Below are 144,179 nucleotides of genomic sequence, written 5' to 3'. Positions count from 1 at the left end.
CTCCAAAACCTAAAATAAAATTGTCGGAGGAGAAGCGTAAACTTGCCAATATGCCATTTACCACACGGAGTGGCAAGGAACGGCTGAGGCCCTGGCCTATGTTCATGGCTAGTGGTTCAGCTTCACATGAGGATGGAAGCACTCAGCCTCTCGCTAGAAAACTGAAAAGACTCAAGCTGGCAAAAGCACCGCAAAGAACTGTGCGTTCTTTGAAATCCCAAATCCACAAGGAGAGTCCAATTGTGTCGTTTGCGATGCCTGACCTTCCCAACACTGGACGTGAAGAGCATGCGCCTTCCACTATTTGCATGCCCCCTGCAAGTGCTGGAAGGAGCACCCGCAGTCCAGTTCCTGATAGTCAGATTGAAGATGTCAGTGTTGAAGTACACCAGGATGAGGAGGATATGGGTGTTGCTGGCGCTGGGGAGGAAATTGACCAGGAGGATTCTGATGGTGAGGTGGTTTGTTTAAGTCAGGCACCCGGGGAGACACCTGTTGTCCGTGGGAGGAATATGGCCGTTGACATGCCAGGTGAAAATACCAAAAAAATCAGCTCTTCGGTGTGGAGGTATTTCACCAGAAATGCGGACAACAGGTGTCAAGCCGTGTGTTCCCTTTGTCAAGCTGTAATAAGTAGGGGTAAGGACGTTAACCACCTCGGAACATCCTCCCTTATACGTCACCTGCAGCGCATTCATAATAAGTCAGTGACAAGTTCAAAAACTTTGGGTGACAGCGGAAGCAGTCCACTGACCAGTAAATCCCTTCCTCTTGTAACCAAGCTCACGCAAACCACCCCACCAACTCCCTCAGTGTCAATTTCCTCCTTCCCCAGGAATGCCAATAGTCCTGCAGGCCATGTCACTGGCAAGTCTGACGAGTCCTCTCCTGCCTGTGATTCCTCCGATGCATCCTTGCGTGTAACGCCTACTGCTGCTGGCGCTGCTGTTGTTGCCGCTGGGAGTCGATGGTCATCCCAGAGGGGAAGTCGTAAGCCCACTTGTACTACTTCCAGTAAGCAATTGACTGTTCAACAGTCCTTTGCGAGGAAGATGAAATATCACAGCAGTCATCCTACTGCAAAGCGGATAACTGAGTCCTTGACAACTATGTTGGTGTTAGACGTGCGTCCGGTATCCGCCGTTAGTTCACAGGGAACTAGACAATTTATTGAGGCAGTGTGCCCCCGTTACCAAATACCATCTAGGTTCCACTTCTCTAGGCAGGCGATACCGAGAATGTACACGGACGTCAGAAAAAGACTCACCAGTGTCCTAAAAAATGCAGTTGTACCCAATGTCCACTTAACCACGGACATGTGGACAAGTGGAGCAGGGCAGGGTCAGGACTATATGACTGTGACAGCCCACTGGGTAGATGTATGGACTCCCGCCGCAAGAACAGCAGCGGCGGCACCAGTAGCAGCATCTCGCAAACGCCAACTCTTTCCTAGGCAGGCTACGCTTTGTATCACCGCTTTCCAGAATACGCACACAGCTGAAAACCTCTTACGGCAACTGAGGAAGATCATCGCGGAATGGCTTACCCCAATTGGACTCTCCTGTGGATTTGTGGCATCGGACAACGCCAGCAATATTGTGTGTGCATTAAATATGGGCAAATTCCAGCACGTCCCATGTTTTGCACATACCTTGAATTTGGTGGTGCAGAATTTTTTAAAAAACGACAGGGGCGTGCAAGAGATGCTGTCGGTGGCCAGAAAAATTGCGGGACACTTTCGGCGTACAGGCACCACGTACAGAAGACTGGAGCACCACCAAAAACTACTGAACCTGCCCTGCCATCATCTGAAGCAAGAAGTGGTAACGAGGTGGAATTCAACCCTCTATATGCTTCAGAGGTTGGAGGAGCAGCAAAAGGCCATTCAAGCCTATACAATTGAGCACGATATAGGAGATGGAATGCACCTGTCTCAAGTGCAGTGGAGAATGATTTCAACGTTGTGCAAGGTTCTGATGCCCTTTGAACTTGCCACACGTGAAGTCAGTTCAGACACTGCCAGCCTGAGTCAGGTCATTCCCCTCATCAGGCTTTTGCAGAAGAAGCTGGAGGCATTGAAGAAGGAGCTAACACGGAGCGATTCCGCTAGGCATGTGGGACTTGTGGATGCAGCCCTTAATTCGCTTAACAAGGATTCACGGGTGGTCAATCTGTTGAAATCAGAGCACTACATTTTGGCCACCGTGCTCGATCCTAGATTTAAAGCCTACCTTGGATCTCTCTTTCCGGCAGACACAGGTCTGCTGGGGTTGAAAGACCTGCTGGTGACAAAATTGTCAAGTCAAGCGGAACGCGACCTGTCAACATCTCCTCCTTCACATTCTCCCGCAACTGGGGGTGCGAGGAAAAGGCTCAGAATTCCGAGCCCACCCGCTGGCGGTGATGCAGGGCAGTCTGGAGCGACTGCTGATGCTGACATCTGGTCCGGACTGAAGGACCTGACAACGATTACGGACATGTCGTCTACTGTCACTGCATATGATTCTCTCAACATTGATAGAATGGTGGAGGATTATATGAGTGACCGCATCCAAGTAGGCACGTCACACAGTCCGTACTTATACTGGCAGGAAAAAGAGGCAATTTGGAGGCCCTTGCACAAACTGGCTTTATTCTACCTAAGTTGCCCTCCCACAAGTGTGTACTCCGAAAGAGTGTTTAGTGCCGCCGCTCACCTTGTCAGCAATCGGCGTACGAGGTTACATCCAGAAAATGTGGAGAAGATGATGTTCATTAAAATGAATTATAATCAATTCCTCCGCGGAGACATTGACCAGCAGCAATTGCCTCCACAAAGTACACAGGGAGCTGAGATGGTGGATTCCAGTGGGGACGAATTGATAATCTGTGAGGAGGGGGATGTACACGGTGATATATCGGAGGGTGAAGATGAGGTGGACATCTTGCCTCTGTAGAGCCAGTTTGTGCAAGGAGAGATTAATTGCTTCTTTTTTGGGGGGGGTCCAAACCAACCCGTCATATCAGTCACAGTCGTGTGGCAGACCCTGTCACTGAAATGATGGGTTGGTTAAAGTGTGCATGTCCTGTTTTGTTTATACAACATAAGGGTGGGTGGAAGGGCCCAAGGATAATTCCATCTTGCACCTCTTTTTTCTTTTCTTTTTCTTTGCATCATGTGCTGATTGGGGAGGGTTTTTTGGAAGGGACATCCTGCGTGACACTGCAGTGCCACTCCTAGATGGGCCCGGTGTTTGTGTCGGCCACTAGGGTCGCTTATCTTTCTCACACAGTCAGCTACCTCATTGCGCCTCTTTTTTTCTTTGCGTCATGTGCTGTTTGGGGAGGGTTTTTTGGAAGGGACATCCTGCGTGACACTGCAGTGCCACTCCTAGATGGGCCCGGTGTTTGTGTCGGCCACTAGGGTCGCTTATCTTACTCACACAGCGACCTCTGTGCAAATTTTAGGACTAAAAATAATATTGTGAGGTGTGATGTGTTCAGAATAGGCTGAAAATGAGTGTAAATTATGTTTTTTGAGGTTAATAATACTTTGGGATCAAAATTACCCCCAAATTCTATGATTTAAGCTGTTTTTTAGTGTTTTTTGAAAAAAACACCCGAATCCAAAACACACCCGAATCCGACAAAAAAAATTCGGTGAGGTTTTGCCAAAACGCGGTCGAACCCAAAACACGGCCGCGGAACCGAACCCAAAACCAAAACACAAAACCCGAAAAATTTCAGGCGCTCATCTCTAGTATATAGTCTCCGTTACACATTTTCAAGCTTTTTAAGCAAATTATACGACCAAAAATGCCCAGAAAAACATATACAAAACAATACTAAAAAAATATATACATATGTCTAAGAAATACACATACAAATGAGTACATATGTATACGCAAATGTGTGTGCATACTAGAGATGAGCGCCTGAAATTTTTCGGGTTTTGTGTTTTGGTTTTGGGTTCGGTTCCGCGGCCGTGTTTTGGGTTCGAACGCGTTTTGGCAAAACCTCACCGAATTTTTTTTGTCGGATTCGGGTGTGTTTTGGATTCGGGTGTTTTTTTCAAAAAACACTAAAAAACAGCTTAAATCATAGAATTTGGGGGTCATTTTGATCCCAAAGTATTATTAACCTCAAAAACCATAATTTACACTCATTTTCAGTCTATTCTGAATACCTCACACCTCACAATATTATTTTTAGTCCTAAAATTTGCACCGAGGTCGCTGTGTGAGTAAGATAAGCGACCCTAGTGGCCGACACAAACACCGGGCCCATCTAGGAGTGGCACTGCAGTGTCACGCAGGATGTCCCTTCCAAAAAACCCTCCCCAAACAGCACATGACGCAAAGAAAAAAAGAGGCGCAATGAGGTAGCTGTGTGAGTAAGATTAGCGACCCTAGTGGCCGACACAAACACCGGGCCCATCTAGGAGTGGCACTGCAGTGTCACGCAGGATGGCCCTTCCAAAAAACCCTCCCCAAACAGCACATGACGCAAAGAAAAAAAGAGGCGCAATGAGGTAGCTGTGTGAGTAAGATTAGCGACCCTAGTGGCCGACACAAACACCGGGCCCATCTAGGAGTGGCACTGCAGTGTCACGCAGGATGTCCCTTCCAAAAAACCCTCCCCAAACAGCACATGACGCAAAGAAAAAAAGAGGCGCAATGAGGTAGCTGTGTGAGTAAGATTAGCGACCCTAGTGGCCGACACAAACACCGGGCCCATCTAGGAGTGGCACTGCAGTGTCACGCAGGATGTCCCTTCCAAAAAACCCTCACCAAACAGCACATGACGCAAAGAAAAAAAGAGGCGCAATGAGGTAGCTGACTGTGTGAGTAAGATTAGCGACCCTAGTGGCCGACACAAACACCGGGCCCATCTAGGAGTGGCACTGCAGTGTCACGCAGGATGTCCCTTCCAAAAAACCCTCCCCAATCAGCACATGATGCAAAGAAAAAGAAAAGAAAAAAGAGGTGCAAGATGGAATTGTCCTTGGGCCCTCCCACCCACCCTTATGTTGTATAAACAAAACAGGACATGCACACTTTAACCAACCCATCATTTCAGTGACAGGGTCTGCCACACGACTGTGACTGATATGACGGGTTGGTTTGGACCCCCCCCAAAAAAGAAGCAATTAATCTCTCCTTGCACAAACTGGCTCTACAGAGGCAAGATGTCCACCTCATCTTCACCCTCCGATATATCACCGTGTACATCCCCCTCCTCACAGATTATCAATTCGTCCCCACTGGAATCCACCATCTCAGCTCCCTGTGTACTTTGTGGAGGCAATTGCTGCTGGTCAATGTCTCCGCGGAGGAATTGATTATAATTCATTTTAATGAACATCATCTTCTCCACATTTTCTGGATGTAACCTCGTACGCCGATTGCTGACAAGGTGAGCGGCGGCACTAAACACTCTTTCGGAGTACACACTTGTGGGAGGGCAACTTAGGTAGAATAAAGCCAGTTTGTGCAAGGGCCTCCAAATTGCCTCTTTTTCCTGCCAGTATAAGTACGGACTGTGTGACGTGCCTACTTGGATGCGGTCACTCATATAATCCTCCACCATTCTATCAATGTTGAGAGAATCATATGCAGTGACAGTAGACGACATGTCCGTAATCGTTGTCAGGTCCTTCAGTCCGGACCAGATGTCAGCATCAGCAGTCGCTCCAGACTGCCCTGCATCACCGCCAGCGGGTGGGCTCGGAATTCTGAGCCTTTTCCTCGCACCCCCAGTTGCGGGAGAATGTGAAGGAGGAGATGTTGACAGGTCGCGTTCCGCTTGACTTGACAATTTTGTCACCAGCAGGTCTTTCAACCCCAGCAGACCTGTGTCTGCCGGAAAGAGAGATCCAAGGTAGGCTTTAAATCTAGGATCGAGCACGGTGGCCAAAATGTAGTGCTCTGATTTCAACAGATTGACCACCCGTGAATCCTTGTTAAGCGAATTAAGGGCTGCATCCACAAGTCCCACATGCCTAGCGGAATCGCTCCCTTTTAGCTCCTTCTTCAATGCCTCCAGCTTCTTCTGCAAAAGCCTGATGAGGGGAATGACCTGACTCAGGCTGGCAGTGTCTGAACTGACTTCACGTGTGGCAAGTTCAAAGGGCATCAGAACCTTGCACAACGTTGAAATCATTCTCCACTGCACTTGAGACAGGTGCATTCCACCTACTATATCGTGCTCAATTGTATAGGCTTGAATGGCCTTTTGCTGCTCCTCCAACCTCTGAAGCATATAGAGGGTTGAATTCCACCTCGTTACCACTTCTTGCTTCAGATGATGGCAGGGCAGGTTCAGTAGTTTTTGGTGGTGCTCCAGTCTTCTGTACGTGGTGCCTGTACGCCGAAAGTGTCCCGCAATTTTTCTGGCCACCGACAGCATCTCTTGCACGCCCCTGTCGTTTTTTAAAAAATTCTGCACCACCAAATTCAAGGTATGTGCAAAACATGGGACGTGCTGGAATTTGCCCATATTTAATGCACACACAATATTGCTGGCGTTGTCCGATGCCACAAATCCACAGGAGAGTCCAATTGGGGTAAGCCATTCCGCGATGATCTTCCTCAGTTGCCGTAAGAGGTTTTCAGCTGTGTGCGTATTCTGGAAAGCGGTGATACAAAGCGTAGCCTGCCTAGGAAAGAGTTGGCGTTTGCGAGATGCTGCTACTGGTGCCGCCGCTGCTGTTCTTGCGGCGGGAGTCCATACATCTACCCAGTGGGCTGTCACAGTCATATAGTCCTGACCCTGCCCTGCTCCACTTGTCCACATGTCCGTGGTTAAGTGGACATTGGGTACAACTGCATTTTTTAGGACACTGGTGAGTCTTTTTCTGACGTCCGTGTACATTCTCGGTATCGCCTGCCTAGAGAAGTGGAACCTAGATGGTATTTGGTAACGGGGGCACACTGCCTCAATAAATTGTCTAGTTCCCTGTGAACTAACGGCGGATACCGGACGCACGTCTAACACCAACATAGTTGTCAAGGACTCAGTTATCCGCTTTGCAGTAGGATGACTGCTGTGATATTTCATCTTCCTCGCAAAGGACTGTTGAACAGTCAATTGCTTACTGGAAGTAGTAAAAGTGGGCTTACGACTTCCCCTCTGGGATGACCATCGACTCCCAGCGGCAACAACAGCAGCGCCAGCAGCAGTAGGCGTTACACGCAAGGATGCATCGGAGGAATCCCAGGCAGGAGAGGACTCGTCAGAATTGCCAGTGACATGGCCTGCAGGACTATTGGCATTCCTGGGGAAGGAGGAAATTGACACTGAGGGAGTTGGTGGGGTGGTTTGCGTGAGCTTGGTTACAAGAGGAAGGGATTTACTGGTCAGTGGACTGCTTCCGCTGTCACCCAAAGTTTTTGAACTTGTCACTGACTTATTATGAATGCGCTGCAGGTGACGTATAAGGGAGGATGTTCCGAGGTGGTTAACGTCCTTACCCCTACTTATTACAGCTTGACAAAGGGAACACACGGCTTGACACCTGTTGTCCGCATTTCTGGTGAAATACCTCCACACCGAAGAGCTGATTTTTTTGGTATTTTCACCTGGCATGTCAACGGCCATATTCCTCCCACGGACAACAGGTGTCTCCCCGGGTGCCTGACTTAAACAAACCACCTCACCATCAGAATCCTCCTGGTCAATTTCCTCCCCAGCGCCAGCAACACCCATATCCTCCTCATCCTGGTGTACTTCAACACTGACATCTTCAATCTGACTATCAGGAACTGGACTGCGGGTGCTCCTTCCAGCACTTGCAGGGGGCGTGCAAATGGTGGAAGGCGCATGCTCTTCACGTCCAGTGTTGGGAAGGTCAGGCATCGCAACCGACACAATTGGACTCTCCTTGTGGATTTGGGATTTCGAAGAATGCACAGTTCTTTGCTGTGCTGCTTTTGCCAGCTTGAGTCTTTTCATTTTTCTAGCGAGAGGCTGAGTGCTTCCATCCTCATGTGAAGCTGAACCACTAGCCATGAACATAGGCCAGGGCCTCAGCCGTTCCTTGCCACTCCGTGTGGTAAATGGCATATTGGCAAGTTTACGCTTCTCCTCCGACAATTTTATTTTAGGTTTTGGAGTCCTTTTTTTACTGATATTTGGTGTTTTGGATTTGACATGCTCTGTACTATGACATTGGGCATCGGCCTTGGCAGACGACGTTGCTGGCATTTCATCGTCTCGGCCATGACTAATGGCAGCAGCTTCAGCACGAGGTGGAAGTGGATCTTGATCTTTCCCTAATTTTGGAACCTCAACATTTTTGTTCTCCATATTTTAATAGGCACAACTAAAAGGCACCTCAGGTAAACAATGGAGATGGATGGATTGGATACTAGTATACAATTATGGACGGGCTGCCGAGTGCCGACACAGAGGTAGCCACAGCCGTGAACTACCGCACTGTACTGTGTCTGCTGCTAATATATAGACTGGTTGATAAAGAGATAGTATACTCGTAACTAGTATGTATGTATAAAGAAAGAAAAAAAAACCACGGTTAGGTGGTATATACAATTATGGACGGGCTGCCGAGTGCCGACACAGAGGTAGCCACAGCCGTGAACTACCGCACTGTACTGTGTCTGCTGCTAATATATAGACTGGTTGATAAAGAGATAGTATACTCGTAACTAGTATGTATGTATAAAGAAAGAAAAAAAAAACCACGGTTAGGTGGTATATACAATTATGGACGGGCTGCCGAGTGCCGACACAGAGGTAGCCACAGCAGTGAACTACCGCACTGTACTGTGTCTGCTGCTAATATAGACTGGTTGATAAAGAGATAGTATACTCGTAACTAGTATGTATGTATAAAGAAAGAAAAAAAAACCACGGTTAGGTGGTATATACAATTATGGACGGGCTGCCGAGTGCCGACACAGAGGTAGCCACAGCCGTGAACTACCGCACTGTACTGTGTCTGCTGCTAATATATAGACTGGTTGATAAAGAGATAGTATACTCGTAACTAGTATGTATGTATAAAGAAAGAAAAAAAAACCACGGTTAGGTGGTATATACAATTATGGACGGGCTGCCGAGTGCCGACACAGAGGTAGCCACAGCCGTGAACTACCGCACTGTACTGTGTCTGCTGCTAATATATAGACTGGTTGATAAAGAGATAGTATACTCGTAACTAGTATGTATGTATAAAGAAAGAAAAAAAAACCACGGTTAGGTGGTATATACAATTATGGACGGGCTGCCGAGTGCCGACACAGAGGTAGCCACAGCCGTGAACTACCGCACTGTACTGTGTCTGCTGCTAATATATAGACTGGTTGATAAAGAGATAGTATACTCGTAACTAGTATGTATGTATAAAGAAAGAAAAAAAAACCACGGTTAGGTGGTATATACAATTATGGACGGGCTGCCGAGTGCCGACACAGAGGTAGCCACAGCCGTGAACTACCGCACTGTACTGTGTCTGCTGCTAATATAGACTGGTTGATAAAGAGATAGTATACTCGTAACTAGTATGTATGTATAAAGAAAGAAAAAAAAACCACGGTTAGGTGGTATATACAATTATGGACGGGCTGCCGAGTGCCGACACAGAGGTAGCCACAGCCGTGAACTACCGCACTGTACTGTGTCTGCTGCTAATATATAGACTGGTTGATAAAGAGATAGTATACTCGTAACTAGTATGTATGTATAAAGAAAGAAAAAAAAACCACGGTTAGGTGGTATATACAATTATGGACGGGCTGCCGAGTGCCGACACAGAGGTAGCCACAGCCGTGAACTACCGCACTGTACTGTGTCTGCTGCTAATATATAGACTGGTTGATAAAGAGATAGTATACTCGTAACTAGTATGTATGTATAAAGAAAGAAAAAAAAACCACGGTTAGGTGGTATATACAATTATGGACGGGCTGCCGAGTGCCGACACAGAGGTAGCCACAGCCGTGAACTACCGCACTGTACTGTGTCTGCTGCTAATATATAGACTGGTTGATAAAGAGATAGTATACTCGTAACTAGTATGTATGTATAAAGAAAGAAAAAAAAACCACGGTTAGGTGGTATATACAATTATGGACGGGCTGCCGAGTGCCGACACAGAGGTAGCCACAGCCGTGAACTACCGCACTGTACTGTGTCTGCTGCTAATATATAGACTGGTTGATAAAGAGATAGTATACTCGTAACTAGTATGTATGTATAAAGAAAGAAAAAAAAACCACGGTTAGGTGGTATATACAATTATGGACGGGCTGCCGAGTGCCGACACAGAGGTAGCCACAGCCGTGAACTACCGCACTGTACTGTGTCTGCTGCTAATATAGACTGGTTGATAAAGAGATAGTATACTACTAATATTATATATACTGGTGGTCAGGTCACTGGTCACTAGTCACACTGGCAGTGGCACTCCTGCAGCAAAAGTGTGCACTGTTTAATTTTAATATAATATTATGTACTCCTGGCTCCTGCTATAACCTATAACTGGCACTGCAGTAGTGCTCCCCAGTCTCCCCCACAATTATAAGCTGTGTGAGCTGAGCAGTCAGACAGATATATAATATATATAGATGATGCAGCACACTGGCCTGAGCCTGAGCAGTGCACACAGATATGGTATGTGACTGACTGAGTCACTGTGTGTATCGCTTTTTTCAGGCAGAGAACGGATATATTAAATAAACTGCACTGTGTGTCTGGTGGTCACTCACTATATAATATATTATGTACTCCTGGCTCCTGCTATAACCTATAACTGGCACTGCAGTAGTGCTCCCCAGTCTCCCCCACAATTATAAGCTGTGTGAGCTGAGCAGTCAGACAGATATATATAATATTATATATAGATAATAGATGATGCAGCACACTGGCCTGAGCCTGAGCAGTGCACACAGATATGGTATGTGACTGAGTCACTGTGTGCTGTGTATCGCTTTTTTCAGGCAGAGAACGGATTATAAATAAAACTGGTGGTCACTGGTCACTATCAGCAAAACTCTGCACTGTACTGAGTACTCCTAATGCTCCCCAAAATTAGTAAATCAAGTGTCTCTCTAATCTATTCTAAACGGAGAGGACGCCAGCCACGTCCTCTCCCTATCAATCTCAATGCACGTGTGAAAATGGCGGCGACGCGCGGCTCCTTATATAGAATCCGAGTCTCGCGAGAATCCGACAGCGTCATGATGACGTTCGGGCGCGCTCGGGTTAACCGAGCAAGGCGGGAAGATCCGAGTCGCTCGGACCCGTGAAAAAAAACATGAAGTTCTGGCGGGTTCGGATTCAGAGAAACCGAACCCGCTCATCTCTAGTGCATACACATACATACACACACACGTGCATGCACAACACATACACATACATTGTCCGCCTTTCTAGTACACCAAAACATGTGCATAGAAGACATACTACTTCGTTTAATTATCCAAGAAAGGTGTTCTTTCATAACCTTCATTTAATCCTATAGGTGATAAAGTGTTGAGAGTAAGTATCCAGTAGGTCTCTCTTTTCAACAATTGTCTTCCACGATCACCGCCCCTTTTATTAGCATTTACTAACTCAATCTCTTTTATTTTTAGCCCTATAGGGTTCATATTATGGCATGCTTTAAAATGTCTAGGGACACTACCTGTATTTTTAATGTTTCTCATGTGTTCCAATGCTCTCATTTTCAGGGAACGTTTTGTTTTTCCTATATAACGACGGTTACAGTGACAAATCAACATGTATATAATAAATGTTGTGTTACAATTGATTCAACTCCTAATGACCGGTGGAGTCTCATTTTTCAATTTCTGATTCATAATTTTTGGTCCTCTTTCAATAAAGGGACAAATTTTACAGTTACCACAAGGAAAACAACCATGCAAATCCAAAAACAATCTAGCTGTCGGTTGTTCATGAATTACCTCTAGCTCAGCGGTGGCCAACCTGTGGCTCTTGAGCCGCATGTGGCTCTTTCTTTATTCAAATGTGGCTCCCAACACTCTAAATCATGTGACCACAACAGATACAAAAACCGCTGCACTCCAGCCAGACACGCAGCAGCACTACAGGGACTGAAAACTGAAGGAGCCAGATACTAGAGGTGAGACACCCGCAAGCAAACAGAGAACACATAAGGGACTGCTGCAATGGCATGAGTTGATGGGGGGGGGGGGGGGGGGGGGGGCTGTAGTGACACATGGCAGAGCTGGCTGGAGAGACACAGGAGGGTCCTAGCAGGAATGATGCAGGAGGGTGCTGGAAGTAGTGACACATGGGAGAGCTGGCTGGAGTAACATGGGAGGGTGGTAGCAGGTGTGACACATGGGAGAGCTGGCTGGAGTGACATAGGAGGGTGGTAGCAGGAGTGACACATGGAAGAGCTGGCTGGAGTGACAGGAGGGTGTTGGCAGGAGTGACAGATGGGAGAGCTGGCTGGAGTGACATAGGAGGGTGCTAGCAGGAGTGACACATGGGGTAGCTGAAGTTTATTATGTGAAAGTGGCTTTTTCAATGGATTTGGCTTACATTTTTTTATTTTATGTCCTTCTGGCTTTTTCAATGTATTTTATACCAGGGGTGTGGTCTATCAGGCACAAGGCCACATTTCATTTTTGCATGCGCGCCATCGGCTCGATGTTGGCTCTTTTACGTACCCAACAAGGTTTTTTGGCTCTTTGCCACTGACTGGTTGGCCACCCCTGCTCTAGCTGACTCTTGGACACCATAGTTTTTACAGTTTTAGCTTTTTTATGTACGATTTTTGGGGCAGAGGGTAATGATTCTGTTAACACCAATCAAGTTGAAGAATGTGCCAATTTTGCTTTAAAATTCTGGCTATATCTCTTTCACCGTCATTGTATTGTGTAATAAATAAACAATCTGAATCTACTTTCATTTTGGTATTAATACTCTAATGTGGTTTATCCACCAACAGGTCCTCTCTATTTCTGGCTCTAGCTCTATTTCTCGATGACTCGATAATATGGAACATATACACTCTCTCTCTTAATCTCTTAACGTAAATTTCTGATCCTCAAATGTCTCAATTTCCTCAAATGGTACAATTTCTCAATTTCGTCAAATGGCACAATTTCCACACAGTCTAAGAAATTGCGAAAAAAGAATGTTATCTTTCCAGAGACGGGAATGACAGCTACTATAATCTAAATAGCTGTTACTATCCACGTCTTTGAAATAAGTGTATGTTTGAATTCTGTTCGTAACATCAAAATTCTCTACATCGAATACCAGATCCAAAAACTCAATTTTCCTATGTTCAAATTTAGATGTAAAAGTAAGATTATATGTATTAGAATTAGTGTTTCAACAAACTTATTAAAGCATGACTCATCATTTTTCCACACAATTATAATGTCGTTGATATAGTGTTTAAAGATGACAATATTTTCCACAAATTCACCAACCAGCATGTCGGACTCCCACTCCTCCATATACAGGTTAGCTAAACTGGGTGCACAAATTGTCCCCATCGCGGTCCCCCATATTTGGTTGAACCACCCCCCAAAAAATTCTAAGTAATTATGTTTTAAAACAATACCTAAACAGTCACATATGAAATCAATCCTATCTACATCAAGTTCTGGGTCACGAGATAGGACTGTCCGAATAGTCTCTATCCCTTTGTCTTGGGGTATAGCTGTATAGAATGATTGTACATTGATAGTGCCCCAACTATAGTGGTCAAACCACTGTAACTTAATAAAAAATCCTTAGGGCATGTGTTGAGTCCTTAATATAAGACTTCAACAATGTTACACATTTCTTAATAAACATATCAACATATTCGCACAATCTTGCAGTCTGTGACACAATACCCGCCACTATAGGGTGACCCGGGGGCTGAGTCATCTGACAAAAGGCGGTTAGCTTCATTAATATAAAAATCGCAATCCATTACCATGATACCGCCACCTTTATCGGCGTTCTTAATCACAATATTTTTGTCAGTAGATAACTCTCTTGATGCATCAAACTCTTTTTTTGTCATTTTTTTAAAATTTTTGTTATTCTTTATTTTCAAATTTTCTATATCTTTTTTAACCCATTGAGAGAACATCTCTGTATACGGACCTCTTGACTCAACTGGATAATAAGTTGATTTTAATTTTAACCCTGAGGCTCAATTAATCTTATTATTGTCCCAATTCTTAACGGAAGCATCAGTTTTTAGTAGAAAATTACGCTTAAGAGTTAATTTTCTGACAAACAAATTGAGGTCTATATATAAATCAAATTTACTAATATTTTTTGAAGGTGTTAAAGAAAGCCCTTTTTTAAGAACTTGTGTTTCCATCTGACTTAATACATGTTTGGAAATATTGAAAATCCCACTCTTTCATTAATTAATAGGGGTTTCTCTGTTTTGGTGCCCTTCTTGGAAGCTCTCTTTCCTCTACTTCCCACCTTCTTTTTTTGACTTACAGGGGTTTGTATTATTCCATTGTCTTCCCTGTGGTTCAACTTGAAGCGATCTGGGTCTAAAAAAACATCATCATGTGCGTATATATACATGTATACTTTTGTATGTGTATTTCTTAGACATATGTATATATATATATATATATATGTAGTTGGGGGGAGGGGGTTTAGCGACCAATGGTGTCTAAAAGAATCTCACTTTAGGTGAATAGTTTAAGAATAAAATACAATTTATTAATGTGTAAAATTTAAAATGACAAAAACTTTTTCTAAAAAATGGGATAAAAACTATACATACAGAAATATATAATACCTGTTAAAAATGAATAAATAGTAAAAAGATTCCTTAACTTGGTATGTAGTCACTGCCAGATAGCCCAACGCGTTTCGTCCTTAAGACTTCATCAAGTGAAGTCTTAAGGACGAAACGCGTCGGGCTATCTGGCAGTGACTGGCAGGGATAAAAACTATACATACAGAAATATATAATACCTGTTAAAAATGAATAAATAGTAAAAAGATTCCTTAACTTGGTATGTAGTCACTGCAGATAGCCCAACGCGTTTCGTCCTTAAGACTTCATCAAGTGAAGTCTTAAGGACGAAACGCGTCGGGCTATCTGGCAGTGACTACATACCAAGTTAAGGAATCTTTTTACTATTTATTCATTTTTAACTGGTATTATATATTTCTGTATGTATAGTTTTTATCCCATTTTTTAGAAAAAGTTTTTGTCATTTTAAATTTTACACATTAATAAATTGTATTTTATTCTTAAACTATTCACCTAAAGTGAGATTCTTTTAGACACCATTGGTCGCTAAACCCCCTCCCCCCCAACTACATTGAATTCTCTTATACAGGGAACCGCCATCCCTGTTAGGGGGTAAGCAGACGCCCTTTTAAATTTCTAGGGAGTGTCAGATCAATATTGTTTACATCTATATTCAGGTCTATTTAACGTTGGTGAACACAAGTGGCGCAGTAATTTTTTCTATTTCTAATATATATATATATATTTAGTATTGTTTTGTATATGTTTTTCTGGGCATTTTGGTCATATAAGTTGCTTAAAAAGCTTGAAAATGTGTAACGGAGAGTATATACATTTGTCTGTATTTATATCAAATTTGTTACTGGTTCGAAGAGCTCAATCTGTGTGACCTCTGACCCCTTTTTCATTTTTTAGCATTGTTTTTTAACTATAGTATATTTGTTTCAATGTAAGTCGTATATTGTCTCTGATTGATTGAGATATGCCAAATTTGTAAATGATACTGCTAGCGCCAGAGCTCTGGGCATCCTTTATAAATATTAAATATATGTGCTTAATTAGTCTGTCAATCATGGGCTATGGAGCCTCTCCTTGCTTTCAGTATTGGCTGGCGCCTACTGATAAGGGAAGGTGATGCACGCACTAGGCCATGCCCTCTGACGAAGTCCTCCATGACGAAACGCGTCAGTTCGGGGCTTAGTGATGCTTATGTCTCCTAGACCCAGCTTCCTCCTACCACTACACGGACCAGGCTGGTGATATACCGTTCGGTTGTTTGCTCGGCGGGACCGAGGAACATTCCTAGATTGGCTCCAGTAGTACACTCTGGTACATCACGTGAGTTGCGATCTGTGAAAGGTTGTCAGCGGGACGAGTTTGCCTTGTGGTCTATTTGTTATAAAACCATGTGGTAGCCAGCCCACAGAGCCTTTTATCTTGGATTTGAGTGTTTTTAATAGCTGTTTTGTGGATAAAACTTTTATACACTATGAAGCGCCCCCTTTCCTTTTGTCTTTAACTATATATATATATATATATATATATATATAGATAAATAGATAGATAGATAGATAGATATATGTTACAATATATATATATCTGTAGATATGATTCTATAACCTTGGGAAACAAATGGGACATAGTATTATGATCCATGAGATGAGATGGGACCAGTGACTGAGAGCTGTTCCCAGGAATACAGACTATATGCTCTGCACTAGGACCTGAGAGCATAGGGGAATGAGGGCTGACAGGGAGGTAGGTGGCCTCACCTTGACATGGGCTTTAGGGGAAGGCTCCAGCACCTGCTTCATCTTTAGAAGCCTCAGGTAAAAGCAAACCCAGTGCTTCAGCTGTTACCAGATAGACTACACAATAAAACACACTACACTATAATACACACTACACAACACGCATCCACAGACCATACAACACTCCACTACCCAGCCACCACCTGTGAGGGGATACACCTGACCAGCACAGCCACTATGGTACTTTAAACAGACCTTCAAATCACCTTTACAACCCTCCCTAGCTGAGAATAGCACCCTCACAGCTCCGGGATGCAAGGGATGACACTCTGCCACAGCTTTGTGCATCAGCTCAGGTCTCCCGCTAGTGTAACACCCAAAAATCTGGTGCCGGAACTTAAATTGAGTGTGGGGTGCTAATGAACCAGGTTTGGGTAAAATCAGAGAGGCAGACCTGACTTTACCCCTCAGATACAATGACCACACAGAATGCTAGATCCAACTCCATTTTATTGTTACAAAATTGAACAGTGTAAAGAGTAACAATTGCAAGGATACATGTGAACAAATGTAACAGGTTACAATGATGGATGGAGCGTATTACAGAAATGCAACTCTAGAAAAGTATTAAAACCATTATAGCAGTAATGTTAGGAGGTAATAACATGTGAGCAGGCTGGCTTTGGCTTTAATAACACAGTCACTATACCAGCTGTAGCAGTAGGATATCACACAGGTGAGCTTTGAAGCAGGTAGCAAACAGGTGAATACACAAGCAGGCTGGTCTTGGTTTAATAACACAGTCACTATACCAGCTGTAGCAGTAGGCTATAATGAGGGTGAGCTTTGAAGCAGGTAGCAAACAAGCAAACAGGTGCATAAAAAAGCAAGCTGGTCTTGGCCTAATATCTCAGTCTCTTCCCGAAGTAGCAGTAGGAGTAGCACAGGGAAAGAGAGGGGAGCCTACCCCCTTTTATCTTAACTTGTCCTGCAGGGCACAGCAGGAAGGGAAGCCTATCCCCCTTTAATAACACACTACGTAGGGGCACAGGTAATGAGGGGAGCCTACCTCCTTTAAAACACAGATGGAACCACTGATGAGCCTACCCCCTTTTAAACACTGATGGGGCCACTAAAATGAGGGGAGCCTACCACCTATAACTTTATAAAGCCGGCCACGGCAGAGTTATGCAGTGGAAGAGGAAATGCGGCTGCACCCCATGGGAGATGATTAAGCAAGGCAGAGTTCTGCAGTGAAAGGGCTTAGAGGTGGTCTCACCCTTGTTGCGGCTCTTCTGCCACCTTCGACCAGCTCCTTGGTCTTCGGAGCCACCAGGGATGCAATGCAACCCACCGGGGATGCGCCCTTGCATAGAGGTCCGCGGTCTTGCTATCCCCTTGTCCCAACTGGAAGTGTCTTCCTCTCCACTCCGGTCGAAGTCTTCGGTCCATGCTGCAGGCTCCAGTCCATGCTGTCCTCTGAACTGCCAGCCAGGGGTCCTTGCCGGGGTCTTCTCAGCTGGGGTCATCCTCTGTGATGCCTGTGTGCCCGGTCTCCGCCAGCCGAGCCCCACGACTAGTTGGAGCTGCCCGGGAAGTTCTCCGGGAGACCATCTCTCCGCACGTCTCCTCTCCAGTCAGGATCAGCTCACAGAGTGCTGGGCATGCCACCTCACTGACAATGGGGGCTTGGCTATCGATCGTGGCACGCCCCCTTTTCCATAGGCCACGTCCCCTTTTCAGGCATGCGCGCAGAAGTCCCTCTCCATCTATTTAAAATGTTGGGAGGTGACAATGCTAAATTCCTTTGTCGTATAAACAACCCTTATGAAGCTAAGAACACTGTACGCTGCTTACTTAAGAAATACCGTAATGATACGCTATTTGCGTAACGATCGCTCAGCCGTAGGCGAGACGCTCAAGCGTCACGTTCGCTCACGGCCCAGTGATCACAGGACACGTTATTGGTTATGTCTAGGGGAAAGATTCGCTGTAACGTAGCGTACGCTAGAGACCACGAGGAGGTCACCAGCGATGCAGACGCTCACAACACTATACCTTTATGTTAAACCTTATACCGATGAAATACACTGAATACCTTAATGTGAGTACAGGGTGTAAGTGCAACCTTGTGGAACCTGACTATCTACAAAGCTGCATGAGCGTCACCGACGCTCAAATGAACACTTATCACTATAGGAAATACACAGATACTGGTTTAGGTTTCCAAGGCCTATTAACTGTATTATGTCTAATATACTTGTAAAAGGGGATAACAGTACATATGATACACTACAATATAACAAAGACTTCCTAACCAAACACCTAACTAAGGGATAAACTACAATGCTATCCTGGTTTAACACAATACAATACAATACTATAAAGTTTAGTCTAGGGGAGATATGAGAGAAAAGAGAGAATAGAGAGAGAGAAATAGACACAGAGAGAGAGAGAGAGAGAGATTTGCTCACAGAAAGACAATGATTACGGAGAGAACTTACGCACAAAGGGTATGATCGCCTGCGCCTCGATATCCAGCTCCCGATTATCAGCAGATAACCGTTGATGAGAGAGTGAGAGCTGGATGTGGTCGGTCTGCCTATTTATGCCCCACACACAATGCAATCTCCTAGTCCCTACAATCCTACAGTTTATTGGACACAGGAATTCGGCCCTGTACTGTAACCAAAGGTCATAGGTTGATTCATACAGGTGGGCTGTGCTGATTTCCAACAGCTCAGGTGGGTGGGGAACTGGGTTTCCCGCCGCATACCTGAGTATGTGCAAATCATAGAAATGGACATAAACTTCTTATGTCCATAACTATTCGCACGAGCGATTAATACGCTCCAAACCAACACCGGAATATTGCTAATTAAATACTCTTCCGATGGGTATCAAACACTGCTGTATGACTCCTGTTAGACCCTTCGTGCAATACAAAGAGGGATTCCTCCGCTCAGGGACATTCTATCTAAACCAAACTTACAGAAACTATTGAGGGGAACATGATCTATAAACTACATTAATTGTGAACTTTTGTAACGAATGAGTCGCACGCTACGATCACATAAACTCTACCGTAAATGCGCATACTGCGCGTGCGAGTGCACGCTATTGCGGGTATGCGCTTCCACGGGAGAGCGTACGCATGCGCAGCACGGACCAGTGTGCGGTGCAAATATGGCAGTGTGCACTAAGACATTTTTCTGACTTTGACAGTCCACCCTTTGGCAGTCAATAATAACTGCCACAAAATATTTAAGGAGAAAAATGTAAGTCAGGGGTTAATTGATTTCCATGGTGGGGTAAGGAAGAAGAGAGGAGTAGGTGTGAAAAGGGTATGACCTAGTGAGAGAGTAGGAGCATGTGTGTATGAGTCCATGTTTGGAGGGTCATGTATCATCGTGCCGTACGTGTGGTAAATCAAGCTTCGAGGTATTGCGAAGTATACATTTGAATTCCTTCTTATCCTGTGGTACAGGTCTGTGGATGGGCTGTCAAACTCTACCGAGCTCATTTCGGCTGTGGTTGTAACACAATGGGGATGCACATTTTAGTTGATGATACATGAATTGGGGGGGTATGTGGTTGCTGCTATCTGTGCCTGTATTCCCTATCGACTATGTGTGTTATTACCTGAGGGTTGCAGAGATGAAGATAAAGAACACTTACGAAAAATGCAATGATATTCTATGTCAGGTTAATGTACGTTCGTCGATTGGGGTCTTGATTGGTGTCGGTTGATTGGAGTCTTCTTCTTTGTGCTTTTGCTCATAAATCGTGAGTAAAGCAAACAACGTCCATGGATTTACAAAAAATGTTGGGCTAGCGTGGTTTTAAAGTTCCTAGGGAAACTGGGGTACCCATGGCATTGTCCATCAAAATCTTGTTTATCAGGTCGTCTGCTCTTCTTCTTTCCATCTTTCCGTTGTCGGCCCCTTGGCTCATCAAATCCTTCGTCTACGTGGGTCTTTGTACCTCGGAGGAAAACATAGAAATGGGTGAAAGGCGGACCGTATACTCATTACATCATTACGTCATGGTTTCTAGCATTGGGTCATAAATCAAATCCAGGTTAATTACAGTTTCCTCACTCCTTAAGCTCATCACTTTCGTACTTTGCTTGCACCTCATCAAAGCCTGCCCGCATCTAAATATCAATCCAATAGATATAACGACACCCAAAATACATAGGAGAAACTTTCCAACATCCATTATGACTCCTTGAGCCCAGTCTCCTAAACCGGAGAACCAATTTCGCGGGTTCAACCATGACACCCAACCAGTCAGCTCATTACCTACAGCAGCAAGGGTGAGATTGTGTTTTCGACGAAATTCCCACTTTAATTGCAGAATATCGTCCATCTTTTGGTCTATGACCTCTACCGGATCCTCGGTGCTATTTGTGATATACGTGCAACACTTTATGCCGTACTGTGTTGCCAATGTAACACAATATCCGCCTGTTACTGCTGTAAGATAATTAAGAATCATCCTATGCTGAACTAGTTCTGTTTTGTAAGCTTGAAGTTCTCTTCCAGTGTATCTAAACGTGTCATCATACATTTCAGTGATATTATCTAACAAATTGGCGAGTGCGGAAATGTATCTATAATTCATCACACCTCGAGCGGTGCGAGTGAAATCTAACGCTACCAGAACCTGAATCCCGGTGGATTCATGGATAAGATCAGAGGCCGGATGCTCTAACCTTTCTGACAGTTGTCTTTTAACAAGGTGCTCGTAGTGAGTGTGAGTATAAGGAGTTTGGGCACCACGGTGTATGTCCTTCATTTTGTCATGTGTAACAGTCATTACTTCAGGCAATACTTTTCCAATATAACACAATCCTTCAGAGTTTGGGGCAAGCCACTTGTACGCCTTTCTCCCGCATATGAAATATGCATCATCGGGGAGAACATAAGGGACGGAGAAGGACATGACCATGTTACAAACCTTCCAGGTGAAATCTCCTGACCCTAATTCTTCCATCTGTCTAATGCACGTATCGGTTTGTACGATATGTGCACAGTATCCTGGTGATACCTCTCCAACTTTAGTAATCCTATTTCCTAAGGTATATCGATACCGGAATGATATTCCTCTACTGGCTATGTGGCGTACGAGTTCTGTATCTGTAGGCATTCTATCTGCTCTGTGTGAAAAGGTCATGGTAAGGTTGCTCCATGACACTTCCCAATTTCCCGGTTTTCTGGGATTGGAGATGTTAAAACATATGAGGGACCTATCCACATGGTATTGGTGGAGCTTCAAACTAGGAGGGCTGGAGATGTTAAACCTCCGGTCCACCGGTCTCCCACCACTTAGCTCAAGTACCTCCCCTAACGTTAAAGGAAATGGTACTAGCCCTGATTTGCTGTGACCCTGAGGTACTTGAGAGCATACCCAACAATCTGTTTGGTTTAACACGTTACCCACTAAGGAGTGATAGTCACTCAATGGATGCCGGTCTATATGGATATTAAAACTGGATTGGCATTACTTTGTTACAGAGCCTACAGATACAACTTTCTTTTTGAACTAACATTCCTTCACAGTTGTTTACAAATAACATGGTTGTTAGATCGTGCCCGGTACTCGCCTTTGCTTGGTGATTGGGTTGCTATTGGAAATTTACACCTCCGTCTCAGTCATCAGGACCTTTCTGGATCCTTTCTCGACCTCACTGGTACTCTCACCGAAACAGACTGCTCTGGTCAACATCATGGTTAACGGGAAAATCCATATCACAGTCTCTTGGGGCAAGTCCATCTTACAGGAGGAGAAAAGAAGAAATTTGTAAAGGGGGTATAAGAAAACAGTTTGAGGGGGAGAGAACTTGTTACGATAATAAGTTCTCTCGTCTTGTTGTTCTTCTTGTTCTGCTGTCCTCTCAAAGGTGCTGTCTCTCAGTCTTCCAAACGAACATTCTGGTGATGCAATATTCCTTCCTAACCGGCGATCTTTCTGTAAGGAGAAAAAATCTGGCATTACCATTGGTCCAACTGAGGGATGACATACCATCTTTAAACCATGGAAACATGAGTGGGAAGAGAGAGACAACAAAAAAACAAAAGAGATAGAGAACAATTCATGTGCATATATACATTACATAACTCGACAATAACCACCAATGAGAAAAGAGAAACAAAGCATTTTTAAACATTGTAAGAAAACATTGTTAGCATTAGAAAAACATTGTCAGACTTATTAGGCTGTCGTATCTACGTGTCTAATGGTTTCCTTGAGCAGTCCCTCCCCACCAGCACTTGCATTATTCCACTGTCTGTATCTGGCCAGAATACATTGTGGTGGATAGGTCATGCTGGGGTTTGGTAGACTTCTGCAAGGACCAGGCGAATATGCAATGTTTGAATTCTTACCAATAATCATCAGAGATGGGGATAGAGAGTGAGAAAAGGGAAAAACATTTTTCACAAATACATTTACAACGTTTAACCTGGTCATTCCCGTGTCTTCAGTGAATGACCTCCCACTTCATTAACCGTTACCTCAGGCTTGCCTCCATTCCTAACAATCACCTTTCCTGCCTATGTGATTCTTGATTATAATGGTGTGTGTTGTAATTTTGCTCATTTCTTGGTCTAGGGGGTCTAACTTTATGTGGGCTGTTGCAGTTGTGGGCATAATGCCCTTCTCTCCTACAATGGTAACAAATCCTGGGCTTCCTCCAAGTGTCAGTGAAATGGGGTCTTGGCTGATTTGATGCCTCCTCAAACGCTCGGATGCTCATCATCATCAATCGTTTCCCCTGTGCTTCCCTGGTTCCTTGGTTTTTATGATTATGGTGTTGTCTTTCTCGTGATCTACAATCTCTTGCAATGTGTCCCTTTCTATGACAATGGTAACAGACTACCATATCTGGATTTCTCGCAGGGGTGTGGGGCTTTTGTTGGGGTGGTCTTGTGGTTTGGGCCTGTATTTTTGCTGCCATTAACTTATCTCTTTGTGACTCTCTGTATCTGGTGATATTCTGATCCTGATTGATGACGGCCTCTCTTAGTGCAGTCACCGAGATATCTCTCCAGTTTGGGTTGGTGGTCTGTACCCTTGTTTTTTAATTCATCTTTTAAACCATTCATTAATACCTTAACCGCTATTCTTCTATGTTGTGCATTTGTCTTGATGTCCGTGATCCCAGTGTTTCCAGCCATTATTTGCAGTGCTCGATTGAAATAATTAGAAACATTTTCCCTTTCGTTTTGTCTTATGGAGAAAATTTCATTCCACTTGACAGCAGCTGGGAAATATATTCCTAACTGTCGGTTAATCTGCCTAATACATTCCTGATTGTGTTCCTCCGTACAAGGTACCTCTGTGTTTAATTTACAATCAGCAATGAACTTTTCAGGGTCAACCCTGGAGGGCAAACATGCCCTCAGCACTGTCCGCCACTCTTTGTTGGTGGGTTCTGTGGCGTTTCCTAGTTCTTTTATAAACCTTTGACATTTGGCTAGATTTTTCCTAGGATCAGGAAATTCAGACACAATTGATCTCAATTCGGTCCGGGACAAGAGACAGCGCATTGCACTGTCCTTGACGGGAATGATTCCCTGATCGTCAGTCTTCCCATTGGGGACTGAGATCACCCTGGCCAGATTGAGCTCAGTTCCATCATCTTGTGTTGGCCTTACAATATGGGGTACATCTGTTTGTGCGTGATATGAAACATTGTACGTACCTGTGGACACGACCTCACCTGACCCTCCGTTAGGGGGTTCGATTATTGCCTTTACCCATTTGGTCGTGTCCACCTGGATGGCTTCTGTGATGGTTGTTGGAAGAGGTGCTGACATCGTTCTGGGCTCACTGTCTTGTTTGTATTCCTGAGGGAGGTTTGACATGGGGTGCAACTGGCACAGGTTAATAGTTGTACATTCAACAGTATTACAATAATCATTGTTACATTTATTACACTTATTCTTATAATCTATATTACAGTTGCTAAGAGCGTTTTTATTGTTCCACCCTTGTGCTTTTCTCTCCGCAATCAACTCCTCTCCCGATGCCATGTCTCTCCTCTCAAGATAAGAGTCAGAAAAGTCAATAGACTCTCTTTGTAATTCACTTTCCTGTTGCCATAACTGTAAATATTCATAATGTTTATTTTGTCTCTTCGTTAGTTCAACGAGACTTATCCTCCTCCTTAAATTTTGTAACACCTCTGGACTGAAGCTACCTATTCTTGGGAACTTGTCCCTGTCTTGTACAGTCATTCTCTCCCATTCATCACAAAAAACTTCAGCGTGATTTCCATATTTCTTACACATCACATATCGTGCCGACCCGATGGATCGGTTCTCTGAATCAACCTGAACCTGGGTTGATCGCCCCCTACCTGAACAAATGGCCCCCATAATCTGCAGGCGTTGCTTATTCCTCCTTGAATATCAAGGCTTTCAGCGCACCCTTACAAACAAACCAAGATGTCCTTGGGCAGGCCGGCGGTGGTGGTTTATCAAGTACCCCACTTACTTCTCGCCCACGTTGGCCTATGCCGCAATCACTGTAAACCAGAGCTGTGGTACCCAACCCAGGGCCCCTGTGAACCTTTAGTTTACTGGAACATATGAGGGTTACCCGCAGGACACTTACTCTTTCCAGTAAAGTTGGGGTTGTTAGATAGTTCCTGAGTGACCAGCGAACTTCCCTTCCAAAAATAAAAAATTACACAAATCACGTCAGAATGTACAGATAGCGTTTGTGACCACTTTACTCTAATGGTATTAGGTCAGATTACTAACTACTGCACACAATAACGTGCGGTCCAATCGTTCAGTATACGAGCACTACTTGTCATGTACTGAAAGATCAATGGAATCGATGTTTCCGGCTGCGATTCCTTCAACCAGAGCTTGTATGGCCTATATGGGTTCTGCACCAACACCCCAGGCGTTGTGCCACTGGACTTTTATAGCGGACCTTTTTACCTTATGACCTCCTGGTCTGTTCCTTATGACCTCCTGGTCTGTTACCCTTACCTTATGGTCCGCTATATTCTAATGCTCAAATATTATTTAACCAGAGATGCCTCCCTGGCCACCGTATATGTCACTTACACGTATGTTCCTTAACGAGTACCCGACTTTCCTTTTGGTTCCACCTTAAAGTTATATAAACTTTTGTATACAAAACACACTCACTCAACACATGTACACTTTTGTTTCTATATCTATTTCTGCGCAGAAATTGTCTTCAGGCCAAGAGTGTTACCAATTAGGAGCAGGATCTGTTAAACTAAATTTCAGATTTTCCAAAAATAGATTTGCGTTATTTACCGCTTCGCGTTATCTACCGCTGTGCGTTACTTATCGCTTTTGCGCTAATTATCGCTTTGCGCTAATTATCGCTTTGCGCTAATTCAACTTTTCGTGACTTGAGCTACGTGGGCGTAACCAGACGCTACGTTGCGTAGTGTACGCTGCGTGCGTCTGCCTTTTGGATTGCGTACGCTAGTCTTTGTTAGCGACACGCGTACGCAATGCAAAGGATCCACCGTAACACAATATATTTATTTATCAATGTAGATGATCCCTGATCATCTACCGCAATCCACACTGACTGCCTTGTTTTCCAGACAACCCGTGTGTTGTTCTATACTTTAACTATTACCTCTACTATTAAATAACAGCAAATCTCCTTTTAGCCCTTTCTATCAACTATAAAATTTGGCAAACAGGAATAGTGATATACGAAAAAATGAAATAGAAATGCAGATATATGCGTGCGTACGCAAGACAAAAGAAAAATAAACAGTTTTAAAAGACACAAGCGTTTTGTTCTTACTTCCGGTTACCGGATTCCTTCAGCACTCTTTACCTAAGCGAAGCAGACGCTTATCCCGTCAGCAACTGCGAGACAACCTCCCACCCTTTTGCTGGGGGATAACGTCTGCTGATCTACCTAGTGCAGATGTGAAAAGGACCGGACGAGCCCGCAATTGACAATGCTAAATTCCTTTGTCGTATAAACAACCCTTATGAAGCTAAGAACACTGTACGCTGCTTACTTAAGAAATACCGTAATGATACGCTATTTGCGTAACGATCGCTCAGCCGTAGGCGAGACGCTCAAGCGTCACGTTCGCTCACGGCCCAGTGATCACAGGACACGTTATTGGTTATGTCTAGGGGAAAGATTCGCTGTAACGTAGCGTACGCTAGAGACCACGAGGAGGTCACCAGCGATGCAGACGCTCACAACACTATACCTTTATGTTAAACCTTATACCGATGAAATACACTGAATACCTTAATGTGAGTACAGGGTGTAAGTGCAACCTTGTGGAACCTGACTATCTACAAAGCTGCATGAGCGTCACCGACGCTCAAATGAACACTTATCACTATAGGAAATACACAGATACTGGTTTAGGTTTCCAAGGCCTATTAACTGTATTATGTCTAATATACTTGTAAAAGGGGATAACAGTACATATGATACACTACAATATAACAAAGACTTCCTAACCAAACACCTAACTAAGGGATAAACTACAATGCTATCCTGGTTTAACACAATACAATACAATACTATAAAGTTTAGTCTAGGGGAGATATGAGAGAAAAGAGAGAATAGAGAGAGAGAAATAGACACAGAGAGAGAGAGAGAGAGAGATTTGCTCACAGAAAGACAATGATTACGGAGAGAACTTACGCACAAAGGGTATGATCGCCTGCGCCTCGATATCCAGCTCCCGATTATCAGCAGATAACCGTTGATGAGAGAGTGAGAGCTGGATGTGGTCGGTCTGCCTATTTATGCCCCACACACAATGCAATCTCCTAGTCCCTACAATCCTACAGTTTATTGGACACAGGAATTCGGCCCTGTACTGTAACCAAAGGTCATAGGTTGATTCATACAGGTGGGCTGTGCTGATTTCCAACAGCTCAGGTGGGTGGGGAACTGGGTTTCCCGCCGCATACCTGAGTATGTGCAAATCATAGAAATGGACATAAACTTCTTATGTCCATAACTATTCGCACGAGCGATTAATACGCTCCAAACCAACACCGGAATATTGCTAATTAAATACTCTTCCGATGGGTATCAAACACTGCTGTATGACTCCTGTTAGACCCTTCGTGCAATACAAAGAGGGATTCCTCCGCTCAGGGACATTCTATCTAAACCAAACTTACAGAAACTATTGAGGGGAACATGATCTATAAACTACATTAATTGTGAACTTTTGTAACGAATGAGTCGCACGCTACGATCACATAAACTCTACCGTAAATGCGCATACTGCGCGTGCGAGTGCACGCTATTGCGGGTATGCGCTTCCACGGGAGAGCGTACGCATGCGCAGCACGGACCAGTGTGCGGTGCAAATATGGCAGTGTGCACTAAGACATTTTTCTGACTTTGACAGAGGTATGTTTTAAGTACAGTGTATAACATCCATATGCTACAATCATGGCTGGGGGTGACACCCACTGACTGGTGATGTATAAATATGCTATTATACTCCTTTTTAAATACTACTATATATAGGAGATGCCTGCTACACTCAGTGGGGCACTGATATATAATCAATACAGTCACACTGACCGAGGGGTGAAATATTATGTATTATAAGGTATGGATAACTGCATTATATATCAGTGCCCGCCTCCTCCGCCCTACTGAGTGTAACACATCACCCATCCCTTATTAGCAGGTCCCACATGCCTTATTGTACCCATTATTGGACCCCTCAGTCATACTGTATTGATTATATATCAGTGCGTTTAGTGTGACTCCATTATACCTCCTACTCCACCCTCCTCACTGATTGTAGCAGCCACAATCACTGAGAAGGGTGGGGGTTTGGGGGGCGAGGGCACCGATATATAATCAATACAGTCACTGACTATGGGATATAATAATACTGTTATAAAATCTGGTCAGTGAGTGAGGGGGGATTAGGCGATGGGGATTGCTACAATCAGTAAGCTTGGGTTACTCATATGAAGTGCAGCCAGTGAGTGAGGGTGTAATAATGGGGTATGGCAGATGTTCCCAAACGCGGTCCTCAAGGCACCCCAATGGTCCAGGTTTTAAATGCATCCACACTTGGCCACAGGTGACTTAATTAGCACAATTTGATTTAACCATCTCTGCTGAGCAATGGCTATGCCTAAATCCTGGACTGTTGGGGTGCCTTGAGGACCGCGCTTGGGAACCTCTGGGGTATGGGGACCTGCTACATCATACCTCCCAACATGACCCTCTCCAGGAGGGACAGAAAGCTCTGCTCCCGGACTTCCCTTTTAATTCATGATTGCCATCAGCTGTGCTGAACACCTTTCTTATCCATAAACCTGCTCAACACAGGTGCTGGCAATCATAAATTAAGAGAAAAGTCCAGAAGCAGATCATTGTGTCCCTCCTGGAGACGGTCATGTTGGGGGGTATGCTACAATCAGTGAGGGGGGGAGCACTGGTCTAAAATGCAGTAACTGCGTGGTGTAATAATGAAAATTAGAGGTGAGGGGACACGGTGCAATAAGTGAAGGGGGAAAGTAATATACTGTAATAAGGAGGAAAAAGAACAAATAATGTAAGTGGCATAATATAGTGCTATGGATTGTTATAGGGAGGGGGGCACTAAATTGGTATCTTGCTTAGAGCCCCATGACATCTAAATCCACCTCTGCTTGGGCCTGGTAGTGACACTGGGGGGTATATTTACAAAGATTTGTGTTTTTGCCGTTTTTAAGGGTGTTTGATCTCGAATGGTATCGGGTGCATTTTACTGCAACTTTTTGAATCCTGATATGGTCATTCACTAAGCTGCCGACTTTTCCAAATTCGTATTTTCCGATGTCGATGTGATTCGTAATGTCAGGCAGTGTTTTACGGGAGTGATGAGTAAAACACTGCCTGACAAAACACAAGGAATCCCGTCCGGATCTGTGAGATCCATGCAGGGCTTCATTGTGTACCTTAGGTGTTTAAATTGTTTTAAAATCTGAAAAAAATTGTGTGGGGTCCCCCCTCCTAAGCATAACCAGCCTCGGGCTCTTTGAGCCGGTCCTGGTTGAAAAAATATGGGGGGAAAAATGACAGGGGTTCCCCCATATTTGATCAACCAGCACCGGGCTCTGCGCCTGGTCCTGGTGCCAAAAATACGGGGGACAAAAAGCGTAGGGGTCCCCCGTATTTTTGGAACCAGCACCGGGCTCCACTAGTCAGAGAGATAATGCAACAGCCGGGGGACACTTTTATCTTGGTCCCTGCGGCCCTGGCATTAAATCACTAACTAGTCACCCCTGGCCAGGGTACCCTGGAGGAGTGGGAACCCGTTAAATCAAGGGGTCCCCCCCCTCCAGCCACCCAAGGGCCAGGGGTGAAGCCCGAGGCTGTCCCCCCCATCCAAGGGCGGCGGATGGGGGGCTGATAGCCTTGTGAAAAAATTAGAATATTGTTTTTAGTAGCAGTACTACAAGTCCCAGCAAGCCTCCCCCGCAAGCTGGTACTTGGAGAACCACAAGTACCAGCATGCGGGGGGAAACGGGTTCGCTGGTACCTGTAGTACTAATACAAAAAAAATACCCAACAAAAAACAGGACACACACACCGTGACAGTAAAACTTTATTACATACATACATACTTACCTATGTTCACACGAGGCTCGGTCCACTTCTCCATGTAGACTCCACGGGGTACCTGAGAAAAAAATTATACTCACATAATCCAGGGTAGCTTCTGTCCTCTTTGTAATCCACGTACTTGGCAACAAAACAAACCGAAAAAGCTGAACCACGCACTGAAAGGGGTCCCATGTTTACACATGGGACCCCTTTCCCCGACTGCTGGAACCCCCCCTGACTCCTGTCAAAGAGGGTCCCTTCAGCCAATCAGGGAGCGCCACATCGTGGCACCCTCCTGATTGGCTGTGCGCTCCTGTAGTGTGATTGAGGCTGCGCACTGAAGATACAATGTAGCGCATAGGCGCTCCATTGTATCCAATGGTGGGAACTTTGCGGTCAGCGGTTGAGGTTACTCGCGGTCAACCGCTGACCGCAAAGTTCCCACCATTGGATACAATGGAGCGCCTATGCGCTACATTGTATCTTCAGTGCGCAGCCTCAATCACACTACAGGAGCGCACAGCCAATCAAGAGAGTGCCACGACGTGGTGCTCCCTGATTGGCTGAAGGGACCCTCTTTGACAGGAGTCAAGGGGAGTCCCAGCAGTCGGGGAAAGGGGTCCCGTGTGTAAACATGGGACCCCTTTCAGTGCGTGGTTCGGCTTTTTCTGTTTGTTTTTTTTGACAAGTACGTGGATTACAAAGAGGACAGAAGCTACCCTGGATTATGTGAGTATAATTTTTTTCTCAGGTACCCCGTGGAGTCTACATGGAGAATTGGACCGAGCCTCGTGTGAACATAGGTCAGTATGTATGTATGTAGGTGCGCATGTGTGTAATAAAGTTTTACTGTCACGGTGTGTGTGTCCTGTTTTTTGTTGGGTATTTTTTTTGTATTAGTACTACAGGTACCAGCGAACCCGTTTCCCCCCGCATGCTGGTACTTGTGGTTCTCCAAGTACCAGCTTGCGGGGGAGGCTTGCTGGGACTTGTAGTACTGTTGCAAAAAACAATATTCTATTTTTTTCGCAAGGCTATCAGCCCCCCATCTGCCGCCCTTGGATGGGGGGGACAGCCTCGGGCTTCACCCCTGGCCCTTGGTTGGCTGGAGGGGGGGACCCCTTGATTTAACGGGTTCCCACTCCTCCAGGGTACCCCGGCCAGGGTGACTAGTTAGTGATTTAATGCCAGGGCCGCAGGGACCAAGATAAGTGTCCCCCGGCTGTGGCATTATCTCTCTGACTAGTGGAGCCCGGTGCTGGTTCCAAAAATACGGGGGACCCCTACGCTTTTTGTCCCCCCGTATTTTTGGGACCAGGCGCAGAGCCCGGTGCTGGTTGATCAAATATGGGGGATCCCCTGTCATTTTCCCCCCCATATTTTTTCAACCAGGACCGGCTCAAAGAGCCCGAGGCTGGTTATGCTTAGGAGGGGGGACCCCACGCAATTTTTTTTCACAGCTTTTACAGTAAACAGACCCTTTCCCATAGATAACCATGCACAGATCTCACTGATCCGTGCATGGTTATCAAAACTCGACTGGAAAAAGCAGGTCTATTTTTTTTGCTGCTTTTTTTAACGATTTGAAAAAAAAATGCACCCGCACTTGAGCACTCAGAGACTAACACCCAAATACGAATGAATAGTGAATACCCGTGTTGTATGAAATAACAGCCGTGTTTGACCGATGGTCTATTCATTCGTATTTCTGAACTTTGCCAATCAAACCATTACGAATAGTCCAAACACTGCAGAGATTTGTGCTTAGTAAATCCCCGTGTTGGGACTTAGAAAAAAAAACACAAATTGGACAAACTCGGATTTTTAGTAAATATTGGCCTGGGTTCGGTATACGTGGCCGACGGTCAGGAGACAGCCGGTCACCATACCGACGCCGGAATCCTGGTGTGCAGATGCCCAGAGGGGGCGAGTGGAACGAAGCTCCTTGCGGGCTCGCTCTCCTCGCTACGTTGCGGGCTCACCACAGGTTATATTCCCACTCTGTGGGTGTTGTGGACACCCACGAGTGGGAATAGTCCCTGTTAGTCGACATGCCGACTGTCGGGACTATAAGGGGACAGGATTCCGGAGTCGGTATCGTGACAGCTGGTCACGAAACTAACTACCTCCCGTGACACTGACGGGTGTAGTATGTTATGCCGGCAGTTGGAACCCCGGCGCCCAGCCTACCGGCGCCGGGATCCCAACCGCTTGCATACCGGCAGTGGGGCGAGCACAAAAGAGCCCCATGCGGGCTCACTGCACTCGCCACGCTGCGCTCCCCACACTGCGGGCACGGTTGCGCACTATGAGCGCCATGCTATTTGTTCTCCCTCTACGGGGGTTGTGGACCCCCCAGGAGGGAGAAAAGTTGTCGGTATGCCGGTTGTCGGAATTCCGGCGCCAGTATACTGAGCACTGGAATCCCAACAGCCGGCATATCAAATACCACCCGACACTGACTACTATCCATAATTGTACCTGGTAACACATGCTACCAAAGCCCCCACTAATCTCTCCTGCCACTCTTCCCTCCTTTGTTGCATCTGTGGAGATCTGCTTTTTACCTGCTGGGATGACTGTCACAGGATACCATTATATCAAAGAAAAAGAGCTCACTATATAATGAAAAGTCACAGCTTCTTTAAAAGGTGGTTTATATTATACAAAGGTCATAGTTTAGTCTGTTACTGAACTACACTTGATATTAACTAGTGACACAGTTTTTGCATGAAACTGTTTATAGTGACAGCAAGTTCTTCCTGCATTTATCATGCCTGATACAGTATCAGTGCAACTCAGTAACGCCCACAGGCACCACCACAATACCTGTCCTACAGGTGAACCTCACGTGTAGTGGGAGTGTCACTATTCTACAAACAGGAAGAGAAACTGCCGAGCTGACTGTCACTCTCTGGATTTAGCTCACAGGGAAGTATATCTTTGGATTAGACCTGAGGAATAGACTCGGTTTTGGATCCTTTCAACAATTTATCCAGTTATTCTTTATTGCTGCCCCCAATCAGCGGTGCTTCATTCCTACCAGTTCTTGCCTGTGTGTATCTTCTTCATTTCCTTGAGTCACCTTGATTTATTTTCTCTATGTTCTCACTTCCTCAACTCCTCTTCTTGTCTTTGCCGTCTATTCTCCTTCATATCTAGAGTTCTCCAAATTCAGAATCGCCAACCGTTACCCGCTTTTATACCATTCCCACTCCCCTGTAACCATGCACACATTACATGGAGGGCACAATGCCATTGTGGACAGGAAGACTGTGGAAAGGGTCATGCACAAGTTGGATAGTTTGTCACAGCTCAAAGGAGTTCCCCAGCTTCAGAGGAGCCATCCTTACCTTCCAGAAATCACCCGAGACATAAAGGCGCACCTACGCTTAATCCTAGAGAAGACCTCCAACCTGGGACATAACCAGTACCTGTATGTGACAGTGCACAGTCTACTCAGCAAGACAGCGGAGTGTTCCGAGATTGTGAATAAGGAAGGCATCATGTCCAGGTGAGTGTAGTGTGTGCGCACACACACCTGTACATTAATGATGACTATAACAGCTTTCTCTGTACACTGAGACTGGGCATGCAGTAATTGTTTACTACTATATCTATTGCACACTCACCTACACTGACAATGAGCCGAAAATAAACCTATTTTCTCCAGTGAACAAGTATAACTCTTCAGTATAAGCTACCCCAGGCATAGCCAACCTGTACACTGACACTGAGCATAACTCTGCAATATCACCTGCACTGTACACTGACACTGAGCATAACTCTGCAATATCCCCTTCACTGTACACTGACACTGAGCATAACTCTGCAATATCCCCTTCACTGTACACTGACACTGAGCATAACTCTGCAATATCACCTGCACTGTACACTGACACTGAGCATAACTCTGCAATATCACCTGCACTGTACACTGACACTGAGCATAACTCGGCAATATCACCTGCACTGTACACTGACACTGAGTGTAAATCGGCAATATCACCTGCACTGTACACTGACACTGAGCATAACTTGGCAATATCACCTGCACTGTACACTGACACTGAGCATAACTCGGCAATATCACCTGCACTGTACACTAACACTGAGTGTAAATCCGCAATATCACCTGCACTGTACACTGACACTGAGCATAACTTGGCAATATCACCTGCACTGTACACTGACACTGAGCATAACTCTGCAATATCACCTGCACTGTACACTGACACTGAGCATAACTCGGCAATATCACCTGCACTGTACACTGACACTGAGCATAACTCTGCAATATCGATGTTCACGGTGGGTGAAGCACTTTCCACAGAAGGAGACTGTGGAAAGTGCTTCACTCGGCTATACAAACAGTCTGACGGACAGCGGCAGCTAGCGATGATGCGGGAGCGCACATCAGCGCTCACCGCTCATCACCCGGCCATACAGACGAGACGAGTTTGAGCTCAAAGTAGCTCAAAATGCCAAAAGTGAGTTAGTTTTAGCTCAAAATTGCCCAGTGTGTATGGGTCTTAACACCGAGTATAACTCTGCATTATCACCTACACTGTACACTAACACTGAGTATAACTCTGTAATATCACCTACACTGTACACTAACATTAAGCATAACTTTGCAATATCACCTACACTGTACACGAACACTGAGCATAACTCTGCAATATCACCTACACTGTACACTAACACTGAGCATAACTCTGCAATATCACCTACACTGTACACTAACACTGAGTATAACTCTGTAATATCACCTACACTGTACACTAACACGGGTGGTCAATCCGAGTTGATCGCTCGTTATTTTTTCCCCGCAACGGAGCGATTAGTCGCTAATGCGCATGCGCAATGTCCGCAGTGCGACTGCGCCAAGTAAATTTGCTATGAAGATTGGTATTTTACTCACGGCATTACAAGGTTTTTTCTTCGTTCTGGTGATCGGAGTGTGATTGACAGGAAGTGGGTGTTTCTGGGCGGAAACTGGCCGTTTTATGGGTGTGTGTGAAAAAACGCAGCCGTTTCTGGGAAAAACGCGGGAGTGGCTGGAGAAACGGGGGAGTGTCTGGGCGAACGCTGGGTGTGTTTGTGACGTCAAACCAGGAACGAAACTGACTGAACTGATCGCAGTGGCAGAGTAAGTCTCGAGCTACTCAGAAACTGCTAAGAAGTGTCTATTCGCAAATCTGCTAATCTTTCGTTCGCAAATCTACTATGCTAAGATTCACTCCCAGTAGGCGGCGGCTTAGCGTGTGCAAAGCTGCTAAAAGCAGCTTGCGAGCGAACAACTCGGAATGAGGGCCACTGAGCATAACTCTGCAATATCACCTTCACTGTACACTAACATTAAGCATAACTCTGCAATATCACCTACACTGTACACTAACACTGAGTATAAATCTGTAATATCACCTACACTGTACACTAACACTGAGTATAACTCTGCAATATCACCTACACTGTACAGTAACACTGAGCATAACTCTGCAATATCACCTGCACTGTACACTAACACTAAGCATAACTCTGCAATATCACCTACACTGTACACTAACATTAAGCATAACTCTGCAATATCACCTACACTGTATAGCATAACTCTGAAATATCACCTACACTGTACACTAACATTAAGCATAACTCTGCAATATCACCTACACTGTGCACTAACACTGAGCATAACTCTGCAATATCACCTACGCTGTACACTAACACTGAGCATAACTCTGCAATATCACCTACGCTGTACACTAACACTGAGCATAACTCTGCAATATCACCTTCACTGTACACTAACATTAAGCATAACTCTGCAATATCACCTACACTGTACACTAACACTGAGTATAACTCTGCAATATCACCTACACTGTACACTAACACTGAGTATAACTCTGCAATATCACCTACACTGTACACTAACACTGAGCATAACTCTGCAATATCACATGCACTGTACACTAACATTAAGCATAACTCTGCAACATTACAAATTATCTGTTTTAGAAGCTTTATTAAATTTACCACAGAGAGAGAGATAGCTACACCGGGTATCCAATTAGCCACAGTAATTTACCACAGCTAATTGTTTAACTGGGGGCTATCCTATTAGCCTTGATAGGCCGGCAAAGCCAAATCCACAATAAATAACTTTTTTCTGCGGTAAGTGCCTCGAAAATACATGTATTTTTGCGAGAGGCCAGATGTACTAAGCCTTGAAAAGTGATAAAGTGGAGAGTGTTGAAGTACCAGCCAATCAGCTCCTAACTGGCATATTACAGGCTGTGTTTGAAAAATGACAGTTAGGAACTGATTAAATGGTACTTTATCAATCTCCACTTGATTCCTTTTCACGTCTAAGGAGTCTATTCATGAAACAGTGAGAAGTGTGAAGTGAGCAAGAGGAGAAGTTGCCTCAGTATTGAGGTAACCGTTATAAAGTGCATTCTGTAAAATAGTACATACTGTACTGTAGCAGTTGATTGGTTGCCATGGGCAACTTCTCCAAAAGGCTCACTCTCCGAACTTTTCACTGCTTCATGAATACGTCCTTTAGTATATTTAGAGATATGGGGGGTCTATTCATGAAGCAGTGAAAAAAGTGGAGAAGTGAGCCAGTGGAGAAGTTGCCCATGACGTGCATTCTATAAAGTTATATGTAGCAGCTGATTGGTTGCCATTGGCTCACTTCTCCACACTTTTCACTGCTTCATAAATAGACGCCCGAGAGAGAGAGCGAGAGAGCAGTGGAGTAGCACTTATGGCACTATTAATGGTCTGGCATGTTCTGGTGGTAATGCTCCCCAGTCCTCACAGCAGCATCTCCAGCGTGTCCGTCCGCTCACAGACAGGCGGCAGCTGAGCTCCTGTCTCTTCTCCCAGCATGCCATGCTCGGCCAGCAGCTGCAGCGGCGTTTAATTGAAGGGTTGTGATTGACCTCATCACCCTTCATTTTTGAATTGATGACGCCGGCGCTGGCTCCACCACAGGTAGCCCCCCTGTTGCTAGGCCCCTGCTCCTCTCCTCCAGCATCTTTAATCTTCTATGCAGCCCACTACACGGGGGAGGGGGGTTAAATGAGTAGAGATGAGCGGGTTGGTTTTCTCTGTGTCAGAGCTCAGTGTTTTGGTCTGGAAAGCTGGATGCTGTTGAATCCCATCACCTGCTGCTACCTTGGTAACAGGCCGCTGGTTGCGGAGAATGGTTGTCTCTCAGCCAACCAGTGGCCTGTTATCCTTTGCCCCTTTCAGACTTACATAGCCGGGTCGCACCCGGGAATGTGTACACAGGTGCTTCCCGGGTGACCTGGGATGAAAAGCCGGGTCGCTAGGACCCTTTCAGACTAAGCAAAATCCCAGGTTGATGCGCGTTCACGTGCAATAACCCGGGAAATTTTTGCTAGTCTGAAAGGGGTATTAGTAACAGGCTGCTGATTGGATCTGACAGGCAGAAGTGAGGGGGCCTGTCAGTCAGCGGAGAGGGACTGCACTCATGACCAGAGGACAGCTGCTGCTGTGGGTGACCCTGGAGTAGCAGGAGATGGAAGGGATGCAAAGGTCAGTAGCAGGAGATCACCATGGCACCATGCCGGTGTGTCTTACTGCACACACCAAAGTCAGGCACTGAGGAGCAGGACCAGCCAACATGGACACACCCACCAGCATTCCCGGCGCAGTTGAGAGTGGGGACAGAAGAATACATACAACAGCTGGGTAAGCGCTATAAAGGGGCGGGACACTACCAGTTGAATTGTTATGACCATCATTACAGATCCATGCGTTGCATAGTGATGTACACACTGGTTGGTCTTACAGATCCATGCGGGATCAGTATGAGATCCCAGTGGTCGAGATCCAGGCGGTCAGGAGACCAACCCGACAGCCAGGAACCTTCAGTCGCCACAGGGTTCTATTCCCCCTCGGGCGGTTGCGGGACTCTGACCGTTGGTATTGCAGCTTGTGTCGGGATTCCAGTGTTGGTATATTGACTGCTGGGAACCCGTCTGGCGGTCACTTGACTGCCTCCCATCCAGAGGCGGATTGGCCATAGGGCTTACAAGGAAGATCCCCAGTGGGCCGACGTACCCGTGGGGCCTGTTTTGTTTGAGGACATGTGGTCCTTTTTATAGACATAATAAATAAGATGCAAAATAATTTGAATATATGAAAATGACTTTGCCACTTAGCCTGTGATTGCAGATGATCTAGTGTATGCTCTGTCTGCCTGCTTGGCTGACATATAAGATTGAGTGAATAGTGATTGGGATACGGTTGGTGTAATAAGCAAGAAAATATATCTTTCTAAAGAATTATATAGTTTCCTAAATTCTGAAGGTGTATCATATAATGTGCTCATAATATTTAATTTTATTTCTTTTTAACTTCCCCCTTGATGCTGGACATGCCCTCTATCTGGAAAGTCTTAGGGGAGAGGGTGCTGCTGCCATGGCCCATGGCTAGACCTTACCCATGTGGGGCCACTAGTACAAATTTTTCCAGGGCTGCTTATTGTTCCCAATCCGCCCCTGCTCCCATCCATGCATTGCATAGTGATGTACACTGGTTGGCCGTGCTGTAAATGACTGGCGCTCTTAAAAGTAACACACACAGGAGAACTCGCACAAAGTGTTGCGCTTCCTGCCTCTTGCAGGCTATTACATTCCCCCCATAGTAAGGAATTGTTGCCAATTCCTGCACCCTCCGCCCCCCCAAAGCCCCCCCCCCACACACACACACACACACACAATGTGGGACTTTGAAGCTCTGCTGCAGGACACTGTACATTCCACTGATTAGATAAACACCCAATAATAATAACAGGGAAATACATTGCAGTTTTTAAAACAGGATCACAGACTTCCTTATTACAGTCACAGTTAAGGCTTTTTCTGTGTATAGATAAGATTAGCTGAGGGCTGATTAAGCACAAGGCCATGTAAGAGCCCCATTTTTTGTGATTGGATTGTTTAGTCCCATCCTCAGTTTTTGTTGGTACAAGTTAAGTGACTGGAGCTGGCGTCTGGTAGCGACTTTTCCTTTACCATCCTCCAACATAAAATCCTCCATCATAACAATCAGGTCAGCTATCAATAAATACCGTCTGACCTTTAAATCTAGCTATCGGTGTCTGTGGGCTAGATGCATCATCGCTTGGAAAGTGATAAAATGGAGAGTGAAAAGTACCAGCCAATCAGCTCCTAACTGCCATGTCACAGGCTGTGTTTGAAATATGGCAGTTAGGAGCTGATTGGCTGGTACTTTTTCACTCTCCATTTTATCACTTTCCAAGTGATGATGCATCTGGCCCAGGGTCTTTATTTTAGTGTTAAGCTAGCTTAAAGTCAGTGTTTAAGTTTATCACAATAAAATTATGGACACCTTAATTATTATTATTATTATCCTTATTTATATGGCGCCACAAGGGTTCCGCAGCGCCCAATTACAGAGTACACAAACAAATAATCAAACAGGAAAACAGCAACTTACAGCTAATGACAGTATAGGACAAGTACAGGGTAAATAAACATAGTTACATCAGCAGATGACACTGGAATAAGTATCAGGTGGCAGAAGACTGATGGATTTGGTGCAGTTGAAGATTATTAAAGTAAGAAAGGATAAGCACATGAGGGAAGAGGGCCCTGCTTGTGAGAGCTTTCATTCTAAAGGGGAGGGGTAGACAAACAGGGGTGACACAGATGGAGTACATAGAGAGCGTAGAACAGAGGGTTAGGATGAGATTTGGCTGGGTTTGGTGAAGAAGTGGGTCTTGAGAGCCCGTTTGAAGTTTTGTAGAGAGGTGGAGAGTCTGAGGGTGAGCGGTAAGGAATTCCAGAAAAGTGGTGCAGCACGTGAAAAATCTTGGAGGTAGGAGTTGGAGGAAGTAATCCGTAGGCAGGAGAGTCGGCGTGCATTAGCAGAGCGAAGAGGACGGGTGGGAGTGTAAAGGGAGATAAGGTCAGAGATGTAGATGGGAGAGGAGTGGGTGAGGGCTTTGTAAGCGAGTGTGAGAAGCTTGAAATGGATTCTGAAAGGGAAGGGGAGCCAGTGAAGGTCTAGTAAGAGAGGAGAGGTGGACGTAGTGCGTTTGGTGAGGAAGATGAGCCGGGCAGCAGCATTGAGGATAGATTGGAGTGGAGAGAGGTATTTGTCAGGAATGCCAGTCAGGAGGAGATTACAGTAGTCCAGTCTGGAGATGACCAGTGAGTGGATAAGAGTCTTAGTAGCATCCTGGGTCAGAAAGGGTCTGATCCTGGAAATATTTTTTAGATGAAAATGGCAGGTTTTTGAGAGGTGCTAAATGTGTGGTTTGAAGGAGAGGGAGGAGTCAAGGATTACTCCAAGACAGCGCACTTGGGGGCTAGAGGAGATAGTAGTGCCATCAATAGATAATGAGATTGTAGGAGGTGAGGTTATGCGGGAGGGAGGGAAGATGATCAGCTCGGTCTTAGACATGTTAAGTTTAAGAAAGCGCTGGGACATCCAGGAAGAGGTAGCAGAGAGACAGTTGGAGATACGAGTGAGGAGAGCAGGGGAGAGGTCTGGAGAGGAAAGATAGATTTGGGTGTCATCAGCATAGAGATGATATTGGAAACCAAAAGAACTAATAAGCTTACCTAGTGAGGACGTATAGAGAGAGAAGAGAAGAGGACCAAGGACAGAACCTTGGGGTACCCCTACAGTTAGTGGAAGTGAGGGGGAGGTGGAGTCATGAGAGGAGACAGAGAAAGAACGGTCAGAAAGGTAGGAGGACAGCCAAGAGAGGGCAGTGTCACGCAGACCAATGGAGTGAAGGATTTGCAGTAGGAGAGGATGGTCCACAGTGTCAAAAGCAGCAGAGAGATCAAGTAGAATAAGTATAGAGTAGTGTTCCTTAGATTTAGCAGCATGGAGGTCATTGCATACTTTTGTAAGGGCAGTTTCAGTGGAGTGGAGAGGATGGAAGCCAGACTGGAATGGGTCAAGCAGTGAGTGTGAGGAAAGAAAGGAAGTAAGGCGGTTGTAGACAACACGCTCAAGGAGTTTGGAGGCAAAAGGGAGGAGAGAGATGGGTCGGTAGTTGGAGAGAGTGTTTGGATCAAGTGTAGGTAATTAAAAATGAAGCAGCTGTATGTAATTATAAAACAAATATTGAGCAGTGTAGGTGGCATGATACAAGATTCCATTTGTTACTGTTACACGGATCTTGCCATATTGAGTCAATGCCGATCCAACAACAGATGATCTTGGAATAGCAACAAATCAGCATCCAGCTTGTCCACATGTTCAGTGATATACATCACGGGAGTGTGGTATAGAAGATCTACAGTGTCTGGGTAGATAGTCATTAGGTCGACCCCATATGGTCAACATGCATTATGTTGATGGGGTCAAAAGCTTGAAAGGTACAAAAGGTCGACAGGTAAAAGGTATTGAGTAAGGTCAACGGGAACAAAATGGTCGACACAGAAATGGTAAACACATTTTTGTAAAATTTTTGGGGTGTGATTTGTATGTATCATGATATGTCACCACAAACAGTGGAAACGTGTACCCTTGTGGGCTCACTTCACTCACCATCAATTGCTCACCACGCTTCGGGCACGGTGACTTGCTCCATTACCGATTCGCTCGCCACAGGTTGCTATTCCCAATCGTAGTCCACGTGGATAGTAAATCCAGCAAAAGTTGTGAAAACATGTTCAAAAAACCAAAAACATTTGTGTCATCATTGTCAGGAGGACCTTTTGAACCTGTCCACTTTTTGTACCCATTTACCTTAATGTTGGATCGGTATGGGATAACGGCGTATTCCGGCATCGGGATTACGGCATCAGTATTGCAACTGCTGGGATCCCGACAGGCGGTATTTTAAACACGTACCCTTAATGCATGTCAACCATATGGTGTCGACCTATTGACTGTTCCCCATCACTGTTGCTGGAACCAGGGCCGGTTGTAGACCTTGGGGCGCCCAGGGCGAAAGTTTCCTTTGCCCCCCCGACGGTGAAACAGAGTTTAGTGCGCGCCGTAGGCGCGCGTGAAAAAATGGGGGCGTGGCTTCATAGGAAAGGGGCATGGTCAGTTCGCCCCCTGTAGAGTTGTGCCCCCTGCAGCTGTTGTGCCCCCTGCAGCTGTGCCCCCAGTAGCTGTTATGCCCCCTGCAGCTGTGGCCCCAGTAGTTGTGCCCCCTGCAGCTGTTATGCCCCCTGCAGCTGTGCCCCCAGTAGCTGTTATGCCCCCTGCAGCTGTGCCCCCATTAGTTGTGGCCCCAGTAGTTGTGCCCCCCTTAGTGTGCCCCCTGCATCTGTGCGACTATTAGTTGTGGCCCCAGTAGTTGTGCCCCCTGCAGCTGTGCCCCCAGTAGTTGTGCCCCCTTAGTATGCCCCCTGCAGCTGTGCCCCCATTAGTTGTGGCCCCAGTAGTTGTGCCCCCTGCAGCTGTGGCCCCAGTAGTTGTGCCCCCTGCAGCTGTGCCCCAGTTGCTGTTATGCCCCCAGTAGTTGTGCCTCCTGTAGCTGTTATGCCCCCTGCAGCTGTGCCCCCAGTAGTTGTGCCCCCTGCAGCTGTGCCCCCAGTAGCTGTTATGCCCCCTGCAGCTGTGCCCCCATTAGTTGTGGCCCCAGTAGTTGTGCCCCCCTTAGTGTGCCCCCTGCAGCTGTGCGACTATTAGTTGTGGCCCCAGTAGTTGTGCCCCCTGCAGCTGTGCCCCCATTAGTTGTGGCCCCAGTAGTTGTGCCCCCTTAGGATGCCCCCTGCAGCTGTGCCCCCAGTAGTTGTGCCCACCAGTTGCTGTGCACCTAGTAAAAAACTAAAAAAAAACTTACTAGCCCCGTTCCTGCTTCCCAACCACTGCACTCCATCTCTGCCGCCGGCGCCGCTCCTCTGATCTATGGGAGAGACATCATGACGTCTCTCCCATAGCGTTACACAGAAAGGTCCTCTCCGCGAAGGGAATCTAGACGCTACTGCGTCTAGATTCCCTTTGCGGAGAGGAACTTTTCACAACCGCTGCCGCCATCCTAGTTAGTAGCGGCTCTTGCCAGGGCGGCGGCTCCCCCGGGACAGCGGTGCCCCGGGCAAAAGTACCTGTCCACTTTTTGTACCCATTTACCTTAATGTTGGATCGGTATGGGATCCCAGCGTATTCCGGCGTCGGGATTACGGCATCAGTATTGCAACTGCTGGGATCCCGACAGGCGGTATTTTAAACACGTACCCTTAATGCATGTCAACCATATGGTGTCGACCTATTGACTGTTCCCCATCACTGTAGCTGGAACCAGGGCCGGTTCTAGACCTTGGGGCGCCCAGGGCGAAAGTTTCCTTTGCCCCCCCCCCCCGACGGTGAAACAGAGTTAGTGCGTGCCATAGGCGCGCGTGAAAAAATGGGGGCGTGGCTTCATAGGAAAGGGGCATGGTCAGTTCGCCCCCTGTAGAGTTGTGCCCCCTGCAGCTGTTGTGCCCCCTGCAGCTGTGCCCCCAGTAGCTGTTATGCCCCCTGCAGCTGTGGCCCCAGTAGTTGTGCCCCCTGCAGCTGTGCCCCAGTAGTTGTGCCCCCTGTAGCTGTTATGCCCCCTGCAGCTGTGCCCCCAGTAGCTGTTATGCCCCCTGCAGCTGTGCCCCCATTAGTTGTGGCCCCAGTAGTTGTGCCCCCCTTAGTGTGCCCCCTGCATCTGTGCGACTATTAGTTGTGGCCCCAGTAGTTGTGCCCCCTGCAGCTGTGCCCCCAGTAGTTGTGCCCCCTTAGTATGCCCCCTGCAGCTGTGCCCCCATTAGTTGTGGCCCCAGTAGTTGTGCCCCCTGCAGCTGTGGCCCCAGTAGTTGTGCCCCCTGCAGCTGTGCCCCAGTTGCTGTTATGCCCCCAGTAGTTGTGCCTCCTGTAGCTGTTATGCCCCCTGCAGCTGTGCCCCCAGTAGTTGTGCCCCCTGCAGCTGTGCCCCCAGTAGCTGTTATGCCCCCTGCAGCTGTGCCCCCATTAGTTGTGGCCCCAGTAGTTGTGCCCCCCTTAGTGTGCCCCCTGCAGCTGTGCGACTATTAGTTGTGGCCCCAGTAGTTGTGCCCCCTGCAGCTGTGCCCCCATTAGTTGTGGCCCCAGTAGTTGTGCCCCCTTAGGATGCCCCCTGCAGCTGTGCCCCCAGTAGTTGTGCCCACCAGTTGCTGTGCACCTAGTAAAAAACTAAAAAAAAACTTACTAGCCCCGTTCCTGCTTCCCAACCACTGCACTCCATCTCTGCCGCCGGCGCCGCTCCTCTGATCTATGGGAGAGACATCATGACGTCTCTCCCATAGCGTTACACAGAAAGGTCCTCTCCGCGAAGGGAATCTAGACGCTACTGCGTCTAGATTCCCTTTGCGGAGAGGAACTTTTCACAACCGCTGCCGCCATCCTAGTTAGTAGCGGCTCTTGCCAGGGCGGCTGCTCCCCCGGGACAGCGGTGCCCCGGGCAAAAGTACCTGTCCACTTTTTGTACCCATTTACCTTAATGTTGGATCGGTATGGGATCCCAGCGTATTCCGGCGTCGGGATTACGGCATCAGTATTGCAACTGCTGGGATCCCGACAGGCGGTATTTTAAACACGTACCCTTAATGCATGTCAACCATATGGTGTCGACCTATTGACTGTTCCCCATCACTGTAGCTGGAACCAGGGCCGGTTCTAGACCTTGGGGCGCCCAGGGCGAAAGTTTCCTTTGCCCCCCCCCCCGACGGTGAAACAGAGTTAGTGCGTGCCATAGGCGCGCGTGAAAAAATGGGGGCTTGGCTTCATAGGAACGGGGCATGGTCAGTTCGCCCCCTGTAGAGTTGTGCCCCCGGCAGCTGTTGTGCCCCCTGCAGCTGTGCCCCCAGTAGCTGTTATGCCCCCTGCAGCTGTGGCCCCAGTACTTGTGCCCCCTGCAGCTGTGCCCCAGTAGCTGTTATGCCCCCAGTAGTTGTGCCCCCTGTAGCTGTTATGCCCCCTGCAGCTGTGCCCCCAGTAGCTGTTATGCCCCCTGCAGCTGTGCCCCCATTAGTTGTGGACCCAGTAGTTGTGCCCCCCTTAGTGTGCCCCCTGCACCTGTGCGACTATTAGTTGTGGCCCCAGTAGTTGTGCCCCCTTAGTATGCCCCCTGCAGCTGTGCCCCCATTAGTTGTGGCCCCAGTAGTTGTGCCCCCTGCAGCTGTGGCCCAAGTAGTTGTGCCCCCTGCAGCTGTCCCCCAGTAGCTGTTATGCCCCCAGTAGTTGTGCCCCCTGTAGCTGTTATGCCCCCTGCAGCTGTGCCCCCAGTAGTTGTGCCCCCTGCAGCTGTGCCCCCAGTAGCTGTTATGCCCCCTGCAGCTGTGCCCCCATTAGTTGTGCCCCCCTTAGTGTGCCCCCTGCAGCTGTGCGACTATTAGTTGTGGCCCCAGTAGTTGTGCCCCCTGCAGCTGTGCCCCCATTAGTTGTGGCCCCAGTAGTTGTGCCCCCTTAGTATGCCCCCTGCAGCTGTGCCCCCATTAGTTGTGGCCCCAGTAGTTGTGCCCACCAGTTGCTGTGCACCTAGTAAAAAAATTAAAAAAACTTACTAGCCCCGTTCCTGCTTCCCAACCACTGCACTCCATCTCTGCCGCCGGCGCCGCTCCTCTGATCTATGGGAGAGACATCATGACGTCTCTCCCATAGCGCTACACAGAAAGGTCGTCTCCGCGAAGGGAATCTAGACGCTACTGCATCTAGATTCCCTTTGCGGAGAGGACCTTTTCACAACTGCTGCCGCCATCCTAGTTAGTAGCGGCTCTTGCCAGGGCGGCGGCTCCCCTGGGACAGCGGTGCCTCGGGCAAAAGTACTGCTTGCCCGTGGCAAGAGCTGCTACTGGCTGGAACGCCCCTATCCGTATGCTTGGATTCATAGTCGCCATCATGGTCAGCACACACTTGCTCTAGCCTTATCCCTGGTGCAAAAGAGCTGCCTGGAAACAGGCACAATTATCACCTGCAGTTCTAAACGTTCTGCTCCGCTGTATACGCTGTGCAAAAACACACGATATGCTCCGCAAATGGACTTGCTTTCAACCATAATAGTAAAATATTTGGCTGTACAGTTGCAAGCTAAAAACATAGGTTAGGCATCCGATGTATCCCAGGATTCAACCACCTTTCCACCACTTCAACCGGTGCAGAGCTCCAAGTGCACCATGTGCCAGACCTGCAGCATTTCCCATCTGATATATGGTGATACATGCTCATGCACATATTTGGAGTCTGAGCACATTATATGTGGTTCCAGTATATCTTTCAGTGAGTGTATTAATCACTAGTGAAAGCAATTTTCTATTGTTATAGGGCATTTGTGGATGCCAACTTTTAAGTAAACTTGGAGGTTTCTTCAAGGGAAATATAAGGCACTGCCACTAAGTGGGAGTGCCATAGTGTCCAAGCCCTTGGTGAATGAACTGGTAATCCCAACTTTTACTACAAGGTTCAAGTCCTCAACGGATGGATTAGCAATTCCAATCTTCTGATTTTAAGTAAAATCGTCATAACACCCCTGAAGAAGTCATTGTGTGACGAAACGCATAGGGTTCACCAATCTGCAACAAACTGTGTCTTTGTATTTGTATCGTCTCACCCAGAGCTCATACCTTTGCTAAGGTGAGGGTGGGTCTTACTAACAACCACTGTACATAGACATGTTCATTGTAATATTGGTGTAAGATGAATTTTATATATGTTTTAAGATATACATTGTATTAATAAAACAATGTCTGATTATTATTATTTTCTTGGGTGATATTTTTTTGGTGAGAGGGTCCATTTCAGGTATCCATCAAAGACTCTTGATACATTCAATATCGGGACTAGTCCACATCTACAGTCTTGAAGTGAATTCAGTATTGTGTATACTAGCACACTTGCATATTATTTGTTTTTATGTATATGTATAGGTTCTCACTAACAGGGGTTCCATCATAAGTGCTGCTTTGCTATAACGCAAAAAAGTAATATTTTTATCTCTGTGTGTGTGTATATATATGTATATATATTTACAAGCTACTAAAATGCTAATGTGATGATGACACAAAGGGTAAGCCTGCAGCCTATACAATTCTTGTACTTTATATCAGAGCTTATTTGTGATGTTCTTGGAATGCAGAACACTTATACAGGTAGTAACGCTGATGTGCATATGGAATGTTGGGGTCCAGCTCAGCCTGAGCCCAGTGCCGTCTCAATTTATCAGATGAATGGACAAGTTTGCCCAGCTCTCACTGTTCCTAGAAGAAAGCTTCTGTTTGTTTGATAAGGATTAGCACATAAACAGTGGCAAATGCAGGATTTTTAAAGGGGGGTTTCCAAATGCCAGTCTACAATCTCCCACTCTGCGGGAGTCTGGGGGAGCGGTATAAGAACCTAGTAATGACCCTGGACATTAATGTAAACACTGGTCTTTTTTTACACTGGGGATGGTATGGAATACAGTATTAATATTTAACACTATAGATGGTCTATAGTATAGGCTGTATCAAACAAAGTGGTCAATAAAAGATTAAACATACCATAGTAAATAAATACACAAACATAACAGAAGCAGTACTGCACTTTCTAAGCACACATTCTCCCACCTCATGGTAAGGCTCCTGTCTCTTCTTCCTGGTAGTTACTCTCTGGTCCAGAGCACTGATTGAGGACTCAGATTCACACACACACACACACACACACACACACACACACACACACACACACACACACACACACGTCACACACACACACACACACACACACACACACACACACACACACACACACACCAAACTTGGTAGAAGAAGCTGCTACCACTGGGCATGTGCAGCAGCTCTACTCTGTCCCTTACACTGCATGATGTAGCGGCTGCTCTAGTAATCATATTATATACCATTGCTATTGTCATAATGTGAGCCTATTGTCAAGAGGAGGGGGTTTCCGAGCAACCGGAAACCCCCCCTGCGTTTGCCTATGATACAGTATACTTACCCTTACGTACACTGTATGCTCTGTCGCTGAGCTTCAGTTCAAGATGTTGTGAAGTGTCATCTGTGACCCTTCTCTTGTTTCTGTCACATTAGGTATCAACTCTGTTTCTGTTTAATATCAGAGGTAGTCAATTGTCATTCATGTTTTAATGTATATATCCCCTTGTGAAGGGAAAAGTTTGCCAAGCATCTCCTAAAGTATTTTCCCATATATTAATTTAATAATTATAACTATTTTTTTAACACCTGTTTTGTTCTTTAAAAGTAGTGGCACACAATGTTTATATGACTTTTATCAGTCAGTATATAATAGGTTCAGAAAACATTCATCGTTATTATGGCTTGTTTTATGATTAATTAGTATTCCATGTGTTATGATTAACATAATCTTTTATTGGTTAGGCAAGGTTCCAACTGGGACAATAGCCTGGTGAATGTTTGTTGTAAAGCTAGGCAGTGACACAGCTTGCAAATGAGGCCCAAGGGTTTATTTTACATCTGTTCCCTACTTTGTCGCTTTACTGCCACCCCCTTATCGCTCTGAGCTCTATACAATGACCACCCATGGCTATAGTAACCCCCAGGAGTGGTAAAATGTACCAGCTCCCACCAGCAAAAGCATACAGTATTTAACAAGTATATCGGTAGTACAAGTACACTTAACGACTCAATGTTAAATGATGCCAATATGTCTCCAAAAGTTAAAGTGCAACATCTAGCAGACATGGGGAGAGTTGTATCAAATAGCTAAAAGAGTGGAGAAGTGGATACTCAGATAAGTTGATAATAGAAACCAATGAGCTTCTAGCTACCATTTATCAAATACATTCTATAAAATGATAGGTAGAGCTGATTGGTTGCCATAACCAAAGGAAATGGGGTGTTTCCGGTTGCCTGGAAACCCTCCACTTCTCCATTGCCTAAAATTATGACCACAATAGTATATAATATGATTACTAGACCTGCCGACACAGGGTTACGGTCATTAGGTTGACACTCATTAGGTCAACCACTGAAGGGCGACAATGCCATTAGGTCGACATGGCAGTTAGGTCGATATGTACTAGGTCAACAGGTCAAAAGGCTGACATGAGTTTTTCACATTTTTTTCCATTTTTGGGATTTTTTCACACTTAGCGATCCACGTGGACTACGATTGGAACGGTAATCTGCCCGAAGCTCGCGAGCCATGCAAGGGGACACGGTGCACTAATTTGGGTTCCCCGTATCTTTACGGAGAAAACGACACCAAAAACAGTCAAAACCCTCATGTCGACCTAACGCCCATGTCGACCTAATGCATGTCGACCTAATGGCAATGTCAACCTTCAGTGGTCGACCTGAGTGTCGACCTAAGTTGGGTCGACCCAACGACCCATACCCCGCCACAACATGCAGTTAAATGACAAGAGCAGAGTTTCTGCACATGCCCAGTGATAGCAGCATCTTCTACCAAGACTGTTGTGTGTGTGAATCTGAGTCCTAAACCAGTGCACTGGACCAGAGAGTAGCAGCCAGGAAGTAGAGACAGGCGCCTTACCATGAGCTGGGAGAATGTGTGCTTAGAAAGTGTAGTTCTATCTCCTACTGGTTCTATTATGTTTATGTATCTATTATGGAATTTTTAAAATTTTCCCGACGACTTATGTTATTTATATTTGTTAAATATGTTTTATAAAGCCTATACTATAGACCATCTATAGTGTTATAGTGTTAAATATTAATACTGTATTCCATACACTATCCAGTGTATAAAAAAGACCAATGTGTGTGTATATAGGTTCAGGGTCTGTACTGTACTGGGTTCTTCTACCGCTCCACCAGACACCCGCTCTTGCTCCAATATTTGCAGAGGTGGAGATTCTGGATTGTATTTGGAAACCCCTCTCTAGAAATTCTGTGTCTAGGCATCTTATATTCATTGGTTTGTTATCTCCTTGTGCAGTATCGAAGCGTTGGACGGTTACTAGATTTTTCCTGACCTTTAGTCTTGCTAAACATGGAAATTTGACACAGCAAAAATTACAACAAATGTAATGATGTTGACAAGGCTGCTTTTCATATAGGTTATGACAGGCCGGAAGATCTCTGAATACTCAGTCAATGAGGTTATGGAGGTTTTTTTTATCACAAGCCGCACCCTCACTGGCTTACACCATGTTTGCAAGTTACAGTGCTGTAGCCAATATTGCTCTATTTGTCTGATTATTGCAGCACGCTTCCTCTGGTGTCTGCAAATCCGATTTTATTGGGCATGTTCGATTATCGATTATTATCAGGCATGTCATTATCAAGTGTGGCCATTTTATATCTGATAGATGTTCATACTTCTAAACTGGCAGTGTGCTGTACTCTTGAAATGTTGTGTACAGGCTGGTGGATGCAAAAACAGGAGCACGGCCAATACAGATTTGTACTATATAAGATGTGCCCATTGTCTCAGGTTCTTCATACAATTCTAGGAATGTGTAAGATGTATCAGAGGAAAAGACAAGCTCAGGTGGTGCCTTCTTGTGCATAAACGTCCCACAGCAGGCTTTTACTAAAAAGGAAATTGTGACTAAATATTCAGTTCTCGCAAGCAGCAAACAATACAAGGGGCTTATTCAATTAGCTGTGTGGATTACTACAGGCTTTTTGCAGTGCTTGGAGTTTCTGCTCGAGGTGCAAGAGGGTGTGAACAGAAACCCGCAGTAAGTCTGGCTTTTTTTGCCCGGACGCTGTGAGCGTGTTAACCCATAACGGAAAGGTAATAATTTGGCACCCTCCCCACCCCCTGTGCTACCAGTATCCCTGCAGTAGCCAGTTTCCCCCTCCCCCCCTATGTCTCTGCAGCAGCAGCCTGTGTTTGTGTTACCCTTTCCCCACCACTACTTACCTGTATCTTCTCCTTGCTCCTCCATAAGGCAGTGGCAGGCTCCTCACATACTGTTCTTCAGCGCACATAACATCACGCACGCAGCGCAGATAGGATGCATGCACCTTGCTGATTAGTCCAGCAGTACAGGCACAGAGCCCAGTCACAATCACTGGACTGGACATCAGCTAAGGATGGGTCAGGGGAGCTCCAGCTGTCAGCACCCCCTCAAATCCAGCACCTGGGACAAATGTCCTCCTAGCCCCCCCTTGTTGCGGCTCTGCCTATGGGTGTTCATGTGTTAGCCACGGATTTTCCGCGGAAGAAATGGCCCTTTAATTAAATAGCTCCAAATGCTAAAGCTCAAGGCTTTCTTCCCACAGTAAGCCTTGCATCTCACTGAATATGCCCCTAAGTCTATAATTGACTGGTTGCCTATAGGTCAAGCAATAAACAGTAGGTATGCAAATTCATACCTCCCAATTCCATTTTTTGGGACTGTCCTGCTGTTTAGTAAATATACCTCTCAGACCTAGTTGTAATATTCCTGATCCCTTGGGGAGATGTATCAAGCAGTGTAAAGAGTGGAAAAGTGGAGAAGTTGTAAGTAATTCTAGATCACAGTAGAGGTATTATTGACGTTAGAGGTATGATAAGTCATTATCAGCATTTTCCTTTCCACAGCAACTCTGAACTAACATCTCTTCTGCGGCTATTTGCCACTTGACCTATATTCTGCTGATAATGACTTATCATACCTCTACCGTCAATAATACCTCTACTGTGGCCTAGAATACTTACACTGCTTGCATGATAGAGAGTGTGCTAAGATCAGCAGTGGCACACGTGAATGAGTAGTGTAACAGTGGGGATCAGTATGCTATGCCAGCTATTGGGATCCCAGCGGTCAGCAGACGGATGCCGGAATCCCGACAGCCGGAATACTGTCAGCGAGCGCAGCATTTCCCCTTGCAGACTCACTGCACTCGCCACACTTTGGGCCTGGTGGTGACCTTCGGTCGCCACACTAATCTATTCCCCCTCGGGGGGTGGCATGGACCACCACCCGAGTGGGGATTCTGGGTGGTGGTCAGTATTCTGGCCACTAGCATTTCACCGGGTGTCAGGATTCCCCCAACTGTATAATGTCCAACGGGATCCCGATAGCCAGCAAATTGACTGCCTCCCTAACAGTGGTGTCCCATCACCAATGACCCTGATGACAGGAGGCAAGCGCTCGCCATAGCAGGCTAGACATGCTACTACATTATCATCAACCCAATACATCACCTATTACTACGTTATCACTAGGGACTTTCATCAAATTCTGCCCAGCCAATCACAGGTACCCTGGCATAGCCAGCGGTGTTTGCCTCTATTGCCTATCATTATCATATACATTACGATGTCATCTGAATACCCATATGTGGGGAAAGGCTTCCATAAGAGTTGTCTAACTAGTTCCTTATTTACTGTGCACATTATTCTGCTTATGTTATTCCATTACACTTACTCTACTAATGACCCGGATAAACCATCTGTAGCACTTTGTTTTATACTACTCTACTAATGACCCGGATAAACCAGCTGTAGCACTTTGTTTTACACTACTCTACTAATGACCCGGATAAAGCAGCTGTAGCACTTTGTTTTACACTACTCTACTAATGACCCGGATAAACCAGCTGTAGCACTTTGTTTTACACTACTCTACTAATGACCCGGATAAAGCAGCTGTAGCACTTTGTTTTACACTACTCTACTAATGACCCGGAAAAACCAGCTGTAGCACTTTGTTTTACACTACTCTACTAATGACCCGGATAAACCAGCTGTAGCACTTTGTTTTACACTACTCTACTAATGACCCGGATAAACCAGCTGTAGCACTTTGTTTTACACTACTCTACTAAAAGTAATGACCCGGATAAACCAGCTGTAGCACTTTGTTTTACACTACTCTACTAAAGACCCGGATAAACCAGCTGTAGCACTTTGTTTTACACTACTCTACTAAAGACCCGGATAAACCAGCTGTAGCACTTTGTTTTACACTACTCTACTAAAGACCCGGATAAACCAGCTGTAGCACTTTGTTTTAAGCTTAAATAATAATAAATATTGTAGTTGACAAATGGTGCTGCTACTGTAACCTGCACTGCTCATGGGTTATGGGTGGACCATGCATGCCCATTACATCCGCTGCCTTTGCAATATGACTTGGTGAAAAGATCGTAGTGATGGGCAGTGAGTGTGACTAATTAAATATATTTTTTTGTAGGTTTAAAATTAAATACATAAAATGGGAGTATACACTACTTTTATTTAACAATGGGATCCCGACAGCCGGCATTGTAACTGCATCTCACTTGTAGCAACTGTGTAGTTCCGTTGCTTTGTGGTCCACTGTGTTAAGATGCGGTTCTGTTCATTCTTTGATGCTTATGTATTTAGTGAGATACAAATGTACAACGTCATTATGCAGAGTCACGTGTGCAGCAATTGATATAACAGAGCTCTGAATAGTAGTCTTCTGGTAGTACGGTTCTTCTGCTATACGTATACTCAGTGCGATCTGAGTGTGATATTAGTACCCAGGTTTGCATTGCAGTATTAAATGATGGACTGGGGCTCCGAACCGGCCCTGGCATTAAGCACGTCACGGGGGTGTTAGGGACACAAGGGCATGATGCACAGGGACGTGCCGCAAGTCAGGGGGGCATGGACTCACTGCACCCCCCCATTTCAGTGGAGATGCACTGTTCAGACGGGGGGCGCAAGTCAGGGGGGCGTGGATTTTGCAGCATGTTCCCATTTCCAGGGATACGCATGCTTCAGGTGGTGGAGGCCGCTAAACCAGAGAGCCGGAGGTTGCTTTCCAGCTCTCTGTGGGACTGGACCGGCCTGCCAGCCCATCGGCCCTTCCGGCATATCATCCTATAACGTGTTTCACCCTGAGGGCTTTCTTCAGAGATGGGAGAATGTCCTGATTGGCTGGTTTAAATCTTCAAGGTTATTCGGTATACAAATTAAGAAATTACAGTATGCAATAGTTGTATCTTTTTTCTAATTGTATACATAATTCTTATTCAATGAAACACATTGTAATTACATTTTGAAAGTCCTAACCATGTTGCATTGTGTTCTACTCCATATACTGATATTATGCAATCCCATTCTGGTATTGTTGTGCATAGTCCAAATATTCGTCCTCACATTTATTAATTATATTCATCAAGCTATAGTTGTTGCTTGCAACCCCGGTGTAATCATGGTGCTAGTTAGTGATATTACATTCTTGCTTGCTGACATCATATCTGCTCTAGATACTGTGTTGAGTCAACATGATGCTGCAAAATGGGTTCAGTATGAATTATCGACGGTAACCTGACAGCAGCATCCCGGCCGTCAGTATGTCGGCAGCGGGGCGAGTGCAAAGAGTACCCTTGCTAGCTCGCTACGCTCGCCGGGCTGCGGGCTCAGTGGCTTGCTGTGTTTGCCACAGGTTCTATTCCCACTCTATGGGTGTCGTTGATACCCACGAGTGGGAATAGCCCGTGAGCCGGGATTCTGGCTGTCGGCATTGTCAGCAGTTGGGTTTCCGGTGTCGGTATCCTGGCCAAAATATTCAAAATCGCAAGGAAAGTTAGTGGAAATCATAAGGTGTTAGGCAGCTTGCGATACCGATTCGATTCCAATGCGCACTCCGCAGGGTCGGTATCGCAAGGCTAGATAGACTGTGCAGGCAATCCTGACTATCTAGTGTACTATCTAGTACAAAGTATAGTCAAAATTGGCACTCACACAAAATCGTACATAGACAAAATCTCAAGCACAGATAGTCAAAATCTGTACAATCTGCGCTATCTGGGCTCGGGGGGAGTTCAAGGGAAATCGCATAGTCAAAATCAGGCATAGCAAGGATCTCACCGTTTCTATGCACCTTAAGGGATGGAGAAACAAGGGGTGGATCCTTTAAGTAACTGCACAAATTAGGTAGATAGAAAACTACCAAAATTGAAGCCTCAAGGGCTGCAGGGTATTGAAGTCATAAATGCATCCAACTTCTTCTTTTGAAATGTGGGTCACATAATCTCCTCCTCTCCAATGCTTTGGTACTGCAACCAGGGGCGTAGAGAGTCACGCAGGGGCCCCGGTAATGTAACGGGGCCATGGCCTAAATAGATGTCTACGCCTCTAGAAAAAAATTAATTTAATAAACTAGTAATTGCCCATGCAATCCACAGGGGGCACCATTTATTCAAGGGGGGGAGGTAGGGCTTGGGAAGCGGGTCCCTCCTCCTCGGCCGGTGCCATCTTCCCAGTGATATTTAGGAAGATGGCGCATGTGTACTAGAGAGCAAAGACTTTGCTTTCATAGTGCAGTAGCCATCTTTCTGAAGTTGTCACTGGGAAGATGGCGTCGCCCAGCACCAGCCGTCTTGTTAGTATATCCGGGGGTAGGGGCAGCGGATCCGAGCCCCCATGGGCCCCTCCAGCAGCCAGGGCCCAGGGTAATCATCTCCCATTCCAAATGACCTTACATTCATACACAGCTCTTACAAGCCAGCCAACAGGTTCAGGGACTGAGCTAAGAACAATAGTATAAAAACTGTTAAGCCCTGTACACACGGGGAGATGTGTGCTGAGCGATCTGTCACAGACCACTCAGCACACATCTCTCCCCCCGCTCAGCACACAGGAAACAGGGGGGGGGGGGGGCGCTCACTTCACACAGCAGTGAAGTAAGCGATCTAACTAGAGCATGCCAAATCTAGAGTCAGCGACACGCGAGGCCGCGCACGGCTATCGCTATGGGCATACACATGGAAAGAATCGTGCTTAATTTTTAAGCAATCTAGTCAGACTGCTTAGAATTTAAGCATGGATCTCTCCGTGTGTACCCCCCTTTAGTAGTTTAATAGTGATTAAGCATGTGCAACGTGGAGTATAAGGGTCATCCAATCACAGTTTATAATTTAGGATTCCCTGAGATATCCTATTTTATGCTGGCCATACACTTCTGCGATTAAAACCACATGCGATTGCACTGCGATGCGAGAAATATTATGTGCAGCACATACTATCTTGAGACGTTATATTCGACCGGCGTGCTGGCGCATTGCATTGAAAGGTACCTTAAATGTGCATACAATCCTTCAATTTCTCTCACAGATGTGGTCGAAATCGAAGGATAGTACCGATAATCTCAAAAGTGTATGTGCACCATAAGCCTGTGCTCTATATGGGTGGTCTTCAGCTGGTTCACCATCTCTTCAGCAGTGCTCAGAAACCTGTCATGCTATTGTTATAATCTTATTCATGATTACATAGTCTTCAGATTTACACCATAGCCTTTTGCTTAGCTCTGTTCAAAAATATTTTGCATTCTTGTGTATTGCAGTGACGTCCTTACCTGTATTAATTTACTCTGGTCTCATATTGACTCACTAAGTTCATGTCAAGGACCAGTGAGACTATTAAAAGAAAACAATAGTTATATGATGATGTATGGAATAATTAATACTAGTACAAGTAAAAGGCTTTCTGCTACAATCACAAATTCATCAATGTACATCTTTTATAGGAGCAGTTGTGCTATGGTTTTTCTGCAAAAGATTTCATAGCGAGTACTAGACACAGGAATGGATATATACTGTAGGGTGAACAAGCACTACTGCGATTCATAAAAGAAACTAGGACACTACTATGGGGCATAACATTAAAAAAAGGCTCTACTATCGCTCAGAAAATGAACTAGGGCACTATTATAGGGCATAAAATGAACAACTGCTGCAGAGAAGTGTCTCTCTAGAACAGGGGTGGAGAACCTTTGTACCTCCAGCTGTTGTTGAACTACACATACCAGCATGCCTTGCTACAGTTTTGCTATTTGGCCACAAAGTCCTGGCTACGCCCCTGAGTGTAGTTTATTGGTTTTATTGAATATATATATATCCCCTATATAATAGCCCAGATCTGTGACTTTGTGACTCATTTGCTAACGCTGGGCGGAGTCACAACACTGGGCGGAGTTAGTCAAATGAGTCACAGATCTGGGCAAATCTATAGGAGACTAGGAGCAGAAACAGATAGTATGGGCATGGCACAAGCAGGGGTGCATCATACCTCCCAGCTTTCTTCAGGCAGAAGGAGGGACACACACACACGCGCGCGCAGCAAAAAGGGGGCGTGGCCAACGAAAAGGGGGCGTGGCTTCACAGGAGGGCCCCCGTTTTCGTCAGTGAGGGGGCATGCCTCCAGGGGCAGATTATGAGTCCGGGGGGCCCAGGGCACTTGAGACAGGGGAGCCCTATCTCATTGCTGTGCCTGCTGTGGGGTTGGGGGCGTGGCCTAATCGTGGCTGCGTGGCCACGCCCCCTTATGCAAATTCTTTTTATATGGCATTTTGGCCCCTCAGCTAGGGCTAAATCCAGAGGAGGTGGTCGCTCTCCCCTACACACCCGCACAGGCAGAAGAAAGCAGGGAGACTGCTGCCTCCCTGCAACACAACAGACCTGCCAACACGCAGCAGCGTGTGCTGACTGTAGCACAATGCTGCCGCTGTTGCTGGCAGGACGGGGGAGCTTCTGAGCTGGGACAGAGCTACTCCAGCCGGGGGGCCCCCTAAAACTGTGGGGCCCACGGTACGTACCTCCTGCCCACCCCCCTTAATCCGGCTCTGCTGCCGGAACCCTGGGACAGTTGGGAGGTATGGGGGTGTGTGAGGGTGTATGCCGTACAGACAGACGGGCACCGGCTCACTGTGTGCTTGACCCCCCACATCAGCATACTCAGCAGGGTCTCTCTGGCGCGGAGGAGCGTCACTTTCTGGCACACTCCACGCTTCTTAGCTGCAGTTTTGTGGGGCACCTGCCGCTGTGTAGGTTCCGTACTGCCTCTGTTATCTCCAGCCCCGGCAACCCCACCGCTAGCTGCAGCGCTGCTGTCCGCAGTGAGGTGCGCCCAGCTCCTTCACACACTTTAGCCAGCGGGTAGCGCTGCAGAAGTCCGAGCTGCTTGCACGCTCCGACCCCCTCCTCCCTCCAGCCGCAGCGTCTCCTGGGAGCTAACCAGTCACTCCCAGTCTCCCCTTACCACAGTGCCCGGCAGCCACGCAAGGTCCGCGGTGTGTGACTGAGGAGTGGGGGAGGGATGCGGACGGGCAGAGGAAGCAGGACTCCAGCCTGAGAGAGTCAGCCATGCCAAGTCTCCACCAGCAGCAGATCCCAACAGGTTGGAGTGGAACAGCAGCAGCCAGCAGCAGTGACTCCGGTAAGACACATCTGTCTGTGACCACTGTTTTGTCCCTAATACCAATCTCTCCCATGCCCTGTGTTCTGTCATGTCCCTGTCACCCCTGGCCTTGCCCTGTCACCCTTATCCTGGCTCTGTCACCCTTATGCTGGCCCTGTTACCCCTATCCTGGCCCTGTCACCCCTGTGCTTGCCCTGTCAACCCTATACTGGCCCTGTCACCCCTGTCCGGGTCCTGCTGCCTCTACCCTGGCCCTGTCACCCCTATCCTGTCCCTGTCATTTTTGTCCTGGCCTCGTCGCCCCTGTCCTGGCCCCGTCACCCCTGTCCTGGCCCCGTCACCCCTATTCTGACACTGACACCCCTGTCCTGGCCCCGTCACCCCTGTTCTGACCCTGTCACTCCTGTCCTGGCCCTGCATCTGCATGCCCTCTAACTACCTTTTTGGCAGGTACAGTACCCGCAGCGCCTCCAGACCCCTCCTCAATGCACCACACCTCCGCACCTTCCCCTCCACCACATGCAGCACTCCACCCCTCCCCCACACGCTGTGCCTCCAGACCCCCTACACCACCCGTGGCTCCCACTCCTCCGCCCCTCCACCACCCACAGCACCTCCAGACCCCCTCCACCATCCCCCCCCCCATATATGTCTCCCCCCACACCTGCCCCCCTCCACCCACAGCATCTGCAGACACCCTCCTCCATCTGCGGTCCCCCCCTCTCACCCACCCCTCCCCCACCCATGGCACCTGCCCCTCCACCACCTGCAGCGCCTCCGGACCCCCTTCCCCATCTGCCGCACCACCCGTACCTGCCCCTCCCCTACCCACGGCGCCTCCAGACCCCCTACTCCACCCCCGGCACCCCCGCCCCTTCCCATCCCACAGCACCTACGGAACCCTTCACCCATCCGCACCTGCCCCTCTCCCACCCGTGGCACCCCTGCCACTCCCCCACCTAAGGTGCCTCCGGACCCCTCCCCCATCTGCAGCCCCCACTCCTCTGCCCCTCCCCCACCCGCAGCACCACCCGACCCTTCCCCATCCGGGCCCCCCCCGCCACCTGCAGCATCTACAGACACCCTCCCCCATCCGCAGTCCCCCCCGCACCCACTACATTCTGTACATCGTGCCCCGCAGGTGCTGTACACGCCGTCGCAAGGGGCTGCGCCTCCTTCACCATCGCAACGCCCTTTCATTGTGCAATAATTAACCACTAACAAAGGAATGCAGGTAATACTCCATATAATACAAATATTGAACCCCAGAAAGGCATGCAAGGGTTAAGGGGGCGTAGCCCCTTGCGACGGTGTGAAGAGCGCCCGTAGGGCGCGATGAAGCACCTAGTATATATATATATATATATATATATACATCCAATTCAGTCGGCACTCAGTGAACTCAATGTCCAGCTTCCCCTGGTGCCTGAATCCTTAATCACACCATTCTGGTGTTGTCTGGAAAAAGGGGCTGGTGCTCCGAAACGTCACATCAATATACCAGTTTTTTGACATGATATACCCTGTGAGTGCCGTTTATTTCCGCCTTTGGACATTTATATATATATATACTTAGCATCAGGTTACAGAAGGACTTTCTGGCATTAGAACTGGTGGCGGAAAACCATGGGTGTTTCTGGGCAGTGACTGTGACGTGGACGTGTTATGAGAGTATCCCGGCCGTGTCAGTGAGCATGGCTGCATTCCTAAGCGCAAAGCCGCAGAGGCCATGTTTAGAGGAATTTTAGAAGGCGATGGCGTGCCTGCCATGGGCTGGTGCAAGTGTTGATGGTACATGCAATAGTGCACCTATGGTGGAGTGTTTAGAACCATTGGCGGTGTTGCATTGAAAGTGGGTATCCCGGGGCTTGCACAGTTGGCTCACGCTTGTATACAAGAGGTAGCCTGAAACTAGTATTTGCATATTAGCACAGCGAAAGTTGCAGCCATGCATGCATTAGCATTCACCTCTGACTCAGGCCCAGTGTGTAGCAGCCATCTACCCCTAACACTTCTGGAGGTTTCCTTTGCTCTCTATTATCACTTATACTCACACCCACTTACAAAGCCCTCACCCACTCCTCTCCCATATAAATCGCTTACCTTATCTCCCTTTACATTCCCACCCGTCCTCTTCGCTCTGTTAATGCACGCTGCGTCTCCTGTCTTCTGATTACTTCCTCCCACTCCTACCTCCAAGTTTTTTCACATTCTGCTCCCTTTTTCTGGAATTCCCTACTTCTCCCCCTCAGACTCTCCACCTCTCCACAAAACTTCAAACGGGCTCTCAAGACCCACTTCTTCACCAAACCAAGCCAAATCTCATCCTAACCCTCTGTTCTACGCTCTCTATGTACCCCATCTGTGTCACCCCTGTCTGTCTACCCCTCCCCTTTAGAATGTAAGCTCTCACGAGCAGGGCACTCTTCCCTCATGTGCTTATCCTTTTTCTTACTTTAATAATCTGCAACTGCACCAAATCCAGCAGTCTTCTGCCACCTGATACTTATTCCAGTGTCATCTGCTGATGTAGCTATTAGTGATGAGCACCGGAAATTTTTCGGGTTTTGTGTTTTGGTTTTGGGTTCGGTTCCGCGGCCGTGTTTTGGGTTCGAACGCGTTTTGGCAAAACCTCACCGAATTTTTTTTGTCGGATTCGGGTGTGTTTTGGATTCGGGTGTTTTTTTCAAAAAACCCTAAAAAACAGCTTAAATCATAGAATTTGGGGGTCATTTTGATCCCAAAGTATTATTAACCTCAATAACCATAATTTCCACTCATTTTCAGTCTATTCTGAACACCTCACACCTCACAATATTATTTTTAGTCCTAAAATTTGCACCGAGGTCGCTGGATGACTAAGCTCAGCGACCCAAGTGGCCGACACAAACACCTGGCCCATTTAGGAGTGGCACTGCAGTGTCACGCAGGATGGCCCTTCAAAAAACTACTCCCCAAACAGCACATGACGCAAAGAAGAAAAAAAAGAGGCGCAATGAGGTAGCTGTGTGAGTAAGCTAAGCGACCGTAGTGGCCGACACAAACACCTGGCCCATCTAGGAGTGGCACTGCAGTGTCACGCAGGATGGCCCTTCCAAAAAACACCCCCCAAACAGCACATGACGCAAAGAAAAAAAGAGGCGCAATGAGGTAGCTGTGTGACTAAGCTAAGCGACCCTAGTGGCCGACACAAACACCTGGCCCATCTAGGAGTGGCACTGCAGTGTCACGCAGGATGGCCCTTCAAAAAACTACTCCCCAAACAGCACATGACGCAAAGAAAAAAAAGATGCGCAATGAGGTAGCTGTGTGACTGAGATAAGCGACCCTAGTGGCCGACACAAACACCTGGCCCATCTAGGAGTGGCACTGCAGTGTCACGCAGGATGGCCCTTCCAAAAAACACCCCCCAAACAGCACATGACGCAAAGAAAAATGAAAGAAAAAAGAGGTGCAAGATGGAATTGTCCTTGGGCCCTCCCACCCACCCTTATGTTGTATAAACAGGACATGCACACTTTAACCAACCAATCATTTCAGTGACAGGGTCTGCCACACGACTGTGACTGAAATGACGGGTTGGTTTGGACCCCCACCAAAAAAGAAGCAATTAATCTCTCCTTGCACAAACTGGCTCTACAGAGGCAAGATGTCCACCTCATCATCATCCTCCGATATATCACCGTGTACATCCCCCTCCTCACAGATTATCAATTCGTCCCCACTGGAATCCACCATCTCAGCTCCCTGTGTACTTTGTGGAGGCAATTGCTGCTGGTGAATGTCTCCACGGAGGAATTGATTATAATTCATTTTAATGAACATCATCTTCTCCACATTTTCTGGATGTAACCTCGTACGCCGATTGCTGACAAGGTGAGCGGCGGCACTAAACACTCTTTCGGAGTACACACTTGTGGGAGGGCAACTTAGGTAGAATAAAGCCAGTTTGTGCAAGGGCCTCCAAATTGCCTCTTTTTCCTGCCAGTATAAGTACGGACTGTCTGACGTGCCTACTTGGATGCGGTCACTCATATAATCCTCCACCATTCTTTCAATGGGGAGAGAATCATATGCAGTGACAGTAGACGACATGTCCGTAATCGTTGTCAGGTCCTTCAGTCCGGACCAGATGTCAGCATCAGCAGTCGCTCCAGACTGCCCTGCATCACCGCCAGCGGGTGGGCTCGGAATTCTGAGCCTTTTCCTCGCACCCCCAGTTGCGGGAGAATGTGAAGGAGGAGATGTTGACAGGTCGCGTTCCGCTTGACTTGACAATTTTGTCACCAGCAGTTCTTTGAACCCCAGCAGACTTGTGTCTGCCGGAAAGAGAGATCCAAGGTAGGTTTTAAATCTAGGATCGAGCACGGTGGCCAAAATGTAGTGCTCTGATTTCAACAGATTGATCACCCGTGAATCCTTGTTAAGCGAATTAAGGGCTCCATCCACAAGTCCCACATGCCTAGCGGAATCGCTCTGTGTTAGCTCCTCCTTCAATGTCTCCAGCTTCTTCTGCAAAAGCCTGATGAGGGGAATGACCTGACTCAGGCTGGCAGTGTCTGAACTGACTTCACGTGTGGCAAGTTCAAAAGGTTGCAGAACCTTGCACAACGTTGAAATCATTCTCCACTGCGCTTGAGACAGGTGCATTCCACCTCCTATATCGTGCTCAGTTGTATAGGCTTGAATGGCCTTTTGCTGCTCCTCCAACCTCTGAAGCATATAGAGGGTTGAATTCCACCTCGTTACCACTTCTTGCTTCAGATGATGGCAGGGCAGGTTCAGGCGTTTTTGGTGGTGCTCCAGTCTTCTGTACGTGGTGCCTGTACGCCAAAAGTGTCCCGCAATTCTTCTGGCCACCGACAGCATCTCTTGCACGCCCCTCTCGTTTTTTAAATAATTCTGCACCACCAAATTCAAGGTATGTGCAAAACATGGGACGTGCTGGAATTTGCCCAGATTTAATGCACACACAATATTGCTGGCGTTGTCCGATGCCACAAATCCACAGGAGAGTCCAATTGGGGTAAGCCATTCCGCGATGATCTTCCTCAGTTGCCGTAAGAGGTTTTCAGCTGTGTGCGTATTCTGGAAAGCGGTGATACAAAGCGTAGCCTGCCTAGGAAAGAGTTGGCGTTTGCGAGATGCTGCTACTGGTGCCGCCGCTGCTGTACTTGCGGCGGGAGTCCATACATCTACCCAGTGGGCTGTCACAGTCATATAGTCCTGAGCCTGCCCTGCTCCACTTGTCCACATGTCCGTGGTTAAGTGGACATTGGGTACAACTGCATTTTTTAGGACACTGGTGAGTCTTTTTCTGAGGTCTGTGTACATTTTCGGTATCGCCTGCCTAGAGAAATGGAACCTAGATGGTATTTGGTACCAGGGACACAGTACCTCCAACAAGTCTCTAGTTGGCTCTGCAGTAATGATGGATACCGGAACCACGTTTCTCACTGCCCAGGATGCCAAGGCCTCAGTTATCCGCTTTGCAGCAGGATGACTGCTGTGATATTTCATCTTCCTCGCAAAGGACTGTTGGACAGTCAATTGCTTGGTGGAAGTAGTAAAAGTGGTCTTACGACTTCCCCTCTGGGATGACCATCGACTCCCAGCAGCAACAACAGCAGCGCCAGCAGCAGTAGGCATTACACGCAAGGATGCATCGGAGGAATCCCAGGCAGGAGAGGACTCGTCAGAATTGCCAGTGACATGGCCTGCAGGACTATTGGCATTCCTGGGGAAGGAGGAAATTGACACTGAGGGAGTTGGTGGGGTGGTTTGCGTGAGCTTGGTTACAAGAGGAAGGGATTTACTGGTCAGTGGACTGCTTCCGCTGTCGCCCAAAGTTTTTGAACTTGTCACTGACTTATGATGAATGCGCTGCAGGTGACGTATAAGGGAGGATGTTCCGAGGTGGTTAACGTCCTTACCCCTACTTATTACAGCTTGACAAAGGCAACACACGGCTTGACAAATGTTGTCCGCATTTCTGTTGAAATACTTCCACACCGAAGAGCTGATTTTTTTGGTATTTTCACCAGGCATGTCAATGGCCCTATTCCTCCCACGGACAACAGGTGTCTCCCCGGGTGCCTGACTTAAACAAACCACCTCACCATCAGAATCCTCCTGGTCAATTTCCTCCCCAGCGCCAGCAACACCCATATCCTCCTCATCCTGGTGTACTTCAACACTGACATCTTCAATCTGACTATCAGGAACTGGACTGCGGGTGCTCCTTCCAGCACTTGCAGGGGGCGTGCAAATGGTGGAAGGCGCATGCTCTTCACGTCCAGTGTTGGGAAGGTCAGGCATCGCAAACGACACAATTGGACTCTCCTTGTGGATTTGTGATTTCGAAGAACGCACAGTTCTTTGCTGTGCTTTTGCCAGCTTGAGTCTTTTCATTTTTCTAGCGAGAGGCTGAGTGCTTCCATCCTCATGTGAAGCTGAACCACTAGCCATGAACATAGGCCAGGGCCTCAGCCGTTCCTTGCCACTCCGTGTGGTAAATGGCATATTGGCAAGTTTACGCTTCTCCTCCGACAATTTTATTTTAGATTTTTGAGTCCTTTTTTTACTGATATTTGGTGTTTTGGATTTTACATGCTCTGTACTATGACATTGGGCATCGGCCTTGGCAGACGACGTTGATGGCATTTCATCGTCTCGGCCATGACTAGTGGAAGCAGCTTCAGCACGAGGTGGAAGTCGATCTTGATCTTTCCCTATTTTTGGAACCTCAACATTTTTGTTCTCCATATTTTAATAGGCACAACTAAAAGGCACCTCAGGTAAACAATGGAGATGGATGGATACTAGTATACTTATGGATGGACGAGCGACTGCTGACACAGAGGTAGCTACAGCCGTGGACTACCGTACTGCGTCTGCTGCTAATATAGACTGGATGATAATGATATAAAAAATATATATATATCACTACTGCAGCCGGACAGGTATATATTATATAATGACGGACCTGCTGGACACTGTCAGCACTGCAGACTCCTAAAGTAAGCTACTAGTATCAAGAAGATAGAAAAAAAAAACACAACAGGTAGGTGGTATACAATTATGGATGGACGAGCGACTGCCGACACAGAGGTAGCTACAGCCGTGGACTACCGTACTGCGTCTGCTGCTAATATAGACTGGATGATAATGATATAAAAAATATATATATATCACTACTGCAGCCGGACAGGTATATATTATATAATGACGGACCTGCTGGACACTGTCAGCACTGCAGACTCCTAAAGTAAGCTACTAGTATCAAGAAGATAGAAAAAAAAAAAAACACCACAGGTAGGTGGTATACAATTATGGATGGACGAGCGACTGCCGACACAGAGGTAGCTACAGCCGTGGACTACCGTACTGCGTCTGCTGCTAATATAGACTGGATGATAATGATATAAAAAATATATATATATCACTACTGCAGCCGGACAGGTATATATTATATAATGACGGACCTGCTGGACACTGTCAGCACTGCAGACTCCTAAAGTAAGCTACTAGTATCAAGAAGATAGAAAAAAAAAAACCACCACAGGTAGGTGGTATACAATTATGGATGGACGAGCGACTGCCGACACAGAGGTAGCTACAGCCGTGGACTACCGTACTGCGTCTGCTGCTAATATAGACTGGATGATAATGATATAAAAAATATATATATATATCACTACTGCAGCCGGACAGGTATATATTATATAATGACGGACCTGCTGGACACTGTCAGCACTGCAGACTCCTAAAGTAAGCTACTAGTATCAAGAAGATAGAAAAAAAAAAACACCACAGGTAGGTGGTATACAATTATGGATGGACGAGCGACTGCCGACACAGAGGTAGCTACAGCCGTGGACTACCGTACTGCGTCTGCTGCTAATATAGACTGGATGATAATGATATAAAAAATATATATATATCACTACTGCAGCCGGACAGGTATATATTATATAATGACGGACCTGCTGGACACTGTCAGCACTGCAGACTCCTAAAGTAAGCTACTAGTATCAAGAAGATAGAAAGAAAAAAAAACACAACAGGTAGGTGGTATACAATTATGGATGGACGAGCGACTGCCGACACAGAGGTAGCTACAGCCGTGGACTACCGTACTGCGTCTGCTGCTAATATAGACTGGATGATAATGATATAAAAATATATATATATATCCCTACTGCAGCCGGACAGGTATATATTATATAATGACGGACCTGCTGGACACTGTCAGCACTGCAGACTCCTAAAGTAAGCTACTAGTATCAAGAAGATAGAAAAAAAAACACCACAGGTAGGTGGTATACAATTATGGATGGACGAGCGACTGCCGACACAGAGGTAGCTACAGCCGTGGACTACCGTACTGCGTCTGCTGCTAATATAGACTGGATGATAATGATATAAAAAATATATATATATCACTACTGCAGCCGGACATGTATATATTATATAATGACGGACCTGCTGGACACTGTCAGCACTGCAGACTCCTAAAGTAAGCTACTAGTATCAAGAAGATAGAAAAAAAAAAACACCACAGGTAGGTGGTATACAATTATGGATGGACGAGCGACTGCCGACACAGAGGTAGCTACAGCCGTGGACTACCGTACTGCGTCTGCTGCTAATATAGACTGGATGATGATATAAAAAATATATATATATCACTACTGCAGGACAGGTATATATTATATAATGACGGACCTGCTGGACACTGTCAGCAGAATGCGTTTATAGAATAAAAACACCACACGACGAGTGTTTAACTTTTTCAGGCAGACAATCACAATATACTGGTGGTCAGTGGTCACTGGTCAGTCACACTGGCAGTGGCACTCTGGCAGCAAAAGTGTGCACTGTTAATGTACTCCTGCTATAACTGCTCCCCAGTCTCCCCCACAATTAAGCTGTGTGAGCAGTGAGCACTCAGCACAGTCAGATATACATAGATGATGCAGCACACTGAGGCTGAGCACAGATATGGTATACTGTGTCACTGTGTATCGTTTTTTTTCAGGCAGAGAACGGATTATATTAAATAATAATAAAACTGCACTGGTGGTCACTGGTCAGTCACTAGTAAACTCTGCACTCTCTGAGTACTCCTAAGCTCCAGTAAATCAAGTGTCTCACTCTCTATTTCTATTCTAAACGGAGAGGACACCAGCCACGTCCTCTCCCTATCAATCTCAATGCACGTGTGAAAATGGCGGCGACGCGCGGCTCCTTATATAGAATCCGAGTCTCGCAATAGAATCCGAGCCTCGCGAGAATCCGACAGCGGGATGATGACGTTCGGGCGCGCTCGGGTTAACCGAACAAGGCGGGAAGATCCGAGTCTGCCTCGGACCCGTGTAAAAAGGCTGAAGTTCGGGGGGGTTCGGATTCCGAGGAACCGAACCCGCTCATCACTAGTAGCTATGTCTATTTACCCTGTACTTGTCCTATACTGTCATCAACTGTAAGTTGCTGTTTTTTCCTCTTTTGATTGTTTATGTACTCTGTAATTAGGCGCTGCGGAACCCTTGTGGCGCCATATAAATAAAGGATAAAAATGATAATATAATAATAATAATAATAATACTACAGTTGTGCAGTTAAATCTGATTTATATGAATTCTGCAAAAGACACAATGTTGTGGTTTTTTTTTTATTTATTTTTTTACTTCATACTATTAGTTCTAATTGTCATCAGCCTTCCATACTATTAGTGAAGGGAATACTGTACAATCTCAAAATTGATTACATAGTATCGGACCCATTAATCAATTATCTCATTTGCAATGCGATATTAGCGCCCTGGAATGTATCACCCGACAGGAACAGGCACTGCCGGGGCTGCTGCGCATGCATGGTCTTGCTGACCGCCATGCACAGCGGCCATTTTCCGGAGAACCCTGCCGGAACTATACCTACGATGTGCAGTCTCTGCTCAGCCCAAGACTTACTCAGCTGCTGCGATTGCTTCTTGCTGATCGGGGCCAGAGCTGACATCAGACACCCTCCCTTCAAACGGTTTGACACGCCTGCGTTTGTCTGGACACTCCCTGGAAATGGTCAGTTGCCAGTGCCACCCACAAACGGCCTTCTCCTGTCAATCACCTTGCGAACGCCCGTGCGATCGGATTTATCGCAATATCCCATTGCTGACTGGCAATCCCCGTTGCTGCGGTCCATCGCGCCTGCCCATTGCGGTGCATACGCATGCGCAGTTCAGATCTGATCTTACGCTGTGCGAAAATGCACAGCAGCAACCAGGCTTGAATTACCCCCCTAATTCTGCTGCCGGAGGGAATGGAGAAATCGGAGATATCTGCTGCGACCCCTCCTTGATACATCCAGGTAAAACCTAACATTTGCAGCTAACCCCCAAACATTGGTGTTCCCAGGGAAATAGCTGTAAACATTGCTTGATAAATGGCCCCTGTATCAGCGGCGTCTCTAGAGAAGAGGGGACCCATGTGCAGACTCCGTGTGTGGGCCCCTTCCTCTCTCTTAGCCGTCACCGCCGCTGCTAGCGCTCTGAGCACTGTAGACTCTGGCACAGTGCCAGAGTCTACAGCGCATGCGCAGAACTTCCGAAAAATGCCCACCGCGCCATTTTTTCGGAGACCTGCGCATGCGCTGTAGACTCTGGCACTGTGCCAGAGTCTCTAGTGCTCAGTGCGCTAGCAGCGGCGGTGACGGCTACGGGAGAGGAGGGGACCCACACACAGTCGCCGATGTACTCCGGAAAGGTAAGTATAGGAGAAATGGGTGCAGTGTGTGCGGTGTGGGCCCCCCTGGACTCGGGCCCATGTGCACCGCACACACTGCACCCATTATAGATACTCCACTGCCCTGTATGTTTATATAGGACTGTATCTGCCAGATACCTACATCTGAGCATTATCTCATTTTCTTTTAATTCTGCACATATTTTGCTGCATATACTGGGCACCTCCAATTGAGGAACCCAGTACATACTTAGTGCTAGTGATACAGTATCTATTTAAACTATTTGTGATGTTAGTGTATTAGAATGCTTAATATTTGTAGACACTCCCTTACTAATATATGTAAGCCTGAATCTTCAGTGATGGTCCCTGTGACCAGGGGGATGCTGGGAAGTGGGTGGTCCAGTGTGCAGTGTACCTGGAGTTGGTGATGGAATAAAACAGCACAACAGTGAACTCACATGTCTCTGTGTCCTTATGACTGGATTTACAAACATATGAACAAAACATGGTGTCAGAAGAAGTTTAACTTGGACTGCTAGTGCTCTCAGAGTGTGAAAGAATCTTGCAGAAGTCTGTAAGGCTGTGATACTCAGTGTCTGCAAAGCCTGCCGTGTGCTCCTCTCTTCAAACAGTGAGTAACCATGGATAAACTGGCTCCTCCAACCGGCATGCTGATGTCTGGTAACTTGTCTGAAAACTGGAAAAGATTTAAGCAAAGGTTTAATATATATCTTGTGGAGTTGATACAGAGGCTGACAAAACTAAGGCATCCATTTTCCTCCATGTGATAGGAGAGGATGTGCTGGACATTTATAATAGTTTTCAGTTTGCTGAGGGGCAGAATATGGTGCTATCTTCTATAATGCAAAAGTTTGAAGATTACTTTGTGCCAAGGAAAAATGTGACATATGAATTATATGTTTTTCACATGTGATCAGAAGCCTGTAGACGGATTTGATCAGTATGTTACAGAGCTGCAATCACTCAGTAAAACCTGTGTTTGGTGATTTAAAGGATTCACTGATTAGAGATCGTATTGTCTGTGGAATACCTGATAATGGACTCAGAGAGAGACTGCTGAGAGAGCAAGACCTAACACTAGACAAGGCAGTGACTATGTGTAGATCTGCAGAAATAACTAGATTTCAAGCCAAAAAGTTACACAAGTACGCTGATGGTGCTGTCTATGTAGTGCAGAAAACAGAGCCAAGCAAACCTCCATTCTCAAGAATGAAGCAGTCTAAGCCACAGTCTAATAAGGAAATGTGTAGTAGATGTGGAAATGCTCACAATCCTAATGTGCCCGGCTTATGGTAAAACTTGCATGAAATGTGGTAGACTAAATCACTTTGCCAAGTGCTGTAAAATGAAAAGTGAAACAACCAATGTGCATGATGTTAAACAAACAGAGGAATTCTTTGTGGATTGCATTGAACTTTGCAGTGCAGATAAGAAAGAATGGATTGTCCCTTTAACTGTGAATGAGATTGTCATTCCCTTTAAGCTTGATACTGGCGCGCAGGTGAATTTAATATTGTTTCAAGACTATAAGACTTTGAGAGTAAAACCTAAAATTCATCCAGCTAAAGTGAAAGTTACAGGGTACACTGGGGAGGAAATTCCTGTGAAAGGTACATGCTTAGTGACACTGAAATATAAGGGACAACAGTTTAAAACATCTCTACTGATTGTGGATAAAAATGTGCAACCGATTCTAGGATTAAGTTCCTGTGAGAAACTAAGCTTGCTAAAAAAAGTTTTTATGGTGACTGCAAATCGATGTTTACAGAATACAGAGACTTGTTTGAAGGTCTAGGTTGTTTGCCTGGAGAGCATAAAATAAATATAGACACGCAAGTTTCTTCAGTGATACACCCCTGTAGAAAAGTGCCGTTTGTGCTGAGAGAAAAACTGAAACAAGAGTTAAATCGCATGGAAGCCTTGGGTGTGATACAGAAAGTTGATGAGCCTACTGAATGGGTAAGCTCCTTAGTAATTGCTGAAAAAGAAAAATGGATAACTCAGAATATGTCTAGACCCCAGAGATTTAAACAAAGCTATTAAACGAGAACATTTCAAACTACCAACCAGAGATGAAATCATGTCGCAATTTGCGGGAGCAAAATGGTTCAGTAAATTGGACGCATCTTCAGGATTCTGGCAAATGAAGCTAGATGAGGCCAGCTCAAAGCTTTGTACATTTAATACACCAGAAGGTCGACACAGATTTCTTCGACTACCATATGGAATATTGTCTGCTCCAGAAGTATATCACAAAAAGATACACATGATTTTTGAACATATTCCAGGTGTTGAAACAATGATGGATGACATTATTGTCTGGGGATCTACAAAGGAAGAACATGATTCTAGATTGAGACAAGTAATGGAACTTGTCAAGAAAGTGAATCTAAAGCTAAACAAGGACAAATGTGAATTTGGCGTGAATACACTTACCTTTATGGGCGACGTGGTCTCTGATCAAGGTGTAAAACCAGACCCAAGGAAAATATCAGCCATAGTGAACATGGAACGTCTTAACAACAAAGATGACGTCAGAAGATTCCTAGGAATGATTACTTACTTAGGAAAGTTTATTTCTCAACTCTCTGAACAAACAGCCTCTCTTAGATGGTTGTTGGACAAAGATAACGAGTGGATGTGGTCACATGAACAAGAAGAAAGTTGGCAAAACTTGAAACAGATCACTACAGAGCAACCAGTGCTAAAATTCTTTGATCCTGCGAAAAGAATAAGAATTTCAGCAGATGCTTCGCAATTTGGCCTAGGCTCAGTGCTGTTACAAGAACACAAGGATACATGGTAACCAGTAATCTATGCATCAAGCTCACTGACAAGTGCTGAAACAAGGTATGCTTAGATAGAAAGAGAACTTCTAGCGATCACATATGCATGTGAGCGATTTCATCAGTTTGTGTATGGTCAAACATTTACAGTGGATACTGACCACAAGCCATTGGTAGCTATCATGACTAAATCATTACATGACTGTTCCATGAGAATTCAACGAATGCTTATCAGACTACAGAAATATGATGTACACTTGCTGTACTGTCCCGGCAAATACATGTACATTGCTGATACACTTTCTCGTGCTGTGGACAAAAGAGAAGGTTCCAAAAGTCTGATGGATGAAGAGATAAAAGCCTATGTTAATTTGATCGTAGCTTCTCTACCAGTGTCTCTTGCAAGACAAGAACAGATTAGGAAAGAAACTGAGACAGATGACACAATGAAAGTGTTGAAAGATATCATTCTGAAAGGTTGGCCAGCAGAAAAACATGAGTGCCCGCTTTCTATCAATGATTATTGGATGTACCGCAGTGACCTTACAGTTGTCGATGGTATTATTTGCAAAGGCAATAGGTTTGTCACACCTGTACAACTAAAAAACTATGCTGTGCAAGATACATGAAGGCCACTTAGGAGAAGAAAAATGTAAGCGGAGAGCGCGTGAAGTTATGTATTGGCCAAGAATGAACCAAGACATAGCACAGACTACAGCTACATGTGAATTATGTCTTACGTATAGACTGAAACAACAAGTCGAGCCACTGAGTCCTCACGCAGTGCCAGAGACCGTACCAGAAAGTTGGCACAGATTTGTTTGATTGTAATGGGAAAACGTACATTGTCGTGACTGATTATTACTCTAACTACCCTGAGGTGAAGACACTACATACAACTACTAGTAAAGCCGTCATCAATTGCATGAAGTCAATCTTTGCAAGGCATGGTGTTCCTATGGAAGTGTTCACTGACAATGGTCCTCATTTTTCCAGTGCTGAATTTAGACAATTTGCTGATGGGTGGGAAATTGTCCATACTACGTCAAGTCCCCACTATCCACGCTCAAATGGGTTGGTGGAAAGTTCAGTAAAAACTGTAAAGAGTCTCATGAAAAAAGCTCAAGAAGGTAAAGAAGATTTCTACAAAAGTCTTTGTAATCTACAGCAGTACACCTTTACAGAATGGACTTTCTCCTGCACAAATGCTGATGGGAAGGAGGATTAGAGCAAATCTCCCGATACATGATGAACTGCTTAATACACATAACTCAGCGTTGGTCAGAGTAAGGAACGTCAACAGGCGAAACAGAAACTGTTCCATGACAGGCGAGCAAAAAGCTTATCTGATATAAAATCGGGTGACCAAGTCCGTCTCAGAGATCACGAGAAAGGTATTTGGGTGCAGAAAGGTATTGTGCAAGCACAAGTAGCACCAAGATCTTATACTATACGTACAGAGCGTGGAACGGAAGTAAGAAGAAATGGGGTGGATTTAAGATCTCAACCTAACCATAATGAAGACAACATGACTGAAGAATACCCTTCATCTGACATGTATGATGATCCTGATAATGGTGAACAAACCACGATTCTAGAAAGGTCCAACATGGTCGATGAAACACAGACTGTGTATGAAAGACCAAAAGGGAAATACGCAGACCTGAGAGACTCATTGAAACGTGTTAGATGATGTTCTTAATATGACGTTGTTAATTGTTGCATTGAAGCGTACAGGGCTTATCTTTAAAGAAAAGAGGATGTGATGTTAGTGTATTAGAATGCTTAATATTTGTAGACACTCCCTTACTAATATGTGTAAGCCTGAATCTTCAGTGATGGTCCCTAGGACCAGGGGGATGCTGGGAAGTGGGTGGTCCAGTGTGCAGTGTGCCTGGCGTTGGTGATGGAATAAAACAGCACAACAGTGAACTCACATGTCTCTGTGTCCTGATGACTGGATTTACAAACATATGAACAAAACACTATTTTTATAATGTATTGTGGTCATTTTGTCTGTCCATGGGGTAAATTTACTAAGATGGGAGTTTTATTTAAGATGGGATGTTGCCCATAGCAACCAATCAGATTTCAGGTATTATCTTCTAGAAAGTGCTAGATAAATGAGAAGTAGAATCTGATTGGTTGCTATGGGCAACATCCCATCTTAGATAGAACTCCCATCTTAGTAAATTTACCCCCATGTTTTTGTCTGGTATTTTTTTTTCACTTTAATTCTTAAGACACACACAAAAAAAACACCTTAAATTTAAATATATAGGTTAAGTATTATCCCATACCCGAGAGCATCTTATTTCTTTTTTCCCAGACAATATAAAATTTGTGTGAAGCAATCCTTCTTTTTTTCTTATTTATGGTTTGAATAAATGTAATTTAAAATGGTTACAAAACTATTATGTGACTATTGTTTGAAAAATGACATCTGGCCATATAATAGATTTGCTAGAACGGAAAAGGAATGTTGCACAGACTATTATTAAATTCTTCACACTTGTGTATTTGGGTGAGGAGCTGGAGGGGGGTGGAGCTAGCAGACCAGGCCATCTGAAGCAGATATAGCTGTGCATTGCACTTGTGGAAAGACAGGTTAGTGTGGATTGGATTACTGATGTGAAAACAGAAATACTCAGAGTGACAGTTTACACATTCGGATGACTGTTATGAGATTTCCATAATGCAGAAGTCAGTGTATAGGTAACTGGTGGTGGAGTACTTGTGCAAATAAATCCAATTCTAACAGCTTCAAAATCAGTGCCATATGTACCTGCCTACTCTTCCAAAATGTTCGGGACTTGGAGAGATAAACTAGCCTGCCAGATTCACCAACTTTCTCAGACAAGTGGCCATTCCAGGGGCATAATAAATTAATGTATTCATTTATAAATGAACATCTATCTTATGGCACCAACATATTCTGTTGCACTTTGTAATTGTGATCAAAATAGTAATAAAACAAGGGGGGTCATTCCGAGTTGATCGCTAGCTACTTTTTGCAGCACTGTGATCAGATATTCGCCGCCTATAGGGGAGTGTATTTTAGCTTTGCAAGTGTGAGAACGCTTGTGCAGCCGGGCGGTACAAAAAGTTTTGTGCACTTTCTGAGTAGGTCTGAACTTACTCAGCCGCTGCGATCACTTCAGCCTGTTCGTGTCCGGAATTGACATCAGACACCCGCCCGTGCAAACGCTTGCACACGCCTGCATTTTTCCAAACACTCCCAGAAAACGGTCATTTGCCACCAACGAACACCCTCTTCCTGTTAATCTCCTTGCGATCGGCTGTGCAAATGGATTCTTTGTTAAATCCATCGCTCAGCAACGATCCGCTTTGTACCTGTACGACACGCATGCGCATTGAGGTGGATACACATGCGCAGTTTTGACCAGATCGCACCACAGCAAAAAAAACTAGCGTGTGATCAGGTCGAAATGACCCCCAAGGTTGGGTAATAACAGGCAGCCAAAGAGGAAAGATGGCCCTGCTCACAGGCTTACAGTCTATGGGGAAATGGGCTTTGATAGACAAGGATAAGTGCTAGATACTGTATTGTATATCAGTCCAGGGATCAACTCGATGTGTGCAGCACTGTAACAGGGCTACGGAGTGCCCTGTGCTGCCCTGTTCCAAGCACCCTGCTAGCCACAAGCAAGGGCTGTGGGTCAGTGACGATGCCACTCACAGAGCACTTTGCTTGCACACGCCTAGTTATGGCCCTGGATGTATGAGTGTAGAACGAGAACCACTGCCGTATCTATAATGGGTGCAGCAGTGTGTGCGGTACTGGGGGGCCCACACTGCACACCCTTCACCAATTTTTCAAAATTTACCCTCCGGAGTCCAAAGCTGGCAGCAGCAGCACTGCAGAAACCACCGGGAAAATCATGCGTCATCCATTTTTCTGGCATTTCTTGCATGTGCAGTAGGGAAATCACTGGGAAAATGGCCACCGCACCATTTTCCTGGAGACCTGCACATGCGCACTAGACTCTGGGACATCGCTAGGGTCTCCTAGCACCCAGAGTCTATTGGTCTGCAGGCTAGAGAGGAGGGGGCCCGGTTGGAGACTGCACACGGGGGGAGGTCATTCAGACCTGATTGCTCGCTAGCATTTTTTGCAGCACAGGTTAGATGTGCAGGTGCGTCACACAGGTACAAAGAGGATCGTACACTAGTTGCTGGATTAATGGTAAACTTCACAAAACCACCTTCTTTTAAAGAAGATAGTCCATAATGAGAACTAGGACAGTGATAATACGTCCAAAGGCCAAGACAGTTATTATAACACTTTACCGATCCTGTGTTCCAATGCAGGAATCCAAGATGTGGGGTCTTTCCATGTACTATTGTAGAGATGAGTGGATTCTGGTTCACAGTGGACAAAGGATTAAAAAACAGATTGTCAGTGTAACGGCCATAAAGGACCCGGTGCCCCCTGAACCCCTTCCCCCCCACATGAGCTGGTCCTCGACCATGCCCATGTAGAGGTTGGCGTAGCTTGGCACAAACCTGGTACCCATGGCCGTCCCCATGACTTGAAGATAAAATGTGTCTGAAAAAAGAAATAAATTATGTTGAAGAGTAAACATGATAGAATCCAACAGAAAGTCCCTGTGTCTCTCCATAAGGTCATCATCTGCAATCAGGCGTTCTTTGATTGCTTGTAAACCCAGTTTGTATGGGATATTTGTATATAGACTCTGTACGTCCAATGTTAGAAACGCATAAGATGGTTTCCAAACTACATTTTTAATAAGTTGCAAAAAATGCTTGGTGTCACGTATATGTGACCTCAACGAAGAGACACGGGGCTGGAGGAAACTACGTAAGCCGAAAGATTCGAAAATAACTAATACAGGTAAATAATAGCCGGCTTCTGACCAGATTTTAGGTTTTCAATGAATCCATTATGAATTTTATTATGCAATGAATTATATGAAATTAACTACTGTTTCTATATCGAAATTATTTAGAAATGTTTGTATATAAGGATAATTGATTTGTAATCGGTGACCAATAGAATTCAACTCATGACATAATTTCCCCTATATAAGAGGGGTCAGTTGAACAACATATTACCTTTGACAAAGCTGCCAGGAGCAGCGAAACGTGTTAGGGATCAATACTCCAGGTTGCTGGACTTCTCCACTAGCATTCATTACCAGAAAAATCTCCAGGACTACCGAACCGACTTGCTTATTGTGAACCAGGATCCAATTATTAGTGCCCATTGATGCTGCACGGGTCATCATCCATCAGGATTCCTTAATTTGGAACACAGTCTACAGGACAGCCAAAATTGCCATCTCCTTTGTCCACTGTGTACCAGAATCCACTCATCTCTACAATAGTATATGGAAAGACCCCACATCTTGGATCCCTGCATTGGAACACAGGATCGCTAAAGTGTGATACTAACTGTCTTGGCCTTTGGACGTACTATCATTGTCCTAGTTCTCATTATGGACTATTGCCTTTAAAAGAAGGTGGTTTTGTGGAGTTTACCATTAGTCCAGCAACTGGTGTACAGTCAACTGATTGATTTACAAAACTTACCCATGTTATTTTGCTTTACATACTGCTGCTCATGTTTTAAGTGTTAATACACAATATTAAATAACAAATGTTAGCATTATTGTTTCAGCGCTGTATCTTTTATTATTGTTGTTTCCTCTTGTTAAAGGGAGAGTGACTTTCTCCCAGTGTTACAGCTGCTCAGGAAAACCACTCATGAATGCGCCCGGAATTTATATACTTGATATATAAAAAATCTCTTGCTTTTACAAAGAGGATCGTTGCTGTGCAATGGGTTTTACGAAGAACCCATTCGCACAGCCGATCGCAAGGAGATTGACAGGAAGAAGGCGTTTGTGGGTGGCAACTGACCATTTTCTGGGAGTGTTTGGAAAAATGCAGGTGTGCCCAAGCGTTTGCAGGGCAGGTGTCTGATGTCAATTCCGGCCCCGGACAGGCTGAAGTAAGTCCTGGGCTATTGAGAAACTGCACAAAGTTTTTTTGTACCGCTCGGCTGCACATGCGTTCGCACACTTGCAAAGCAAAAATACACTCCCCTATGGGCGGTGACTATCTGCTCGCAGCAGTGCAAAAAAACCCTAGCGAGTCTGAATTAGGGCCTCATCCTCCCTTGATGAGCTCCTGACGAGAACATATATAAAGTTATATGTGGACTGTGTAGAGGGGAGGTAATTAGTAGAATAGCTTATAAAAGTTATGTCAGTGATTCTGGAATTTAAAAAGCTGCCTGAAGTGGGGAGTTTTCAGGGAACACTTGAAGGCTTGGAGGCTAGAAGAATGTCTTATTGTGGGGACCTTGCTCATTCCACTGTCAAACCTTCAGTCTGTGGCTTCCTACTTGCCCTCATTTCCCCACAAAAAGTAGCACTTTGGACCTTTACATGTAGATAATTTGAAGAAAATTAACTTTTCCAAATTGTCTCGTGCAATATTCACCCTTACTCATTTGGCTGCCATACCACACCACCCATGAGAGTAAATTAACCGTCATTGTTGCAGTAGTCTCATACTATTGTTGCCATCTGTCTTGCTGGATGGCATTGTTATGCACATGAGTTTAAGTTTTAACATGACTACCATAACATCACATACATTATGTATCTGCGGCACTGCAGAGCACTTGTGGTGCCCTATAAATAAAGTGTAATAACAATAATAATGATACATGTGCAGAGCCACTGAGAATACTCAGTTGCATTTGTGTTGACGCGTAAACACTACTTTTACATTGGTGTCTGGGGCATTGTGCAGACGGTCTGGGTAGCACTGCATGGTGGAGGAAAGGTAAATCTAATTCACAGGCCAATCAACGCTACATAAATCTACTCTTATTCCCTGTTGTCAATTTCACCTTGGAACAGAAGATGATTCCTACTGTGCACTATTGCATAGGCCAATATAATCAGCATACCATAAGGAAAAGCTGTGTTGGAAAAGATAAATAAAGCACTTAACATTTTTATCTTAAGGGGAAACCAGGGTGGTGTTCAGGTGGTTTCCTGGTTTAACTTGTTTCGTAACTTTTGCTAAAAAGTGTGTAACCCTTTCTGTTGAACTGCCAACTGTGACTTTCTTAGTATGTTTATAGATACTGTAGTTATATAAGTCAGCCTACTCTTTCATCTCTGCGGCAGGCAACAACGTTGGGCATACCTCCCAACATGACCCTCTCCAGGAGGGACATAATGCTCTGCTTCTGGACTTTTCTCTTCATTTGTGATTGCCGGAACCTGTGTTGAACAAATTAATGGATAAGAAAGGTGTTTCAGCAGAGGTGCTGGCAATCATACATTAAGAGGGAAGTCCAGGAGCAGAGCATTCTGTCCTTCCTGGAGAGGGTCAGGTTGGGAGGTAGGTGTGTCTGCAGATGGAGGGCCTGAGTTGCACGCAACCTACACACAATGCCGATGTTTACGTAGTTGAGCGAATTTCTGCAAATGCGCATTCACAAAAATGTCTGAAAAATCCTATGGTACATGGGTTACATTATGGGGTGGTAGGCCATTATTGTCACAACCTGGAATTGGACGCTGCCCGTTCATACGTGTTTTGTTTTTGGGTGAGAGTCGAACACCAATTGTTTAGTTGTATACAGGTTACTTTCTTGTCTCTTGTTCTATGGGCCTAATTCAAACTTGATCATAGATGTGCGAGAAAATGCACATCTACGATCAATTTCTTTGACAAGCGGGGCAACACCCAGCACACGGTGGCGATGTTTTTGCATGTTTCGAGTAGCCCTCTGCCTGCGCAGCCTATCTGTGAGGGCAGATGGCTACCCACCATGTTAAGGTTCGCAGCGGCTGCGTGTGACGCCTCCATTGTCTGGACCGTGCCCCTAAAACGGAGCGTCGATGCCCACAAAATGTGGCGTCGACGCCCCGTTCCTGCCCCGCTCCAGGGAACACAGTTTAGGACCTTGCACATGCGCGTACCTACGATCAATTTCTTTGACATGCGGGGGAACGCCCAGCACACGGCGGCAATGCTTGTTTGTTGATATTTTGAGTAGCCCTCTGTCTGCGCAGCCTAGCTGCAAAGGCAAACGGCTACCCGCCATGTTAAGGGTTGCAGCGGCTGTGTGTTACGTCATGCAGCCGCCGTGACCCGCCCCTTCAATGATCCGGATACGCCTCTGTTGTCTGGACCACGCTCCTAAAACTGAGCTTTGGTGCCCTAAAAACGTGGCGTCGATGCCCCGTTCCCACCCCCTCCAGGTCTTAAACTGCGTTCTGAAGAGAAAGCAGTTTAGGACCTTGCACATGCGTGTACTGGCATACGCGCATGTGCAGATGTGCAGAAATCACTTCATAGTGATTTTAGCACATCTGCGACAGGGTTCGAATCGGCCTCCATGTCCACCACCATAATAACCATTTTAATAATTAAATTGATCATCAAAATAAATGTGATACGATTAAATACCAACCCCAGGTGTCATTTGTCATTATTTATCTGACTCAGGTTTTTCTAATGGTTAATTATTTGTTAAGGGAGGGGCGAACATCGTGATTAACTGTCCAGGAGTATATTACCTTTATGGCTAATATCTGAGAAATTGCATGTTGCAATTCTGGTGAACTCCAGATAAAATATGTTTCATTCAGCAACAAAGATTGACATAGCCTATACAATAAAAGCCTAATGCTGCTCCTCACATCTATGGGGGGAATTCAAGTGTTTTGTGTACCGGCGGGCACTAGATGGAGCCCGACAGAGCAATTCAAGTGTTGCTTCGTTTGAACACGCACAGCCACCGGCGTTGACAGCTACTATTATTTATGCTGTTCCGTCATTTTGATGGGCTGGTAACTAGTATTCTATATTTTGTCTAATAGTTTGCACTGTGTACAGCAATCTAATTTCTACTGTAAGTAATACCTTTAGAAATATGAAACAAGTCCAATTACTTTTTTTTCAGGAGGACCCTCACTAAGCACTCGCTGATCTTCAGTCACATTCTATGTGAGCTCCGAGCCCTGTTCCCTGGAGGTCGTTATCAAGGGAGTTCTTACCACATTAATAAACCTGAGGCATCCAAATTCTGGAAACAGAAATTTGAATCTAGGTAACTGCTGTATGTAAACTGTTTTTCTCCCTCTGTCTCCTTCTCTACATTGCTCTGTCATATTATCTGACACATTCCCACATCTTGTGTTCTCATCCTGACCAATTGAAAGTCCACCTGTTGAGAAAGTCATTTTGCTAAGTCAGCCAATGTTCATTGAAAGCATACTATCAATTTAATAAGCAGTGTCGGACTGGGGCATGAAGGGGTTACCGGGGGAATGCAGTGGTAGGAGTCCATGCATAAGGGTGTGGCCAGCCACCACATTGGATTACATAACCATTAGAGACTGCATGGGCTGGAGCCATTGAAATATATACTGTACAGTCAATATTGCTAGTGCATGCATGATAATGTAGCAGATTAAAAAATACACCATAGTCCTGTGCATTATAATGGAACATATGCATACTGTATAATACAAGTGCACAGTCTGGAACCTCTTCCCTAGAGGAGGAGGTGGGACTCCAGGCAGTAGGGCCCACCGAGGATTTCCCCTGTCCCCCTGTGGGCCAGTCCGACCCTGTTAATAAGAACCAATGACATGACCAGATGTGGCTTGGGTCTCTGATTCTCTGGCCTTTTTGCTGCCGTCGCTGGCATTGGTTGCTTCTTGGTGAGTGCCCCTTCCCAAGCTTGCAGACAGGTCTACTGTAGTGTAGAGAAGAGATGGTGGGAAGGTGATGATATGCAGCTGAAGCAGATAGGAAAGGTGGATGGATTCAGGTACCTTGGGCAGGAAAGTAGCTCTAAAGTGGATGCTTTCTGTAATGAATGATATTTACTATCATGATCTTTGTAATGTATAGCGTTTACTAGTTTGCTGCATGGTGGACACTATGATGCAGTAGATATTGTATGGTGATCACTAGGATACCCTCTGCAGGATATATAAGTTCCTAGAAAGGGCATATGGTCCTTAGGTCGACACCACTTAGGTCGACAGTCATTAAGTCGACCACTATTGGTCGACATGCATTAGGTCAACCGGGTCACTAGGTCGACATGGTCATTAGGTCGACGTGTACTAGGTCGACAGTTCAAAAGGTCAACATGAGTTTTTCAAATTATTTTCAATTTTTGAACTTTTTCATACTTTAGGATCCACGCGGACTACAATTGGGAACGGTAACCTGTGCCGAGCGCAGCGAGGCACCTTGCCCGAAGCATGGTGAGCGAAGCGAGCCATGCGAGGGGACACAGTGCATTAATTGGGGTTCCCCGTCACTTTACGAAGAAAACGACACCAAAAACAGTAAAAAAAAAAAAATAAATCATATTGACCTTTTGACCTGTCGACCTAGTACATGTCGACCCAATGACCATGTCGACATAAGTTGTGTCGACCCAACGACCCATACCCCTAGAAAGCTCTCTGTATTGTATGGTGACACTAGAATGCTCACTGTAGTCTATGTCAGTCGCTAAAATGCACTCTGTTTTGTATATCACTAGTACAGGGTCATTATTTTATTCTGACAATAAAAGTATGTGATGAATTAGCGTTGCTAGTAATTAACCACAAGTCTAATTAAAAAGTATGTATTTTATGTTTAAAAAGCAGCCCTGCTCCAATAAGGGATACATAGGGCATTGGGATTTTAGGACCACCTCTAGTGGGTAAGGGCATGACCAGCATCAGAGTTTGGTCACCACAAAGTTTTAGGCACAAAATAGACAGAAACAATGATATTTTAAATGTTATACTTAAAAGTGGGAGATTAACGGGATGAGAATTAAGTAAAATAGATCTGTTTTACGGGAGCCTGGCTTCATGCAACAGCAAGGATTTCCCAGATGCATATACTGTGCTATACCTTCAGTGCTAACCCTGGAAACTCCCCGATGCTATAATATTCTGTGCCACTTACATAACTGATGTGGGTACTCCACTAGTTGGTGTACTCATATTTGCTCCTCCTAACAGTCCAGTGCTTTGTCTACTTGTCCATTAGGTCCACCTACTGTGACAGGTTCTGTTTGGTGCTGTTGTGACTGCTTTGCCTGTTGTATTGGCAAAGCCTGCCACTGATGTGCTTAGGGAATAACAGCATGATAGCCCTCCCTACTCCAGTCTATAGTTCATTTGGTCCCACCTATATAAGGTCATTTTTAGAATTTTTTCCAGGACAGCTTTAAGTTCCAAAATCCACACCTGGACATGACTGATTCAGTTTTCCCATTTAATTAGTGACTAATTGCTAGATAATTGATTGGACTTTTGTCCCAAATTCACATGGTAGGTATGTTGTGGTGTCAAAAACATCAGTGTGTTTTCAACGCGTTTCACTTCATCTTAGCTGTAATGTTTTATGTTTCAGGTGTCTGGTGGAATGGAAAGAGTTTAGAGATGCACTTAATTCCGTGCATCCTGTGGGAGAGGGGCCTCTGGAATCAGCTTTGCGCAGTACAATAGATCTTACATGTAATGACCACGTGTCAGTGTTTGAGTTCGATATCTTCACACGTCTCTTTCAGGTATACAATGTTATTTTTTAGATCACTGAATTTAATAGAAACACTTAAGTGAAGTCACATGATTTAGTAAAATCCCATATACTACTCTAACGAGTGGTAGTAAATAGGTTCTTCTTAAATTATTTTGTGAAAATCAATGTCAGGTAAGCTTGTCCTTCAATTTGGGGGGCTATGCATCAACACTTAGAGAGAGATAAAGTGGACAGAGATTAAGGCATATTTAACAATGAGTGATATTCTATTTATCACATTTTACTAATCTTAAATGATGCTCCAACCAATCAGCTTCTCTGTCATTTTCCCCCCAAACACATGACTATTAAGAGCTGATTGGTTGGAGCACCATTTAAATTAGTAATAAGTGATAAGTACAATATTACTCATTGTTAAATCTGGCCTGATGTACCAATTAATCAGCTCCTAACTGCCATGCTACAGGCTGTTTTTGAAAAATGACAGTTTGGACCTGATTACTTTATGTTTCTCCACTTTATCCCTGTCCAAGAGTTGATGCGTATGCCTCTGGATGTTTTGTTGCTGTGCATGATTCTTTTATGTATTTCCCTTTGGAACTATGTTCACAGCATAAACACGTTCCTTTAGGTAACCCCACAGAAAGAAATCCAGTAGAGTTAAATCTGATGTGGAGGTTCCCCAAAGGTATATTGGCCATAGAGGTCCAGTCCAGTGGCCAAGATCCCCAGATTCAATGCCACTGGATTTCTTTCTGTGGGGTTACCGGAAGGAACGTGTTTATGCTGTGAAGATACAAGATCATTATCAGCTGAAAGAACGAATTGTTGATGCTTGTGCTCAGATTCAGCCAGACATGTTGGTCAAGATTAATCAGGAATGGGAAAAAAGAATAGTTTTTAAAAAGAAATTCTGTTTGATATGTCACATGACTACTTTCCCAATTTAAAAATTAAGAGTTGCATCCAAGATGGCCGACTTCAAGATTGCGTCCATACTGGTGACATACCCTAAAAAGTCTTCCCTCCACACCCATATATATCTGTAGACACTGGATTAATATTTCCTTAATCATTTCCTTTTTAAAAGGGTGTTTTGGACCATCCTATACATGGAAATACATTATCCAATATGAAGTAATGCACATTTCAAACAAGAAATATGTTTTATTTATTGTATTCTCTTGCTAGATTCAGACAACATATTTCTATGAGGGAGATGTATTAAATCCTTGAGAGATATATGCATACCTCCCAACTGTCCCGATTTTCGTGGGACCTTCCCATTTTTGGGCCTTTCCCACCTGTGGGCCTCAGTGTCCAGCGATGGGGGGCGACAGTTGGGAGGGTATCCGGACTATAGATCTACACTAATAAGCCATACAGTCAATAGGTCTACCACTAATGGTAGACATGCATTAGGTCAACAAGGTCAAAAGGTCGACACATAAAGGTCGACAGGGTCAAAAGGTTGACAGGGCAAAAAGGTTCGACACACTTATTTTACCTTTTTTTTCTTTCTTAATTTTTTTTAACTTTTTCATACTTCCACGTGGACTACAATTGGGAATAGTAACCTTTGCCTAGCGCAGCAGTAGCAGAGTGAGGCACCTTGCCCGAACGAGCCTTGCGGGGGAAGCAGTACACTAATGGGGCTTGTTTGTGGCAGAAAAGTGACAAAACACCCCCCCCCCAAAAAAAATAAATGCTGTCTACCTTTTTTGTGTCGACCATTTCCATGTTGACCTTTAGACGTTGTTGACCTTTTGACCCTATCGACTTTTCCTACGGTCTACCTATTCTTTGTTGACCTTTTGACCCTGTTGGCCTAATGCATGTCTACCATTTGTGTTAGACCTATTTACTGTAGACCTTTGTAGTGTAGATCTAATAATCCACAACCGTTTGGAGAACCCCTGTCACAGTAGGTGTGTGACACTACAGTACCTGAACCCATAAAAATATGTTAACGTAACCAGTAAATTTGATTGGTAGGGGGGTGTAAAAACAAACCAAGCATCCATGTTCATCCATGTTCCTGCTCTACCAGGTAACTGACCCTCTAATAGAGTAACATTGTATGATGTAAGTACACAGTCTGGAACCTGACATTATACTGTAGGAGGGATTGGGGGCCGCATGCACTGGGGCCCACCGGGGATTGTCTCCTGTGGGCCAGACAAACCCTGCCCATAATAGAGTCTCTTTTTTCCTCTTTGATATAAATCTAATAATGACAGGTGGAACATCTTAGACAAACTTGGGTTGAGGCCCAGTGATATGGTGCCCACTCCCTCTAGCCCACCCTGCTCTGACAGCCATGTGCTGCTCTTAGGGCGTGGTCCTAAAGTGTTAGTATATTGGATGTCTATGTGAAAAGCTGAAATACTAGATGGTCATTATTCTTACAAGGTGGTACTAAAGCAGCTGAAAAGTGCATGCCTCTTGAAATGTGCCTTGTGGACATTAGGCCGCACCGTATTGAATATAAGATGCTCACATCAATTCCAGGCGATTAATTTCATCCATATAATTTAATGTGATCGTGAATTAATTATTAAGGACATTCTGGGCATGGGCTACTCTTTTAAAATACTGTTGAATCCAAAGTGGACTGTTTAGTAAACTTTGTTCTCGGCTAATCTACAGTACTGTATATTGTAATAATGACTTATCCAGTGTACCTTCTAATCCCCCTCCAGCCCTGGGAGATCTTGCTGCAGAACTGGATGCTGCTTGCCGTAACACACCCTGGATACATGGCTTTCCTAACTTATGATGAAGTCAAGGAGCTCCTGCATGGCCTCATCCGCAAGCCTGGCAGGTAATGCATGCTTCCATGTTTGGCCATTACTGAAATTGGGGAATGTCGGTATTACTGTCTCCATAACAGGATAGCAGCAAACACTGAAACACAGATATGACAATTGACATGGGGGAGAGGTATCAAACCACGGAAAGAGTGGACAAGTGGAGAAGTTTTCCATAACAACCAACCAGATTCTAGCTATCATTTTATAGAATGTACTTGATAAATGTTACCAAGAAGCTGATTGGTTTATATGGACTATTTTCCACTTGTCCACTCTTTATGAGGTTTGATACATTTCCTCCAGGGTGTACAAAACTCCTTAATTATTTGCCTGAGTGATCCTTCTTGATTTATTGTGTTGGTGTATATATATATATATATATATATATATACATACAGAGCCATCCCTAACTAATATGATGCCCTAGGCAAGATTTTGGCTGGTGCCCCCTAGCACCGCCACTAGTTCTGCAGGAGATGCCTGGCATTAGTCAGCTGGCAGCTCTAACGTCGGGCGCCTTTTGTTTATGAAAATGCATTTTATTTGCATTACTTTGTGGCTATGATGCACAAGCAGCTTCTGATGATTAAAATGATATGCAGCATGCCTATATTCTGTGTGCGACTGCGGCTGTATCTGCATACGAAATGCTACATTACAGGGATTTCCAGGAATACACTGCAATGTAGCATTTCATATGCAGATACAGCCGCAGTCACACACAGAATATAGGCATGCTGCATATCATTTTAATCAGCAGAAGCTGCTGGTGCCCCTAAGCATACCAAATGCCCTAGGCATTTTCCTAGATTGCCTATGCCTAAGGCCGACCGTGTGTGTGTGTGTGTGTGTGTGTGTGTGTGTGTGTATATATATATATTATAGATGCATAAAACCCGGCACTCCTCTTAGGTAAAGTACATGCTGCGGTGCCCTCCCAGGGAAACAAATCCTCAATGCACAAATATGGGAATGAGGCGGCACTCAGACAGTCTTCATGCAAAAGGTAAGATGGTCAGTTTTAATTTACCAAAGAGGTAGAATAAAACTGACCGTCTTACCTTTTGCATGAAGACTGTCTGAGTGCCGCCTTATTCCCATATTTGTGTGTGTGTATATATATATATATATATATATATATATATATATAAAAAATATCACTGTACCTCATTTTCCCCTATAGCACCACTATGCAATTTCTCCAACCTTAACATCACGTGGGCCACTCCCATGTCCCACTGTAATGTTGTAACATGCAATCAGAACCCAGCTATAACTTGAGTCACAGTGTGGGATCAGGCGGTCTTCAGAGATGGAGATGAGATAACCAAACTGGTTTGAGATTCAATTGAGTTTTGTTAGTTAAAAAGGCGACACAATTGAATATGCTGCTCACATTCTCCATAGATGATAAAATGTATATTTTTGAACACTATTTAAATGATAGTAAAAAATATTTAACTGTTTTATATTTCAACAGAAAACATGACAGTCTACAAAGCTTGAATTTAACTGCCAAGTTTTGCCATAAAAAACACAGACAATGCATCAAATTATTATTATTATTATTATTATTATCATCATCATCATCATCTATATATTTATAGCAGAAGGATGGATTTTTATGAATGACTTACTTCTATGATGCCGTTGTCTGAGCAGGGCACATAATATACAAAACAAAGGGGGCCCAATTCAGACCTAATCGCTGCTGTGCGAATTAGCAAGGCAGCCGATTATCGATCAACCGCGCATGCGCGAGGCCACACTGCAAAAAGATTCAGCAGCTTTTTTAATCGATAGTCATAGGCAAGTTGAGTGACAGGAAGCGGATGTTTGGGGGTGGTAACTGGCCGTCTTCTGGGAGTGTCAGGAAAAACGCAGGCGTTCCAAAGCGTTTTCAGGGAGGGTGTATGATGTCAGCTCCGGCCCAATCCACCTGATTCTATTGCACTGGAGGAGTAGGTCCTGGGCTACGTACAGACTGCACAGACTGAAAAAAGAAACATTAGATGGCGAATGAGTTGCGAACAGATTTGCAGCTGATCGTTGTTCGCAGAGATTTTTGCACGGCGTACAGAGACTTGCATGGGGTGGAATTTCACTCTGTCTTGGCAGCGAGTATCTGATAGCAAACCTCTGCAAATTCGCAGAGGAGCGCTTAGGTCCTAAAGCTCTTGGTCCACTGTTTTTCAGAATTATATTAGCGTTGTTATTGGTTGCTTCATTTCAGAGTTATGTGGCAAAACGTCCGCCTGCAGCTCAATTTACCTAATCTTTTCTAATCATACAAGCCCCAACACAAGGCTTTGGGTCAAAATAAAAGCATATATAGCATATTGGGTATACACTCTCCATGCATATATTTTGGATTCCCCCAGAGAGTAATGTTTCTCATTGGTTATCTTGGACCATTACACTCACATACAGTATAAAAGTTAGTTCTTTGAGCCAGGGACTAAGCAAAGTATGATTTCTTGTAGAGATACCTCCTATGCTTACTCTGCCGGAGTTTTTGGAATGTTTTTAACATGTTCCCATGTGCCTCTTCCAATTTTTACTTACTTGCTATCTTTAAACTTGATTACAGCAATGTGTACCATGTTTTGTTTTTTTTTTGCTTGATGGGGAGCTATTCAGCATTGTGGCTTATGATCAACCTATTACAGTATAAATCATCCTTATACTGTACATTTGCTCATTATCTTTACATTCTTACATACTGTTCCGGAATGTCCATATGACTCTGGAATCTTGGGAAGTCCCCCAGACTCCTGTGACAACAGGTCTCCCTTCTGCACCCTGCCTACTTCCTAGGGAAAAGGACGGGCCAGGTAGACACGATGAAGTGATTTTCAGAGGATCCACATTATCATGCCCACCTCAATCTGTGCGATAACACAGAACTTCATATTGTACTACAGGGGTGTTGCCACGCCAGACCCATTTCACACCTCCCTGCCCCAATAGTGGCCACTTACATCTCATCTCCAGGAGTGGACAAAGAAAAGAGTAGGGGACTAATTCAGATCTGATCGCTGGGCTGCGTTTTTTGCTGCTCTGCAATCAGATAGTCGCCGCCTACAGGGGGAGGAGGAAAAAGCTGTGCAAGTGTGTGATCGCTTCATTAGCAGAGCTGCACAAACATCAGTTTGTGCAGCCTCTGCGCTGCCCAGGACTTACACAGCTGCTGTGATTGTTTCCTGCTGATCGGGGCCGGAGCTGACGTCAGACACCCTCCCTCAAAATGCCTGATCCTGCCTGCGTTTTTCCGGACACTCCTGGAAAACGGTCAGTTGCCACCCACGGAAGGCCTCTTCCTATCAATCATCTTCCCGCCGCTAGGCACCGATGCCCTGTGCTATTGTGCGACACGCCGGCGCATTGCGGCTCACACGCATGCGCAGTTCAGGTCTGATCGCACACTGTGGGGTATATGCAATTCACGGCGAATCGCGGCAATTTTTTGCCGTTTTTTAATTCGACTTAATTCGACAGGTGAATTCCGGAAGGTGGCTTCCGGAATTCACCATATTCAATGAAAAACGGATTCGCCAGAATCGCGGGCGAAAATCGGCCGATTTGGCGGATTTTGCCGCGATTTTAAAAAACGGGGAAAAACGGGAAAAACCCGAAAAAAAAAATGGCGTGGGGTCCCCCCTCCAAAGCATAACCAGCCTCGGGCTCTTCGAGCTGGTCCTGGTTCTAAAAATGCAGGGGAAAAATTGGGCAGGGATCCCCCGTATTTTTAAAACCAGCACCGGGCTCTGCGCCTGGTGCTGGGGCCAAAAATACGGGGGACAAAAAGAGTAGGGGTCCCCCGTATTTTTAACACCAGCATCGGGCTCCACTAGCTGGACAGATAATGCCACAGCCGGGGGTCACTTTTATGCCGTGCCCTGCGGCCGTGGCATTAAATATCCAACTAGTCACCCCTGGCCGGGGTACCCTGGGGGAGTGGGGACCCCTACAATCAAGGGGTCCCCCCCCAGCCACCCAAGGGCCAGGGGTGAAGCCCGAGGCTGTCCCCCCCCATCCAATGGGCTGCGGATGGGGGGGCTGATAGCCTTTTGTGATAATAAAAAGAATATTGTTTTTTCCAGCAGTACTACAAGTCCCAGCAAGCCTCCCCCGCAAGCTGGTACTTGGAGAACCACAAGTACCAGCATGCGGGAGAAAAACGGGCCCGCTGGTACCTTGTAGTACTACTGGAAAAAAAATACCCAAATAAAAACAGTACACACACACCGTGATAGTAAAACTTTATTACACACTACCGACACACACATACTTACCTATGTTGACACGCCGACTGCCACGGTCTCCGACGATCCGAGGTACCTGTGAAAAAATTATACTCACCTTCCAGCGTCCAGAGGTACATCCAGGTCCAGAGATAATCCACGTACTTGGCAAAACAAAAAAACGAACACCGATCCATACCGGACTAAGAAAGGGGTCCCATGCTTTCACATCAGACCCCTTTCTCCCGAATGCCGGGACATCACGTGACTCCTGTCACTGAAGTCCCTTCAGCCAATCAGGAAGCGCTACTTCCGTGGCGCTCACCTGATTGGCTGTACGCTGTCTGTGCTGTGACAGCGCATCGCAAAGCCGCTCCATTACTTTCAATGGTGGGAACTTTGCGGGTAGCGGTGGGGTTAACCCGCGGTCAGCCGCTGACCGGCGGGTGACCTCACCGCTAGCCGCTAAGTTCCCACCATTGAATATAATGGACTGGGCTGTGCGATGCGCTGTCTGCTCAGATGCGCAGAGCCAATCAGATGAGCGCAACGAAGTTGCGCTTCCTGATTGGCTTTAGAGACCTTTCTGTGACAGCTGTCACTGACAGGTCTCTCTGCATTCGGGGTAAGGGGTCCCATGTGTCAGCATGGGACCCCTTTCAGTCCGTTTGGTCGGGTATTTGCGTTTTGTTTTTTTCTCCAAGTACGTGGATTTATCTCTGGACCATGGCTGAGGTGAGTATATTGATCTTTTATTTTCAGGTACCCCTGGATTCTACATGGAGAAGAGGACCGATGTCGGCGTGTGAACATAGGTAAGTATGTGTGTGTCGACGTATGAAATAAAGTTTTACTTTCACGGTGTGTGTGTCCTGTTTTTATTTGGGTATTTTTTTTCCAGTAGTACTACAGGTACCAGCGGGCCCGTTTTTCTCCCGCATGCTGGTACTTGTGGTTCTCCAAGTACCAGCTTGCGGGGGAGGCTTGCTGGGACTTGTAGTACTGCTGGAAAAAACAATATTCTTTTCATGATCACAAAAGGCTATCAGCCCCCCCATCCGCAGCCCATTGGATGGGGGGGGGACAGCCTCGGGCTTCACCCCTGGCCCTTGGGTGGCTGGGGGGGGGGACCCCTTGATTGAAGGGGTCCCCACTCCCCCAGGGTACCCCGGCCAGGGGTGACTAGTTGGATATTTAATGCCACGGCCGCAGGGCACGGCATAAAAGTGACCCCCGGCTGTGGCATTATCTGTCCAGCTAGTGGAGCCCGATGCTGGTGTTAAAAATACGGGGGACCCCTACGCTTTTTGTCCCCCGTATTTTAGGCACCAGCACCAGGCGCAGAGCCCGGTGCTGGTTTTAAAAATACGGGGGATCCCCTGTCAATTTTTTCCCCGCATTTTTAGAACCAGGACCAGCTCGAAGAGCCCGAGGCTGGTTATGCTTTGGAGGGGGGACCCCACACCATTTTTTTTTAGGATTTTACCGTTCCAGCAATAAATAAAAAAATTAAAAAAAAAAATATTTTAAAAAATATATAAATAATATTTGTGCCTCCAAAAAAAAAAAAAAAAAAGTACCTAATCCCTTCTAATATAAATAGATCTGCTATTCCCAAAAAAAAAAACACAAAAAAAAACATGTTTAAAATTTTTTTATTTGTTTTCACCCTCCAAAGTGTGGCGGATTGAAAATGACGAATTTGCTGTCTAAAAGCACTGCTGTCGAATTTCCAAACTTGAATTGAATATGCTTTGGTCGAATTGCAGCACTTATATCATTGCAGAAAAGTCGAATTTGCAAAAATTCGAATTTCAAAAAGTCGAATTTTGAAAGTCCGTTTTTTGGTCAGAAAGCACTGAATTGCATAGGCGAATTTTTTTTGTGGTCGAAAATGACCCGAAATTCGACAATTTCGGGAATTCGACCGCAATTTCATATACCCCTGTGTCTTTACATGTAAATGTGCTGGCATGCTAGAGACATATTATTCTTTCAATTAATTCGTTGCTGAGATGCAGCATCTTAGGTTGTCGGATTTTAATCTGTGATTACTTTAAGTACACTAGTATTGTATTCCAGTATTATAAGAAATACATAATACAGTATGGATTTTTTTCAGCAGATTGTTGTTCTCTAGAAAAAGTTTTTATTTTAAGACCTGCAGGACTATTTATCAAATGAAGAAAAGGCAAAAACTGGACGCTGGCAGAAACACGAATCCCTGCGTTTCGCCAGTGACAGCTTTCATGTGCGCGGTGAAGTCAATTTACGCTGCAATCCTACTTCTGTTATCGCTATCTAAGGATAGTGATAGGAGAACTAATCAAATGAAAGTATGTTTTTTTTAATTAAAATAAAGCATTATGTTTACATTGAGATTATTTTTGTGTTATTTTCTATTTTTAAACACTTTAACTCCATAATGTCATAATTATCAGAAATACACAGTGTTCAAGTGACAAGGGGCCTAATTCAAAGTTGATCGCAGCAGCAAATTTGTTAGCAGTTTGCGAAAACCATGTGCACTGCAGGGGGGGGGGGGGGGGGGGGGCAGATGTAACATGTGCAGAGAGAGTTAGATTTGGGTGTTTTTTTGTTTGTTTCTGTGCAGGGTAAATACTGGCTGCTTTATTTTTACACTGCAATTTAGATTTCAGTTTGAACACACCCCACCCAAATCTAACTCTCTCTGCACATGTTACATCTGCCCCACCTGCAGTGCAGCAGTGCACATGGTTTTTCCCAACTGCTAGCAAATTTGATGCTTCAATCAACTCTGCATTACCCCCAAGATGCTGGGAACTGTAGGAGACTGTAAAGACCAGGAATTCAGAATACCAGGCAGTCACTCCACAATACCGTCAGATGGATTAGGTACATCCAGTTGATCACGAGACTAGCCTTCCCCATTAGTGACCTCTCTGGCAAAATTGTATGTAGGTGGATCCAGACAGAAACTTTTCCCACCAGCTGCCACGCTTGCAGATTTGAAGATTTCAGCTGGAACTTGAGAGAACCTTATTTATGCATCTTATGTCTTTGGCTTACTGCAGTTAAGAGGCGACAGTTGTATAATGCAATGTCTGTGGTCACAGCAATACTGTATGCAGCTCTCAGGAACTGGCTGGTTATTATCTCCTGATGATACAGTTGTGCTGATTTATTACTTCTTCTTGTGCTTTCCCACAGTTATATCTTCCGATTAAGCTGCACACACCTCGGACAGTGGGCAATCGGCTATGTGACAACTGGAGGTAACATCCTGCAGACCATCCCACATAACAAGTCTTTATATGATGCCCTGACAGAAGGAGAGAGAGAGGGCCTGTAAGTGACACTACTTATCCTACGCATCTCTAAGTAATTAGTTGCTGGCCACGATGTCCACACATCGTTGCTATTGCTTTTAATTGAATCGCCCCCATTATGTTGGTATCAACAAATATACTGATTCTTAAGATTCAAATGCACCTATCACCTATACACAGTACAGCGTTGTCTTAACAGCATTGTAGGCCCTGGGCAAAGCAATGCACTGGGCCCCTACGCACCCATTTACAGGTATATATTATAACTTACCCCTCCTACGGTCGTGCGTCGGCTCTCTCCACATGCTTCTATACAGTGAATAGCTGTCAGCACACTGATGGTGGACAGTTCCAGCCATCCCCCAATCAGCATCCTGGCAGCCTGACACCCACTCACTGCTGGCTGCAGGCTGGACGCAGGTAGAGAATGCTGCATTCTGATTGCTGGATAGCTCCAACCATCCTCCAATCAGCATGCTAACAGCCACTAGCTGTCTGACTGCAGGCTGGGAGCAGGAGCGGATCTAGGCACGGGCAAGCAGGGCACCCCGGCTGCAGCAGGCGCCGTTGGCTGTGTGGGCACCCGCTGCAGCCGGTGCCGTGGGCTGTGTGGGCACCCGCTGCAGCCGGCGCCATTGTCAGGTGCTAGAGGTCATAATTGACCTTTAGTGTCTGTGTGGCGCTATGGGAGAGACGTCATGACATCTCTCCCATAGAGAGGAGCGGGCGGCCGAAGACGGAGCAGCGGTCGGGAAGCAGGAGCGGGGCTGCTGAGTATTGTTTTTTGTGTTTGTAAGCGGCGCTACTAGAGGGAACATCTACAGGGGGCAAATCTACTGGGGGCACAACTACAGGGGGCACAGCTACAAGGGGCATAACTAGTGGGGGCATAACTGAGGCCACGCCCCTTCCCTATGAAGCCACACACCTTGTTTTTGGCATGGGCCTTCGGCGCGCACTAACTCTGTTTTACCTGTCGGTGGGGGGGGGGGGGGGGGGGGGAGGAAACTTTCTCCCTGGGCGCCACAAGGTCTAGAACTGGCCCTGGATGGGAGGCAGGTGGAAAATGCTGTCTGGCTGCTCTGATTGTGTGTAATTCTCTACCTGCCTCCCAAGGAGCAATGGAACACCAGCTTGTGGGGCCAGATGCACCCCGCACAGCCACCCCTGCATGAAGGCTGCTGCAGCCTACTTACTAGCTACTGCAATGTGGAAATCCACTCATATATGCATAAAATCCCAGCGACTGCATGCAGAGCCTTATCCTGCCCACTGCTTTCCCATCTTCAGCCACAGACATCCTCAATAGTATCTGGACTTGCATTACTGGGTATAAAAGGTCCATCTGAATCTGTCTGCACTCTGTGATCGAGCACATTCCCATAACACGCAAAGTAGCTGGAACATATCCGTTTGCAACATCGCTGCCCAGTTCCTACCAAATGTTTTCTCCCATATAAATATGGTTTTGCTCTTAACTTCATTTTTTGTTTTTGTTTATGTGAGCAAGTGTTCACTGTATTACAGCAAATGGGTATTAGCTGCAATAGTCACACTTATAGTACGTGCTGTATGGATGGACATGTATATTTATTTAATACATTCGTTCTGTCACTACAGGTATCTCTATCCGAATGGTTTGAACATTAAACATGATTTGTCAGCACTCTCCAACCCAACAGCAAATGCGGTGATTCAGGTTACAAAGGTATGCAAAGTGTGTGCTGTAACAGTAGTCATTACATGTGGGAATTATCACACCTGTGGGTTGGTCTGGCTTGGGTAGGCGTGGGGAGCTGAAGGAACATGGAGGAAGCTGGGAGACTTAATCCAGCTCCTACTCATGGAGCTTTAGAGGAGACAGTGGACTTAACGAATAACATTGATGTTCTAGGAGGGGCTGGCCAAAAGGCGTGAACAGGTAATAGCAATAAACTTTATTAAACTGGAGCAGTGGCTGACTTGACAATCCAGGTGATGCTTTGTAAGTAGCAAATGCAGGGTAGATGGTAAACTGGAAGATGATAGACTGGAAGAGCTGTGTAAGGACTGAACTGGCAATTGATTTGGAGCCAAACTGGAACTGTATTAGTGATTGAACTAGAACCAGATTGGCGGCCAGACTGGAACCGAAGAGTGAACAAAACTGGAACTTGAGAGACTTGGAACCGGTGAGGCAACCGGACTGGAGTCAGAGAGTGACCAGGCTGGAACCGGGCAGGTGTCACTAGGAACAAGTTCCTAAATAACCAGGCTGGAACTGGAAGCTGGAGCAGAGCAGAGACTTGAGATAAACCAGACTGGAACTGGACTAGGACGGATTGGAACCGTGCGTATACAAAATATCAGAGAGCTCAGAACAGAGCTGCTACTTCAGCAGAAGCAATGTTGCACTGGCAATTTGGGGCAGTCTGGAAGTTCCCTTATGGGACTAAGCATTCACTCATTGGAAGCTGCGATCAGCTGGTCTGGGTGACTGATTCCAACATGACTGCACCCATACTGGTGGTTTGGAGGGAACTCTGGCGTACAGCCTGTTATCAGGATGCTAAGTGGAAATGCTACAGAGAGTTACACTAGGATTAGCCACAGAATGCTGAGAGCCCTGTACAGGGATAGTGTGAAGGGACCTCACTGCCAGCTGGGACAGACACTGCAGTGGTAAGAAGTTACGTTTAAAACTTCAGAGCATGACAGGAATTGGGAGATAAATACCAGTTATAACAGTTGATCCTCATGTAGTTATATTTTACTTATAATCTAGTTCTCTCTGTATCTTCTGTTTTTGTTTTTAGCCATTGTCTTTGCTCATATATCCTGTCCATCTAATTCACTTACAACCAGAAAAACTCACATTGCATGACACTGTGCAAAATACTGTATTTTTCTTAAAATATGGATCATTGAAGCATTGTTTATGATGAAATGACATCATAAAACATCAGTGTTGTCTTAATTTTATGTGACACAATTTAATTTTTTTTTGTCTTATTTACATTACTTTATGTGTACATATAGGGGGTAATTCCAAGTTGATCGCAGCAGGAAATTTTTTAGCAGTTGGCCAAAACCATGTGCACTGCAGGGGAGGAAGATATAACATGTTCAGAGAGAGTTAAGATTTGGGTGGGGTGAGTTCAATCTGCAATCTAAATTGCAGTGTAAAAATAAAGCAGCCAGTATTTACTCTGCATAGAAACAAAATAACCCACCCAAATCTAACTCTCTCTGCACATGTAATATCTGCCCCCCTGCAGTGCACATGGTTTTGCCCAACTGCTAACAAATATCCTGCTGCGATCAACTTGGAATTACCCCCATAATACAGGCCACAGAGAGAGATAACTCAGGCCTCGGTAGGTTAGTGTTGGCAGGTACCGGTGGGGGTAAACCGACGGGTGTCATTGGGAGAGAGGGGGGGTGGGGAGTCTGACTGGTCGCAGGCAGGTTCCAGTGAGGGCAACAAATCAAAATCCACACCCACCGTCATAGGCTATTGCATCTAGATGACATCAGGTCATGTCATGTCCATAATATTCCAGTTTTCTGAATATTACAGATTTTAGAATATTGGATAATGGAGACTCAACCTGTATTGTCTCCACACTTAATCAAGTGTCTGGTGATTATGGTTTGCGAAAAGAAAATGATACTAAATTTGCAATATTACTAATTGGGCCCTTATCTCTTTGTCTGTGCAGGAGCAGTGGGAGGTGTACTCGGATATGGATTCCACCTTTGAACTGTGCAAGATATGTGCGGACAGCCAGAAAAACACCCGTATACAGCCTTGTGGCCACTTAATCTGTGACCAATGTCTCATGGCATGGCAGGTAATGCAGATACATGCAAGAGAGTGGGAAAACTTACAGTAGTGCATGGTATAAAGAGACTACCTTAGCCAACGGTCAATGGAGGTCATTCCGAGTTGTTCGCTCTGTATTTTTTTCTCGCAACGGAGCGATTAGTCGCTAATGCGCATGCGCAATGTCCGCAGTGTGACTGCGCCAAGTAAATTTGCTATGCAGTTAGGAATTTTACTCACGGCATTACAAGGTTTTTTCTTCGTTCTGGTGATCGTAATGTGATTGACAGGAAGTGGGTGTTTCTGGGCGGAAACAGGCCGTTTTATGGGTGTGTGCGAAAAAACGCTACCGTTTCTGGGAAAAACGCGGGAGTGGCTGGAGAAACGGAGGAGTGTCTGGGCGAACGCTGGGTGTGTTTGTGACGTCAAACCAGGAACGACAAGCACTGAACTGATCGCAGATGCCGAGTAAGTCTGGAGCTACTCAGAAACTGCTAAGAAGTGTGTGGTCGCAATTTAGAGAATCTTTCGTTCGCAATTTTAAGAAGCTAAGATTCACTCCCAGTAGGCGGCGGCTTAGCGTGTGTAAAGCTGCTAAAAGCAGCTTGCGTGCGAACAACTCGGAATGACCCCCTATGTTCATTCACCGCTTACAAATTCATGCAAAACAAATTATCCTACAGGGATGGAGGCCGGCATAGAAAAGTATCACATTATCATTCTCTCCTCTCTCACTTCTGTGCAATGATGTGATTCATGTGACCGTGCATTGGAGGATAGAGCAAAATGCTTTAACCTAACTCTCCTTGACTTTGTAATCCTGCCTTCTACATTGATTATATCAAGTCACAGTCATCTACTGACATTACGTAATTGAGATTTCTATTTAGATGCTGCAGGAGCGAAAATTCCTATTTTAATTTTTAAAGGGGAAAACACAACAGACTACTTTACCATTTACCATAAACACTGTCAATGTGCATCTCTACGTTGTAGGAGGTAGATATATATATATATGCACACTGGTGTGTCTGGAGTACATCTGGTGCAAATATTACATTTTGAGAAACATCAAACTCAGCATGCACATGTAGGTACACCTGTCTTGCCAATTTCCATAAGATGCACCATCTCTGTTAAAAAGATATGCAACACACCCGTACACCTGTTGGTGATGAATCACCATACCTCAATTACGGGCCACGATCCAGCAGCCTATTCATTTTAATCCTGGCAGTATAAACACTACAGGGGTATTAAATTCCCAGGAGGGCAATGTACTGTAGCTCCCAGGTTAAGGACCTGGAGCTATTCATTTGACAGCATCACACCGAGCACTTAAGTCAGGAGATACCATTTACCACGACTGATGCTGTGCTGGGAATTGGGTTCCTTCCTATGAGATCCGGCATGTCCTTGCTTCCTTCTCCAAACATATCAGTATAGTATGACCATCAGGGCGATCGGTATCCCAGCAGTCAACCATCATCCATTGCATTGGGTTACTGTCATGTCAGGAACACAGCCAGCTTCTGCATAACTAGAGAAAAAAAGAGGTAGGTATAACTTATCTAGCGCTGCTGTTTTAGGTAGCGTCTTCAGCAGAATTTCCCCGCTGATGTTCTTTTACAGTTCCAGATTAGGGGCCTAATTCAGATCTGATTGCAGCAGCAAATTTGTTAGCAGTTGGGCAAAACCATGGGTGTCCTTCCGAGTTGATCGCTCGCTAGCTAGTTTTTGCAGCCGTGCAAACGCTATGCCGCCGCCCACTGGGAAGTGTATTTTAGCTTAGCAGAAGTGCGAACGCTTGTGCAGCCGAGCTCTGCAAAAACAGTTTGTACAGTTTCTGAGTAGCTCTGAACCTACTCAGCACTTGCGATTACTTCAGCCTATTCGTGTCCGGATTTGACGTCATACACCCGCCCAGCGAACACCCAGCCACACCTGCATTTTTTCAGACACGCCTGCGTTTTTGCAAACACTCCCTGAAAACGGTCAGTTGACACCCAGAAACGCCCCCTTCCTGTCAATCTTTTTGCGGCCGTCAGTGCGACTGAAAACTTTGCTAGAACCTGAGCACAACCACAACGGGCTTTGTACCCGTACGACGCGCGTGCACATTGCGGCCCATACGCATGCGCAGAAATGCCAATTTTTTGCCTGATCGCTGCGCTGTGAACAACGGCAGCTAGCGATCAACTCGGAATGACCCCCCCATGTGCATTGCAGGGGAGGCGGATATAACATGTGCAGAGAGAGTTAGATTTGGGTGGGGTGTGTTCAAACTGAGATCTAAATTGCATTGTAAAAATAAAGCATCCAGTATTTACCCTGCACAGAATGACAGAAACAATATAACCCACCCAAATCTAACTGTCTCTGCACATGTTATATCTGCCCCCCCCCCCCCTGCAGTGCACATGGTTTTGCCCAACTGCTAACAAATTTGCTGCTGCGATCAACTCTGAATTACCCCCTAGATCAGAAACCACCCAAAAAACAATCAAAGGGGTATGTACATGGTGAAGTACAGTTTTAATTGTAATGACTAAAAAGATCCCAGTGCGAAATCACAAATGGAATCACAGTAACAATGACAATAAAAATAACAATAAAATCACAATGTTGCTCCACACACACCTGAAGTGCACAATGGTAGCCTGATAGCCTGTGATCAAATGGATTTACCCGAGAAGCATGAACTGGTTCACACAGTTCAGAGTCAGCGTTCAGGTTGTGAGTCCCGGGCTCCCACAGGTCTTAATAGCGCTAATTCAGCCTCCCTTGGTCCACTTCTCACCGTCACCGATTGTGAATGTTTTAGCTTCTGCATAACTGTCATAATCTAGCATCACATTGAATAAACAGTCGAAGCAGATGTATATATAGGTGCTCAAGTGTACAGTTGGAATGAAGGTTTGTTTTTCTACATTCATTTTGCACTCAGACACTTTCCCTACCAGGGCTGAAAACCTTAAAACATTTCATTTGGTAAAACTGCACTGGTAGACAACAACAATCAAAGTAGGATATTTAGTACAAAGAGGATGAAAGACTGAAAATAATAGGTTTATAAATTTATTCTAAACCTTAACTACTGCTGTAAGCAATACAAAAGCTTTTTTTTTTATTTTTTATCTTTGTTTAAAAATGTCCTAATACAGGGAACAAAGAAAGATAGGGAAAGGTGGGAAGAAGGCGTAACAAATGGAAAGGAGGAGGGAAGAAGAGGTAGACAGAAGTAAAAGACCAAAAACATATAATTTAAAGAAAAAGAAAAACCAGAGCGAGTTGCCAACATAGTACATCATTCACAAAAGCAAAAATATACAAGTACTGTAGATGGTGTATCTGTCCCTTGGTCTGACGATGCAACTAAGCTAACACTAAAGTCATAGTAAGATAATTGGGGGAACATAAAGTGTGAAAAGCAGTAATCAGTGATTATTATTGGTATTTATGTGTATTGGGACCAGCATCAATATATATGGGCAACTATATGTACAATTATTAATATTATAAGTATTAATATAATTGTGCTTAGCAGGTGTCACACTTTGGCACTGTTGGGGAACCAGTTGCAATGTGATGGAGTCTATATAAGTAATAGCCCTTTTACACCGAGCCAAAAACCTGGGTTATTGCTGAGTCAACCCAGGTCTACTGTCGGTGTAAAAGGTGCAAAAAAAAACCCTGGGTCGATTTTTTGGGGGGGAATCCTACCCGGATCCTTACCACCAGGGTTGAACATGGGAAGGTCCCAGGTAATGCGGCTGTGTAAACGGGCGCGACCCGAGTTAGTAGACCCGTGTAGCACTGAAAGACGCTGATTGGAGCTTCTGGGGCACTGGCGGCTGATGTCATCTGTCTGTGCCCTGCAAACAGAGGAGATCGGCACAGAACTGGGAAACACATCTCACAGCCTGAACCACCCACAGCTGACTTCCCACACCCTGGCAACCACAGCCACAGGTTGTTAGCCCTTCTATAAAGGCCGTTTTTAATGACATCCATAGGGAAAAGCAGGGCTGACTCGGGTTCAGTGTAAATGGCGCCAACCTGGGAACAACCCAAGTCAAAGCACAGTGTAAATGGGGTCTGAAGCCTGGTCTGAACCGGGAAACTCCCGTGTTCAGAATCCCGGGTCCAACCTGGGATTTTGGTATAAAAAGGGTTGAAGTATCCAATTATTGCACTCTGTAGCACTATGCCTATTTCCAGTTGTATCTGGCACAGCCTGATCTTATCTTTTTCCTTTATAGAAATCTGACAACACATGCCCGTTCTGTCGCACCAAAATCACTGGCAGCGAGGAGATTCACATTAGCTCACAGCCGGAGCCTGAAGAGGTGAGTAATGGTCTTATAGCTCTTCCGGTTGTAAAGTGCAATGGAATATAATGACACTATATAGATAAAGGTTAAGAAAATACATGTAGGTCTGTATGCTTAATCAATGCACACGGGCATACAGATGAAGCATTGTATATTGTAGTGAATGGAACATAATGGCTATATAGACATGTCCGGATTGGTTTAGCGATCAATACTGTAGCTCAGGAAGCACAGCCTACTCAGATGAGACATCTCAGAAACACAAAGGATGGATAAACAGAACAATTTACAGTTGCACATGAACAACCTTTGTCCCATTTCCACATCAGTTTTGTTAAGAACAAAATGTTAATAATGTGTTTGTTTGGGGGCGTGGCCTGGCTGGAGAAGAGAGCAGACGTGTTTCTGCTTCACTCCTCTCTCCAGCTTAATTAATCCCATCATATTGTATATTTAGCCGCTGTATACCCTCCTGGGGGCTCCCCTTCCCCACCTGTAGACCTCCTGTGCCCATCAGTGACCGCCGCAGAGCCGGGGAGCAGTTCTCACTGCTCTCGCAGGTTGCGGCCTACGGACCTCCAGAAGCTGGGGCCTCGCGTACTCCCGGTGCCCGCGTTTTGAGTTCCATAGTGGGGTCGCGGCGCCGGGAAGCGGCGCGGACCTTCCCAGAGTCACAGAGCCATCAGTAGCCTTCCCCAGGCCCCCAGGGTGGACACCCCCTGGGGCAGCAGGTCGGGGAGGCGCCTGGCAGCGGAGGACAGCTGTGGAACAGACGCCCAGGGGGACGCGGCGGCCATTTTGGACTGCACCGAAGGAGCTGCTCTGAGGTAGTTGTGTGCCTGTGTGTTGTGGGGGACTTTGGATTAGGGCTACACCGGGACTGGTGGCCCCCTGGCACTGCTCCCACTTTGATCTCACCCTGGGGCCTCTGTTGAGGGATTTGTGCTTTTCTTTATTTGTGGAGCAATGGACTTTTTCTCAGAAGTATTTTCTTCTACTACAACTGCCCCATCTTGTGGCCACTGGGCGTAATTGCATGCATTTCTCACAGTGTACTCGATATATAATACATATTGTACTGCAGACTTCATAGGACCGCAGATATCCCAGCACCTCCCGAGACGTTCGGCTGCGATGTCCCCATGGGTGAATGACCACGATATTATGATGTGACTGCTCTGAGATAATTCTACCTCCACCCAACTGCTCCTATGGCATGATATGACAACTCAACCTTTATGTGGATCCTTCCTTGATTGATATTACAGACGCCTCTTACCTCCAGTCCCTCTACTTTGCCGTTCAGCTTTATTATGCCTCCCAAGAAATATAAGGCCGCTAAACCGGTTTCCCAAGTGGCGTTCTTTAAACCTTCGTCTCAAGCCGCTAAAACAAAAGATACACGGAGTGGCGCCCCTAAGCATGCTGTCCCTATGCCCTCGCCACTCCGGGATGCGTCCGCCCCTACCTCTGTTACCAAACCCACCAGTTCCATCGAAGACAGTGACTCGCTTACGGTGGGCGCTATGAAGCATCTCCTAACGCAATTTAAGGATGAAGTTGCGGCAGAATTTAGAGCGACTATGAAGGAATGTCAGAGATCTATTGACGAGATTGCTGGCCGCACTGACCACTTAGAAACAAAAATGGGTGAAGTGGTGTCTTCGCACAACGACCTGATCTCTTCTCATGAACTGCTTCAAAATGAGGTCACGGCGCTCAGGGACAAACTCTCTGATATAGAGGACAGATCGAGATGTAACAATATAGAGCTGCGAGGTGTCCCGGAAGCTGTCGCCAATAGCGCTTTGAACGATTTTGCAGTTGACCTCTTTAGCAGACTCCTCCCTATGTACCGCTCAGTGGACTTTCTACTCGACCACATCCATAGGCTCCCTAAAGCCAGGAACGCTCCTGATGGAGTCCCCCGAGATGTCCTTATGAGGTTGCACTATTTTCACGTGAAGGAGGCGATCTTGAAAGCTGCTAGACCCTCGGATACTGCCTCGGAAGCTCTGGGCTCACTTCAGTTATTCGGAGACCTGTCCCCTGCTACTCTAGCGAAAGGCGCTCTCTTTACCCCATCACATCAGTGTTACGTAAAGAGAACATTCTATACAGATGGGGATTTCCTACTAAGTTGCTTATTTCCCGAGAAGGTTCTACTGTTGTCATAACGAACGTCGAGGAAGGTAAAAAGATCCTAGCATCATGGTTCTCTGCAAGCTCTTCTACACACACCTCCCCCGAACGGGGCCTTCAGCGGGACTGGGCCTCGTCAGCTGCAGATCTTTGAGTATTGTTTGCTTTACTACGTTTGCATTGATTCCATGTTTTTCTACACGGTTTGTCATGTCATGTTTCCTATGTTGCACCAGTTCCTTGGCAGCTGTTTGATGCGGGTGTTTATATGATAACTGAATGTTATTTGTTTGCGGGTGTTGCCTCAACACCTCTAGTTAACTGTTTGTTGTCTGCCTCTGCTGCCCCGAGTGCCGCCCACATTTCTTTGTTGGCTGGGAATTCTACCTGAGTTTCTTTTAGTCCCGGCAGCTGGCGGTACGGGGGACCAGAGATGGAGGGCCGAGGAACTGTACCTTGTTTAATTTTGGTTCGGGTGCGGGTAGATTGACCACTACCCCCCCACAACTTAACTATGAGTCGCCATGGTTAGGCGTCCAACTGTGCCCCCGCGAGGGGTTAATGTTATGTTTCCTTTTCCTGTTATTCTTCTTTTCTCAATCCTTTCTTTCCCTTTTCCTCTCCTACTGTCCAGAAATTTCTACACACACTTTCTACATGCCAGTTGGTTGATGATAGCTATGCAATCCTCGATATCTTTACAGTATGGTTAACATTGTCTCTATAAATGCAAAGGGTCTTAATTCCCCACATAAGAGGAGGTTGGCACTTAATTATTTCCATAAACTTAAAGCCCAAATCATAGCCGTCCAAGTAAATCATTTTATTAAATCTGCCCCTCCACGGTTTACTAATGGGAGATTTCCCCATTGCTATTTGGCCAACGGACCAGCGAAGAAGGCGCGGTTGGCAATCTTGGTATCTCAGCATTGCGCGTTTTCCCTCACATCGCAATATTGTGACCCCGAGGGGAGAATTCTAGTTCTGGTTGGCACTCTCGAAAATAAAGAGGTGGCAATAGTTTCTTGCTATGCTCCTAACACTAAGCAACTAGCATTTTGCAGGAAACTCTGCACTAAGGTGCAACAATTGGCCAAGCGTGCTTTACTCTTATTGGGGGACTTTAACTTGACCCTGGACCCTTTGGTTGACAATTCTGGCAAGCGGCCCTCACTCTCCAGTCAGCTCCATAGGAATGCAAAGGGCTTTAGCCAGTTATTGGCGGAATATGATCTTTTAGACCTATGGCGCGTTAAGCACCCAATGGACAGAGATTACACATTTTATTCCCCAGTACATGCCTCTTATTCTAGAATAGACCTAGCTTTAGCAGATAAGTGGACTCTACAGTCCATCTGTAAAATTTCCATTCTCCCCATGTCTTGGTCGGATCACTCCCCATTATTCATCGAATGGGACATTACTAGTAGAAAGGTTACCCCGGCCCCCTGGCATTTGGGTAAACTAAGTCTTCTTCAGCCGGAGACCGCACAGGCTATCCAAACCACCATGGACTATTACCTTTCTGAGAACTCTCCTCGGGAGACCTCTATTTTCACATACTGGTGCGCCCTCAAAGCAGTAACTCGAGGGACAGTGATTCAAACAGCGGCTAAACTTAAAAGGGCATATCGTAAAAAATTTGAACAAGCTGAGCTCGCAGTCGCTTCCCTGGAGAGTTCTCACAAGGCACATCCACACGATAAAGCCCTTCTTAATTCACTGAAGGAAGCCAGAGAGGCGGTAAATGTTTTCTATTTAGCGGAAGTCCAACGCAACCTACATAGACTTAACCAAAAATTCTATGTTTATGGTAACCCGGCTGGTAGACTACTGGCGAGGAAGCTGAGGGGTAAGAAAGCTAAAGAAAAAATTCATATTGTCCACTCGGATAGAGGCAAGAGTCTACAACCCTGACGAGATTGCAAATGTCTTTGCATCTTATTACTCTAAACTATACAACTTGAAGGGGGATTCTTCCACTTTTCAACCTACAGGCATTGATATTCAAAATTTTCTGAGCGATTTTACTCTCCCTTCGCTGTCACCGGAGACTTGTAGCTCCCTTAGTGAGCCTTGGACTTTAGACAAAGTCGAAAAGGCTATTGATTCCCTTCCAGCGGATAAGGCCCCGGGACCTGATGGTTATCCATATGGTTTCTGTAAATCCTTTGGGGTGAGTTTGGCCCCGGTGCTCTTGTCAGTGTTTAATGAAGCCTCAGAAGTTGGGCACTTTCCCAAAGAGATGCTGGAAGCTCAAATCATCACCATCCCCAAGCCGGGGAAAAACCCTACCTCTGTTCAAAATTTTAGACCAATAGCTCTATTAAATACGGATCTAAAAAATTATGCCAAATTAGTTGCCAACCGTATCAGTCCACTTCTCCCTTCTCTTATCAACCCTGATCAGGTGGGCTTCGTATTAAACAGACAGGCCCCGGATAATACGCGTAGGGTGATTAATGTTATTGAGCATTCTGCCTGTAGAAAAGAACCCCTCCTAGTTTTGTCTCTAGATGCCGAAAAGGCGTTCGATAGGTTGAACTGGGAATTTATGAGATTAACTCTGGACAAATTTGGCTTCTCTGGAAGGATCTTAGACTCTATCCTGGCTCTTTATTCCACACCCTGTGCGCGGGTCTTTGTTAACGGATGTCTTTCTTCACCCTTCAATATCTCCAATGGCACTCGCCAGGGCTGCCCGTTATCTCCTGTTATATTCGCATTGGCGATAGAACCCTTGGCTGCTTGCATTAGATCCCGGGATTCGATTAGTGGCCCTGTTATTGGGGGCATCTCTCACAAAATTAGCTTGTTTGCAGACGATATTTTATTATGTCTTTCTGATCCTGAGTTCTCCATGACATCCTTCAAGACTATTCGGATGTTTCTTTTTATAAATTAAATACAAATAAAACTGAAGCCCTCCCACTCAATGTATCTCCGACTGTGGTCTCTCGGTTGAAGGGTTCGTACAAATATGCCTGGAAGTCCTGTTCCTTGAGATATCTAGGGATTAACTTAACCAGAGAAGATAATTTAATTGAGTGTAATTATGCCCCGTTATTAAAAGCGTTTACGGAGCTGACTGGGGAGTGGATGCTACAGGAGGTGTCATGGCTGGGTAGGATTGCTGCTGCCAAGATGGTCTTATTGCCGAAATTAATGTACCTGTTTCGCGCCATACCAAGACCCCTTCCCAAACTCTTCTATAATACATTTAATCAGGTCCTGAATGATTAGATGTGTGGGGAGGCTCTAGACCAAAAATTGCTAAAAAAATTCTTATTATGCCCAAACAATCCGGTGGGGTAGCTTTCCCAGATATAGAAAAGTACCATGCTGCATGTCTGTTAAGTCAGTCTAGAGACTGGTTTGACACCTCGAGCCTGAAACCATGGGTTATTCTGGAAGCTTCTTATGTGAACCCTGTTACTCTCTCTGATTTGTTTTGGTTGCCACCGTCTGCTGCTCGAAGTAGGTCCGGATCCTGCAAGTCTATTAAAACGACCCTTGATTCATGGCATAAATTAGTATCCTCTTCGGAAGAGATTAAATTACCGTCCCCCTGTCTGTCGTTAATTGCTCTTATGTCATTGATTCCTAATATTTCCCTAGAGGATTGGATTCAGAAGGGGCTCTCCACTGTGGGCGATTTATTTTTGGGAGACGTCTTGATGTCCTTTTCTCAATTACAAGAAAGATTTGGGATTCGGACTCAAGACTTTTTCAAATACTTGCAGGTGAGAAGTTGGTTACACTCATTCACTCCCCCACATCTCCACAAACCTTCTCCTCTGGCTTATGTTAAAAGCCGATTGGAGACGTCCTCGCATAAATATGGGATTACGTGGTGGTATCATTTTCAATTGTCAAACAGCGCACAGACTAAATTAAAAGCTCAGAGTTTATGGGAAAGTGATTTGAATAGATCCTTTATTGATGCAGATTGGGACAGTATATTTAGATCTTGTTTTAAAGTCTCCAAATGTGTTAACCACTCCGAAATGTTCTACAAGCTTATACAGAGGGCCTACTTCACCCCCGAAAGACAACATAGAATCTGGCCTTCACAATCTAAATTATGTTGGAGGAAATGCGGCTCTACGGGGGATATCTTTCATATTTTTTGGGCCTGTCCTCGTATCCAACCACTTTGGAGAGAAGTTTTCAATATGGCTAGCATAGTTCTAGGGTTCATCATCCCCCTGGACCCAGCTTTAACGTTATTTCATTTGTACATAGACCACCTCTCTGCAGGTGATCGCTACGTCTTGGGGCATATCTTAATAGCCACTAAAGCTGCTATAGCACAATTGTGGAAATCTGAGAATATTCCTTCCTTAGCGATTATACAAAATAAGATTCATAAACATTTCATTTTCGAAACAGCGGAGGCTAAATATTCTTCCTCAGCTAACTCTATCCACTTGAAATGGTTAAGCTGGTCCGACTATAGGGGAAGAAAAGGTAGGCTAACCGTCTATAGTTCTCCAATCGATCTGTTTGTGCTTTGCCCCACCTAGACTGACCTCTTCAAGAATGTTGTGATATCAGATATTTTTTATGTATTTATTTATTTTTGTTATGTCTCTTCTCTGTGCTTTCTCTACTTCCGGTTTCTGAACGCCCAATGTAACCAATTGTTTATTCATCCAACTGTGTGTTGTGTGTACTTTGTTTATGATAACCATTCTGGACTACCCCTATGTTTCCCTTATCTCTTTTTTCTGTCCCCTATTTCTGTGTGAAAACTCTTCAATAAAAATTTAATGTTTAAAAAAAAATAATAATAATAATGTGTTTGTTTGGGATGCAGTCAATATACCGGCTGTCAGGATCCCGGCGATCAGGAGACCGGCGCCGGAATCCCGACAGTCGGTATTTTACTGACAGCCGGAACCCTGACACCCGCCCGGTATTCCCACTCAGTTGGTAGGTCCACGCCACCAACCAAGTGGGAATAGAACCTGTGGCGAGTAATGTGAGCCACCAGGTCCGATGCGTAGTGAGCACAGCAAGGGGACTCACTGCCTGAATGTCGGATGCCACTGTCGATAAAATGACAGCCGGCATCCCGTCTGCTGGGATATCAAATGTATCCCGTTTGTATCCCAAACGTTTGAACATACCAATTTGGTGATAATTTCTATTATCTTGGAGACTGCAAGCCAATCATGGAAATCTATGAAGGAATCCACTGGGGCCTCTTGTATGTTGCTGCACATATCACCGCTTTACCCCCCCCCCCCCCCCTGCACAAACATCAGGGACAATTCAGTTGCGAATGATGTACTCGGCTGTACACTGCAATCATACATCACTCAGAATTGCGGTAGAATAACATAAATTATCTTTCTGTGCACCTTTATGGAGGTGGAGGTAAATGGGGAGATGAATCAAGACATGGGAAGAGATGAAGTGGAGTAGTTGCCAAATGCATCCAGTCAGCTTCCAACTGTCATTTATCAAAGCTGATTGGCTGCTGTGGGCAACTACTCCACTTTATGTCTCTCCAAGGCTTGATACATCCACCCCCAGTGATCCATGGAGCGGTCGCTCTGATGCAGTTCCAGCACACTGATGCTGCAAGCACCATAGAGCAAGTAGCACCTGGAGCACCAGACATTAGGGCACATTAGGGGACACATTGGATTGTGCAACCTCAGGTAAATATTTTCCTGTAATCTGTTTTAAAAAATTTTTTTGAGTTATCTTTTAATCTTCTATTCATGTGTGTCTCCAATTTTGAAGAATGAATGTGCTACTCACCAAAGTTACAGTAAATGCAATTGCAAATCATGTATATTAGAGGTTCCCAGACGCGGTTGTCAAGGCACCCTAATGGCCCAGGTTTTAAGTCTATCCATGGCTCAGCACCATTGGTTAAATCAGCTTGACTGAGGTTCTAATTAAGTCACCTGTGACCAAGCATGGATATAGTTAAAACCTGGATGCCTCAAGAACTGCGTTTGGGACCCTCTGCTGTATACACTGGAGGTTTTGAAGTGTTTGGCGCCACATGCTTTTTCTGTGCTCTTAGTCTGGAGTCCAGGCTCTGGAATGTAACTTTGCAATTCTTATCTCTTCACTTTATCTCTTCACTTTTGTTGCCATCCAGCAGCAGGCCCCAACTACGAGCCCCCAGAACTCCTCAGAGCAGCCACCCCAAGAAGTGAGTAACGATCACTGTGCCTCAAATCCGTTGTACGCCTGTCTCTTTCTGTTTTGTCGTCTGTGCAGTGCTGTCTCGTGTTGTCTGACTCCATAGAAGACTCTACTTGGTTATCTGTGCAGAGGTGGCATAGTGAATGACTGTATAACAATGACATTGTCTTGTGCCAGCAGAGCGCTGCCTCAAATGTATGCGGCAGCACTTTTTCCGGAAACACTGCTGATGAAGAGGAGATAGATTGGATTAGAAACAGACCCCTTCCATCACCCCCTGATAACCCTATCTCTCCAGGTTCTCACTTGACAACTCGTCTTCTGCCTAGTGTGCCTACTTTTCCTTATGCACCTGCCGTTCGCCCTGTATCTACTACACAAAGGGTAACTCATCCAGTTTTACCCCGTCTTCCTCGAAGAGTAAAACTGCAGGCTCAAGATGTTATTGCTGGGAACCGATTACCGGCAACACGGCGTACATAAAGGATAAAGTGAAACGCGTGAAGCATCTAATAACCAGATGTCACAGTCCTGGGTAGTACAGAAGTGTCTTTCTGGTGGTATGCAATTGAAGAGAACATGCTTTTTATTCCGCATCTGTTCTGGGCCAAAAAACTTTAACAGCAACTGTTGCTGACTTGTCTTTGTATATCGGACAGATGTTTTTGTTTGTTTTTGTAAGAATAATGATCATATAGATAATAAACCCTCTACCGTTTTTACATTCTAAACTGTGTGACTCAAAAATGGAAAACTGTAATGACAAGAAGTAGCAGGAATAACAAAAATAAGAGACTCGTTATGTATTAGGTATAGGTGCACAAGCACCACTGTTCTGTACTTATTCAAACTATGATAAAAGTGATTCCCAATCATAGTATCTGCTTTAATCCAGAAGTAGCAACAGTTACTAATAAGAACCATAGGACATTATTTATAGCTGGAAATCGATGAAATGGAAAATAGACTTAATAGAGATTAATTTAAAGTTATGTGTCTGATTGTTGGGTTTGGGGTCAGGACCTTATGGGGACTTGGTCATAATAGCAGAAATAATAGGAATATAATATTAGAGTAATATAACACAAAATGGCAATATATAAAGTGAATATATAAATAATTCAGTTCAAGAGTAGGGTTATTAATCCCCCAACATTTTGCTCCCTGTGGTTTTGCCAGAATTCCGGCTCAACATTTTTGAATTGCTGCCAAATTAGCAGTTTTCTATTTCTAGCCATGTAGTGCACAAAGTCACTCAGCTCCATTGGAAATTCCTATTTTTTATTTCAAATGAAGTAATTATGTATTTTGTTATGTTTTATATGTACTATTTGGAATTTTATTTGTAAGCTTATTGATTTCTTTTGTGATGTTTTATGAAGTTTGGCAATTCATTTATCTCTTATTTTCCTTTTGGTCCTTTTTTCTTTATATAGTAGTTTAAAGTTAAATCAGTTTTGTTTATGTAAGTTTTTTATATACAGGTACCTTACGGGGAATAAGTAGGAGGCTGAATAGGAATCACCTTAAGCTTTAGCCACAAGTTGTCCCAGTCTCTGCCAATGGACACCATAGAGAGGTTGGGTAGGTTAGGAAGTGAAAGTGTCAGCATTCATAGCTAGCACCATCAACAGCGATAGAGTAGTATCTATTGTTGCACTACCTGCATCTGCAGTGAGCATTCAGTATCACAGCAAAAAACAGACTTAGGCAAGCATTAAACATTATGCAGCAATACTGACTTTCCTAGCCTGCTGGTTTGTACCAGTTTGGAGGATGATGGACTCAGTAAGAAGGGCCATAAACTCTTTTTGAGTCTGGCGCAATGTGAAAATGTTTTCACCATTCTTGTTAGTGAAAATAAACTGGTAAGATTTTTTTTGTGGTTCAGGTTGTAGCTGGCTTGTAGCATTTCACATTGCCAAGATGAGGTTCTTGAAGACCTCAATAACAAGTATTTGCAATCTGTTGTGTGGTGGGGATTTGATAACACCTCTGGATGATGCACAAGATGGACCTGGGATGGCAGGAACTTAGGTGCACTATGGCTATTAATGCCCTCCACATGATATTGGGGTCAGCAGCTGGGGAACCCTAGCAGAAGGAATGTTGCCTGTTATAAAATAGTGCAGGATTGGTGACTTTCTCCATCTGCACAGACCCTACTGCCTCCAATGTAGCAGGATAAAAGAGTGTGCTCTGATTGTATTTGTTATTTTTTGAAACACCGCTCCACAGCCATGCAGAACCCATGTGTATCGCTCCTACTGAACAATTCTGCCCTAGGAAATATGACCCTGGGCTCCGGCATGCACTGAATTAATCTGTTCACCCAAATGCACTTCGTTATGATGCTGGCGGTCTATTATTCTCTTCCGTGTTAACATAGGTCAGACAAGGAATCTAAAATGGTAGCTGCTCAATCAATTTATTGATACTTTTCAGGTGCATGAAACAGAGGGCTTATTCAAAACCCACACCCACACCAAAAGGTATCAGCAACAAGACTTAAACACTACATGATAATAGAAAGTTCAGAGATCTTACTGCATATATTTGCAAAGATATGGTTCAGCCACCAGGCCTCTGTAAGGCTTCTCTGATACTGGTGATCATGAACACTACATGATAATAGAACCCACTCTGGGTCATATAACTGCTTATTGTTATGCCACATGATAATAGCACATACAACAATATATTTGTAAAATTAGAGCCATATACGTCAAATAGAGATAAGCAAGATAAGACCGGATATTGTACAAATCATAACTTGGCTAAATCACAGACTGAGGTGCAAGATGCGGGGGCATATGCTTAACTTCAAATTCCATATGAGAAGTGTGCAATATTCCACACCTGTACGAGGAATAAGACAAATACTGCATGATTACATTCCCAGTTTCCAGTTACAACAAGCTACAAGCATGCTCTCTGTGGGCACACTTGCTGTGCTTTCAGAGGTCAATTACAAAATGCAAATTGCCAGCTCAGTACAATTGCAGCATGACCTTATCGGAATGCCGACATCAGCATACAGAATAGGGACCCAAGCCCGGCGCTGAAATATGGACCGACGGGATCAAGAACAAGCATGTGCCGACCCTATGGAGATGTAAGCTGTGCATGGGGTGAGGGTACGGGGTGGAGTTAGGTTAGATTTAGGTTGCGGGGAGGGGGTAGGTTTAGACACCCGGGGTGGGTTAGAGTTAGGCTGCGAGGGAGGGAGGGTTAGGTATAGGCTGCGGGGAGGGGGGTTAGGTTTAGGCACCCCCCGGGGAGTGCTAGGGTTAGGCTCTAGTATAGGGGGTGGGGTTAGGGGGAAAGGTTAGGTAAGGCTGCAAGGGAGGGTTGGGGTTAGGGGGCTATTAGGGGATAGTAAGTATACTTACCTTCCCCCTGTCAGGATTCTCAACATCGAGATGCCGCAATCGATATTGTGACCGCCAGCATCCCAACCGCCGGCATTTCAATCCCAACCTGTTGGAACACTGCGCCTTATTTATCACATTCAACATGGGCCTGATTCAGAGTAAGGAACAATAAAAAAAATATATATATATAATAAAAAAAAGAGCAGAAAAGGAACAATGTGCTCCTGGAACAAACCATGTTGCAATGCAATGGGTGCAGATGCATTTATTTATTTTATTTTTTGCATACAGGGAAAATATTGTCTGCTTTCTCATGTAGTCAATGAATACTGGGCAGTGTGGTTTTTACAATGACATTTAGAATTAAGCTCGTACACCCCAACTAAACTGTTTATCCATCTGCACATTTTTAATCTGCCCCGCCTGCAGTGACACATGGTTTTGGTAAAGTGCAAATGACTGCTTTCCCGTGTCTTATTTTGATTTGCTGGATAAATCCGATGATTTTAGGCGCATAAATAAGGCACTTGATCAAAGCAGCAATTCTATTGCTTTGGCGCCCCCCCCCCCAAAAAAAAAACCAAAACAAAAAAACCAAAAAAAAACCCCCAGTGAATCACACCCACAGAGTGTAATACAAGTTTACAAGTTTATAGTGACATCTAGTCTGTTCTATTTCTCTTGAGACTTGCAGCTGTACATCATAGTAAGCCATCAGCCCACCTGCAAGTGTCCACTACTAAATGCTGTTTAGTAGAATTTCTGTCCATCAGGCTTGGCCGAGCTTGCCATGCTGAGAAACTCAGTAACATATAGAGGTGTATAGGTTGTGTTATTGAGTGTTTTATATACATTAGTATACGTTAGTTGTCATTATATTTATTAATATATTATATCATTGCTGTTAATTGTATTTATTATTGTGACAGTGAATGTTAAATGATGCCTAAGTCTGCTATTAACCCCTTGTATACCTGTCCCTGCACCCTTGTCTCCTCTTGTGTACCCTATAAGTTCTTTAAAAACTAATAAAACTATATAAGTAAATATAAAAGGAGTCAAAACCTTGTCACACCCAATATTACATATCTGCTGCTGTATTCATCATTGATCGTCATCTATCCCACCGAGCCTTTGGCCAGGACATGATGACTGCACTGGGAGAACTGTGGTGTGCACAGGTAAAGGTGAGGAGCGGGGCGGAGTAAGATGATTGAAATGAGATAAAGAAGTGGAAAGGGAACATTGACAGGAATATCACATGTCATCATGGAAATTCCCAGTCTACAGAGCGACCTGTGTGTTGCAACAGTTCAAAGCTTGTGGAGATTGTGGGTGAGATGTATCATACCTTCTAAAGAGAAAATGTAAGGAAGCTGAAAGTAGAACCCAATCAGCTTCTAGCTTTCATATATCACGCACCTTCTATAAGAAGCTTTTTGGTTTATGTGGCAACCTCTCCACTTTCCCTCTTTAGAAGGTTTCATACACTTCTCCCAGTTTCTGTAACTTGATCTATTATTTTAATGAGACAGAGCAGTTAAACAAAACAAAACAAAACATAAAAACCCACAAAGCCTGTTTCCCTATAGGGGGTGAGTATGACAGAAAATGCACTACAGTGTGAAAACAACCCACTGAGTGCGCATGCATGACAAGGGGGCATGGCCATGGGTCAGGGAGGCATGGCCTTGTGGGAAACAACCTGTATACCAGCCACTGGTAGGATGGAGGGAGGGGGGTCTCTGAGCAAAGAGCTGGAGAGCTCGGCCAGCCCCGCTGTCTGTGTGGTCAGATCTGCCCATCCAGCCATCTGTCCTTCTGGCATTTGTCAGAAGTGCCAAATGGCTGGTTCAGCCCTACCAGTCAGAGATTGCAGTGCACTACGTACCAGGTCTCTGGCACAGATCCTCTCCAGACGGGGAGATCTGTCTCGTGAGGTTAAGAGGCTAGTGCTGCTGTGCAATTACACACAGGCTGGCTGCAAGTCTGTCACACAAGCGTGTCACTGAAGCGGCCGCCTAATTAGGGTCAGGCCAACCCTCCAGTACATCCAGATAACCCTAAACTTGTACCCGACTCCCCCACGGCTCTGCTCCTATAACCCCACATAACCAGAGTTAAAAAAAAAAACACATGAAAAAGATTCACATAGACCCATCTAACCATTGGCACACAAGGTACAGTTCCCAGTAAGTCCTATGGCTAATCTGCCCTGCTGACATAATATTTTGTGACATATTTTGTGTTGCATCTAAACCTTACCTAGTGTATGATGGGGTGTAGCATGTTATGCCAGCGGTCGGGCTCCCGGCGGCCAGCATACCGGTGCCGGAATCCCGACCGCCAGCATACCGGCAGCTGGGCGAGCGCAAATGAGCCCCTTGCGGGCTCACTGCGGGCACGGTGGCGCGTTACACGTGCCACGCTATCTATTCTCCCTCCAGGGGGGGCGTGGACCCCCAAGAGGGAGAAAAGCTGTCGGGATTTCGGCGCCGGTATGCTGGTCGTTGGGAGCCCGGCCGCTGGCAAACTGAAGACCACCCTGTAGGATGATGATAATGATGGTCACTTGGAACCACTTGTGAATAGCAGTTTATGAACGAGGACAATAACTTGTACTTTCTGTGTTGCACTCTCTTTTTTTTTTTTTGATTATGCAAAATGGGAACGTATTCTGCTGTACTAGACAGGTTTTTGTAGATTAATCAATGCCTAATACTATAAAAACAACAGATAGTATTGATCAGTGCGCTAATTAGCTTCCCATAGACCTAATAATATAAAGTGTCACCAACACTTCACCAAATACTCTATACAAAAAAGATATCACCAAGTCATTAGGCGCTAGGAAGTACTTTCTTTACATGGGATTGGTCAACCATTCAGATGGATTCTAGAAACTCAGGACATAAAATAGCATAGCGTGGCTCTGCTATACAATATATTATGAATTATCAACAGGCTTTTTGTGTGGACTCATAAGATGGTCTACAGTCAGGGTCGGACTGGCCTATAGGGGAACATGGTGGCCCCCACTGCCTGTGGGCCCACCTCTTCCTCTATGGATCAGATCTAGACTCTATCCTAGTGCACTTGAATTGTACATTATACAAATGTTACATTATACTTTACAGGACTATGGTGTTTTTTCTACAGTGCATTGCTGTTATTAAAGTGGAACATTTTCAGGCATGCAACTAGTAGTATTTACTACAGACCATGCACTCTCTAATGATTAGCCAAACCTCTGTGGTAGCTGACCACACCCCCTCTGGAGCCTGGCCACACCTTTGAGCATGGGCCCCTACAACTGCTTCCCCCGGAGGGCCCTTCATGCCCCAGTCCGATACTGTCTACAGTACAAAGTAGACAATAGAGCGTTCAATAATGGAAAGGATAGTCACGCTGGTTTTCATGTACTTTGTCCCATTACTGGCTTGCATATGCAGTTTTCTCAAACAAATCAGAAGATGGATATGCTCCCAATAGTGTAAAACAATTTAATAAAAATTACATATATACATCTTAAAACAGTCGGGTTGAATTGGACTCTCACCTGCTGAATATGTCTACAGACAAAGTAGACAAAAGCGCATAGATGGTGTGTAACAATCAGGCATCCCTGAATGGAAATGCTGTCAGCCTGGCACAGGTCAAGCGATTCACAAGTATCTCTCCTTTGATTTGCAAAAAACCTCTATCCAATTAGCCGTGAAAAGTTTTCACCCAATAATTTTACCGCAAATTTCACTTCACCTACTCTGAGCAAGTGAAAAGTTGGGGAAAATCCCTATTTTAAAGGAAAAATTTCGGAATTAGGTTCAGGACCCTTGGGACACCCTCCCTAAAGACTAATTAGGCACTTAGAAGTTTTTAATTCATTTTAATTGGCCAATAATGATGTTAGTTTTGGGGTGAAAAAGCGCAAAATTATGGAATTTGGGGTTCAATGTAAAGGTCAGGTATATTGGGGTGCTTTGTGAGTGGGACAAGTGTTTTTAGGCTCGCAGGGGGACGTAATAGGTCTGTTTACACTTTTTTAAAGTCCCATAAATGACCCAGATATATATTTATACCCATTTTTATGTGGCCCAAATTCAATTTAGCACTTATTTTGCTGAAGAAAACCTTGTTTTATTAAATTTTTCCATTAAAAAAAATGCATTTAACAGCCATTTGACCCAATTTAAGTACCCCAAATATATTGAATATGACCTATAATACACTTCTATACCGCTGTCCTATGTTAGTTTAGCATTTTTTGAGGTACCGGCTGATTTCCCCATTTTTACCCGAATTTTTCAATTATTTTATTTTCAATCAAGTCCCATTTTCACACATTTGGAATAGGATAGGGTGAAAATCGGGAGCATGCATACCTGCGAAAAGCCATTTTCGTAGAAATTTTTTGTGCGATAGACGCAAACAAATTTACACAAAAACACAAAAATTGCAGAGATTTCGTGGCTAATTCAATACTGCCCTTAGTGTACCTTGAGGATGGAGGTTGGGAACACCTGCACTAAACTATTACCTGCACCATTTTGCCAGATATATCTTGAGAATAAATAGCGCCACAGGGAATAGGTGCGACCTGCTGCAGCTGGCATACCATTCTGGATCCCCCTTGACCCAGATATTGGCTGGGGAGATTGGCTGATTATCAGCAGGCATTAGTTATTTACCTAGTTTTATTCTATTCACCTATCGCTACTCAAGATACAATTATAGCAATGGCATGCAGCACAGGAGGCATCTAAAAGATGGATTCAGGAGTTTAATTTGATCCACTGAAATTGTTTTATTGTCCCCATCATTCATGAGCTGTTTTATCTACAAACAATTGTAGATTGTTGGACTTCTTTGTACAAAGCAAAGTTTATTAATATATGGAGTTTCCTGTTCTGAGGCTCATTGACTCACCTGAACTCAAGACTTCTGCAAAGCTCTATTATAGAGCAGAGAGGTCAACATCACCATGGAATGCACTTAGATGAAATTCCCCTCCCTTCTCAACATAGGAAAGTATAGTACATCAGAAATATTTGCATTGAGTATTAAACAACTACATTGTGTTGCCTCACTGTTTGCACAGTAGAAGCTCGGGTCACTTGTGGTTCAGTTCTTCTCACTGTTTGCAGACTTGTTATATGTGCCGTCTGCAACTGCTGAGAGTGTAGCAACAAAAGTAAACTGGGATTACTGCCAGTGCCAGTGTGCCATCAAGGGAGCTGACTTTAAATCAAGCGTGTTGGTACCTAGATTAATTTATATTGGGGTTGACAAGTGACAGGGCACTACAGGCATGTGCATAGGCAGTTGGGGCGCACAGATAGGCGTCTGGAACACATGCATAGCTGGCCGAAGCACACGCATAGACATCTGGGGCACGCACATAGGTGGCTGAGGAGCACTGATAGGTGGCTGGAGTCCACAGATAGATGGCTGGAACACATGCATAGCTGGCTGGAGCACGCGCATAGGCAGCTGGGACACGCACATAGGTGACTGGAGTACACAGATAGGTAGCTGGAGTCCAGAAATACATGGCTGGACAACATGGATAGCTGGTTGTAGCACGTGCTTAGGCAGCTGGGGTGCACAGATAGGCAGCTGGAACACATATATAGATGGCTGGGGCACACGCTTAAGCAGCTAGAGTGCACAAATGAATGGCTGGAACACATGCATAGCTGGTTGGAGCATGCAAAAGGCGGCAGGGGATCACAGATAGGCCACTGGAGTGCATGGATACATGGCTCGAACACGTGCATAGGTGGCCTGGACATGCACAGATAGGTGGCTGGAGCAACAAATAGATGGCTGGAAAAATGCATAGCTGGCTGGAACAGCTAGGGTGCACAGATTGGCGGCTGGAACACATGCATAGGTGGCTGGGATACGCACTTCGGCGGCTGGAGCACACAAATTAATGGCTGGAACATATACATAGCTGGCTGGAGCACACAAAAGGCACCTGGGGTGCACAGATAGGCAGCTGGAACACATGCAGAGCTGGCCGGAGCACATGCATAGGTGGCTGGAGCACATGGATAGATGGCTGGAACACATGCATAGCTAGCTGGAGCACACACATAGGTGGCTGGTGCACACAGATAGGCAGCTGGAAAGCTAGCCCAGTGAGAAATGCAGGATTTATAGAAGGGGGTTTTCAAATGCAATCCACAATCTCCCACTCTGTGGAACATTGGAGCAAGTGAATGAGTGAATTAGGTGAAGAACATGAATTTAACCCTATCCAAAATGATTTTAGTTAAAACAAAAAGAAAATGATTTTTTAAAAACTGTTCGTTTAAACATCGAAACATCGAACGGGAACATCGCGACCATCGGAACATTGGAAAAATTGCGACTTTAGCTTTTAGAGCACGGACAGCTGCCAGGTACACAGGGGGCGTTTAGGGGTGGCTTGGGGGCAATGATTTACACTTACCAGCGGCTGCCATTGTCTGTTGCTGCTGGGGGTGAGGGATCCTGCTGTACTGACCGATCAGCAATGATCAGCAGCACGGCAACACTGGCGGCTGCGTGCTGGAAGGCAGAGGGACCTTCCGGTCCCTCTGACAGCAGCAGCGGAGGGATGTTTTCCTTTCCTGCCGCTGCTAACACTCTCTATCTGACTGGTCGCATCCTGTGCGACCAGGTCAGATAAAGCACTTGCAGGCTGATGCGACCATGTCAGGCAAGTGGTTAATTAATAAGCACTTCTACCACACCCACTAGTGGATTTCCCACTAAGCACGTGCGGCACTTCCTGGGGGGCGGCACACCAGGCTGATGAGGCCAAGTGATTCTTTTTTTTGTCATTGTGACTTATATTTTTTATATTTTATGTAGCAAATGACGGGAGTGGGACAATAGGTAGCAAATTGTGGTCCGGGACAGTGCCGTAACTAGGCATTTTAGCGCTGTGTGCAAGAAATGGCAATGGCACCCCCCTCATGGAAAAATATGGGCAGTGCGCGCCGTAGGCGCGTGCAAAAAATGAGGGACGTGGCTTCATGGAGAAGGGGTGTGGCCACAAAATAATACCAATTCATACTACGGTGCACAGTAGTCTCCATTATTCTAATTACGCCACACAGTAGTGCCACTACACCAGGTAGAGCCCCTTTAACACATTACGACAGCCAGACCCCCTTTTTACACATTACGGCAGCCAGTCCCCCTTTTTACACATTACGGCAGACAGCGTCCCCCTTTTTACTAGAGATGTGCACTTGAAATTTTTCGGGTTTTGTGTTTTGGTTTTGGGTTCGGTTCCGCGGCCGTGTTTTGGGTTCGACCGCGTTTTGGCAAAACCTCACCGAATTTTTTTTGTCGGATTCGGGTGTGTTTTGGATTCGGGTGTTTTTTTCAAAAAACACTAAAAAACAGCTTAAATCATAGAATTTGGGGGTCATTTTGATCCCAAAGTATTATTAACCTCAAAAACCATAATTTCCACTCATTTTCAGTCTATTCTGAATACCTCACACCTCACAATATTATTTTTAGTCCTAAAATTTGCACCGAGGTCGCTGGATGACTAAGCTAAGCGACCCTAGTGGCCGACACAAAAACCTGGCCCATCTAGGAGTGGCACTGCAGTGTCACGCAGGATGTCCCTTCCAAAAAACCCTCCCCAAACAGCACATGACGCAAAGAAAAAAAGAGGCGCAATGAGGTAGCTGTGTGAGTAAGATAAGCGACCCTAGTGGCCGACACAAACACCGGGCCCATCTAGGAGTGGCACTGCAGTGTCACGCAGGATGTCCCTTCCAAAAAACCCTCCCCAAACAGCACATGACGCAAAGAAAAAAAGAGGCGCAATGAGGTAGCTGTGTGAGTAAGATAAGCGACCCTAGTGGCCGACACAAACACCGGGCCCATCTAGGAGTGGCACCGCAGTGTCACGCAGGATGTCCCTTCCAAAAAACCCTCCCCAAACAGCACATGACGCAAAGAAAAAAAGAGGCGCAATGAGGTAGCTGTGTGAGTAAGATAAGCGACCCTAGTGGCCGACACAAACACCGGGCCCATCTAGGAGTGGCACTGCAGTGTCACGCAGGATGTCCCTTTCAAAAAACCCTCCCCAAACAGCACATGACGCAAAGAAAAAAAGAGGCGCAATGAGGTAGCTGTGTGAGTAAGATAAGCGACCCTAGTGGCCGACACAAACACCGGGCCCATCTAGGAGTGGCACTGCAGTGTCACGCAGGATGTCCCTTCCAAAAAACCCTCCCCAAACAGCACATGACGCAAAGAAAAAAAGAGGCGCAATGAGGTAGCTGTGTGAGTAAGATAAGCGACCCTAGTGGCCGACACAAACACCGGGCCCATCTAGGAGTGGCACTGCAGTGTCACGCAGGATGTCCCTTCCAAAAAACCCTCCCCAAACAGCACATGACGCAAAGAAAAAAAGAGGCGCAATGAGGTAGCTGTGTGAGTAAGATAAGCGACCCTAGTGGCCGACACAAACACCGGGCCCATCTAGGAGTGGCACTGCAGTGTCACGCAGGATGTCCCTTCCAAAAAACCCTCCCCAAACAGCACATGACGCAAAGAAAAAAAGAGGCGCAATGAGGTAGCTGTGTGAGTAAGATAAGCGACCCTAGTGGCCGACACAAACACCGGGCCCATCTAGGAGTGGCACTGCAGTGTCACGCAGGATGGCCCTTCCAGAAAATACTCCCCAAACAGCACATAACGCAAAGAAAAATTAAAGAAAAAAGAGGTGCAAGATGGAATTGTCCTTGGGCCCTCCCACCCACCCTTATGTTGTATAAACAGGACATGCACACTTTAACCAACCCATCATTTCAGTGACAGGGTCTGCCACACGACTGTGACTGAAATGACGGGTTGGTTTGGACCCCCACCAAAAAAGAAGCAATTAATCTCTCCTTGCACAAACTGGCTCTACAGAGGCAAGATGTCCACCTCATCATCATCCTCCGATATATCACCGTGTACATCCCCCTCCTCACAGATTATCAATTCGTCCCCACTGGAATCCACCATCTCAGCTCCCTGTGTACTTTGTGGAGGCAATTGCTGCTGGTCAATGTCTCCACGGAGGAATTGATTATAATTCATTTTAATGAACATCATCTTCTCCACATTTTCTGGATGTAACCTCGTACGCCGATTGCTGACAAGGTGAGCGGCGGCACTAAACACTCTTTCGGAGTACACACTTGTGGGAGGGCAACTTAGGTAGAATAAAGCCAGTTTGTGCAAGGGCCTCCAAATTGCCTCTTTTTCCTGCCAGTATAAGTACGGACTGTGTGACGTGCCTACTTGGATGCGGTCACTCATATAATCCTCCACCATTCTTTCAATGGTGAGAGAATCATATGCAGTGACAGTAGACGACATGTCCGTAATCGTTGTCAGGTCCTTCAGTCCGGACCAGATGTCAGCATCAGCAGTCGCTCCAGACTGCCCTGCATCACCGCCAGCGGGTGGGCTCGGAATTCTGAGCCTTTTCCTCGCACCCCCAGTTGCGGGAGAATGTGAAGGAGGAGATGTTGACAGGTCGCGTTCCGCTTGACTTGACAATTTTCTCACCAGCAGGTCTTTGAACCCCAGCAGACTTGTGTCTGCCGGAAAGAGAGATCCAAGGTAGGCTTTAAATCTAGGATCGAGCATGGTGGCCAAAATGTAGTGCTCTGATTTCAACAGATTGACCACCCGTGAATCCTTGTTAAGCTAATTAAGGGCTCCATCCACAAGTCCCACATGCCTAGCGGAATCGCTCTGTGTTAGCTCCTCCTTCAATGTCTCCAGCTTCTTCTGCAAAAGCCTGATGAGGGGAATGACCTGACTCAGGCTGGCAGTGTCTGAACTGACTTCACGTGTGGCAAGTTCAAAGGGCATCAGAACCTTGCACAATGTTGAAATCATTCTCCACTGCGCTTGAGACAGGTGCATTCCACCTCCTATATCGTGCTGAATTGTATAGGCTTGAATGGCCTTTTGCTGCTCCTCCAACCTCTGAAGCATATAGAGGGTTGAATTCCACCTCGTTACCACTTCTTGCTTCAGATGATGGCAGGGCAGGTTCAGTTGTTTTTGGTGGTGCTCCAGTCTTCTGTACGTGGTGCCTGTACGCCGAAAGTGTCCCGCAATTCTTCTGGCCACCGACAGCATCTCTTGCACACCCCTGTCGTTTCTTTAAAAATTCTGCACCACCAAATTCAAGGTATGTGCAAAACATGGGACGTGCTGGAATTTGCCCATATTTAATGCACACACAATATTGCTGGCGTTGTCCGATGCCACAAATCCACAGGAGAGTCCAATTGGGGTAAGCCATTCCGCGATGATCTTCCTCAGTTGCCGTAAGAGGTTTTCAGCTGTGTGCGTATTCTGGAAAGCGGTGATACAAAGCGTAGCCTGCCTAGGAAAGAGTTGGCGTTTGCGAGATGCTGCTACTGGTGCCGCCGCTGCTGTTCTTGCGGCGGGAGTCCATACATCTACCCAGTGGGCTGTCACAGTCATATAGTCCTGACCCTGCCCTGCTCCACTTGTCCACATGTCCGTGGTTAAGTGGACATTGGGTACAACTGCATTTTTTAGGACACTGGTGAGTCTTTTTCTGACGTCCGTGTACATTCTCGGTATCGCCTGCCTAGAGAAGTGGAACCTAGATGGTATTTGGTAACGGGGGCACACTACCTCAAGAAATTGTCTAGTTCCCTGTGAACTAACGGCGGATACCGGACGCACGTCTAACACCAACATAGTTGTCAAGGCCTCAGTTATCCGCTTTGCAGCAGGATGACTGCTGTGATATTTCATCTTCCTCGCAAAGGACTGTTGGACAGTCAATTGCTTACTGGAAGTAGTACAAGTGGGCTTACGACTTCCCCTCTGGGATGACAATCGACTCCCAGCAGCAACAACAGCAGCGCCAGCAGCAGTAGGCATTACACTCAAGGATGCATCGGAGGAATCCCAGGCAGGAGAGGACTCGTCAGAATTGCCAGTGACATGGCCTGCAGGACTATTGGCATTCCTGGGTAAGGAGGAAATTGACACTGAGGGAGTTGGTGGGGTGGTTTGCGTGAGCTTGGTTACAAGAGGAAGGGATTTACTGGTCAGTGGACTGCTTCCGCTGTCACCCAAAGTTTTTGAACTTGTCACTGACTTATTATGAATGCACTGCAGGTGACGTATAAGGGAGGATGTTCCGAGGTGGTTAACGTCCTTACCCCTACTTATTACAGCTTGACAAAGGCAACACACGGCTTGACACCTGTTGTCCGCATTTCTGTTGAAATACTTCCACACTGAAGAGCTGATTTTTTTTGTATTTTCACCAGGCTTGTCAATGGCCATATTCCTCCCACGGACAACAGGTGTCTCCCCGGGTGCCTGACTTAAACAAACCACCTCACCATCAGAATCCTCCTGGTCAATATCCTCCCCAGCGCCAGCAACACCCATATCCTCCTCATCCTGGTGTACTTCAACACTGACATCTTCAATCTGACTATCAGGAACTGGACTGCGGGTGCTCCTTCCAGCACTTGCAGGGGGCGTGCAAATGGTGGAAGGCGCATGCTCTTCACGTCCAGTGTTGGGAAGGTCAGGCATCGCAACCGACACAATTGGACTCTCCTTGTGGATTTGGGATTTCGAAGAACGCACAGTTCTTTGCGGTGCTTTTGCCAGCTTGAGTCTTTTCATTTTTCTAGCGAGAGGCTGAGTGCTTCCATCCTCATGTGAAGCTGAACCACTAGCCATGAACATAGGCCAGGGCCTCAGCCGTTCCTTGCCACTCCGTGTGGTAAATGGCATATTGGCAAGTTTACGCTTCTCCTCCGACAATTTTATTTTAGGTTTTGGAGTCCTTTTTTTACTGATATTTGGTGTTTTGGATTTTACATGCTCTGTACTATGACATTGGGCATCGGCCTTGGCAGACGACGTTGCTGGCATTTCATCGTCTCGGCCATGACTAGTGGCAGCAGCTTCAGCACGAGGTGGAAGTGGATCTTGATCTTTCCCTAATTTTGGAACCTCAACATTTTTGTTCTCCATATTTTAATAGGCACAACTAAAAGGCACCTCAGGTAAACAATGGAGATGGATGGATACTAGTATACTTATGGATGGACTGCCGAGTGCCGACACAGAGGTAGCTACAGCCGTGGACTACCGTACTGTGTCTGCTGCTAATATAGACTGGATGATAATGAGATGAAATCAATATATATGTATATATAATATCACTAGTACTGCAGCCGGACAGGTATATATTATATATTTATTATGTAATGACTGATGACGGACCTGCTGGACACTGTCAGCTCAGCAGCACCGCAGACTGCTACAGTAAGCTACTATAGTAGTATGTATAAAGAAGAAAAAAAAACAACCACGGGTAGGTGGTATACAATTATGGATGGACTGCCGAGTGCCGACACAGAGGTAGCTACAGCCGTGGACTAACGTACTGTGTCTGCTGCTAATATAGACTGGATGATAATGAGATGAAATCAATATATATGTATATATAATATCACTAGTACTGCAGCCGGACAGGTATATATTATATATTTATTATGTAATGACTGATGACGGACCTGCTGGACACTGTCAGCTCAGCAGCACCGCAGACTGCTACAGTAAGCTACTATAGTAGTATGTATAAAGAAGAAAGAAAAAAAAAACAACCACGGGTAGGTGGTATACAATTATGGATGGACTGCCGAGTGCCGACACAGAGGTAGCTACAGCCGTGGACTAACGTACTGTGTCTGCTGCTAATATAGACTGGATGATAATGAGATGAAATCAATATATATGTATATATAATATCACTAGTACTGCAGCCGGACAGGTATATATTATATATTTATTATGTAATGACTGATGACGGACCTGCTGGACACTGTCAGCTCAGCAGCACCGCAGACTGCTACAGTAAGCTACTATAGTAGTATGTATAAAGAAGAAAGAAAAAAACAACAACCACGGGTAGGTGGTATACAATTATGGATGGACTGCCGAGTGCCGACACAGAGGTAGCTACAGCCGTGGACTAACGTACTGTGTCTGCTGCTAATATAGACTGGATGATAATGAGATGAAATCAATATATATGTATATATAATATCACTAGTACTGCAGCCGGACAGGTATATATTATATATTTATTATGTAATGACTGATGACGGACCTGCTGGACACTGTCAGCTCAGCAGCACCGCAGACTGCTACAGTAAGCTACTATAGTAGTATGTATAAAGAAGAAAGAAAAAAACAACAACCACGGGTAGGTGGTATACAATTATGGATGGACTGCCGAGTGCCGACACAGAGGTAGCTACAGCCGTGGACTAACGTACTGTGTCTGCTGCTAATATAGACTGGATGATAATGAGATGAAATCAATATATATGTATATATAATATCACTAGTACTGCAGCCGGACAGGTATATATTATATATTTATTATGTAATGACTGATGACGGACCTGCTGGACACTGTCAGCTCAGCAGCACCGCAGACTGCTACAGTAAGCTACTATAGTAGTATGTATAAAGAAGAAAGAAAAAAACAACAACCACGGGTAGGTGGTATACAATTATGGATGGACTGCCGAGTGCCGACACAGAGGTAGCTACAGCCGTGGACTAACGTACTGTGTCTGCTGCTAATATAGACTGGATGATAATGAGATGAAATCAATATATATGTATATATAATATCACTAGTACTGCAGCCGGACAGGTATATATTATATATTTATTATGTAATGACTGATGACGGACCTGCTGGACACTGTCAGCTCAGCAGCACCGCAGACTGCTACAGTAAGCTACTATAGTAGTATGTATAAAGAAGAAAGAAAAAAAAAACAACCACGGGTAGGTGGTATACAATTATGGATGGACTGCCGAGTGCCGACACAGAGGTAGCTACAGCCGTGGACTAACGTACTGTGTCTGCTGCTAATATAGACTGGATGATAATGAGATGAAATCAATATATATGTATATATAATATCACTAGTACTGCAGCCGGACAGGTATATATTACATATTTATTATGTAATGACTGATGACGGACCTGCTGGACACTGTTAGCTCAGCAGCACCGCAGACTGCTACAGTAAGCTACTATAGTAGTATGTATAAAGAAGAAAAAAAAAAAAAACAACCACGGGTAGGTGGTATACAATTATGGATGGACTGCCGAGTGCCGACACAGAGGTAGCTACAGCCGTGGACTAACGTACTGTGTCTGCTGCTAATATAGACTGGATGATAATGAGATGAAATCAATATATATGTATATATAATATCACTAGTACTGCAGCCGGACAGGTATATATTATATATTTATTATGTAATGACTGATGACGGACCTGCTGGACACTGTCAGCTCAGCAGCACCGCAGACTGCTACAGTAAGCTACTATAGTAGTATGTATAAAGAAGAAAGAAAAAAACAACAACCACGGGTAGGTGGTATACAATTATGGATGGACTGCCGAGTGCCGACACAGAGGTAGCTACAGCCGTGGACTAACGTACTGTGTCTGCTGCTAATGTAGACTGGATGATAATGAGATGAAATCAATATATATGTATATATAATATCACTAGTACTGCAGCCGGACAGGTATATATTATATATTTATTATGTAATGACTGATGACGGACCTGCTGGACACTGTCAGCTCAGCAGCACCGCAGACTGCTACAGTAAGCTACTATAGTAGTATGTATAAAGAAGAAAGAAAAAAAAAACAACCACGGGTAGGTGGTATACAATTATGGATGGACTGCCGAGTGCCGACACAGAGGTAGCTACAGCCGTGGACTAACGTACTGTGTCTGCTGCTAATATAGACTGGATGATAATGAGATGAAATCAATATATATGTATATATAATATCACTAGTACTGCAGCCGGACAGGTATATATTATATATTTATTATGTAATGACTGATGACGGACCTGCTGGACACTGTCAGCTCAGCAGCACCGCAGACTGCTACAGTAAGCTACTATAGTAGTATGTATAAAGAAGAAAGAAAAAAAAAAAACACGGGTAGGTGCTAGGTGGTATACAATATTATATATATATTATATACAATTATATATATATATATATATATATATATATATATATATATATTAAACTCATAAACTGGTGGTGATTATTAAACTGGTGGTCAGGTCACTGGTCACACTATCAGCAACTTGCAAGTAGTACTCCTGAGTCCTAAGCAGACAATCACAATATATATTATACTGGTGGTCAGTGTGGTCACAAACAATGGCAGTGTGGCTGGCACTCTGGCAGCAAAAGTGTGCACTGTACGTTATATGTACTCCTGAGTCCTGAGTCCTGCTCTCAGACTCTAACTGCTCCCCACTGTCAGTGTCTCCCCCACAAGTCAGATAATACAGTCACACTATCTCTCTCTATCACTTCAGCAAGTACTAGTAGTAGTAGTACTCCTCCTAATGGTCCCCAAAATTACTACTGTGTCTCTCTCTGTCTCACTCTCTTCTCGAATCTCTATAAACGGAGAGGACGCCAGCCACGTCCTCTCCCTATGAATCTCAATGCACGTGTGAAAAATGGCGGCGACGCGCGGCTCCTTATATAGAATCCGAGTCTCGCGATAGAATCCGAGCCTCGCGAGTATCCGACAGCGTGATGATGACGTTCGGGCGCGCTCGGGTTAACCGAGCAAGGCGGGAAGATCCGAGTCGCTCGGACCCGTGTAAAAAAAACTGAAGTTCGGGCGGGTTCGGATTCCGAGGAACCGAACCCGCTCATCTCTACTTTTTACACATTACTGCAGACAGCGTCCCCTTTATACATGGGTGAGGGGGGACGGGGACTGGAGCAGCGTCAGGGGAGGACCCGGAGGAGCAGGAGGGAGGGGACTGGAGCCGCAGCAGCGCTATGTAATTGGTAGCGGCGCCGCTGCAGCTGTCCCTCTGCTTCCGCATTGGCTGCCTGCCGCCGCTGTGAATGCTGGGATGAGGGAAGCACATCCCAGCATTCACAGCAGCGCCGGCCAGCCAATGCGGAAGGAGAAGGACTGCTGCAGCGGCACCGCTACCAATTACATAGCCCTGCTGCGGCTCCAGTCCCCCTCCCTCCTCCTCCTCTGGGTCCTCCCCTGACGCTGCTCCTCTCCTCTTCTCCGGCGGCGCAAAACGCACAGGCGGCTTGTAATGAGTCAATTTGATATTTAACACACATACAGTATTATGCAGCACTTTAAAATTAAATAAAAAAAATAGCTCATTGTCTTTAATACAGAGCCTGTACAAATAAAAGGCCAAGAGATTCAACAACAGAACATTACCGAATGAGTTCATTGGGACAGGTACAGTATCCTATATAATAAAAGGCTAACCCTGCTCCTCACGTCTATGGGGGAATTCAAATGTTGTGTGTGCAGGCAGCCCCTAGATGACGTCCAACAGAGCAATTCAAGTGTTGCTTCCGGTGCGCACAGCCGCTGGCGCTGACATTACTGTTATGCTGTTCCGTCATTTTGACAGGCTGGTAACTAGTGTATCAATAACTGACAAGAAAAGACAAGTGAGCACAATCTAAAAGCAAAACCATAGCTACATATTTTAAAATACTAGAAAATATCTTATGCAACTATATTTTGTTGGGACGTAATAGAAATTGCAAAATATGCTCAATACCTGTACAAGCATTCCAATTTCAACAGTAACAATCTTCAAACACCACTAGAGGGCGATAAAGCAAAAGAAATTGGTACAATATGGACAACATACAGTACAAATAAAAAACTGAGCTCATTTTGTACATGTTTGGAAAACTAAAGTATAATAATCACCTTCATTTTATAAAGTTTCATTATGACATTCATTCGTATTGATGAATCCACCGCAGATAAATTTATGTTATAATATCACCCTGAATTAACTGCTTTTATGGCCAGATCCAAAAAGACTAGCAAGTCGTCACTGACCTCTTCCCCAGAAAGACAAAAGTAATATTTTAATACTACACAAAAACAATATTAGGCAGACTCACCGCTGAATGGCAGATGGAATTAACCATGGACATTATTGCTGAGCAATTGGTCTACAGTTGGGACTTTGGTTGTGTGATAAGGTGGGCTTTCTCTGCCACCCTGCTCTCCCACACTTTGGGCAAGATGTAATAAACCTTGGGGAAGAGATAAAGTGGAAAGAGATAAAGTACCAATCAATCAGCTTATAACTGTTATTTTTCAAACGCAGCCTAAAAAATGGCAGTTAGTAACTGACTGGTTAGGACTATATCTTTCTCCACTTTATCTCTCTCAACGGTTTGGTACATCTCCCCCTTTATTATATTAAACTGGATATCAGCAAAAAGTTGATGTGAACTGTTCATACTGGCACTACTAGGCCAATTCAACCGACTGTGTGCGTCACCTATGCGCCACACTGATGTTCCCAGTTGTAGGGTCACCACAAGGCTCCATCACCATTACCTGGGGGCTGGGGCTGCATATGGCGCTGCTTATCCTTTTCTTACTTTAATAATCCTCAACTGTCCAGATCCCGCAGTTTTTGGCCACCTTGATACTTATCTCAGTGTCGTCTACTGGTGTAGTTATGCTTAGTTACCCTGTAACTATGTCCTATATTGTCTTCAACTGTAAGTCACTGTTTTCCTGTTTTGATTATGTGCATATGTACTCTGTAATTGGGCGCTGCGGAACCCTTGTAGCGCCATATAAATAAAGGATAATAATAATAATAATAATAAATAGAATTTAAGCAGATTGGTTGATTTGGGCAATTATTCCATTTTAAGTCTCTCCAAGACTTGATAAATCTCCCCCTTTGTGTTGCTTTATGGTCACTATTACTAGGAATTATAACCAAGGGATAAATTTACTGTGTCTACATAGAAAGCCCTAGTACTATGAAGGTTACGTGACTCTACATAACTAGATTGTGGCATACAGTATTCAAGATTTAGCATCCTTTGAAGTGTACCAGCAGGGGCGCCCTCCTCTGAATGGCGCTGTAGACTCTGGCATTGTGCCGGAGTCTACTGCGCTTGCGCAGGTCTCCGGAAACAAGGCACCCACCATGATCCGGAGACCAATTTGGCTACCGCGCATGCGTGGCGGCCATTTTAACGGTGATTTACGCCGCAGACGCTGCTCCCGACGCTGCTCCCGACGCTGGTCTCCGGTAAGGTAAGTATTGCAATGTGTGCGGTGTGGACCCCCCCGGACCCAGGGGCCGTGTGCACCACACACATTGCACCCATTATAGAAATGCCAGTGGGTACCAGTGGGAAAAACAGAACATGCACACAGTAAAATCGGAACATACAAGGTAGGCACAATGAATGTAGATATGAAAACTGAGGTAAAGAGGGAATTTCTACTCTCATTAGTGAAGGGCAGCACTGAAGCACAAGGAGAAAATGAATGACTCAAAGTCTCTGAGCCCGGCACAGCTCTCTACGGCCATGTCCATCAGTGGCGTGCGGTGAGGTCAGTGGCTGGTGAGGCACTGTAGCCATCATGTCCACCATGTCCCGCCAATGCCCGCTATTGCCCCCGAGTCGATGCCTGTACCGAAGGTACACGTGCTCCCAGAAAAGTTAGTGTGGTCTCGCAATGAGGGTGAGGACTTACAACAAGGGGTATGGTCGTATGATGAGGAGAGGGTAATACCTTGGAAAGGCAGAGGGTGACAGGATAGAGATGGTGATGGGGCGACAGTGATGCAGGTGAGATGTAGTGGGTGACAGGGAGAGGGTGACAGGTAAAGGGTGATGGAGAAAGGCAGTGGGTGAAAGGGAGAGGGTGACACCAGGGAGAGGATGACAGCAGTGGGTGACATCAGGGAGAGGGTGACTGAGAAATGCCAGGGAGAGGCAGTGGGTGATGCCATGGAGAGGGTGATAGCGAGAGGGTGACGCCAGTGAGTGGGTGATAGCAGAGGGTGAAGCCAGGGAGTTGGTGACAGGAAGAGGGTGACAGGGAGAAGGTGACAGCAGTGGGCGACGCCAGGGTGAGTGTGATGCCAGGTAGCTGGTGACAGGAAAAGGGTGACAGGGAGAAGGTGACAGCAGTGTGTGACGCCAGGGTGAGGGTGATGCCAGGGAGCTGGTGACAGGAAGAAGGTGACAGGGAGAAAGTGACAGAAGTGAGTGACGCCAGGGTGAGTGTGATGCCAGGTAGCTGGTGACAGGAAAAGGGTGACAGGGAGAAGGTGACAGAAAGAGGGTGACAGGAAGTGACAGGGAGCTGGTGACAGGAAGAGAGTGACAGGGAGCTGGTGACAGGAAGAAAGTGACAGGGAGAAGGTGACGGCAGGGTGAGGATGATGCCAGGGGGCTGGTGACAGGGAAGGTGACAGCAGTCGGTGCCAGATGTGGGTGACAGAGAGAGGGTAATGCCAGGGAGATGGTGACAGCAGTAGATGACAGGAAGAGGGTGATGCCAGGGCAGAGAGTGACAGCAGTGGGTGACAGTAGAGGGTGATGCCAGGGAGAGAGTGACAGCAGTGGGTGACAGTAGAGGGTGACATGGAGAGGGTGATACTAGGGAGAGCCCATTCTGCCGGCGGGATCAGTACGAGATCCCGCCGGATGGGATCCCGGCAGTCGGAATACCGACACTGGGATCCCGACCGGCACAATCCTGACATGGGGGCGAGTGCACCGCAGCCCCTTTGCGGGCTCGCTACGCTCGGCACAGTAATTTATTCTCCCTCTATGGGTGTCGTGGACACCCACAGAGGGAGAATATGTCGGGATTGTGCTGGTCGGGATCCCAGTGTCGATAATTCGACCGGGATCTTGACCGCATCCCCTGCCGGCAGTACAGCATACTACATATGCAGTACAGCCGTGAGCCTTGGGTCCCTTGAATGCAGCATGGGTGAGCTCAGCCCATTACAAAGTGCACCCCCCCCCCCTCCCAAATCCCAGCCAGCAGTCCAACCCCACCCCCTTCCCCCTCCCCAGCAGGCTGGGCAGCATTTGCACCCTGGTAGCCATCAAGAGGTATTGCTACTAGCCCCTCACACTAATGCAGTAAAACATTGCCGCTGCCTTAATTAGGATTTATTTATTAGGCCCCCCGTAAATCCCGGCCAGCAGCCGCCGCAACCCCCCCCCGCCAATCCCGGCCAGCACCGCCGCAACCCCCCGCCCCCCGTAAATCCCGGCCAACAGCGAACCGCCGCCCCCCCCCCGACCCCCTCCCCCCAGCAATCAATATGTTCAGCAAACCTGAAGTGAGTGCACCACAGCGTGTCAGGAAGCCGGAGGAGCCGACAGAGGTGTGTGGATCACGGCCCCTCCTTCCCCTCTGCCTGGACTGCGTTACTGGGGGACAGGAAGGGCAGAGGGTAGTGGGCGGAGGGTGTCTCCCCGCCCCCCCCCCCCTGAATCTGCCCAATCACATCACTGTTAGTGACAGGGGCGTGCTTTCATACGGGCTGAAAGCACACCCCCTGTCACAGAGGCACTTCTGTTAAGTGCCGCTTTTGCTGTTTTCTTTAATGGGCTTTCGCTGCCCAATTTTTGGCTCCGCCCCCCACGTCCGGACCTTTAACATAGACAGCGGGAGGCACCGAGAGTGGTGCCTCCGCTACACATTTAAAACAGTTTTTATAATGAAAAAAAATATTAAAAAATTATTAAAACAATATAAAGACTAAAGCAGATACTTATGACACAGGACATGTGTCATAAGTATCTTCTTAGCATAATAGTAATCATTAATGACAGGGGAGGCACTGCCTCCCCTGACTGCACGTCCCAGATGTCCATATATGGTAGTTGTAGATGAGAAGTTTAGTAGGCAGAGAAACAAGTGCAGTGAAAGTCAGAGGCAGATATTTACAAAGAAGTTTGAGCATAATTCCCAGTTGTCTTGATTTGGGTTGACAGTCCTCAGAATGTCGGGACTTACCTAAAATCAGGCAGCATTTCACCCAAACGTGGTGTGTTTTAGGCAGACCTGGATCAGGGCATATCTTGACCTAACTGTCTAAGGGGATGTAGTTATGTGACCGGCGGTTAGGAGACCGCCGGTCACAATACCGACCACTATATCCCAAACCCTGAAAATCCTGACAGTCGGCATGTGTCCATGACACCCATAGAGTGGGAATAGAACTTGTGGCGAGCACAGCCAGCCTGCAAGGGTCTTTGTTGCACTCGCCCCCACAGCCGGCATTCTGCGGCCGGGATCCCGGTGTTGGGATGCTGACCGCTGGGATCCCGACCGCCAGTAATGCGGCCCCAAGCCCTGTTTAAGGGGTCTATTTAGTAAAGCTTGGAGAGAGGTAAAGTACCAGCCAATCAGCTCCTAGCTGCCATGTTACAGGCTGTGTTTGAAAAACAGTCAGGAGCTGCCTAGTTGGTACTTTATTTCTGAAGGTGATTGCCAGAGAGGAGGAGGTTGCAGCAGTGAAGGTGTGAGATGCAGCCTCTTGTGTAAAATAATGGGTTATTCTAGACAGAAGGTCCTGAAGTGCTATAAGGTGGGTTTAAAAGTGACTTTAAAGTGAATTTATAATATTTTGGGGTCTATGTACTAAGCCTTGAAGAGAAAAAAAGTGGATGAGATAAAGTACCGACCAACCAGCTTGTAACTGTCATTTTTCAAACACAGCCTGTAACATGGCAGTTAGGTGCTGATTGGCTGGTACTTTACCTCCGTCCACTTTATCTCTCTCCAAGGCTTAGTAAATAGACCTCTTTGTCCAGGGGCATTTCAGGAGTGGAGGGGACCTGCGTGCAGCCTCCGTTGCGGGCCCCCTCCTCTCTGGCAGCTAGTAGACTCTGGCATAATTACAGAGTCTACTGCGCATGCGCAGGTCTCCGAGAGCATGGCGCAAGCACCTTGTTCCAGGGGACATCTCCAGTGCGCATGCGCAAATCACTCGTAAATGGCCGCAGCAGCCATTTTCCAAGTGATTTGTGCCTGCACTGCAGGGCCGCCGCCGCAGGACTCTGGATCGGTAAGTATACTATATGGGTGCAGTGTGCGTGGTGTGTGTGCATTGTGGCCCCCGTGGACCTAGGGGCCCGTGTGCACTGCACACATTGCACCCATTATAGAAATGTCTATGCCTTTGTCTTTTAAATATTATCTCAGTATGGCATAAAGCTGTTTATCTAATTTTAATATGCCATAGATTTGTGGTATAAATTGCAAAAATTAGTTTTTAATACGTCTTTTATAATATTCCTAGTTCCAGTAGTGGCTCTAAACTATTGTCTAGCGACTTGTGTGTTTTTGGGGAAATGAGATATAGTTACTCACTGTATGCTGATCTTTGTTGGTTATATTTCAGGTGAGTCTATAAAAAGAAATAACAGCGTTTGCTTGTTTTAATGTTAGTTTTTTATCTGACACAACTCACCCTATAAGAGCCATTAGGCAGGAGCGCCTGTATTACTCCTGCTGAGACAGGAAACATGGTTCTGCATTGCCAATCAATAAGTCATGCTGTTCCTATGCAAGATGGTATCCTTCATAAGGTATCCGGTCTCTAGGTCGCCCACACTTAGGTCGACACTGTCTAGGTCGACCACTATTAGTCGACAGTAAGTAGGTCGACAGGGACTCTAGGTCGACATGTTCTAAGCCGACATGACAAAAGGTCGACATGAGTTTTTTTTTTTAATACAGGTTGAGTATCCCATATCCAAATATTCCGAAATACGGAATATTCCGAAATACGGACTTTTTTGAGTGAGAGTGAAATAGTGAAACCTTTGTTTTTTGATGGCTCAATGTAAACAAACTTTGTTTAATACACAAAGTTATTAAAATTATTGTATTAAATTACCTTTAGGCTGTGTGTATAAGGTGTATAGGAAACATAAATGATTTGTGTGAATGTACACACACTTTGTTTAATGCACAAAGTTATAAAAAATATTGTCTAAAATAACCTTCAGGCTGTGTGTATAAGGTGTATACGTAACATAAATGCATTCTGTGCTTATAATTAGATCCCATCACCATGATATCTCATTATGGTATGCAATTATTCCAAAATACGGAAAAATCCGATATCCAAAATACCTCTGGTCCCAAGGAATTTGGATAAGGGATACTCAACCTGTAATCATTTTTTTGAGCTTTTTCATACTTTACGATCCACGTGGACTACAATTGGGAACGGTAACCTGTGCCGAGCGCAACGGTAGCGGAGCCATGCGAGGGGACACGGTGCACTAATTGGGGATCCCGGTCACTGTATGGAGAAAACAACAGCAAGAAAAGTGCAAAAACTCATGTCGACCTTCTGTCATGTCGACCTAGTACATGTTTACCTAGAAACCATGTTGACATACTTAGTGTCGACCAATAGTGTGGTCGACCTTACATACCACACCCCTTCATAAATATACCTGCAACCCCGGTGGATATGGGAGTTCTAGCTGCAGCTGCTTTCGCTACACCTCTGGCAGGAGGAGAAGCCAATTGCAAGGCTGTACAGGTTGGTGTTGGTGCCAGTCAGGTACTGTAGGGGGGTGGCATAACTATGTTAATATTGTATTATTTACCATACATACCAAATGTCTCATTGGGTGCAAACACGCGCTGATCATTGTTCAGTGCTGAAGTCATGTAGGTGATTTATAGTGATGGAGATGCTGCCGATCATGGGGGTCATTCCGAGTTGATCGCTCGCTAGCTATTTTTTGCAGCGCTGCGATCAAATAGTCACCGCCTATAGGGAGTGTATTTTCGCTTTGCAAGTGTGCGAATGCTTGTGCAGCCGAGCGGTACAAAAAAGTCTTGTACATTTTTTGAGTAGGTCTGAAATTACTCAGCCGCTGCGATCACTTCAGCCTGTCCGGTCCCGGAATTGACGTCAGACACCCTCCCTGCAAACGCTTGGACACGCCTGCGTTTTTCCAATCACTCCCTGAAAACGGTCAGTTGACACCCATAAACGCCTTCTTCCTCTCAATCTTCTTGCGATCGGCTGTGCGAATGGATTCTTCGTTAAATCCTTCGCCCAGCACCGATCCTCTTTGTACCCGTACAACGCACCTGCGCATTGCGGTGCATACGCATGCGCAGCTTTGCCGAGTTTTGTCCTGATCGCAGCGCTGCAAAAAATAGCTAGCGTGCGATCAGGTCGGAATGACCCGCCATGTGCACTGCAGGGGGGGGGGGGGGGGGGGGCAGATGTAACATGTGCAGAGAGAGTTAGATTTGGGTGGGGGGTGTTCAAACTGAAATCTAAATTGCAGTGTAAAAATAAAGCAGCCAGTATTTACCCTGCACAGAAATAATATAACCCACCCAAATCTAACTCTCTCTGCACATGTTATATCTGCCCCACCTGCAGTGCACATAGGCCCTCATTCCGAGTTGTTCGCTCGTTAGTGTTTTTCGCAACGGAGCGATGAGTCGCAAACTGCGCATGCGCAATGTTCGCAGTGCGTCTGCGCCAAGTAAATTTGCAAAAAAGTTTGGTATTTTACTCACGGCTTAACGAAGAAATTTCTTCGTTCTGGTGATCGTAATGTGATTGACAGGAAGTGGGTGTTTCTGGGCGGAAACTGGCCGTTTTATGGGTGTGTGCGAAAAAACGCTACCGTTTCTGGGAAAAACGGGGGAGTGGCTGGAGAAACGGGGGAGTGTCTGGGCAAACGCTGGGTGTGTTTGTGACGTCAAACCAGGAACGAAACTGACTGAACTGATTGCAGTGGCAGAGTAAGTCTCGAGCTACTCAGAAACTGCAAAGAAATTTCTTTTCACAATTCTGCGATTCTTTCGTTCGCAATTCTGCAAAGCTAAACTTCACTCCCAGTAGGCAAGCGAACAACTCGGAATGAGGGCTATAGGGGGTAATTCTGAGTTGATCGCAGCAGCAATTTTGTTAGCAATTGGGCAAAACCATGTGCACTGCAGGGGGGACAGATATAACATTTGCAGAGAGAGTTAGATTTGGGTGGGTTATTTTGTTTCTGTGCAGGGTAAATACTAGAGATGAGCGGATTCGGTTTTACTTAAATACTGGCTGCTTTATTTTTACACTGCAATTTAGATTTCAGTTTGAACACACCCCACCCAAATCTAACTCTCTCTGCACATGTTATATCTGCCCCCCCTTCAGTGCACATGGTTTTGCCCAACTGCTAAAAAATTTCCTGCTGCGATCAACTCTGAATTACCCCCGTGGTCCGAGCATGAGCACAGAAATAGCACAGAGATCCACTGACCAGAGAGCCACTCTGGTCACTGACTGTGAGTGAGAGTGGGAGGGATTTACTGTCAATGTAACTGACATCATTCAATCTGAGTAAATAATATCTCATATAACAAATATAGAACATTCTCCACAACATATTAGTATTAATATTTATCAAAAGGTAAGTGAGTTGTGATCACTAACATAGGGGGCGGTATGTAATGAAGTCCGAGTTTGGCGGCCGTGCGGGATTCTGGCTGAACTTGGACACTTTTTTAAAGGGGCAATCATTTACAAGGCTAAACCATGCCTTGTAAATGATTGCCCCTTTAAACAAGCATCTGGGTTCAGCCAGCATCCCGCACGGCTGCCAAATAAGGACTTCATTACATCCCGGCCCGAGTCTGGACGCTATTAAGACAGCTGCTGTGTCTTTGTATGCAGCAGCTGCATGAAATGATGCTAATTTTTTTAAAGAAGAAAGATGGCCACTGCCAGCTTCTCTGATCAGCTGCTGCGTCCAAAGAAGTACCATCACATCACCATTGGTCAGCATTCACCCATCTGAATAAGCCTAAACTCCGCTGTCAATCAGGCTGCGGCTTCCCTGACACTGCGACCGAAGCCGCAGATACTCCGCATCTATTATTGTTTAAGTCAAGCGGTAAAAGAGCAGTGATATGATAAGCTGACACTGCATAAATCAGCCATCTCTACTGTATGCCCAATATTGATACGGTGCTGGCACAGTTATAATCTATTATTCTCTAACATGAGTGTTGCAGACTGGATTTCCCATCTGTTGACTCTCACTCCTTCCGGCGCCAGACACCTCAATCTGTCTGCTACACGTCTGCCAGCTTGCACAATGGCACTCTCTGAGCGAATGTTTGAATACGTATCAGAAAACAAATACATCTTCCTCCCACCCCTATAAACTCCAAATGTAAATACTCTCCAGGAGAAACTACCACTCTAATAGTGATAAAGTGGAGAGTGATAAAGTACCAGCCAATCAGCTCTCAGCTGTCATTTTTCAAACACATGGCAGTTAGGAACTGATTGGCTGGTACTTTATCTCCGTCCACTTTATCTCTCTCCAAGTCATAGAGGTCTATTTATTAACATTATTTTTACTAAAATAATGTGAAAAGGGTGTTTTCACACTCTTTTCACATTATTTTAGTATTACCTGAATGTATTAAAGGGCATTTGGAGCAGTTTTCATGAAAAACTGCTCCAAACCCTTTAATTCACTTTTTTTTTTTAGTAATCCACATCGCATTCCCCATACTAAGAATGGGAAATGTGATGTGGGCAAATTTACAAAAAAATAAATAAATGTGAAAAAATAGGAATTTAATACCGTCCGGTAATTCCTTTTCTCGTAGTCCGTAGTGGATACTGGGGATGTACTTTAGTACCATGGGGTATAGATTGGGTCCACTGGAGCCTGGCACTTTAAGAAAACATTAGTGTGTGTGCTGGCTCCTCCCCTCTATGCCCCTCCTACCAGACTCAGTCTAGGAAAACTGTGCCCGACGGACATACCATGAGAGAAGGAATATATATGGAGATAGCGGTGAGGTAACGAACCAACACACAACAATAAAAGGGACAGCATTGCTAACTAGAACAGAGGACGGAAATGCTATCACCAACAAAGGCAGCAACGCTAGCCAACGTGGAACAGGGAGCGCAACAGCGGACCCAACCAAGAAACCTTTCATCCAGGTAAGCAGGAATACGAAGCACTGAGGCGGGCGCCCAGTATCCACTACGGACTACGAGAAAAGGAATTACCAGTAGGTATTCAATTCCTATTTTCTCTAACACCCTAGTGCAGGCATGTCCAAACTGCGGCCCTCCAGCTGTTGTAAAACTACATATCCCAGCATGCACTGACACAGTTTTGCTGTCAGAGAATGCTAAAGCTGTGTCAGGGCATGCTGGGATGTGTAGTTTCTCAACAGCTGGAGGGCCGCAGTTTGGACATGCCTGCCCTAGTGGATACTGGGGATGTACTTTAGAACCATGGGGAAGTCCCAAAGCTCCCAGAATGGGTGGGAGAGTGTTGAGACCCCTGCAAAACCGCCTGACCAAACTGAAGGTAATCTCTGGCCAAGGTGTCGAACCTATAGAACTTAACCAATGTGTTTGTACCAGACCAAGTAGCTGCACGACATAACTGTAAGGCCGAAACACCCCGGGCAGCCGCCCAGGAAGAACCCACCAACCTGGATAGAACTCGGCAGCGGCAATGCTGCTGAAGAATAGGCCTGCTGAATGGTCAACCTGAGAGAACGAGCAACTGACTGCTTAGAAGCAGGACGTCCAATTTTGGTAGCGTCATAAAGGACAAAAAGCGAGTTAGATTTCCTGTGGCGAGCTGTCCTTTTGACGCAAATTTTCGTCAAAGGACTATGGAGCAATAGATGTGTTCGCCAGCACCGGAACTACTATTGGTTGATTTACGTGAAAGGCCGACACGACTTTCGGCAACAACTGTGGGCGAGTCCTGAGCTCTGCCCTATCCTTGTGAAATATCAAATACGGCCTATTACAAGATAAGGCCTCCAATTCTGACACACGTCTTGCAGAGGCTAATGCCAGCAACATGACAGTCTTTCGAAGTTAGATATTTCAATTCCACCCTTTGCAAGGGTTCAACTTCAAACCAGTCCGACTCGAGAAAGGTCAAGACCACATTGAGATCACATGGAGCTGTGGGAGGTACGAAGGGTGGTTGAATATGGAGAACCCCCTTCAGGAATGTCTGTACTTCTGGCAACACTGCAAGTTGTTTCTGAAAGAAGATGGAGAGAGATGAAATCTGGACTTTGATGTAACCTAACCTTAAATCCATATCCACTCCTGCTTGCAGGAAGAGAAGAAAATGACCAAGTCGAAATTCCACAGGAGAATATTTTCTACCCTCATACCAAGAAACATATTTCTTCCAGATCCGGTGGTAATACTTTGAAGTAACCACCTTCCTGGCCTGGACCATAGTGGAAACAACCTTAGAGGGAAGAACTTTTCTTGTTAGAATTTCCCTCTCAACCTCCAAACAGTCAAACGTAGCCGCTGTAAGTCTGGATAAACGAATGGTCCTTGCTGAAGAAGGTCCTTGAGAAGCGGCAGAGGCCAGGGTTCCTCCAGAGACATGGTCAGGAGGTCTGCATACCAGACCCGTTGAGGCTAATCCGGGGCAATTAGAATTGCCTGAACTTTTTCCCTTTTGAATCTTTTTAGAACTCTGGGAATGAGAGGGATTGGAGGAAACAGGTAAGTCCATGGTGCCGTCAGAACGTCCACTGTTGCAGCCTGCGGATCCCTCATTCTGGAACAGAGCTTCTTGTTGAGACGAGAAGCCATCAGGTCTATCTGTGGACAGCCCCACCAGTGAACCAGTTGTTGAAACACCTGAGGATGAAGACCCCATTCCCCCGGATGGAGGTCGTGCCTGCTGAGGAAGTCCGCTTCCCAATTGTCCATGCCTGGAATGAATATGGCTGAGATGGCTTTTGAGTTAGCCTCCGCCCAGAGGAGGATTCTTGACACCTCTCACATTGCGGCCCTGCTTCTTGTTCATCCCTGTCGGTTTATGTACGCCACCGCCGTGGCGTTGTCCGACTCGTACCTGGATGGCTTGATTCCTGAGAAGATATGAAGCTTGCAGAAGAGCATTGTAAATTGCCATGAGTTCCAGGACATTTATTGGGAGTACAGATTTTTGACTCGACCACTTCCCCTGGAACTGGGCCCCCTGGGTCACAGCCCCCCAAACTCGGAGACTGGCATCCGTTGTCAGTAGTATCCATGACTGGGTACTGAAACTCTGACCCTCCACAAAGTGAGGGACTTGTAGCCCCCATAACAGGGAAATCCGTGCTTTTGGCGACAGAGTTACACTCTGGTGCATGTGTAGGTGAGACCCCGACCATTTGTCCAGCAGATCCAGCTGGAACTGACGGGCATGAAATCTGTCGTACTGGATTGCCTCGTAGGAGGCTACCATCTTGCCCAGTAAGCGAATGCAAAGATGAACTGAGATCTTGAAGGGTCTGAGCACCAAGCGGACAATAGCCTGGATAGTCAAGGCCTTGTCCATAGGAAGGAACACCTTCTGAGACACTGTGTCCAGTATCATTCCCAGGAACTGAATTCATTGTGATGGTTCCAGGTGAGACTTCCGGGAATTTAGGATCCACCCATGATCCGCAAGCAGGCGAGTCGTCAGGTCGATGCTGTGTAGCAGATGTTCCCTGGACATTGCCTTTATCAGGAGATCGTCCAAGTAGGGGACTATGTTGACTTCCATTCTGCGTAATTGCAGCATAATCTCCGCCATGACTTTTGTGAATACCCTTGGAGCTGTGGAGAGACCAAAGGGTAAGTCCTGACACTGGAAGTGGTTGTCCAGTATAGTGAACCGGAGGTAAGCCTGATGAGGAGGCCATATGGGAATGTGTAGGTAAGCATCCTTGATGTCCAGGGATACTAGAAACTCCCCCTCCCCCAGACCAGAGACCACCGCCCACAGGGATTCCATCTTGAATTTGTAGATATGGATTCAGAGATTTTAGGTTCAAGGTGGGCCGTACTGAACCATCTGGATTTGGTACCACAAAAAGACTGGAGTAAAAACCCCTGTTGTTGATATTATCAGACCATTTTACTATGGCCCTTGAAATGCAGCTGCAAGCTATAGTGGGCATGTGAGTTACGCCCACTGCAGTATAAATTGATTTGAGTGTGGTCTCAATTTTATGGTCAGCTGGGTCTTTGAGAGATATAGCCCCAGGTACCGGCAGAACAAGTTTACGTGACAGCCTGGACACAGACGTATCCACGGACGGGGGATTTTCTCACACTCTTAACTGTCCTCAGGAGGGAAAGGAAAGGAAGATAATAATCTCTGAGGAGTTTCGAATTTCTGTCAGGATTGACCCATATTTAATTCCTTTGATATAGGAAACGTGACTGAGGATTTTGGTTTAACATTAAAATACAATTCCTCCTCTGGTTCTGCTTCCTTATCCGGTATGTTGAGGACCTCCCTAATAGAATATATCAGGGCCTCAACACCCGGGGACAGAGAATTGTCCTCCTCCATATCAGAGTGTCAGGTACACATTGCCCCCACAGTGCCAGATATGCCCCTTCAGTGTCAGATATGCCCATTCAGTGCCAGATATACCTCACAGTGCCAGATATACATGCCCCCAGAGTGCCAGCTATGCCCCTTCAGTGCCAGATATGCCCATTTAGTGCCAGATATGCCCTCACAATGCTAGATACACATGCCCTCACAGTGCCAGATACACATGCCCCCACAGTGCGCAATATGCCCCCACAGTGCCAGATATGACCCCACAGTGCCAGATACATATGCTCCCTCAGTGCCAGATACACATGCCCCCACAGTGCCAGATATGCCCCTTCAGTGCCAGATATGCCCCCACAGTGCCAGATACACATGCCCCCAGAGTGCCAGATATGCCCCAGCAGTGCAACTCAC

General features: G+C 45.6%; 1 protein-coding gene and 1 long non-coding RNA gene across 3 annotated transcripts; one reads left to right on the top strand and one right to left on the bottom strand.

The window, feature by feature from the left end:
• Window positions 1-32,941: 32,941 nt before the first annotated feature.
• Window positions 32,942-113,227, top strand: CBLC (Cbl proto-oncogene C). Of its 2 annotated transcripts, none has more exons than XM_063942606.1 (10): window positions 32,942-33,568; window positions 80,658-80,804; window positions 83,126-83,282; window positions 85,957-86,078; window positions 93,504-93,641; window positions 95,243-95,330; window positions 97,324-97,455; window positions 101,690-101,776; window positions 110,028-110,078; window positions 110,252-113,227. In XM_063942606.1, the coding sequence occupies exons 1-10, from the start codon at window positions 33,282-33,284 to the stop codon at window positions 110,552-110,554; spliced, it is 1,512 nt and encodes a 503-aa protein (XP_063798676.1). In that variant the 5' UTR covers window positions 32,942-33,281; the 3' UTR covers window positions 110,555-113,227. The 2 variants fall into 2 exon arrangements, with proteins under 2 accessions (XP_063798676.1, XP_063798675.1); XM_063942605.1 differs by having other exon boundaries at window positions 110,025-110,078.
• Window positions 92,905-133,885, bottom strand: LOC134966119 (uncharacterized). Its single transcript, XR_010188589.1, has 5 exons — window positions 133,719-133,885; window positions 130,506-130,640; window positions 130,151-130,195; window positions 98,789-98,967; window positions 92,905-93,615 (listed from the first exon to the last, which is right to left on the bottom strand). It is a non-coding gene; the product is annotated as an uncharacterized LOC134966119 (long non-coding RNA).
• Window positions 133,886-144,179: the final 10,294 nt, after the last annotated feature.

Source organism: Pseudophryne corroboree, chromosome 10 (assembly GCF_028390025.1).
Source record: "Pseudophryne corroboree isolate aPseCor3 chromosome 10, aPseCor3.hap2, whole genome shotgun sequence".
Lineage (NCBI taxonomy): Eukaryota > Metazoa > Chordata > Amphibia > Anura > Myobatrachidae > Pseudophryne > Pseudophryne corroboree.
Note: the sequence above shows the minus strand (reverse complement) of the source record. Positions and strands in the feature narration are given on the sequence as shown.

Excerpts from the sequence above, each read along its gene's own strand:
- CBLC (XM_063942605.1), top strand. The coding sequence starts at position 33,282 with ATGCACACATTACATGGAGGGCACAATGCCATTGTGGACAGGAAGACT. Across the intron at positions 83,283-85,956 it reads TCTTCACACGTCTCTTTCAG|CCCTGGGAGATCTTGCTGCA; the intron begins GTATACAATGTT and ends ATCCCCCTCCAG. Across the intron at positions 86,079-93,503 it reads CTCATCCGCAAGCCTGGCAG|TTATATCTTCCGATTAAGCT; the intron begins GTAATGCATGCT and ends GCTTTCCCACAG.